We start from the raw sequence: 120036 nt of genomic DNA on the forward strand, positions 1-120036 counted from the left end.
CCACTGCACCAACTTATAACCAAATCTGAGGAGGGTGCGATGGGGAGGTTTCCTTGTCAGAAGTAATGCAGAATTAAAGTTTGGTTATACCAATGTCCGAATGTGCATGGTGGGGTGCACGTCCCGTAATTATTCCCAAGTCCAGTGAAGTTCAGTCTCTCCAAGTGAAGTCGCAAGATTTTCCGCAGAGCAGCCGGGTAACCTCGAGTGGTGAGGCGAGTCATCCACAAGCAGCTGGAACACGGCGTACTGCACTTCCCGATGAGAACTGTCGTTTGCGGCGGCGGCCGGGTTTATATAAGGCTTGCTAGTTAATGGAGCCGTCGGCTGGGGTCGCTGTTTTCCAGGGAAAACTAATCGCAATGTTTCCTGGCATAGCCAATTGCTGTGTGCTGACAAACGCGCGCGCGCGAAGGCGGCCAGCGATGGTAGCCGCGAGCCGCCCGGAAAAGTGCCGCCAGCGATGTATTTCTCGGCCACGTAAGGGAGCGTGCGTGTGAAAACGGCCAGCGATGGAAGCAGCGGGCCGCCCGGAGTAGTGCGGCCAGCGATGTATTTGGCGGCCGCGTACTGGAGCGCGTTGTTCGGTGTTTGTTGGAAGTGGTGTATACCACACGGATGTAAAGCTAGCCTACCTATTAAGATGTCAGTCCATCCATTTATAGGCACACAAAGTTCACGGAAGAATGTTGTGTCTTGGCTGGTTGGTTGGTTGATTCGAGGTAGGGGACCAAACAACAATGCCATCGGCCACATCGGATTAGGGGACGATGGGGAAGTCGGTCATGCCCTTTCAAAGAAACAATTCTGGCATTTCTCTGAAGTGATTTAGAGAAATCGCGGAAAATCTAAATCATGATGGCCTGCCGCGGGTTTGGATCCTCGACCTACCGACCGCGAGTCCAGTGTACTAACCACTGCGCCACATCACTTGGTATGCTGTCTCTTATTTATCGAGAAAGCAAAAGACCGAACTTCTGCTGCAGTTTGTCTCTCTGTAGAAACCTTTGTACTAGTCCCTAGTTTTCTCAATGCATTCACTTCGTAAGACGTATGTGAGAGGTTGTAATATGTTTTCCCTCAATACCTAGAACAAACGGTATAGAGCTCACCTCCAAACTCACCCTGTCGTCACAGGCTTAACCACCACATTCTCACGAATCTTCCAGTCTTCGATATATACTAGGTCTACAACTCTGCTTCAACCGTTTTTTCTCGAAGTTCGGGGCTTTATTGTGAAAAACTTGCAAATAAATTATGATTCATAGTATTGCCCATCGCCGGCCACTACATTCTCCCATCTTTCGGATAGCATACGAATCCCGTGGCGGAAGAACTGGGCTTCGTTTTTGGGGAACCATGAATCGATTCAATTTTGCGCTTGTTCATATGATCGGAAGTGCTGGTCAGCCAGACTCTATGCCACTGATCGAAAAAGGTGGTAGTCGGAGAGAGCAACGTATGGAGAATACGGGGGGAGGGATAGGACTTCTCATTTCAACGTTTCCATGTATATTTTGACGGGTTTTGCGACATGGGGTCGAGCACTGACCTGCTGCAAAATTACCTTTACGTGACTGTCGCTGTATTGCGGCCGTTTGTGTTTCAGTGCTGAGCTCGAATGCATCAATTGCTTCTGATAATGATGTCCTGTGACTGTCTTCGTCTGTTTCAGTAGCTACGGAAACGTTCTGTCTTCCACCGCCATGCCGGTCTTCGACATCACAATCACCGTTCTTAAGGCACTGAAATCATTCTCTGCACGTTCTTCCACGAATAGTTCCCTCGCGATTGGTCTTACCCAGCATTTTAAGAGCCACAGCCGCAGATTTCTTCATGTTAAAGCAGAAAATTAAAGCTTACAGTAAATGGCGAGAAATGGGTACGTAAGTTGACGTACTTAATCGAGAATAACCTTATGATGCAGTCACAAATCTACTAATATTTTTATGGCATTATGTTTACAGATGCCTAAGCTTATTGTATACACCTATGACCAACCTCCTGAACCCACTTGCCGCTACTGCCGTCTATTGCAAAACGGCGGTAGCAAAGTTGTAGACCTAATAGCATTTCAGTCCATCTGATTTCGATGAGTGAGATATGTTCCCCCCCCCCCCCCCCCCCAAATCAAGTTACAGACCTCCGCTAATTCTCTCGAAATCTCATCACGTTCCGACAGCACTGTTCCTTTAGGCAGAAGGATAACAGGTAGAGACTGTCACAACGAGAAAAACAGCACACTATCGTGTAGGAGGAAATTCATAACCATGCAGAGAACACATGGACTGCACATAGAAATTCAGAAGCATAACATCTACAATTTATCGATATCCGATGAATGACAATAAATATCCCTCCTGTACTATGCCCAATCTGCTTTATCGTATTCCTATGATTACCATGATAGAAATACTACAATGCAATCCTGTCCGAGTCTTCATTGACATCACAGTGTCTTTCTTGTCTTTCTCCTCGTCATTTTTGTAACACACAACTGAATAAAACTAGGAACCACAAAAACTTTGCTAACGTCACCTGGTTGGTAACTCAATAAGAGATTCACTGTGTCTCTCTCTTCCAATATATCGGAAAACAAATACCGTCTGCATGTTTGTGTGTACCATATGTGGGATCCCATTAAGTATACGTCTATTGGTCCACTGGAGCAGGCGACCAGTGATCAAAGTCACTTCCACGGACCTGTCAAAAGTTTTGTTGTGTGTACTGGAGGAAGGCCATATTCACTATCAAAGGTAGAAAATCATGTGACCAGAGTACTGGCTTTTCTGATTTATAGTGTTACACTATATGGTAGAAATCCTGTCCGCGATTTGGAATCACAACTCTCATTCACAGCTTCTCTCACTCAACCACCCACTTGCTTGGATCCTATGGAGATGTCTTTAAATGATCACAGCCACTGATAAATCATATTTATGGCACTCTCATACCTCAAAACGAGTCAACTTTCTCGAATCTGCTAAGGGCTCCATACAGTGAAACACCAGCATGGTTTTTAGACAGTCTCTCTGCATCTCGTAACTGTTGCTTGGTCTCTGCCCCACACTCCCTGCAGCTTTGTCTACATGATCGTTCCAATTTAAGTCAGAACTGAGCAAAAGTCGAAGAGTGCTATGACCACCATGTTCTGCATCCCATGCAGAAACAGTGTGAGATGATTTAATGCGACAGGACCATTTTTTGGAGCACTCAGTGGAAATGGGAACATGCTGTCATAACTCCTCCATCCATGTACAATGTGTAATGCTTGCACCAATCGAATCTTGCTCCTGCAACATGAGGTAGTAGCAAAGACGGCATCAGCAGTCACAGTGGTGTTTCTTATCTGGAAAATCAGGAAGACTCCACATCAAATGGGAACTGGAAGAAGAATTAATATTTTGCTACTACGTTGCGGTGCTACTACATTGGAGTTCAAAACCATTGCTGTGCTAAAACATTAGGGTGCTACTACAGTTTGAAGGAGTTCTGTGTCTCTCAGGAATCATTCATGTCTGTCACCCAAACTACCCTCCTCATTTTGTACTATCCAACAGAGAAAAATTGCGAACTGTAAGAATTTTGCTAACTTCACTCAGTAGAGAACTCAATAATATAATGCCACATATCTCTCTTCCAATATATAGAAATAAATACTGTCTACATGCTGACATCAAGCATTTGTTTCTGTCCTATTAAAGATGCAGGTATTTCTCCGCTGGTACTGGTGGTCAGTGATCAAAGTCGCTTGCACAGACCAGTTTAAAGTTTCGTCACCTGTACTGTAGTAGAACCATATCCCACGGACTATCAATCACAAGAGAGGGCCCCTGAGTTGTTCTTTCACAAGCAGTATGATGCGTTGTTTTCTCCAGTAACATATCCAAGCAGTGTATGACTGCAACTTTGTACACCACCATACATTTAATTTTTTCACCACGACTTCGAGGTGTGTATCAGGTGCTAAAACTACATTAACACGTTGCAATCCAATGGCTCTCACAGAAAGCTGTACATCTCATGATATAAACTATGCTGCTCCACAACATGCATCATGATTGAAATGAAAGACAGGATTGGTGTTTCCTTTTGTCACAAAATGTGGAAGTCATCATGACATGTGGAAACTGGAAGAGTTTGTGTTATTGTGGAGCATTTCCAAACAGCTGTCCAAAGGTGATAACCTCAACATTTAATATCGTCTTCCACAGTGACAGGGGAGCAGATGTGTCAGAGTTCCATTTCGATTGATTCCTTATATTGTAGACATGTATCAATGTTCCAGTGTTGGCCAACCCCAGAAGGTGTTGCTCCCACCAAGGCTCTCTCCAGCTCAAACAAGTGGTCTCAGTCAATTATTATGTCTTAATTAACAGTGTACCAGTCGATGTATGATGGGAAAGTGTGGTGTCACCGCCAGACACCACACTTGCTAGGTGGTAGCCTTTAAATCGGCCGCGGTCCGTTAGTATACGTCGGACCCGCGTGTCGCCACTATCAGTGATTGCAGACCGAGCGCCGCCACACGACAGGTCTAGAGAGACTTCCTAGCACTCGCCCCAGTGGTACAACCGACTTTGCTAGCGATGGTTCACTGACAAATTACGCTCTCATTTGCCGAGACGATAGTTAGCATAGCCTTCAGATACGTCCTTTGCTACGACCTAGCAAGGCGCCATTGCCAGTTACTATTGAGATTATGAATAATGTACCATCAAGAGCGATGTTCACCATTTATGGATTAAAGTTAAGTATTCCAGCAGCAACGTACGTTTTTTGCTAAAGTCTAATTTCCTTGTCCTGTTCCAGACCTCACGCCAGCCTGCGTGAGCTAAAACGCGTGCCTTTCGGCTTCCTCTAGTAGTACCAGGTTGGCTCTCTTGCCAACCCACAACATTTATAGTCAGTCATTGGGTATTGATGAATTGTAGGTGTTATGCTTCAGAATTTCTTTGTGCAGTTCATGTGTACTGCGCATGATTATGAATTTCCTCCTGCATGATAATGTGCTCTCTACCTGCAAACCTTCGCATACATCTAGCGAAGTGACTGCCATGAAAAATTAGGGACTAATACGAAGGTTTCTACAGACAGACAAACAGCAGCAGAAATTCTGTCCTTTGCTTTCTCGATAAATAAGAGACATCTTACCAAGTGAGGGCTCGGGAGGATGACGCTTGAAACCTGCATCCGGCCATCGTGATTTAGGTTTTCCGTGATTTCCCTAAATCGCTTCAGGCAAATGCCACGGTGGTATCTTTGAAAGGGCATGTTTCAATCTGATGGTTACAGGTGATGTCTACTTGTTACTATGGCCAGCACATTCTCCTCTGGATCTTTCATTGAGTGAAAACACCTAATTATGGCTGGCTGAGAGACTGTCATGTCCCAAGTCATGTGGTACCACGACTGATAAATCCTGGCCTAGAACTCAGACAGCACAGTATGACGACGCAACTTTAACTGTCATCCAAGTTCAGTTCGACTCGCACCCCTGCGGAGCAAGAGTTGTTGTTGCTGCCAGAGGTGGTAGCTCTGTATAGACCCTCGAAGCACATACACTGTGGGTTGTGTATTCTTCCCACTGCACTCTATACACAGTAAGGTTTTATTTTCATTTGCTATCCTTCTGATGTTACAATTTTAATGAACAGCAGTGTTTGTTGACCTCAGTAGTGTAATTTAAACTACTATTGTTGTCACTGTCGCTGTTGTCTCTCCATTCTGAAAACAGGTTTCATGAATTCCCCACACTAGCCTGTCCTGTGCAAACCTCTTCTTCCCTGTATAACTACTGCAACCTACATTTAGCATGCTTACTGCTTTCATTCTTACGTCTCCTAGTACAATTTTTACTTTCCCCAATGTCCTGCCAACATAAAGACACACACAAACATACAAATCCACCCACCCACCCACACCCACCCTCCCACCCACCCACCCACCCACCCACCCACCCACCCACACACACACACACGCACACACACACACACACACACACACACACACACACACGAACACACATGCTTCATTACCAAACTGACTGTTACTTGAAGCTTGAGGATGTGTCCTATGAACAACTCCCTTCGTCTAGTCAAGTAATGTCATAAATATCTTTTTTGGATTTCCTATTCAGTACCATCTCCGTACCTTCTTCGATATACACTCCTGGAAATTGAAATAAGAACACCGTGAATTCATTGTCCGAGGAAGGGGAAACTTTATTGACACATTCCTGGGGTCAGATACATCATATGATCACACTGACAGAACCACAGGCACATAGACACAGGCAACAGAGCATGCACAATGTCTGCACTAGTACAGTGTATATCCACCTTTCGCAGCAATGCAGGCTGCTATTCTCCCATGGAGACGATCGTAGAGATGCTGGATGTAGTCCTGTGGAACGGCTTGCCATGCCATTTCCACCTGGACCAGCGTTCGTGCTGGACGTGCAGACCGCGTGAGACGACGCTTCATCCAGTCCCAAACATGCTCAATGGGGGACAGATCCGGAGATCTTGCTGGCCAGGGTAGTTGACTTACACCTTCTAGAGCACGTTGGGTGGCACGGGATACATGCGGACGTGCATTGTCCTGTTGGAACAGCAAGTTCCCTTGTCGGTCTAGGAATGGTAGAACGATGGGTTGGTTTGGATGTACCGTGCACTATTCAGTGTCCCCTCGACGATCACCAGTGGTGTACGGCCAGTGTAGGAGATCGCTCCCCACACCATGATGTCGGGTGTTGGCCCTGTGTGCCTCGGTCGTATGCAGTCCTGATTGTGGCGCTCACCTGCACGGCGCCAAACACGCCTACGACCATAATTGGCACCAAGGCAGAAGCGACTCTCATCGCTGAAGACGACACGTCTCCATTCGTCCCTCCATTCACGCCTGTCGCGACACCACTGGAGGCGGGCTGCACGATGTTGGGGCGTGAGCGGAAGACGGCCCAGCTTCATGGAGACGGTTGCGAATGGTCCTCGCCGATACCCCAGGAGCAACAGTGTCCCTAATTTGCTGGGAAGTGGCGGTGCGGTCCCCTACGGCACTGCGTAGGATCCTACGGTCTTGGCGTGCATCCGTGCGTCGCTGCGGTCCGGTCCCAGGTCGACGGGCACGTGCACCTTCTGCCGATCACTGGCGACAACATCGATGTACTGTGGAGACCTCACGCCCCACGTGTTGAGTAATTCGGCGGTACGTCCACCCGGCCTCCCGCATGCCCACTATACGCACTCGCTCAAAGTCCGTCAACTGCACATACGGTTCACGTCCACGCTGTCGCGGCATGCTACCAGTGTTAAAGACTGCGATGGAGCTCCGTATGCCACGGCAAACTGGCTGACACTGACGGCGGCGGTGCACAAATGCTGCGCAGCTAGCGCCATTCGACGGCCAACACCGCGGTTCCTGGTGTGTCCGCTGTGCCGTGCGTGTGATCATTGCTTGTACAGCCCTCTCGCAGTGTCCGGAACAAGTATGGTGGGTCTGACACACCGATGTCAATGTGTTCTTTTTTCCATTTCCAGGAGTGTATATAAATGACCTTGTGGATAACATCGGAAGTTCACTGAGGCTTTTTGCGGAGCTTGTACAGCCCTCTCGCAGTGTCCGGAGCAAGTATGGTGGGTCTGACACACCGGTGTCAATGTGTTCTTTTTTCCATTTCCAGGAGTGTATCTATCTAATCTTCAACATTCATCCATACCACCACATTTGTATTCTTTTCTTGTCTCAACTGCTTATCTTCCAAGTTTCATTTACTTACATTATTCGTCCAGCATCGCCCACTTTATCTCGCTATATTAGATTATCCTTGTTTTCCTTTTCTTTATATTCCTCTTATAGCCTCTTTTGAAGACACTATGCATTCCGTTCAACGTCTAGTGGCTAGCGTTGCTGCCTCTGGATCACGGGGTCCCAGGTTCGATTCGCGGCCGGGTTGGGGATTTTCTCTGCCCGGGGGCTGGGTGTTCGTGTTGGCCTCATCATGTCATCATCATAATCATCGTACGTGATAGGGGCTTGATTGGATTGAGTCAAAATTGGACTGTGTAAAAATTGGGACTTCGTACGGGCGCTGATGACGGCGCAGTTGAGCACCCCACAAACCAAAACATCATTCTGTTCAACTGCTCTTCAGAGTAATTTGCGTCTCTCACGGTATTGAAATGTAACAGACAGATCTCAAAGTTTTTATTTCAATTTCTTGAACTATAATTCCGCTCCCAAATTTCTCCTTGGTTTCATTTACTGCTTGCTCAGATTGAATAACATGGAGGATGTGCTACAACAGTATCTCATTCACTTCTCAACCACTGCTTACTTTACATGTCCTTCGACTATTGTAACTGCTGTCTGGTTTCTGTACAAGTTTTAGATAAGTTTTCACTCCCTGTATTGTAGCCCTGCTACCTTCATAATTCCAAAATGTGTAATATTGCCTTCAAGTGCATTTCCCTTTGTATAGCCCTTCTATACCTTTCTTCCACCATTCCCTGCTTAACTTCACTTTTGTTTCAGCTCTTGATGTTCATACCTGCTTCTCTTTTATCGAAACATCTCTTTAATTTTGCTATATCTTTCCCCTAGTCTTACACACTTCTACAGTCTTACATTTTCTGTTAACCTAATTTTTTATACGTCTGTATTCCCTTTTCCCCGATTCGTTGACGTATTTGCAGATGACCTCGCAGCCTTGATTCGTAACATGACAATAGCCCAGAAACAGACGGAACTCTTGACAAAAGACCGCAGGGAATGAGAAAATGTAGTTACACAGTTTGATTCTAAATGAGGGAATATGTTAGCTGAAAAAACACGAAAAATTGACATGAAAACCAAATATCAAGCAAATCCGATAACGAAAACGTCCAATTATCTACGTGAAATAATTTCGGAAAATGTTATATGAAAGAAAGCACATGAGAACAGAAGAAAAAAAGGAACAACATAATGTATCGTGCAGAATATCCGTAACAAGAATTACATCTAGAAGTATGTAAAACTGAACATTACAATTTCTTCATGAAAACAGAGTAGTTCTGAACTTCGAAAATATTGACATGAAAGCAAATACCACATACATTAAAAATCAGATAGAAAAATTATAACAAACATCCTGGGACTGAAACGAACAGGGGACAAGTTCACGTTAAGAAATGAAGAAGAGATCAAACGGTACAGAAACATCACAGTGGTATCAGAAAACGCAGATTAAAATTCTACGGTTACTTCAAGGGATGAAACCAGATTTACTAAGAACACAAATCTTTGAATTTTAGGAAAATGGGGATGAAGCAAAAATAGAGGAAGTGGAATGGTAAAAGACGCCCCTCACGGATTGGGGCTGTTTGCAAAGGAGTACGAGCAGCGGTCTATGAATGTGGAACATGTGGTCAGGATGTCGACAGTCCTTTCAGTCGTTATTTCCAGGAGTTGAATCCTGACCGAACTGCCTCTTCTTTTTTCATGCAGCTCGTCATTTGGTTCCGCGAGGCTGAGCAGACCCGTTCTAGATCTCCTCAACTCAGAAAAAATCTATGGGTAACGAACACGGGTCCTTCCGTAGTGAAGGCCACGACGCTAACCTTTCAGTTTTAGACGTGGCCAAAAGATAGATTGTTGGGAAAGCAAAAATTATCCAAAACTGGCAGGGATCACATGAGTAGACACCCGCAACAGGGAAATTTTAAGCTAAAATACAATTATGGCAAGTTAATCATGAGGAAAAATCAGAGGAGACTGGAGGGTTTTGGTCTCAAACGAGAAGACGGGTTCATATAAAAACTGGAAGGGGAAGGACAACCAACGTTGTACTTTCAGCTGTCCTAGTTGGGCAATTCCGTAAAAGAAGCAAAAAATCTGCAAAGTAGAATTCGCAGGAGGGGTTTCAGAAACTTCTGCAGCTGAAACGAAGACACGACAGGGAAAGTGACTCTGTCCGTCAGTCTCATTTGCGGTCTTGAGAAGTGTTACAAGGATATCGATGATAAGACTGTCTGATGACACTGATAATCTCTTAATGCAGCCACGTTGACTGCTATTTGTCGGCGATGAAGTCTGAAATTTGCACGCCAGTGCTGCAGCTGGTCGTCCGCTGATTGGAGACAGATGGCATTTTCAGTTGTAAAATTGCCGTTGACGTGTACGGCGTGAAACGTCTGAAAGCTAACACAAGCAAGAATCTTCAGAAGGATCCAGGGCGGGGAATGTTTTCGTGGCATTCCCCGGGGTGATCTCGTCATTCTGGAAGGGACAGTGGACCGACATAAGAAGCAGATCCGCCGAATCTACTGCTATCAGACATAGGCTTTATCAAAATGAGGAAGAAATTTCTGGGGATGGATCCGGCGAAAACAGGAAAGAAGCGTTTTCTACGTGTGTAAAGTAATATGCTGAAAATTAAGGGGACTATTAACAAATGAGGTGGAAACAAATATGAGGAAAACAGAACAAGGGACAAGATGATAGTGCAAGTGTTGAGATACCAGGGGATAATTTCCATTTTAGTACAGGGAACGGCAAAGCGTAACTTTCCCTACATTTCGACGGTTATTAGCAGTCGCAAATTGAATCTACGGCACACAGATATTGATATGATTAGATGAAATCTCATATAGGACAATTACTGTTTCTCATTATGCATATGCGATTGTTAATCTGAACCACTTAAACCCGAACTCAATTCCCATAACGGCGTTGTGTTACTATCTTTTCCCACTAAATTGTTGAATTAATATTCTACCTCCTAGCGCACTTACACTTCTTATTCCCGTCGACATTTATCTGACTTGAGATATTGACTAGTATCCAATACATCTTTCTTCCACTCGAAGTTCTGCTTACACCCCCTTGCGATAGATGTACTCGCTCATTCTCCCACCCTCGACTCCCGAATTCGCAACTGACTTGGAAAACGCATGCGCATTCGTATCGACAAACTCGCACTGTCAATACGAAAATGCTCACGACGTCTAATAAAGAACTTACCCTCCAGCAGATATAGTACGCTTACAAGAGGTCGAAAATTGTAAGGCTGGACTGGAAGCGGAGTGCACAGGGTTTTCCCCTTATCTCGACCACCACAAATAGCTTTTCGTCTACTTGTAGAATAAAAAAATGTGTCAAGCAAATGCTTTTAAGTTCCCATGGGGCCATTAACCTGCATGACTGTTTTTCCTGCAACTTTACTCGTTACGGAAATGTTAACAACAGTATGTCTTTTCTAAATAGCACCCTTATATTTTGTATTCCGCAATCCTCTTGCTCCCATTAATAGCTGTTAAAAGAAAGGACATAACACAAAATTGACTTGACTCTCCTGCATAAGGACACATTACGGATAGACGACGTACGTAAATCGTTTTTTTTTAAATAAACGGTCAAATGCTTTGTGAAATGATTTGTCTTAAAGTAAGAAACAAAATAGGTTAGAGAAACAATTAACGCGCCTCTGAATGCTGCTCGAAATGACGTACAGCAAATGATGCGTCTAAAATGTTTCTCTGAACTATTGTAGCATATTTCTTACTTTTAGACAAGTCGTTTCACAAATTATTTGACAATTTTTCCTATTTTTTTTATTTTCAAGTTTTGTTCAGAAATAGCGAAAGATAGTATATAAAATATCCATCGGTATTCCATTATTATTAAGAGTATATAAATCGAGTGAAAGATAAAGAGCTTTAATTTACGCTGGAATTTGAATACTTAATACTCTTTCAACATGAAAGAAAAAATTTCACATTTTCTACGCCAGTGTAAGATTTTACGCCTAAAATAACTTACCATTGAAGAGATGAACTTTTGAAAACTTGATTTACATAGCAGTAGTTGTTCGTGAAATATTTAAATTTTTCCTCAAATCAGTGCTTGAGTTCTTGTTAATTACCCTAATTACCTTCAAGTAATCAAGCCTCCACCCCCTGTTTTTTCAAAGCTAGTTCTCACACTATCAATTTGATACTCCCAAGTTGTCCATTTACTCCGTCTTCATTTGGCTACGAAAATTAAGGACAAAACTCCATTGAGTAACTTGCAGGGAGTGTTGTTTTTCGCTCTGTGCAAACTATTTGGCAGACAAGGAAAATGCACAGTCGTCAGTCAACAGCCTTCAGTTGAGGGTTTGTGTGAGTACAATGTACACCAACGAAGAGATGGTACAGATGCTACTCATACGTGGAGGATGTAAGTACTACAGTACTGTTCTGCATGCACCCCGTTGTAAATAGGAAGAAATTATTGCAGTTACTGTGCTGCAAAGTTACATTCCCCGTGGACGAGTAACATTTTACCTTCTCTTAATTGGTGTACACTTTGCTGGCACAAAGCTTCAACTCAAGGCTGTTGACTGAATGACCAGTGTACATTTCGATTGTTTCCATTTGTTTACTGTTAGCTCCGGAACGCGGACGAGTTATGTTGTCCCAAGTATCTGCGCTGTGTACTGTTACAGGAGAGCAAAGTCAGTTTTGAGTTACATTTTTATTACGTGAATAGTACAGTGCGATACGTTTTTGATAGCGTCTTGAGGACAGTAAGTGGATTACGGAATAAAAAATATAGGAGGCTATTTAAAAAGACGTTTTGGTGCTCCTATCCGCATAACGAACAAAGTTATAAGAAGGGCAGTCATGTTCGTTAATGTTCTCCTGGTAGCTACACAATACTTGCTTTATACTTTTTTTTATTTTGCTTCTAGATAAGAAGTTATTTTCGGTGGTTAAGATAATGGGATACCCTGTCTGTATACAGGGTTGTTCATAAGTACCAGGCGGTTATAATTAAACTGCAGCTACTCGCGGAGGTTCCAATGTGGGCGGTAATTTTCATACGACAATGAACATCTGTGGAACGAATTTACAATGGAAAAAAATAGTTGGAATTTTGGCCACCAGATGCAAATCTGGTGCTATGAACGCAAGAAAGACGTGTAGAAACGTTTCCGAATGTCATGGACTAGGACCGGGACGTGGGCAGAAACTGTCATGCAAGTGAGAATGGAATAATTTTGACTTTATTACTAACCGCCGCTTACACAATTTATTAAATGTGAGCACCGGAGACGCCGACGAGAAGCTGCAACCGTAAAACGACGTGATGAACAACTGTTCGCGGCAGGTAGAGTGGAATCTGAGCAGGTGCTTAGGGCGGGCGCTGTCGTAGCAGCATAAAGGACTTCAGCGATCCAGCGAATTGCGCGCACGTGCTCTTCTGACCGTGTTGATGTTCATTCTGTCATGGAATAGGGCTCTCAGACATGTGAGTGGCTTGAAGACTCCTTAAGTAATAGAACCCAGTACATTGTCCTAGACGGCCACTGTTCATCTGAGACAAGGGTATCGTCAGGAGTGCCCCAGGGAAGTGTGATAAGACTGTTGTCGTACTCCATATACATAAATGATCTGGCGGACAATGAGGCAGCAATCTGAGGTTGTTTACTGATGATGTTGTGGTGTACGGGAAGGTGCCGATGTTGACAGACTGTAGGAGGGTAAAAGATGACTTAGACAAAATTTCTAGTTGATGTGATGAATCAGAGCTACCTATAAATGTAGAAAAATGTAAGGTAATTCAAGTGAGTGGGAGGAACAAACCCGTAACGTTCGAACACAGCATTGGTTGTGTACCGCTTGACACAGTCACGTCGTTTAAATACACTACTGGCCATTAAAATTGCTACACCAAGAATAAATGCAGATGATAAACGGGTATTCATTGGACAAATATATTATACTAGAACTGACACGTGATTACAATTTCACACAATTTGGGTACATAGATCCTGAGGAATCAGTACTCAGAACAAAAGCCTCTGGCCGTAATAACGGCCTTGATACGCCTGGGCATTGAGTCAAACAGAGCTTGGATGGCGTGTACAGGTACAGCTGCCCATGCAGCTTCAACACGATACCACAGTTCATCAAGAGTAGTGACTCGCATATAGTGACGAGCCAGTTGCTCGGCCACCATTGACGAAACGTTTTCAATTGGTGAGAGATCTGGAGAATGTGCTGGCCAGGGCAGCAGTCGAACATTTTCTGCATCCAGAAAGGCCCGCACAGGACCTTGAACATGCGGTCGTGCATTGTCCTGCTGAAATGTAGGGTTTCGCAGGGATCGAATGAAGGGTAGAGCCACGGGTCGTAACACATCTGAAATGTAACGTCCGTCCACTGTTCAAAGCGCCATCAATGTGAACAAGAGGTGACCGAGACGTGTAACCAATGGCACGCCATACCATCAACGCCGGGTGATACGCCAGTATAGCGATGACGAATACACGCTTCCAATGTGTGTTCACCGCGATGTCGCCAAACACGGATGCGACCATCATGATGCTATAAACAGAATCTGGATTCATCTGAAAAAAATGACATTGTCATTCGTGCACCCAGGTTCGTCGATGAGTAAACCATCGCAGGCGCTCCTGTCTGTGATGCAGCGTGAAGGGTAACCGCAGCCATGTTCTCCGAGCTGATAGTCCATGCTGCTGTAAACGTCGTCGAACTGTTCGTGCAGATGGTTGCTGTCTTGCAAACGTCCCCATCTGTTGACTCAGGGATCGAGACGTGGCTGCACGATCCGTTACAGCCACGCGGATAAGATGCCTGTCATCTCGACTACTAGTGATACGAGGCCGTTGGGATCCAGCACGGGGTTCCGTATTACCCTCCTAAGCCCACCGATTCCATATTCTGCTAACAGTCATTGGATCTCGACCAACGTGAGCAGCAATGTCGCGATACGATAATCCGCAACCGCGATAGGCTACAATCCGACCTTTATCAAAGTCGGAAACGTGATGGTACGTATTTCTCCTCCTTACACGAGGCATCACAACAACGTGTCACCCGGCAACGCCGGTCAACTGCTGTTTGTGTATGAGAAATCGGTTGGAAACTTTTCTCATGTCAGCACGTTGTAGGTGTCGCCACCGGCGCCAACCTTGTGTGAATGCTCTTAAAAGCTAATCATTTGGATATCACAGCATCTTCTTCCTGTCGGTTAAATTTCGCGTCTGTAGCACATCATCTTCGTGGTGTAGCAATTTTGATGGCCAGTAGTGTATACAGACGTACCGTTGCAAAGCGATATGAACTGGAAGGAGCATGTGTGAATTGTGGTAGGGAAAGCGAAAGGTCGACTTCGGTTTATTGGGAGAATTTTGGGAAAGTGTGATTCATCTGCAAAAGAAGATCGCATATAGGACGCTAGTGTGACCTTTTCTTAACTACTGCTTGGGATCCACATCGAGTTGAATTAAAGGAAGACATCGAAGCAATTCAGAGGCAAGCTACTAGATTTGTTGCCGGTAGGCTCGAGCAACACGCAAGTATGGCGGAAGTGCTTTGGGAGCTCGAACGGAAATCCCTGGAGAGAAGGCGGATGTTCTTTCCGAGGAACGCTATTCAGAAAATTTGAAGAACCGGCATTTGAAGGTGACTGCAGAACGATCCTACTGTCGCCAATATACGTTTCGCGTAAGGGCCACGAACCTGGGGTACGAGGAATTAGGGCTCACGAAGGTATATAGACTGCCATTTTTCCCTCGCTCTGTTTGCGAGTGGAAAGGAAATGACTAGCAGTGGTACGGGGTAACTTCCACCATGCAGAGTATGGTGGCTTGGAGAATATGTTTCGAGATGTAGATATAGATAGGCTGTGTCCATATTGAGCAACTACAGGGTGGTCCTAAACTGAATATCAAAAATGCATAGGCAAATCGCCCAGAAGTTCACGTAAGACCTCCTGTAGGAAGATGTAAGTGTGGCCAGTTAAACGACTAGGTAGAATGTACGGTCCTACTAAGTTATTGTGCACAGTGCCTGCCCAAACATTAACGGAAATCAATTCTTGGTAGGCATGTGCTATGTTGACTTGTGGGTTACCATGAGCCCACAGCTGTTCAACATATCCGACCGCGTATGAGGTAGCCTCATCAGCAAATAAGACATCTGCAAGGAGGGTTTCATTGCCTACCGTCTGCTGTGCGTACCAACGAGCAAAGTTGAAAAAAAATGGTTCAAATGGCTCTGAGCACTATGGGACTCAACATCTTAGGTCATAAGTCCCCTAGAACTTAGAACTACTTAAACCTAACTAACCTAAGGACATCACACACACCCATGCCCGAGGCAGGATTCGAACCTGCGACCGTAGCAGTCCCGCGATTCCGGACTGCAGCGCCAGAACCGCTAGACCACCGCGGCCGGCAGCAAAGTTGAGACACGGAAGACAATAGTCAGTGGTCGTTGCCTGAACTCTCTGTAAACAGTACTGTTGCATTCCGTCTTCATAGGAAGTCCTCAAAACACTTTGATGCCTCACACCCAACGCACGTCCTACAGCTTTCGAGCTTGTCGAAGGATTATCTTCTACAGTGTTTAGTGTTCCTTCTTCCACTGCAGGAGTTCTATCTTCCAATAGCAGCTCCACTCCTGGAAGCATAAAACGTTCCTCTCGCTCGTAACACCCAATGAAGACCTGGAATGTTCGGCGATCCGGCTGATTCCTATCCGGGAATCGCTCCCTGTACATCCTTTGAACAGCTGATCTATTTCCTTCTGCAGCCCCAAACATGAAATGCATGACGGCCAGCTCCGGATTGGTGCAACGATGAATGCTGCTCGAGATCCGTGCGGGAAAAGATGAACCCAGCTGGCGAAGCACTTTGATACGATGCAGTCATCTCCGGTCTCTACCTGCTCAAGGCGGCATTACATTCCTATGCGACATCTACTTATTTCGGTTCACTCTACCTGTCGTTACAGTTCGTCAAAAAAAGTTTTGCATCACCTCAGCTCCGACAGTTCCGGAACCTGTACAGAAAACTGGAATAGAGGTCAACATATACATCCGCCCGCTTTATTGCTCATGAAAACCACACATTGCAAATTGTACCACCATACAGCGAGATCTTGGTGGTGGTCCAGATTGCTGTACACACGGGTGCCTCTAATACCCAGTAGCACATCCTCTTGTACTGATGCATGCCTGTATTCGTCGTGGCATTCTATCCACAAGTTCATCAAGTCACTGTTGGTCCAGATTGTCCCACTCCTCAACGGCGATTCGGCGTAGATTCGTCAGAGTGGTTGGTGACTCACGTCGTCCATAAACAGCCCTTTTCCCAGACATGTTCGACAGGGTTTATGACTGGAGAACATAGTGGTCACTCTAGTCGAGCGATGTCGTTACCTTGAAGGAAGTCATTCACAATCTGTGCACGATTGGGGCGCGAACTGTCGTCCATAAAGACGAATGCCTCGCCGATATGCTACCGATATTGTTGCAGTATCGGCCGGAGACGCTACGGCGCCTTCCATGACCACCAGCGGCGTACGTCGGCCCCACATATTGCCACCCCAAAACAGCAGGGAAACTCCATGTACATCTACATCTACATCTACATCTACATGGATACTCAGCAAATGACATTTAAGTGCCTGGAAGAGGGTTCATCGAACCACCTTCACAATCCTCTATTATTCCCATCTCGTATAGCGCGTGGAAAGAATGAACACCTGTATCTTTCCGTACGAGCTCTGATATCCCTGATTTTATCGTGGTGATCGTTCCTCCCTATGTAGGTCGGTGTCCACAAAATATTTTGCATTCGGAGGAGAAAATTGGTGATTGGAATCTCGTGAGAAGATTCAATCGCAACGAAAAACGCTTCTCTTGATGAATTCCAGCCCAAATCCTATATCATTTCTGTGACACTCTCTCCCATATTTTGCGGTAATACAAAACGTGCTGTCTTTCGTTGAACTTTTTCGAAGTACTCCGTCAGTCCTATCTGGTAAGCATCCCACACCGCGCACCAGTATTCTAAAAGAGGACGGACAAGCGTAGTGTAGGCAGTTTCCTTAGTAGGTCTGTTACATTTTCTAAGTGTCCTGCCAATAAAACGCAGTCTTTGGTTAGCCTTCCCCACAACATTTTCTATGTGTTCCTTTCAATTTAAGTTGTTCGTAATTGTAATACCTCGGCATTTAGTTGAATTTACGGCTTTTAGATTAGACTGATTTATCGTGTAACCGAAGTTTAACGAATTCCTTTCAGCACTCATGTGGATGACCTCACACTTGTCGTTATTTAGGGTCAACTGCCACTTTTCTCACCATTCAGATATTTTTTCTAAATCGTTTTGCTGTTTGTTTTGATCTTCTGATGACTTTATTAGTCGATAAACGACAGCGTAATCTGCAAACAACCGAAGACGGCAGCTCAGATTGTCTCCCAAATCGTTTATATAGATAAGGAACAGCAAAGGGCCTATAACACTACCTTGGGGGGACGCCTGAAACCACTTCTGTTTTACTCGATGACTTTCCGTCAATTACTACGAACTGTGAGCTCTCTCACAGGAAATCGCAAATCCAGTCACATAACTGAGACGATATTCCATAAGCACGCAATTTCTCTACGAGCCGCTTGTGTGGTACAGTGTCAAAAGCCTTCCGGATATGCGGGAATACGGAATCGATCTGAAATCCCTTGTCAATAGCACTTAGCACTTCATGTGAATAAAGAACTAGTTGTGTTTCACAGGAACGATGTTTTCTAAACCCATGTTGACTGTGTGTCAATGGACAGTTTTCTTCGAGGTAATTCATGATGCTTGAACACAATATATGTTCCAAAATCCTGCTGCATATCGCCGTTAACGATATGGGCCTGTAATTTAGTGGATTACTCTTACTACCTTTCCTGTGCAACTTCCCAGTCTTTGGGTACGGATCTTTCGTCGAGTGAACGGCTGTATATGTTGTTAAATATGGAGCTAATGCATCGGCATACTCCGAGAGGAACCTAATTGGTATAGAGTCTGGTCCAGAAGACTTGCTTTTATTAAGTGATTTGAGTTGCTTCACAACTCCGAGAATGTTTACTTCCACGTTACTCATGTTGGCAGCTGTTATTGATTCGAATTCTGGAGTATTTACTTCGTCTTCTTTTGTGAAGACATTTCCGAAGGCTGTGTTTAGTAACTCTGCTTTGACAGCACTGTCTTCGATAGTATCTCCATTGTTATCGCACAGAGAAGGCATTGATTGTTTCTTGCCGCTAACATACTTCACATACGACCAGAATCTATTTGAATTTTCTGCCAGGTTTCGAGACAAAGTTTCGTTGTGGAAACTGTTATAGGCGTCTCGCCATTGAACTCCACGGTAAATTTCGAGGTTCTGTAAATGATCGCCAATCTTTGGTATTTTGCGTCTGTTTAAATTTGGCATGTTTGTTTCTTTGTTTCTGCAACAGTGTTCTAACCCGTTTTGGTTACCAGGGAGGATCAGGTCTACCTAGCTGCACTCGCTGTACAGTGCGTCTAAGGCGTTCAGCTTGACCGGGTTGCCTCCAAAGACGTCTCCGAAGATTGTCTGGTTGAAGGCATATGCGACTCTCATCGGTGAAGAGAACGTGATGCCAATGCTGAGCGGTCCATTCGACATGTTATTGGGCTGTTCTGTACCGCGGTGCATGGTGTCGTGGTTGCAAAGATGGACCTCGCCATGGACGTCAGGAGTGATGCGTATTGCGCACAGTCTGAGTCATAACACGACGTCCTGTGGCTGCACAAAAAGCGTTATTCAACATGTTGGCGTTGCTGTCAGGGTTCCTTCGAACTATAATCCGTAGGTAGCGGTCATGCACTGCAGTAGTAGTATTTGCGCGACCTGAGCGAGGCATGTCATCGACAGTTCCTGTCTCTCTGTCTCTCCTCCACGTCCGAACAACATCGCTTTGCTTCACTACGAGACGCCTGGACACTTCCCTTGTTGAGAGCCTTTCCTTGTACAAAGTAACAATGCGGACGCGGTATTGACCGCCTAGGCATTGCTGAACTACAGTCAACACGAGCCGTGTACCCTTCCTGGTGGAACGACTGCGACTGATCTGTTCTCTGACACCCTCCCTGTAATAGGCGCTGGTCATGCACGGTTGTTTACATCTTTTGGGCGGGTTTAGTGACGTCTCTGAACAGTCGAAGGGAGTGTGTCTGTGATACTACTGCTGTGTGCAGTCTGTGGCTGGTTGGGCTCATTGTTGCAATATTCGCTTATGTAGTGTTGGGCAGTTGGATGTGAACAAAAGTGGTTCAAATGGCTCTGAGGACTATGGGACTTAACTTCTAAGGTCATCAGTCCCGTAGAACGTAGAAATACTGAAACCTAACTAACCTAAGGACATCACACACATCCATGCCCGAGGCAGGATTCGAACCTGCGACCGTAGGGGTTACACGGTGCCAGGCTGTAGCGCCTAGAATAGGGTGACCAAATTATTTTTGGTGAAAACCGGGACACATTCACCCGGGTGCCAATGGACACCTCATTTCACATGTACCCAGGTTTCTTAATTTTAAATATTAATGTTTTGTTGATACATTTTGTTAACCCGAATATTATAACTAATAAGAGGATACAGAATATTGATATAATCTAGATTATCTGTGTACTTAATGACATTTAATAAACGTATACAGTAATAAAGAAATGTATTACGATTTTACAAAATTTTACAGCCATTCAACTTTTAATCAATTAATATTAACATTACTGAGCACTTGTAGATGGAATTGACTATCCTTGGAGAAAAGGGTATTTTTCACTGTCTCCAGCCTTCTTGATCATGTCTTTGATCTTTGAGACACAGTGATAAAACTCGGCACAATCCATTTTGTAGTTGTACAGGATCTGCAAGATTGCTTCAAGAGAGTCCACCTCCATTCTGTTTCTTTCATCAGTCCACAGGATATTCATGAACGAAAATATTCTTTCCACATTGGCATTATGGGTTGGGATTGCAAGTAAATACCTTGCAATTATTACCAATTCAGAGTAATGCTGAAGACAGTCACAGCTTTTAAAAAAACTCACCAACTTCTCATGACATTCCAGTGGTTTTTTTTTTCTTCATTCCACTTGTGAAGACTTTCTTCAACAAAATTTGTCAGTAACTTTCCCATTTTGGCACTCTCTTCAGTAACATCCAATCAAACACCGGCGATGAGGGTAAATATGAGGCGCTCCTCTTGCTGAGATATTCTACACAAGTGTCATAAGACTTGTTAACTTCTTCTCTAAAACTCCCTTCCGCTGCTTCTGATACTTCCGCTCTTTTAAGGACAGATTTAACATTAAAAGAAATGAACTGCTGTTCTCTCCTCTTAGTAACAGTTTGCAGAGTATTTTTCAATACATCATTTACCTCTATTACACTTTTTGTGCTTCCCTCAATTTCCTTTATCCCATGCTGCAAAGTGCTAAGCTGACTGTGAATGAACCATACGTAGGCTTCACTTAAAGGGTTACTGAAAAACTGAACCAATATTTTGGGGGCTTTGTCTTCATTTAGGAAAAAATCTTTTAACGGTTCAAACAGGGGCTTACTCTTTCAACTGCTGGAAACAGTGATAACCAGAGAGTTTTCGAGTGACACATTACATTCATATATCCAGTTCACACATAATCACAGAACTCCTTAAGCCTCTCTGTTCTAACAGTATATACGTAAAAGTGTGAGTATACCTTCATGACGATAGTTTCAACATCACAGCTTAAACTGTAAGCAGACGTCTGCACGCTATTGTGTAAAATATGTGCAGGGCACCCTATGCCTTCAATGTTTTAATGCAATGTTGCCTTTAATTTGGTAAATACGTTGCATTTGCCTTGTCTTTTTAAACCACCAAAGTTTGTGTTGGTGTTGTCTCCACAAAATGCCATGCATTTATTTTTCTCAAGATCAATCATTTCGATAGCATTCATACAAAATCTTGAAATTTCGTCAGATGTTTCATTAGGTAGGGAACTCACCTTCAAAAGTTTGGCCTGAATTCCCTGATTAATATCGAAAACCTGAACAACAAACGGAAATATTTTAGTGGCCTTATGATTGCTGGCATCAGTGGGTATCCCGTAGAAAAAAGACTTTTTGATGTATTCATGGCTTTCCTTTACACTCTGGTGTGCAATAACTCCTTTCACTAAGGCTGACACTTTAGTTCTTGCTGAACTAAACTTTTTTGCAATGGGAGAATCATCAAACATAATGCTGTTAAGCTTATTAGTACAATCACTAGATCTATAAGTTTGGTGATGTTTTACCGTGTGGTAGGCTAGTGTAAGCTCGGCTGCTCGAACTTTCGTCTCTTCACTTGACTGATGATTCACAAAATAATTTTGTAGAGTTTTACTGCTGTTCGGTGCACTGTATCTGTTAATGTGTTTCTTTGACCTGATGTGATCAACCATGTCGGAACGTCCACCATGACTTATACTAATAAAACAGTTACATACGGAACGCTCTGCTTCGTAATCAAAACGACCTTTCTTAATGAAATTCCATTCCTTGGAATAACAGTCACTGAACTTGCAGGCACGTTTCGGCATTGCGTTTCACAGTACTGCAACAATAATACCAATAATATGAGAAAAAGATATTGCAGTTTGTCTGACAAAACATCAACTACTACACCGTTCTGACAATGTGTGTGTGAGTAAGTGGCGCGACAATCGGACGGTTTCATAGCTCTGTTACAATAATACAACTTACTACTTGTTGGCCAAAGTACCGCTCAAAGTAAATTATTGCCTGAGTGTAGCAATACTGATACTGTGATTACTAGTATGGCACAGTGGAGGTTTTAGACAAATAAGCCAAAATATATTAATTTCTTGTGTTTTGTTTCCTTTAATATAGCGAAATCCCAAAAATTTGAGAAAGTTTCACGAAATGTATTTAAAGACTGAATGCCGGGACTTTTGAGCGTCCCGAAACAAATTTTCGGGACACCGGAACACAGGGATGAAAACCGGGACGTTTGGTCACCCTAGCCTAGAACCGCTCGGCCACCCCGGCCGGCGGATGTGAAAAGCACGTAGCGTTGGACAGTTGGAGGTGACCAGTCAGCAGTGGTGGATATGGGGAGCGAGATGTCAAAGTTTTGAGAGGTTACTATGAGCTGACGATCTGGACGTTTGTCCGTCAGAAAAAAGAAATTTGTTTAGTTGGAGGTCACAAAATTATATACATATTATGACTTTTGAACGCTATAAAGGTAAATGCATTGTTTGTTCTCTATCAAAATCTTTGAATTGCTAACTATGCTTATCAGTAGTTAGTGCCTTCAGTAGTTCGAAACTTTTATTTAGCTGGCAGTAGTGGCGCTGTCTGTATTGCATTAGTTCGAGTCACGAAGATTCTTGTGAGGTAAGTAATTCATGGAAGGTATACGTTATTATTAGTCAGGTTAGTCAGGGCCATTCTTTTGTATTGATTATTGAAAGTGAGATTGCGTTACGCTATAATACTGTGCGTCAGTTTAGTAATGATCAGAATAGGTAAAGAGAAAACTGTCTGAGCACGTTGAGTTTTGCTCACAAGGGAACCTCCCCATCGCACCCCCCTCAGATTTAGTTACAAGCTGGCACAGTGGATAGGCCTTGAAAACTGAACACAGATCACTCGAGAAAACGGGAAGAAGTTGTGTGGAGCTATGAAAAAAATAAGCAAAGTGTACAAACTGAGTAGTCCACGCGCAAGATATGTAACCTAAGGGAGAATGGGAGCTAGGAGCGCCGTGGTCCCGTGGGTAGCGTGAGCAGCTGCGGAGCGAGAGGTCCTTCGTTCAAGTCTTCCTTCGAGTGAAGAGTTTAATTTTTTATTTTTAGACAATTATTATCTGTCCGTCCGTCCGTCCGATGCGAGATAACTGCGCCGTAGTATCGGGCAAGGTAGAAGAATCTTTTTACCCATTCGGCAAGTGTACAAGTTAGGTGGGTCGACAACATATTCCTGTCATGTGACGCACATGCCGTCACCAGTGTCGTATAGAATATATCAGATGTGTTTTCCTGTGGAGGAATCGGTTGACCTATTACCTTGCGATCAAATGTTTTCGGTTCCCATTGGAGAGGCACGTCCTTTCGTCTACTAATCGCACGGTTTTGCGGTGCGGTCGCAAAACACAGACACTAAACTTATTACAGTGAACAGAGACGTCAATGAACAAACGGACAGATCATAACTTTGCGAAAATAAAGAAAGTAAACTTTTCACTCGAGGGAAGACTTGAACCAAGGACCTCTCTTGCGCAGCTGCTCACGCTAACCACTCGACCACGGCGCTCCTGAGCTCACACTATCCCTGATGTTACCTATCTTGCGCATGGACTACGCAGTTTGTATATTTTGGTTATTTTTTTCATAGTTCCACACAACATCTTCCTGTTTTCTAGATTGATCTGTGTTCAGTTTTTCAAGGCCTATCCACTGTGCCAACTTATAACTAAATCTGAGGGGGGTGCGATGGGGAGGTTCCCTTGTCAGCTTTTTGAAAATCAAATAACGTAAGAGTTTTTCCAGCACTGTCATTATTTACACACAAGTTTCACGATATCTTCAGGAGCTCTGGGAACAGGGGTGATGAAAAACATTTTTTGATGTGTGTACAGTTAAAAACTTGGAGAGATATTCTGCCCTTCGACCTGTCTCTAGTTTCTGTTATTTTCGGGCATTCGTTTTGTGAAATCCTGAAAAAGTCTGTGGAATACATACGTGAGGTGTGGAGACAGCTCTGAGATGAAGTTTTCGGTACAGGAGAGCAAATCGTGTTCGCACCAAACCAGTCGGAAAGACTGAAGACGGAGAGGAGGGAAAAAATAATCGATCGAAACGATGTCCTAGCGCCCGCTTCCCTCCACAACGACGACAATACCTCCGCTGTTGTGTGTGTGCGCGCGTCCGCGCGTGCTTTGTAGGACATCTGAGGTCCGTCCTCTGGCGACCTTGATAGTGCTTCAGCGCGTGTGTTGTAAACCGTACCACAATCGGATGCTTGGCCTCAAATCGAATTAAAACGTATTGAGAGCGTCGTGGTGGCGTCGTAATGCGTTTAGGGGGTCGGCCGGGCTCGGTGATGAGCGTCCGGTGGCGGTTCGCGTGATGTGCTGTCGCAGCGGCGTGTCGGCCGCGCCGAGGGAAGCCCGAAGCCGGCGGCGGCGCGCGGCTATAAAGGCGGCGAGCGGCGGCCCAGGCGCCCAGGTGCGAAGCGGCTGCGGTCGACTTTGCTCGCTGCCTGCTGCCCGCTAGCTTCTGCCTGCTGTCTCTGCCACTCCCAGACTCTGCTCACACACTCACCCCAAGCAGCAACACATCGCCGACTCGCCACCATGGTGAACACCACTGACTTCTACCCGGTGCCAGCCGCCATGGCCTACGAGAGGTAAAGACGCAACTTTATAAATCACACTGCTGCTTATGACCGTCTGCTTCGTCCCACACTACCCCTACATGGAGTCCCTGCCAATCACACTGATGTGCCTGGCAGAGTGTTCATAGAATCACCTTCTAACAATACCACCACTTGCAAAGTAGGTTAGAAATCAGATTAGTAATAAAGAAACTCCCTAGCAGATTAAAACTGTGTGCCCTACCGAGAGGAAGACTAAACTGTAGTTCCTTCTCTAGATTGTCGCACGGATGGTAGATATCGAAATAGACGACAGAGGGATAGACAAACAATTAAAATCGCTCAAAAGAGGAAAGGCCGCTGGATCTGATGGGATACCAGTTCGATTTTACACAGAGTACGCGAAGAAACTTGCCCTTCTTCCTGCAGCGGTGTACCGTAGGTCTCTAGAAGAGCGTAGCGTTCCAAAGGATTGGAAAACGGCACATGTCATCCCCGTTTTCAAGAAGGGACGTCGAACAGATGTGAGGAATTATAGACCTATATCTCTAACGTCGATCAGTTGTAGAATTTTGGAACACGTATTATGTTCGAGTATAATGACTTTTCTGGAGACCAGAAATCTACTCTGCAGGAATCAGCACGGGTTTCGAAAAAGACGGTCGTGTGAAACCCAGCTCGCGCTATTCGTCCACGAGACTCAGAGGGCCACAGACACGGGTTCACAGGTAGATGCCGTGTTCCTTGACTTCCGCAAGGCTTTCTATACAGTTCCCCACAGTCGTTTAATGAACAAAGTAAGAGCATATGGACTATCAGACCAATTGTCTGATTGCATTGAAGAGTTCCTAGATAACAGAACGCAGAATGTCATTCTCAATGGAGAGAAGTCTTCCGACGTAAGAGTGATTTCAGGTGTGCCGCAGCGGAGTGTCGTAGGACCGTTGCTATTCACAATGTATATAAATGACCTTGTGGATAACATCGGAAGCTCACTGAGGCTTTTTGCGGATGATGCTGTAGTATATCGAGAGGTTGTAACAATGGGAAATTATACTGAAATGCAGGAGGATCTGCAATGTATTGACGCATGGTGCAGGGAATGGCAATTGAATCTCAATGCAGACAAGTGTAATGTGCTGCGAATACATAGAAAGAAAGATCCTTTATGATTTAGCTACAATATAGCAGGTCTGCAAATGGAAGCATTTAATTCCATAAATTATCTGGGAGTACGCATTAGGAGTGATTTAAAATGCAATGATCATGTAAAGTTGATCGTTGGTAAAGCAGATGCCAGACTGAGATTCATTGGAAGAATCCTAAGGAAATGCAATCCGAAAACAAAGGAAGTAGGTTACAGTACGCTTGTTCGCCCACTGCTTGAATACTGCTCAGCAGTGTGGGATTCGTACCAGATAGGGTTGATAGAAGAGATAGAGAAGATCCAACGGAGAGCAGCGCGCTTCGTTACAGGATCATTTAGTAATCGGGAAAGCGTTACGGAGATGATAGATAAACTGCAGTGGAAGACTCTGCAGGAGAGACGCTCAGTAGCTCGGTACGGGCTTTTGTTGAAGTTTCTAGAACATACATTCACCGAAGAGTCAAGCAGTATATTGCTCCCTCCTACGTATATCTCGCGAAGAGACCATGATGATAAAATCAGAGAGATTAGAGCCCACACAGAGGCATACCGACAATCCTTCTTTCCACGAACAATACGAGACTGGAATAGAAGGGAGAACCGATAGAGGTACTCGAGGTACCCTCCGCCACACACCGTCAGGTGGCTTGCGGAGTATGGATGTAGATGTAGAACTTCGGGACCTTTGCCTTTCGCGAGCAAGTGCTCTACCATCTGAGCTACCGAAGCACGACTCACGGCCGGTCCTCACAGCTTTACTTCCGCCAGTGTCTCGTCTCCTACCTTCCAAACTTTACAGAAGCTCTCCTGCGAACCTTGCACAACTAGCACTTCTGAAAGAAAGGATACTGCGGAGACATGGCTTAGCCACAGCTTGGCGGGTGTCTTCATATCAGCGCATACTCCGCTGCAGAGTGATAATCTCATTCTGGCACATTCAAACTCGATTGCTCATTTTTGCCACTCAGTCACTTCCCTACATTTAGCCATTTTTACGTAAAATGTCCGCTTGAAACACAAATGTCTTATTGATCGCTACTCACGTATGCTCAAGTACAGGCAGTGCACGGGTGATTGAGCACGTGACTCTAGGTCGTTACAGCGGTGTCACCTCTTAAAAGTGAGTTAATGGCTGTGTTCAGAGTATGTGCTGGTGCTTGCGATATACGGTCACTGCCCTCAATCAAGTTACAATTAGTATCATCGCTTTGTATTTGGCGTCAAGGATCATAATCTTGTGCAGTTTGGCGACGAACTGGCAGTAGAGCCCAGTGATTCGTCTTTTACACCGAAACAAAAAATAACATGAAAATATTTTTTTTTAAAAAAATGCTGCATACACTGCTGTAAATGCTGTAAATAATATATGTATACAGTGATCGATAGACAGTTCACCCAATTGTGAAACAACCATCAAAGGGTAAAGATGTTGAGGCACATAGCAACAGTACCTGCTGTAATACAGTTTAATTATTAGTGCTGCTGGTGATGATTAATAGTCTAACAATACCACCACTTGCAAAGTAGATTAGAAATCACTTGCAAAGTAGATTAGAAATCAGCAGCGTATTTTCGCTTTATCGGGCAAGAACAAAGTAATTGACTGTGGACGGTATTGTGAGAACGGAAATAATGAACTCACTGTAAAAAAGTCATTAATTTTGGCACGTATCTTGAATGGATTCCCACGTAGATTTCGTCGAAGTCGTTATGGCTCATCTTGTTGATTCTAGGGTGGTTCCACTTTGACTGCTGGAAGGTCCAGATCTGTGTTTTAGCAATATTTGAAGTCCTAACAAATGCGTTTTTCAGGAAAATCTTAATGATCAAACAATCCCAGATCAGAACAATGGTATGGTAGAAATAATTTTTGACTTGATGTTCACGATCCACATTTTTATTAAACTTCTTGTAAATTCACATATACTTCTTCTTAATTGTCACACCATCAAGAAAACAGTTTTGTATCAATCTTCATATACTTGATTTCCAGTTTAACCAAACGCAAGACTTGACTGTTATTTTACAAAGCGGAATAACAACTTAACTTCTGCAAAGTGAAACAAAGACTGCTCTATGCGCATTCGTGCCAAAACGGTTACAAGTAAGTCAAAGATTATGACAGTCTCACAGAAATGAATACACAGAAGAACCATATCACTGTAGTATATCGATACATCGGAGTATGTCTGTTACTTCGCAGAAAAGTAGTACGACATTACTGGTATCGAGAACTGGTGTTGGAGTGCCGTAATGGTCACGTAAATAAAGAAACATTGCAACCTTCACAATGATTCTCTGTTATTCCACTCTCGGACAGCGCGCTGAAAAAGCGAACGCCTATATCTTTCCGTACGAGCTATGATTTCCCTTATTGTATTATGATGCCCGCTTCTCCCTATGTAGGTTGCCGTCAACAAAATATTTTCGCATTTTCGTGAGAAGATCCCGCTGCAACGAGAAACGCCTTTGTTTTAATGTTGTTCACCCCAAATTCTGTATCATGTCCGTGACCCTCTCTCCCCTATTTCCCGATAATACATAAAGTGCTGCCCTTCTTTGAACTTTCTCGATGTGCTCCGTTAATCCTATCTGGTAAGGATAGCACCCCACGCAGCAGCACTCCGAACGAGGACGGACGAGCGTAGTGCAGGCAGTCTCTTTAGGAGAGCTGTTTCATCTTCTGAGAGTTCTGCCAATAAGACGCAGTCTTTGGTCTGCCTTCCCCACAACATTAGCTACGCATTTTTTCCAATTTCAGTTGTTCGCAATTGTAATTCCTAGGTATTCAGTTGAATTAATAGCCTTCAGATTTGATTGACTTATCGTGTAACCGAAGTTTAACGGATTCCTTCCAGCACTTATGTGAATGACCTCACAGTTTTCATTATTTGGGGTCGATTGTCAATTTCCGCAAGACGCAGGTATCTTTTCTAAATCGTTTTACAATTTGTTTTGATCTTCTGATGACGTTAGTAGACGATAAACAGCAGTATCATCTGCAAATAACCTAAGAGGGTTGTTCAGATTGGCTCCTAAATCAAATAGATGAGGAACAGCAAATGAAATGAAATGATCGTATGGCATTGTTGGCCGGGAGGCCCCCATTCGGGGGAGTTCGGCCGCCGTATAGCAAGTCCTCATTAGTTGACTTGCGAGTCAATGATGATGAAAGACACACAACACCTAGTCCCCTGCTGGGAATCGAACCAGGGTCGCCTGCGCCAGAGGCGATAATGCTACCGGTTACGCTACTGAGGCGGACATAAGGAACAGCAAAAGGCATATAACACTACCTTTGGGAACGCCAGAAATCACTTCTGTTATACTAGGTGACTTTCCGTCAGTTACTACGAACTGTGACCTCTCTGACAGGATATCACGAATCCAGTCACATAACAGAGATAATATTTCATAACCATGCAATTTTATTACAAGCCACGGTGTGAAAAGCTTTCTGGAAATCTAGAAATACGGAATCAGTATGAAACCCCTTGTCGATAGTACTCAACACTGCGTGTGAATGAAGAGTTAGTTGTGTTTCACAAGAATGACGTGTACTAAATCGGTGTTGAGTGTGTGTCAAGAAACCGTTCTCTTCGAGGTAATTTATGACAATGAAAATACTGTCGAAGTAGGCTGTACTGTTTTGTTATGTATGCGATTGGCCAGCTTCAACTCTGGGCCATTTTCAAGCACGTATCTTAAACATGAGAATGACACAGAGTTGAAACTGGCCGATCGCAAAGTACACCCTCTTGGACAATGTTTCCATTCTTTAAACCAAGTTAGTATGTCCGTCAGTGATGATCAGTAATTATCTAAGATTATTTATGGATCTTTCAACATCCATTGCATTCGATATTGCCAGGTGCCTTAAAAGCGTTGGGCGATCATATTGGTTTACTGGATTGTGTAATCCAGCCAGGTTTGACCTTTCTATCTCCGTCATATTAGGCCCAATTAGGTTTAGTACGTAACAGCGTGTAATTGGTATGTATGTTGTTGTAGATTAACCTGAAGATGCCATTCATTAGCGCGAAACAGATTGTACCTTAATCTCACCATAAATTACGACTAGCAGCTACAAGTGAACTCTACAATTTTTTGGAAGTTTTCATCACAAAAATTTGAAAAGATCGTTTAGTTATACTGCAATTAAGCCATTGTAGTGTTTTTGTCTACGTAGATTGTATTTGAATGTTCGGTTACGTCGACAGGCGCGCTTTACGTAGCCGCTTATTTGGATCATGCTGAAGATCTTGTCGCTCAGACAATCAATCTTCTTCGCTTAAAATGATTGTGCCGGTACTGCACTACAGCTTACATAAATAAAAGAGTTTTTGATAAAAGGGGCCCTAATATTGCACCTTCCCCAGATTTGGTCCCGCCACCCCTCCTCCCAGGAATTTTCGGTTTCCACATTTGGTAACAAATATTTAATGCGCATTCCTGCATGATCTCAGTCGATTATATTGTTGAGAGAATCTATTGTGTGCAGGACGTGTATCTTCAAAGTAGAGGGAATTGAATTTTTTTTGCTGGGGTGTTAGTGTAGCAGTCAAATTAACGGCCTGCAGTTTCTAGTGGGAGCTCTGATTTGTGTTCAACTATTGGGCTGCATTTCAGTAATATAGTTTCTATGTTATATAGTTCATATCTATAATCGCTATAGTCAAGGATTTAGTCTATGCTGCTGTAGCGGCCATTACAATAAATCTGGGGATGGTCGTAATTTCGTCCCCTGTGCAGTTTCTACACTCCTGGAAATTGAAATAAGAACACCGTGAATTCATTGTCCCAGGAAGGGGAAACTTTATTGACACATTCCTGGGGTCAGATACATCACATGATCACACTGACAGAACCACAGGCACATAGACACAGGCAACAGAGCATGCACAATGTCGGCACTAGTACAGTGTATATCCACCTTTCGCAGCAATGCAGGCTGCTATTCTCCCATGGAGACGATCGTAGAGATGCTGGATGTAGTCCTGTGGAACGGCTTGCCATGCCATTTCCACCTGGCGCCTCAGTTGGACCAGCGTTCGTGCTGGACGTGCAGACCGCGTGAGACGACGCTTCATCCAGTCCCAAACATGCTCAATGGGGGACAGATCCGGAGATCTTGCTGGCCAGGGTAGTTGACTTACACCTTCTAGAGCACGTTGGGTGGCACGGGATACATGCGGACGTGCATTGTCCTGTTGAAACAGCAAGTTCCCTTGCCGGTCTAGGAATGGTAGAACGATGGTTTCGATGACGGTTTGGATGTACCGTGCACTATTCAGTGTCCCCTCGACGATCACCAGTGGTGTACGGCCAGTGTAGGAGATCGCTCCCCACACCATGATGCCGGGTGTTGGCCCTGTGTGCCTCGGTCGTATGCAGTCCTGATTGTGGCGCTCACCTGCACGGCGCCAAACACGCATACGACCATCATTGGCACCAAGGCAGAAGCGACTCTCATCGCTGAAGACGACACGTCTCCATTCGTCCCTCCGTTCACGCCTGTCGCGACACCACTGGAGGCGGGCTGCACGATGTTGGGGCGTGAGCGGAAGACGGCCTAACGGTGTGCGGGACCGTAGCCCAGCTTCATGGAGACGGTTGCGAATGGTCCTCACCGATACCCCAGGAGCAACAGTGTCCCTAATTTGCTGGGAAGTGGCGGTGCGGTCCCCTACGGCACTGCGTAGGATCCTACGGTCTTGGCGTGCATCCGTGCGTCGCTACGATCCGGTCCCAGGTCGACGGGCACGTGCACCTTCCGCCGACCACTGGCGACAACATCGATGTACTGTGGAGACGTCACGCCCCACGTGTTGAGCAATTCGGCGGTACGTCCACCCGGCCTCCCGCATGCCCACTATACGCCCTCGCTCAAAGTCCGTCAACTGCACATACGGTTCACGTCCACGCTGTCGCGGCATGCTACCAGTGTTAAAGACTGCGATGGAGCTCCGTATGCCACGGCAAACTGGCTGACACTGACGGCGGCGGTGCACAAATGCTGCGCAGCTAGCGCCATTCGACGGCCAACACCGCGGTTCCTGGTGTGTCCGCTGTGCCGTGCGTGTGATCATTGCTTGTACAGCCCTCTCGCAGTATCCGGAGCAAGTATGGTGGGTCTGACACACCGGTGTCAATGTGTTCTTCTTTCCATTTCCAGGAGTGTATTTTGGTCACGGGGACGAAATTTGGAAGTGCCATTAAAACTGATTTTATTTGCTGTTTGTAAAGACTGCTTTGCTTTTTTCACACGGGGAAACAAAAGCGGGGAGGAATAGATTCGTTGCACGACATCCTTGGTTTGTTTTTTCAATTGAATAAACTTTACCAGCAGCCGTACACTTCACGATATTTTATTTTATTTCGAAAGCAATCAGTTTTGGCAATTCATTTTGCCATCTTCAGGCCCCATACCCGATTCATACGAAAGCGTGACAGCAACTGAGCCCACCTCACATTTTCGTGTGAATCATCTGCACAACGATTGGGATTCACGATATCCAGTTTTATGGCGCTATGCGATAAGCTAGTTGGGGCCTGAAGATGGCAAAATGAATTGCCCGAAACTGATTGCTTTCGAAATAAAATAAAATATCGTAAAGTGTTCGGCTGTTGGTAAAGTTTATTGAATTGAAAAGTACGTACCAACCGATGTCCACCGGCCATAATGGGCCAACAGAGATTGCTTGTATTGTTGTCACGAATCATGCTTTTCATCTACACAGACACACAAATTCGTAACTGACGCATCCTTAGACGGCTGAAAAATAACTTGAAATTTTCTCATTTATGGCCTTTCAAGTGATTTATAATAGCGAAAGTGTGTGGCTATGTTACAATGCAAAAATACCTTCAGTTACTTGTACTATTGAGAATTTTTGTGGTTTACAAAATTACGAACTTTTGTATTTTTTGTTTTTGGAGTGTTAATGTTTGTGTCAAATACCGGCTTTAGTAAGTTATAACAATGTAAGTGTAACTTGCCAGCTAGAAGAAAAGGTCCTCTAATAATAGTATATCGTAAAACTACTACCTGTTGAGATGTACGTCAATCTGTTCTCTCATTCCCATGTGTATGTTACATAGAAGTAGACACAAGAGGCAGCGCTGCATATCCTCTAGCCCTTCGTCGCAGTGAATCACGCAATCTCTCAAATACAGCTGGCTCCATTCGGGTTGCGTCGCATACATTGGTCACGCGCTCCTGTAACGTCTGCAGATTGTTGCCGGGTGCCTAATGTCAGAAATCCAACGATTCGTTTCCGCTGGACTGGGAGCGCATGCTGCTAATCGTCCCCGACAAATAAATCGCTCGCAGAACGTTGCGGTGAGATAGGGTGCGTGGAAAAGTGGCTGGTGCTGCGTCGCACATAAACTACAGTCGTTGCCTTCCTGCAAGGGTTACGTTCTTCAAAAGCGCTGGTAATCCATACCGCAGAAATCGGTCATATGCTGCACCTGTTAAACTATTTGTTGAAGGGTATGACCCTGTGAATCTGTTAAGAATATAGACTGATACCGAAGCAATTCTGATGCTTGTCCTCTGTTACTGCTCGAGGATTTGCGTCTGCTCACACGTGCGTAGTGTGGTAATTCACTATGCAATCTCTTGTGAATCTTGCCTCATCCGTAAACACTACACGTTACTCTCCGCAAGTAAAATGGCCCATACCTCAACAGGTATTGGTTTCCGGACATATAACTACGGCAACTTTTACTCTGGTTTTGGTCAGTACTACCCCTGTACGAATATTTTTAAGCACGTTGTACACTCTTGTACAAATGATTCAGTGCAACTACACTACTGGCTATTAAAATTGCCACACCAAGAAGAAATGCAGATGATAAACGGGTATTCATTGGACAAATATATTATACTAGAACTGACATGTGATTACATTTTCACGCAATTTGGGTGCATAGATCCTGAGAAATCAGTACCCAGAACAACCACCTTTGGCCGTAATAACGGGCTCGATACGCCTGGGCATTGAGTCAAACAGAGCTTGGATGGCGTGTACAGGTACAGCTGCCCATGCAGCTTCAACACGATACCACAGTTCATCAAGAGTAGTGACTGGCGTATTGCGACGAGCCAGTTGCTCGGCCACCATTGACCAGGCGTTTCCAGTTGGTGAGAGATCTGGAGAATGTGCTGGCCAGGGCAGCAGTCGAACAGTTTCTGTATCCAGAAAGACCCGTACAGGACCTGCAATATGCGGTCGTGCATTATCCTGCAGGGATCGAATGAAGGGTAGAGCAACGGGTTGTAACACATCTGAAATGTAACGTCCACTGTTCAAAAGTGCCGTCAATGCGAACAAGAGGTGACCGAGACGTGTAACCAATGGCACCCCATACCATCACGCCGGGTGATACGCCAGTATGGCGATGACGAATACACGCTTCCAATGTGCGTTCACCGCGATGTCGCCAAATACTGATGCGACCATCGTGATGCTGTAAACAGAACCTGGATTCATCCGAAAAAATGACGTTTTTCCATTCGTGTACCCAGGTTCGTCGTTGAGTACACCATCGCAGGCGCTCCTGTCTGTGATGCAGCGTCAAGGGTAAGCGAAGCCATGGTCTCCGAGCTGATAGTCCATGCTGCTGTAAACGTCGTCGAACTGTTCGTGCAGATGGTTGTTGTCTTGCAAAGTCCCCATCTGTTGACTCAGGGATCGAGACGTGGCTGCACGATCCGTTACTTCCATGCGAATAAGATGCCTGTCATCTCGACTGCTAGTGATACGAGGCCGTTGGTATCCAGCACGGCGATCCGTATTACCCTCCTGAACCCCCGATTCCATATTCTGCGAACAGTCATTGAGTCTCGACCAACGCGAGCAGAAATGTCGTGACACGACAAACCGCAATCGTGATAAGCTACAATCCGACCTTTATCAAAGTCGGAAACGTGATGGTACGCGTTTCTCCTCCTTACACGAGGCATCAAAACAACGTTTCACCAGGCAACGCCGGTCAACTGCTGTTTGTGTATGAGAAATCGGTTGGAAACTTTCCTCATGTCAGCATATTGTAGATGGCGCCGCCGGTGCCAAACTTCTGTGAATGCTCTGAAAAGCTAATCATTTGCATATCACAGCATTTTCTTCCTGTCGGTTAAATTTCGCGTCTGTAGCTCGTCATCTTCGTGGTGTAGCAATTTTAATGGCCAGTAGTGTACTACTAACAGTACTGCCATCGCTACATCCCAGTGACGCAATCACCATAACTCCCACAGATTTAATGGATTTGACTCTTTGCAGTGATACCTTTATATAAGGGAGTTCGATTCTTTAAAGAACCGGCCTTTGCTTGGTGCTGATTTTCCTCTAAAATTTAATGCGGGAAAGTACATACGAAAAAGCGAATACAGGTGATTTCACAAAGCGTCTAAATGTGAGTGTATGGTATGGATAATGTTAGACACATTAATGTTTGTTATGTGTGTAGGGTACCAAACTTCATAGATTAATAAACTTTTTGTGATTTTGTTACTGAAAGCAGACAGTATGATGACAGATCATCAACGTTATAATTTGGCTTTACAGCAGTGTATGTTTATATTAACCACTTCAGCAGGAGCGAGACACCAAAAAGTGCACAACAAAAGTCCAGATTCGTCCTCTCAACCTGACTGAAGAACTACAGATATCTGAAGACCACAGATTTATTCTGAAATAAGCCGTGGCAATAGATAATAAACTTCTTTAAGTTTTCAATTTATTTATTTACTTGTATCTTATTTTGCAAATTCCTTATGCTATCGTAGAAGCAAGACCTTTTTAATATTCTGGCAGCATCCTTTCTTGCCTTACGTATCTTCCACTTATTTTCTCATTCTCATTAAATATCTATCTCTTCCCCTGATGTCCTAATTTCGCTTACAGTCCAGTAATGCAGAATACACCACGGCACACAAAATCTCATCTATATGCTCTCTGCTCTTCTAGTTGGCTGTTCCCCAATGATCACAATCAGGACCAATGCCGACATTGTCAATTCTTCTCAGGATTTGTGCGCCGCTCTCCGTGCGATCTTCCCATTACATCTCATAATCACACCACACAGATACAGTAGCTAAGGTAAATAGTCACTGATATGACAGAATGTGTAAATACCGCCACGGCCTAGAATATGAATTTATTGAACGCTGTTTTCCGAAATTCGTTCACCAGGGAAGACGAATGGAATATTCCAGAATTTGAAACACGAACAGCTGCTAGCATGAGTTTCTTAGAAGTAGATACCTTAGGGGTTGCGAAGCAACTCAAATCGCTTGATACGGGCAAGTCTTCAGGTCCAGATTGTATACTGATTAGGTTCCTTTCAGATTAGCTGATACAATAGCTCCCTACTTAGCAATCATATACAACCGCTCGCTCACCGATAGATCTGTACCTGCAGATTGGGAAATTGCGCAGGTCGCACCAGTGTTTAAGAAGGGTAGTAGGAGTAATCCATCGAGCTACAGACCTATATCATTGACGTCGGTTTGCAGTAGGGTTCTGGAGCATATACTGTATTAAAACATTATGAACCACCTCGAAGGGAACGATCTATTGATACGTAATCAGCATGGTTTCAGAAAACATCGTTCTTGTGCAACGCACGAAGTAATGGCCGCTATCGACAGGGGATCTCAAGTTGATTCCGTGTTTCTAGATTTCCGGAAAGCTTTTGACACCGTTCCTCACAGGCGACTTCTAATCAAGCTGCGGGCCTATGGGGTATCGTCTCAGTTGTGCTACTGGATTCGTGATTTCCTGTCAGGAAGGTCGCAGTTAGTAGTAATAGACGGCAAATCATCGAGTAAAACTGAAGTGATATCAGGTGTTTCCCAGGGAAGCGTCCTGGGACCTCTGCTGTTCCTGATCTATATAAATGACCTGGGTGACAATCTGAGCAGTTCTCTTAGGTTGTTCGCAGATGATACTGTAATTTACCGTCTAGTAAGGTCATCCGAAGACCATTATCAGCTGCAAAGCGATTTAGAAAAGATTGCTGTATGGTGTGGCAGGTGGCAGTTGACGCTAAATAACGAAAAGTGTGAGGTGATCCACGTGAGTTCCAAAAGAAATCCGTTGGAATTCGATTACTCGATAAATAGTACAATTCTCAAGGCTGTCAATTCAGTTAGGTACCTGGGTGTTAAAATTACGAACAACTTCAGTTGGAAAGACCACATAGATAATATTGTGGGGAAGGCGAGCCAAAGGTTGCGTTTCATTGGCAGGACACTTAGAAGATGCAACAAGTCCACTAAAGAGACAGCTTACACTACACTCGTTCGTCCTCTGTTAGAACATTGCTGCGCGGTGTGGGATCCTTACCAGGTGGGATTGACGAAGGACATCGAAAGGGTGCAAAAAAGGGCAGCTCGTTTTGTATTATAACGTAATAGGGGAGAGAGTGTGGCAGATATGATACGCGAGTTGGGATGGAAGTCATTAAAGCAAAGACCTTTTTCGTCGCGGTGAGATCTATTTACGAAATTTCAGAATGCGAAAATATTTTGTTGAGCCCAACCTACATAGGTAGGAATGATCATCAAAATAAAATAAGAGAAATCCGAACAGTAAGGTTTAGGTGTTCGTTTTTCCCGCGCGCTGTTCGGGAGTGGAATGGTAGAGAGATACTATGATTGTGGTTCGATGAACCCTCTGCCAAGCACTTAAATGTGAACTTCAGAGTAATCATGTAGATGTAGATGTAGACTAGTCTATTGATGGGTTTGTAATACCTACACCTGGAATCCCTTGTATCCCATATTTTTAGTCTTATTGTAGAGATGTTTAAACTGTACTGCTTCATCAGTGGGAAATCTTTCACTGTACAGCGATTTTAATATAATTATAGTCAGACAGTGAACAAAGCATTCGCCCCTTTTCACTGTACTTTAAGTGTATTATCTGCAGTATTTTTAAGTTAAATAAATGAAATGGTATTTTTGCTAGCTATGTGAGGTTTCACTCGCTATGACGGCATATGATTGTGGCATGAACAGTCACCGCTAGGTAAGACCTCACTTCTTATATTCCATATCTTCAAATAAAGAGATTATAGTTTTTTTTAAACGTAGTATTAGTTTACTGATGTACATATACTTACACCTTATAAGAGGGATAGTTCATTACACAGGGTGTTACAAAAAGGTACGGCAAAACTTTCAGGAAACGTTCCTCACACACAAATAATGGACAGATGTTATGTGGATATGTGTCCGGAAACGCTTAATTTCCATGTTAGAGCTCATTTTAGTTTCGTCAGTATGTACTGTACTTCCTCGATTCACCACCAGTTGGCCCAATTGAAGGAAGGTAATGTTGACTTCGGTGCTTGTGTAGACATGCGACTCATTGCTCTACAGTACTAGCATCAAGCACATCAGTACGTAGCATCAACAGGTTAGTGTTCATCACGAACGTGGTTTTGCAGTCAGTGCAACGCTTACAGATGCGTAGTTGGCAGATGCCCATTTGATGTATGGATTAGACGGGGCAATAGCCGTGGCGCTGCACGTTTGTATCGAGACAGATTTCCAGAACGAAGGTGTCCCGACAGGAAGACGTTCGAAGCAATTGATCGGCCTCTTAGAGAGCACGGAACATTCCAGCCCATGACTCGCGACTGGGGAAGACCTAGAACGACGAGAACACCTGCAATGGACGAGGCAATTCTTCGTGCAGTTGACGATAACCCTAATGTCAGCGTCAGAGAAGTTGCTGCTGTACAAGGTAACGTTGACCACGTCACTGTATGGAGAGTGCTACGGGAGAACCAGTTGTTTCCGTACCATGTACAGCGTGTGCAGGCACTATCAGCAGCTGATTGGCTTCCACGGATACACTTCTGCGAATGGTTCATCCAACAATGTGTCAATCCTCATTTCAGTGCAAATTTTTCTCTTTACGGATGAGGCTTCATTCCGACGTGATCAAATTGTAAATTTTCACAATCAACATGTGTGGGCTGACGAGAATCCGCACGCAATTGTGTAATCACGTCATCAACACAGATTTTCTGTGAACTTTTGGGCAGGCATTGTTGGTGATGTCTTGATTGGGCCCGGAGCACGTTATCATGATTTCATACGGGATACTCTACCTGTGCTGCTAGAACATGTGCTTTTACAAGTACGACACAACATGTGGTTCATCCACGATGGAGCTCCTGCACATTTCAGTCAAAGTGTTCGTACGCCTCTCAACAACAGATTCGGTGACCGATGGATTGGTAGAGGCGGACCAATTCCATGGCCTCCACACTCTCCTGACCTCAATCCTCTTGACTTTCATTTATGGGGGCATTTGAAAGCTCTTGTCTACGCAACACCGGTACCAAATGTGTAGACTCTTCGTGCTCGTATTGTGGACGGCTGTGATACAATACGCCATTCTCCAGGGCTGTATCAGCGCATCAGGGATTCCACGCGACGAAGGGTCGATGCATGTATCCTCGCTAACGAGGGACATTTTGAACATTTCCTGTAACAAAGTGTTTGAAGTCACGCTGGTACGCTCTGTTGCTGTATGTTTCCATTCCATGATTAATGTGATTTGAAGAGAAGTAATAAAATGAGCTCTAACATGGAAATTAAGCGTTTCCGGACACATGTCCACATAACATATTTTCTTTCTTTGTGTGTGAGGAATGTTTCCTGAAAGTTTGGCCGTACCTTTTTGTAACACTCTGTAGTTTATTTGCAATGGCAGTTTCCCTTACGTAAGCATCTTAATTTGAGGACGAGTGTTTGTTTACGTGCACACGTGCCTGCTTCTCACTTTAAGAACTGGGGTTTCGGCCGTACTTGCGCGAATCCCCATATGAGTCGCTGGACAGAAAGAAAGCTTTAAAAATAATTCCCCGCCGTTAAGAGGATTGTATGCAGCGCGCGGCGCGCTGCGGCACACTTGTGAAGTTTCGCTTCGGCAGCCGCGGCGTTTGTGTGTGTGTTGCAGCAGCGTGGGCCTGCCGCTGCTGGGATGGAACGTGCCGACGGAACACCTCGACCTGGTCCACCCGCACTGGAGGAGTTTCCAGGTGCCCAACAAGTACTGGCACTTCGGACTAGCCTTCGTCTACTTCATGCTCATCTGCATGTCCTCCTTGGGCAACGGCATCGTCCTGTGGATATACGCCACGTCAGTAACCTACTTACTACACGTTTCTCCACATGCACTTATTTATTTATTTATTTGTAGCGCACGATAAGATAAACTGCACAAGACCCTTTAGTTTAGTATTAAGGGGACTGGTTCGAGAACACAAGGGGAAATCACGAAAAACTTGTAAGTTTTCTGAACAGTGTAGCTCAAGGAATACGAGTTGTAAGCCCATTTAATGGTATCCATCTTTTAACAAATCTTTTGGGTACACTTTTTTCTGAACTGTATTTTGTGTTGCAAATGAAATCAAACATGTTAATTATTTATGTACAGCACAGGTACACATACCTCGAAATAAAAAGAAAGTAGAAGTTTGATTTTTGTTTTGCAAATTCTGTACACTATTGTGTTTAAAGTAGACTTTGAGAAAGGCTTTGCTGTCATAAATTATGGCTCAAAGAAAATTTAATAATGATCATCAAAAATTTCAGTAATTATAGTTTTTCTTAAAAAAAACTTTAATTTTCAAACTGAAGTCATAAGAATAGTCTACTCTCTAGTTAAGTATACCTAGAGCCAGTATACAGAATCTCAGCCTTCTATCTTTAATAGTTTTTAACCAATGCGTGCCAGGATATAAAAACGTGAACTTCTGGTTAAAAAAATAAACTCCAAAAAATGTTTGAATGGTGTTCTTTCTCCTACAGCAATTTACAACCTCCTACAACTACACAAAAATTTTAGGATTCTCGGAGTCAAAGAACAAATATTCGGCCTATAAAGGATTGCAGCACACGCAAAGATAAAATGCATAAAAGATATTAGTTTAGTATTAAGTATTTATTAGTAAGTGGGAATTTGAGGAGATGGGACCTGGATAAACTGAAAGAACCAGAGGTTGTAGAGATCTTCAGGGAGAGCATTAGGGAACGATTGACACGAATGGGGGAAAGAAATACAGTAGAAGGAGAATGGGTAGCTTGAGAGATGACATAGTGAAGGTAACAGAGGATCAAATAGGTAAAAACAAGGGCTAATAGAAATCCTTGGGTAACAGAAGAGACATTGAATTTAATTGATGAAAAGAGAAAATATAAAAATGCAGTAAATGAAGCAGGCAAAAAGGAATACAAACGTCTCAAAAATGAGATCGACAGGAAGTGCAAAATGGGTAAGCAGGGATGGCTAGAGGACAAATGTAAGGATGTAGAGGTGCATATCACTAGGGGTAAGATAGATACTGCCTACAGGAAAATTGAAGAGACTTTTGGAGAAAAGAGAACCACTTGCATGAATATCAAGAGCTGAGATGGAAACCCAGTTCTAAGCAAAGAAGGGAAAGCAGGACGGTGGAAGAAGTATTAGAGGTTCTATACAAGGGTGATGTTCTTGAGGACAATATTATGGAAATGGAAGAGGAGGTGGATGAAGATGAAATGGGAGATATGATACTGCGTGAAGAACTTTTGAATACATTACGGGAGAGGCAGTGATCAATGTCTTACAAATATTTACTATTAAAAACAGTCTTGATCACGATTTATTTGTCAAGGTGACCGGTTTCGACCGCTACTGTGGTCATCTTCAGACCATTGATTAGGAACCTCTTTCTGTTGGAGAATCAATACTAAGTAGTGCACCTTGATAAATAAATCGTGATCAAGACTGTTTTTAATAGTAAACAACTGCGTGAAGAGTTTGACAGAGCATTGAAAGACCTAAGTCGAAACAAGGCCCCGGGAGTAGACAACATTCCATTAGAATTACTGACAGCCTAGAAAGAGCCAGGACTAACAAAACTCTACCATCTGGTGAGCAAGATGTTTCTGGCGTTTGTAGAGTTAAAGCTTTAGGCAATGTTGACTGGAATACTCTCGTTCAAATTATGAAGGTGGCAGGGGTAAAATGCAGGGAGCGAAAGGCTATCTACAATTTGTACAGAAACCAGTTGGCAGTTATGAGAGTCGAGGGACATGAATGAGAAGCAGTGGTTGGGAAGGGAGTGAGACAGGGTTGCAGCCTATCCCCGATGTTATTCAATCTGTATATTGAGCAAGCAGTAAAGGAAACAAAAGAAAAATCCATGGAGAAAAATAAAAACTTTTTCGCCGATGACATTGTAATTCTGTCAGAGGCAGCAAACGACCTGAAAGAGCAGCTGAACGGAATGGACAGTGTCTTGAAAGGAGGATGTAAGATGAACATCAACAAAAGCAAAACGCGGATAATGGACTGTAGTCGAATTAAATCGGGTGATGTCGAGGGTATTAGATTAGGAAATGAGACGCTTAAAGTAGTAAATGAGTTTTGTTATTTGGGGAGCAAAATAACTGATGATGGTCGAAGTAGAGAGGATATAAAATGTAGACTGGCAATGACAAGGAAAGCGTTTCTGAAGAAGAGAAATTTGTTAACATCGAGTATAGATTTAAGTGTCAGGAAGTCGTTTCTGAAAGTATTTGTATGGAGTGTAGCCATGTATGGAAGTGAAACATGGACGATAAATAGTGTGAACAAGAAGAGAATAGAAGCTTTCGAAATGTGGTGCTACAGAAGAATGCTCAAGATTAGATGGATAGATCACATAACTAATGAGGAGGTATTGAACAGAATTGGAGAGAAGAGAAATTTGTGGCGCAACTTGACTAGAAGAAGGGATCGGTTGGTAGGGCATATTCTGAGGCATCAAGGGATCACCAGTTTAGTATTGAAGGGCAACGTGGAGGGTAAAAATCGTAGAGGGAGACCAAGAGACGAATACACTAAGCAGATTCAGAAGGATGTAGGTTGCAGTAGGTACTGGGAGATGAAGAAGCTTGCACAGGATAGAGTAGCATGGTGAGCTATATCTCCTAATCTTCAGCTTATGAATGTATAAGCCAAATATATTTTACAAGTGAATAATGGCGCAGTCTTCTATACGATATGGACAAACTCGTGAATGTGATGTACAGGTTGGAAAAAGGAGGGGAGGAAGAGGCAGTCTATAGAATGTGTGTGTGGAACAGTTATAACAAGATTATTTTCTAATGATGATAGAAATAATAACTGGCTGCTGCTACTTTAGTAATGGAGGGTAAAGGAAATATGTTTGGTCGCTAAGGACCAGGTGTAAAGGTGGAATCTTTCGTATTTCAGTCTTCAACTCTTTCTGTGCTCAGTCAGTCTAGTAGTTATAGCCCTACTTGATTGACCTAAATATAATTTGCCACACAGATTGCAAGAAATCCTGTAAATTACACTCTGTTCCAAAGGTGGTATCTAGTCTTTGGTGTTGAACAGAAAGTGGGCAACAGTATTCCTAATGTAAAAATGTTGAGCATATTTCCTGGATTTTAGATCCCATGTAAGAACCTGTGAAGTCCTGCCTGTGGCAAACTAATTGAGCATGAAACGACTTGGAGAAAGATTCGACCTTTGCTGAATATGCTCTGAATGGATGTTATATTTCGGACTGATCATCACATTCACCAGTTTGTCCATATGACATAGTAGGCTGTGCCATTGCTCACTTGCACAACATATATGGCTTACGGATTCATACAGTTTTAATATTGGAGTATACTGTGTAACGTTCCGTTAGAAAAACTATAAATGACTGTACTGATAAACTTCTTACGTTATTTGATTTTCAAACAGCTGAGCAAAACTGAACGTACTCAGGCATTTCTTTCTTACTTATTCCGATCATCACTAAACGGACACACAATTTTTTTTTCTTAGCGCAACGCAATCTGACTTTCAATAATCCCTACAAAAGAATGGCCCTGGCTAACAATAACCTATACCTCCCATGAATCACTTAACCTCACAAAAATCTTCGTTCCTCGAACTACTGCAATACAGCAAGCGCCAATACTGCCAGATAAATGAAAGATTCTAACTACTGAAGGCACTAACTGCTGATAGGCATATTTAGAAAATGAAAGATTTTGATAGAGAACAAACAATGTATTTACCTTAATAGTGTTCAAAAGTCTTAATATGTATATATCAGTTCATGACATCCAGTCTTACAAATTTACTGTCTCTGACGGACACACGTCCAGATCGTCTGCTCTCAAAACTCTGCCATCTCTCTCCCCACATCCACCACTGCTGGCGGCTCACCTCCAACGGCGCAACACTACGCGCTGTTCACATCTAACTGCCCAACACTACAATACCGAATATTCCGACAATGAGTCCAACCAACCACAGACTGCACACAGCGCGGTCAGTGATTTTCATACAGAGCGCTGCGTGGAGTTACCAACATAAAAACCTAAACAGCCTATTTACAACTGTAGTATAAGATTTATTTGTTTAGAATCGCTTTGGATACAACATTTTGCTTGTGTTTTGTGCCGATATTGTCATAAAATGTCAGATATCTTTGTATAACAATCTATGCACAGCCATGAAGTCCCGTTGAACTCGTATGAACTATCTGTTTAGTATTAAGTTATCTGACTACGACCAAAGAGGCCGAAAATCGGTTAATGACAAACTATTGAATAAATATTATTATGGAACGTTAATATTGCGTATTCAAGTTTTTAATATGACTGTGTTCCTCCAAGAACCGAGGGAATATTCCATGACGGATTGTGTAGGTTGGGTGATGTTGCAGGGAGAGGGGAGGGTAGGAGGCGGGCGACAGTATGTAGTGGTTCGAGGATAACCTAACACGGCCGGCCGGAGTGGACGAGCGGTTCTAGGCGCTACAGACTGGAACCGCGCGACCGCTACGATCACAGGTTCGAATCCTGCCTCGGGCACGGATGTGTGTGATGCACATAGGTTAGTTAGGTTTAAGTAGTTCTAAGTTCTAGGGGACTGATGACCTCAGAAGTTTAGTCCCATAGTGCTCAGAGCCATAACCTAGCACAATCTAGCGATCGGAAACCCTACATAGCCTCCCGTTATGGCCAGACATCAGACATAAAAATTTCTTCCGCCGCCAGCGTTCGAACCCCCACTGTAGAACGTCGCACACCTTGTAAAGAGCCAGCAGAAAGTACAGGTAATGTTACTGAGTAGAGTGTTGCGCCGCCCACAGGACCAAGTCGATCCGCACACCGTCCAACATGTTCATCGTTAACCTGGCGCTGTTCGACGTGCTGATGCTGCTCGAGATGCCGATGTTGGTGGTCAACTCGTTGTTCTACCAGCGACCCGTCGGCTGGGAGTTGGGCTGCGACATTTACGCCGCACTCGGCTCCGTCGCAGGCATGGGCTCCGCCATCAATAACGCCGCCATCGCCTTCGACCGGTACAGGTAGGTCAGCTGGTGCTCATTCTCTCTACCTGTTGCTCTGCGCTGCCTGCGAGCGAATCAAGCGGTGAGGCCAGCTTACGCACCACCGCATTGACAATTGCACTCTAGAGTCTTTCCGAAGTAGAGGCATCAGACAGAAGCAGATGGAGGGGGAGAAGCACCTGGACTGGATGAAGTGAGCGTGGAGATGGCGAGAGCAGCTGACATTTTTGGAGTGCAGTGGCTCTGTCGGGTCACGGTATAGAAACACGGAGGCCACCTGAAGTCTGGCAAAAGGGTATCATAGAGCTAATTTTTAAGGAGGGCTGCGGGAAACATGAACATCAACAAAAACAAAACGAGGATAATGGAATGTAGTCGAATTAAGTCGGGTGATGCTGAGGGAATTAGATTAGGAAATGAGACACTTAAAGTAGTAAAGGAGTTTTGCTATTTGGGGAGCAAAATAACTGATGATGGTCGAAGTAGAGAGGATATAAAATGTAGACTGGCAATGGCAAGGAAAGCGTTTCTGAAGAAGAGAACTTTATTAACATCGAGTGTAGATTTAAGTGTCAGGAAGTCGTTTCTGAAAGTATTTGTATGGAGTGTAGCCATGTATGGAAGTGAAACATGGGCGATAAATAGTTTGGACAAGAAGAGAATAGAAGCTTTCGAAATGTGGTGCTACAGAAGAATGCTGAAGATTAGATGGGTAGATCACATAACTAATGAGGAGGTATTGAATAGAATCGGGAAGAAGAGGAGTTTGTGGCACAACTTGACAAGAAGAAGGGACCGGTTGGTAGGACATGTTCTGAGGCATCAAGGGATCACAAATTTAGCATTGGAGGGCAGCGTGGACGGTAAAAATCGTAGAGGGAGACCAAGAGATGAATACACTAAGCAGATTCAGAAGGATGTAGGTTGCAGTAAGTACTGGGAGATGAAGAAGCTTGCACAGGATAGAGTAGCATGGAGAGCTGCATCAAACCAGTCTCAGGACTGAAGACAACAACAACAACAACAACAACAACAACAACAACAACAACAACGCGGGAAACAGTGCCAAAATTATAGGGAAAGAGAGCACCGATGATAGCTGGAGGAGGATTGAAAGAGGGACAAGGTCAGTTTAGACGAGAAAGGTCCACAGTGAGTCTAACTTTCATGGTAAAGCAGTTCGAAGAGAGATGCTTTGAATTCGTAAGGATTTAGTAATGGTGCTCCTAGAAGGCGTGTGGTAGTGTGGAACGAAGGGAGATCTGGGAAACTCTTCTGGAAAGGGCAACTGGAAGGCTGACTAGCACAACGGAAACGTATCAAGGAACTGTGACTTGTGTAACAGCGGGAGGGGAGAAGACAGGCTAGTTTGAACAGATAAATGGGCTGAAGCAAGGGAACGTACTATCACTTTAATTTATCATCGCCATTATGGATGATATAATGACAGGAGTGGTGCAGCAAATATGAAATGAAAATACAGAAACAGTGATGTTTGCACATTACTTAATTGTCTAGGGAAATAGGGAAGGAGAAGTACAAAAAAGACTAAATGTTGGGATTAAGAGACCGGACAATATCGACTGAAATTTGGGCAAAGAAGTGTGAAATGATGCTGCCAACGAGGAATAAGAGGAGAGTAGCGACGGATATAAGTGTTAGTGGGCAAGTTCTAAAGAAAGTGGGAAGTTTCAAATACCTAGGGACCGTAATAGAAGACAGCGGGAGGAAGATTAGTGAAAGGGGACCGCAAGGCCACGGAGAGTGAAAAAAGCTTGGTATGGAGCAAGAACGTAACACTCTAGAGCAAGCACTTGTTATGCTGAGTATATTATGCTCCAGTATTCGCGTATGCATGGGAAATGTGTGTAAGGAAGAGAAGGCAGGTGAGGAGTATATCAGCTTACAAAATGCAATTTCAAAGAAGCGTAAAAGGATATGGATACAGAAGGGTATGAGACAGTGAGAGAAATAGTGAAAGAGAAGCTCTTGCAGGAGACCATAGAAAAAACAAGATTAAGAAGGTACGGGCAAACTAAAAGAATGGGAATTGGCAGGATACCGAGACCGGCCCATAAAATGACAGTAGGAGGCAAGATACCTAGAAGAAGACTGAGAGATGCATCGTGGAAGTGAAGAAATTTGCCATGAAGAGAGGAAAAGACTGGGATGGAGTGTAGGGAGAAACGTGGTATGAGGTCAGGGAAAGATTGGGAGGCTTATGTTCTCAACAGACTCATCCATGGGATGGAACCTGTAGATGAAGATGCTGCTGCTACTGATGATGATGATGATGATGACGATGGTGAGAATCACGATCCTCTTTGAAATACTCCATGCTTGTAATACATACAATTCTTTCTGCTTCGCATACCGCACGTATTAATGCTAAAGCCACCCTGACACGGAACGTGTTTCATAGCGTTAAGAACGACGAACGTGCCTTCCATCGTGGCTGGTTCACCATTAGAAACGAGCTGGTGCATCACAGGGAACATAACGTGTTCCTCACCGTTATTTGCGACCGCAGCGCTGATCCACCGGCAGTTTTAGGCTGCATCTGAGTCGCAAATCATACGGTTCGCTTACGAAAACGGACACGCATGAAATTGCTACACCAACTGTATTAAAAATTCCATTTTCTACTTTCTCGATATGCCAACCATGTTCTTCTATCTGTAGTACACACAAATAAAAGATCCATAAATATGATACGCGACAAAAAGAAAAGTTTTGTTGAAATAGACCGAAGTTGCAGATGGAACGGTCACAAGCTTTCATGATTACTAGTGCTGGATTACATCACAGTAGTGGACATAAACTTTTAAAACTTTCATTACAAATAGAGCGTTAAAAATGTGCAAAAGTCTTCTACATGAGATAGAAATTATATCATAATTCTTAATTTTTTTGTTAATTCCTAAATTGATTACTATTAAAACACTACTTCTATTTAGTAACTGAATTTTTAGGACTTACGAAATACGAGATCTAAAACAAGAAAGTGGGAAATCTTATACAGCAAGAAGTGCAAGCTGTCTTGCATATAAATGCAAAAGGTAATATCTGTACTGCAACACTGATACTAAATTTTCTGTACTTTCATGTGTGTCTGTGTGTGTGTGTGTGTGTGTGTGTGTGTGTGTGTATGTATGCACACATAAATTTGTATACATGTGTGTTTGTACACACAATTATACACAATAGTTACAAGGGACTTATATTTCATCCAGTGTGGAAAGTTATTTGGATAAATAAAAGAACAAATGCTAAACTGCAATTGAATCAGGTAGAAACTTAGATTTGCAATTCATTGGTCCACGTTTCATGGCATGTTGACAAAACCGAACGAGCACACTTCCGAAGTAGTGCACACTTACATATATGTAAGACCGAGTATTATTGTACATACCTCTATGAAAGTAGTAAGGAAGTCCAAGAATTTTTAGAGAAAGCACTGACGAACAAAAATAATCACAGATAGCAGATGTGAACCACCAAATTCGTATTTATAACAAAGCTTGTGTCCACTACACTACAGATTATTTTGCTAAAATCTGAAACGCCTCGAACTTTTTAACGGCCAATATCTCATAAAAACCAAACTCCACCCGAAAAAGCCATGATGGCCCAACGGTACCGACAGACCGCTGTGTAGTTCTCAGCCCACAGGCGTCACTGGAAGCGGATATGGAGGGGCATGTAGTCAGCACATCGCTCTCCCGGCCGTATGCAGGTTTACGAGACCGGAGCCGCTACTTCTCAGTCAAGCAGCTCCTCAGTTTGCCTCACAAGGGCTGAGTGCACCCCGCTTGCCAACAGCGCTCGGCAGACCGGATGGTCACCCATCCAAGTGCTAGACCAGCCCAACAGCGCTTAACTTTGGTGCTCAGATGGGAACCGGCGTTACCACTGCGGCAAGGCCGTTGGCCAATAACTCATTAATTGACATTTAATTACGAAAAATCATACGAAGAACGACTCGTTTTTGAAAAACCTTCAGTGAGGCGTTGACTTGAAAGGGCATACGTTCATAACACGCAAGTTGCAATACAAGAACACCAGATACAAAAGTTCTTTAGTCACAAATATGATGTTTCCCGTGATTTTATTTCAACAAATTGCACACAAAAAATGACGAGTTTTAGAGAAATCCGGACTGTGGTGGTGCTTCGGAACAGCATGTAGTCCTAGTACGTAATTATACTACTGGCCATTAAAATTGCTACACCAAGAAGAAATGCATATGATAAACGGGTATTCACTGGACAAATATATTCTGTATCCAGAAAAGCCCGTACAGGACCTGCAACATGCGGTCGTGAAATATGCTGCTGAAAAGTAGGGTTTCGCAGGGATTGAATGAAGGGTAGAGCCACGGGTCGTAACACATCTGAAACGTAACGTCCAATGTTCAAAGTGCCGTTTTGCCGTTTTGCTATACGTGCATCCAGGTTCGTCGTTGAGTACACCATCTCAGGCGCTCCTGTCTGTGATGCGGCTTCAAGGGTAACCGCAGCCATGGTCTCCGAGGTGATAGTCCATGCTGCTGCAAACGTCGTCGAGCTGTTCGTGCAGATGGTTGTTGTCTTGCAAACGTCCCCATCTGTTGACTCAGGGATGGAGACGTGGCTGAACGATCCGTTCCAGCCATGCGGATAAGATGCCTGTCATCTCGACTACTAGTGATACGAGGCCGTTGGGATCCAGCACGGTGTTCCGTATTACCCTCCTGAACCCACCGATTCCATATTCTGGTAACAGTCATTGGATCTCGAGCAACGCGAGCAGCAATGTCGCGATACGATAAACCGCAATCGCGATAGGCTACAATCCGACCTTAATCAAAGTCGGAAACGTGATGGTACGCATTACTCCTCCTTACACGAGGCATCACAACAACGTTTCACCAGGTAACGCCTGTCAACTGCTGTTTGTGTATGAGAAATCGGTTGGAAACTTTCCTCATGTCAGCACGTTGTAGATGTCGCCACCGGCGCCAACCTTGTGTGAATGCTCTAAAAAGAAATCATTTGCATATCCCAGGATCTTGTTCCTGTCGGTTAAATTTCGCTTCTGTAGCACGTCATCTTCGTGGTGCAGCAGTTTTAATGGCCAGTAGTGTTCTAACGTGAAACGCATCAAATACGTGCTTCAGCTGCAAACTACGTAATTCAATATGATGTCTCCTAAGTTCTGTTCGTGACGTAGAAACCAATTTTGCATCTGATTGGCCACGTTTCTCTTCGCGAAGCAAAAACTCTCCTGGCCATAGTTCTCCACGCTTCGGAATGCTCTGGAACGGGAAATTCCACATGGTGATCTCACAAAACTCGTTCGACTCCACGTCCAGGAACGCTTTCACGTCTCGTGTGAGGATAGGTACTGCAAAGTTTTCGATACCGCTGGAGCTGTACCTGCTGCTGTGCGTTTTGCTGTGGTACACGGTGTGTGTGTGTGTATGTGTGTCTGCCCTCAGGACCATCTCGTGCCCGATCGACGGCCGACTGACGCAGGGCCAGGTGCTGGCGCTGATCGCCGGCACGTGGGTCTGGACGCTGCCCTTCACGCTGATGCCGCTACTCCGCATCTGGAGCAGGTTCACCGCAGGTAACGGCATCCCTCCTGCCTAACGGGCAGCTCCGGCCAGTGTTCACGTCGCGGACTGCAGAAGATACGAGGGCTGTTCGGAAAGTAAGGTCCCATGGATAGCGAAATGAGAACCACAGTGAAAGTCAAAACATTTTTATTCGAAACAATCAGCCACACGTTTCACCTACCTCTCTAAATAGTCGCAGCTCCGACTTAGACATTTGTCGTGGCGTTGTACAAACTTTCCAGCACCCTCATCACAGAAAGCAGCCACCCGTGCTTTCTGCCAATTCTGTACGCTGGTCTACTTCTCATTGTTTGTGCCAAAATGTCTTCGTAGCCAGTGGTTCATGTGAGCAGAGATGAATAACGGAGGGAGACAGTTAAGGGCTGTATATGCGGGTGATCCCATCAGAAACGCTGCAGGAGCGTCTTCATTGCCCCTGCATAATATGGGTGAGAAAGAAGAAAGTTGAGAAGAAAGAAACGCATGACATTTACATTATGTGGGCTGCATAGCTTCAGGCGAAATCTCTTACATACTGGGTGATCAAAAAGTCAATCTACATTTGAAAACTGAATAAATGACGGAATAATGTAGATAGAGAGGTACAAATTGACACACATGCTTGGAATGACATGGGGTTTTATTCGAACAAAAAAAAAAAAATACAAAAGTTCAAAAAATGTCCGACTGATGGCGCTTCATGTGATCAGAATAGCAATAATTAGCATAACAAAGTAAGACAAAGCAAAGATGATGTTCTTTACAGGAAATGCTCAATATGTCCACCGTCATTCCTCAACAATAGCTGTAGTCGAGGAATAATGTTGTGAACAGCACGGTAAAGCATGTCCGGAGTTATGGTGAGGCATTAGCGTCGCATATTGTCTTTCAGCATCCCTGGAGATGTCGGTCGATCACGATACACTTGCGACTTAAGGTAACCCCAAAGTCAATAATCGCGCGGACTGAGGTCTGGGGACCTGGGAGGCCAAGCATGACGAAAGTGGCGGCTGAGCACACGATCATCACCAAACGACGCGCGCAAGAGATCTTTCACGCGTCTAGCAATATGGGGTCCTGCATAAACGTTGTACGTTCCAGCAGGTGTTTATCAGCCAGGCTGGGGATGATGCGATTCTGTAACATATCGGCGTACCTCTCACCTGTCACGGTAGCAGTTTTGCTGTCCAGCGCCATCTGTCGGACATTTGTGAACTTTGTTTTTTTTGTTCTAATAAAACTCCATGTCATTCCAAGCATCCAGAATGAGATTTTCACTCTGCAGCGGAGTGTGCGCTGATATGAAACTTCCTGGCAGATTAAAACTGTGTGCCCGACCGAGACTCGAACTCGGGACCTTTGCCTTTCGCGGGCAAGTGCTCTACCATCTGAGCTACCGAAGCACGACTCACGCCCGGTACTCACAGCTTTACTTCTGCCAGTATCTCGTCTCCTACCTTCCAAACTTTACAGAAGTTCTCCTGCGAAAGGCAAAGGTCCCGAGTTCGAGTCTCGGTCGGGCACACAGTTTTAATCTGCCAGGAAGTTTCATTCCAAGCATGTCTGTCAATTTTTACCTCTCTATCTACGTTATTCCGTGGTTTATTAAGTTTTGAAATTTATACTGACTTTTTGATCACCAGGTACTTGGCGGGAGACACTGTTGTTTTAGGCATTTCTACGTGATCGCTTTGCACTATGAACTGAAAAGAGCGACGTAAAGCGTTCGACAGGCGCACTAAAGACACTGCCCAACACATGAGTGCAAAGATCCATCGGATTTTTACAGTGGTTTCCACTTTGCACCTAATCGGAGCCTACTTTCCGAACACGCCTCGTATCTCCCCCTAGCACTGATGCTGTATGCTCTTGCTTCAGTGACCGCTGCCTTACACTTTCCTGTCCTGATCGTGGCCGAGACATCAACTTCCTCTCACTTATCTCTGTGAATGTGATCAAGCTACTAACAGAAACCAAGGGCAGGTGGGTAAATAAAAAACCTGAATAAATGAGAAAGCATCTGAATCGGCAGACTGAACAGACTAAATCGATAGATATTTTGGTGTTAAAGTAAAATTCAAACGTAATTCGTGAGACTATCAAGTACGATATCTAAAGTTAAATTTATGTGAGAAGTATTACAGCCATTTAAAATAATAACAGGTGTTAGACAAGGGGAAGGATAATGACCTGTACTGCGTTTCAGAAAAAATTGTAAGTATCTGGAATTTGGAGCTAAAAAATCACAAAATTGAACCAATAATTCTGGAAAGGGAGACAAATGAAAGTAAGGTAAAATACCTGTCTTTTGCAGGAGATTTCGCAATGCCTTCAGAAAATCTGACAGAAGCAGTTACTCAAATAAGTTTTCTGGAAAAAATTACGAGTAGAACCTATACCAAAGAAATGCACAAAAGTATATGGAAACACAAGTAGGCAAAATAGAACGAGTTAGTAAATTTAAATATCGTGGGCGAAATTATACAGCAGAATGGACTAGAAAAAGAGTTAATGAAATTGAAACAGCATGTGGTTCGCCAAAAAATATATCTACAACAAGAAAAGCAAGCCTAGGAAAACTAAATTAAAACACTGTAGCACAGTGGTAAGACCAGAAGTTTGTGACTACGTGAATGCTTAACGGTGAACTCTAAGCTGGACAGAACAGAGGTACTTGAAAGACGGATTATTAGAAAAAGATGGGTGTAACACAAACTACAGATAGTTGGAAAATGAGAAGTAACGAGGGAATCTATGAAAATATTGCGACAGTATCAGAAGTAACAACACTGTGAAGATGAATCTTCTTTGGACACATCTACTATATGAATGCGAATAGGCTAATGAAACAAATGTTTCTCTGGAAAAATAAATCGACACAGGCATATATTACAGAAATAAGAACATAACTAGAAAGAAAGAGTATGAAAGAATAGTAAATAACAGAAACAAAGGTGATTCATGCAATGGTTTAGAAATGACGTACTTGCAACAATTGATTGCAGATGTAGACCGGTTGCACGTGTAACGCTTGTTGCAAGAGATGGCATTAATTTAAACAGCTTGTAGCTGGTTTGCGGCTGACAAAAGAAAAAAAGAAAGAGGTAAGAAAAATGAGGCGCAGATAAAGGAAACTCGTGTTTTGGATAGTGGCTTAGCCAAGGGCGACAGCGGTCTGCTTTTAAACGCGACCGCTTGCGGTACAAACTGTAGCTTAAACGCCTCGCTAATGGCGCCTTACTCTCCGTAATTACCTAATGTTATCAGGTAGTGGAAGGTTGCAACTGGAGGTAATGCTGCCTGTCAACGAAACAATGTCGCGTGTGATTTTCAGACTGTGCCCGAACTTTATCGGCAAAATTTCGAAGACTGTTCAGCGATATTTTCTGAGTATTTTAATAATAAGGGACCTGTGACCTCCGGTAGCTCGTGATAGAGTAAATTTAATTTGATTTGTTACCCTGACTTACCTTCGTATCTTTACTGGAGTGAAAAATATTTCACAACAGTGCAAATGTCGTGGGTGTGCCATGGGTGTGTTGTTTGGAAACAAACTTGTTCCTTTCATTCACTACAAAGTGTGGACAGTCTAACTTGGCAGTCAGCCGCGATTGTAAACAAACGAGAACTTAGACCGCCTGAGGGGATAGGAGTGGTGCGAGGTAAACAAACAGGGAGTACTTTTGTACTTCTGCGTCTCCACATAGGCGCCTTCGAAGAACTAGGTCCTTCTATGTTAGAGCGAGATATTGCAGGCCCCTTCGCAGATACGAAGATAATTCGGTTGACAAACGCACCACGGTTCCCTTATAGCAAAATACTCGGGAAATATCCCTGAACAACCACCAAAATTTTATCAGAGGCGTTCTCTGAGATGAAGAGGGGAGCACAGGAGAAGGAGTTGTGGCGGGCCGCGTCGAACCTGCCAGAAGACTGATGTCAAAAAAAGTTCTGAGAGTATGAGCGAACTTTTATTGTAACGAGTAGGTTAGCGTAGGTTTCCAAGCTTTCTAGATGGATCAGTGCATGGCACTCGCGTCTGCCGCCCTATAACTTGTTATAGCTTGCAGCAGTAAGCCTCAGCCACTACTTGAAGCTGTCGAGCGTTTATCTCGTGGAAATAGGGAAGGATGAACAAAACGTGATGTGCCGGCAGATTCGCGAGCCCAATACTGAAGCAGATCAATGACTGTGAAGTAAGACCCTCGACAACAACTTCCGCCTGTCGCAACTTGCAGACCGCGGGAGAAGGACGAAACAAAAGAAATTTTCCCTTTCTCTTAGTATTTAGAATTATTACAAACAAATCAGTTATCGAGTACGACTTACTCTGCATCTACATCTACACCCCGAAAGCCATCCTGCAGTGTATGGCGAAGGGCACTTTGTGTACCAGTATTACTTCCCTCTCTTGGTGTTCCAGTCGTTTATGGTTCACGGGAAGAACGACTGCCGGTAACCCTTCGTGTGGGCTCGAAGCTCTTTAATTTTATCTTCATTGTCTTTACGCTAGATATACGTAAGGTGAAGCAATGTACTTGTTGACTCTTCTGGAAATGTAGGCTCTCGGAACCAAGAGCAGTCTATAACGGGATGCAGAACGCCTCACTTGCAGTGTCTGCCAATGGAGTTGGCTGAGCATTCCTATAACGATTTCGCGCTTGCTAAATGAACCTGTAACGGAACGTGCTGCTCTTCTTTGTACCTTCTCCGTTTCGTCTATGAGTCTTACCTGGTACGGATCCCATGCTGACGAGAGGTAGCTACTGGTCGAGAGAGGTTTTTGTAAGCTACTTCCCTTGTTGATGGACTACATTCCCTGAGGTTTCTTCCAACGAATCTTCTAATGAATCGCCTTACTAGCGATTAATTTTACGTGGTCTCTCCACTCCAAAGAGCTCCGTACGCATTTTCCCAGGTATTTTATGGAAGAAACTGCTTCCAGTGATTGGTCTGCAATTTTGTAATCATACAGTAAAAAGTCTTTAAATGTATTCGCAATTGCGAATAAGGACAACCAGCAGTAGAATGAAATGGTGACAATGAAACTTTGTGGCGGGCTGGGACACGATCCGGATTTCTTCTCACAAGCAGTCGCTTTACCATTAGGCTACCCGAGCACGACTCACGGCCACAGCCAAATTTCCATATGTCGACTCACATATCTATTATGTACACTCCTGGAAATGGAAAAAAGAACACATTGACACCGGTGTGTCAGACCCACCATACTTGCTCCGGACACTGCGAGAGGGCTGTACAAGCAATGATCACACGCACGGCACAGCGGACACACCAGGAACCGCGGTGTTGGCCGTCGAATGGCGCTAGCTGCGCAGCATTTGCGCACCGCCGCCGTCAGTGTCAGCCAGTTTGCCGTGGCATACGGAGCTCCATCGCAGTCTTTAACACTGGTAGCATGCCGCGACAGTGTGGACGTGAACCGTATGTGCAGTTGACGGACTTTGAGCGAGGGCGTATAGTGGGCATGCGGGAGGCCGGGTGGACGTACCGCCGAATTGCTCAACACGTGGGGCGTGAGGTCTCCACAGTACATCGATGTTGTCGCCAGTGGTCGGCGGAAGGTGCACGTGCCCGTCGACCTGGGACCGGACCGCAGCGACGCACGGATGCACGCCAAGACCGTAGGATCCTACGCAGTGCCGTAGGGGACCGCACCGCCACTTCCCAGCAAATTAGGGACACTGTTGCTCCTGGGGTATCGGCGAGGACCACTCGCAACCGTCTCCATGAAGCTGGGCTACGGTCCCGCACACCGTTAGGCCGTCTTCCGCTCACGCCCCAACATCGTGCAGCCCACCTCCAGTGGTGTCGCGACAGGCGTGAATGGAGGGACGAATGGAGACGTGTCGTCTTCAGCGATGAGAGTCGCTTCTGCCTTGGTGCCAATGACGGTCGTATGCGTGTTTGGAGCCGTGCAGGTGAGCGCCACAATCAGGACTGCATACGACCGAAGCACACAGGGCCAACACCCGGCATCATGGTGTGGGGAGCGATCTCCTACACTGGCCGTACACCACTGGTGATCGTCGAGGGGGCACTGAATAGTGCACGGTACATCCAAACCGTCATCGAACCCATCGTTCTACCATTCCTAGACCGGCAAGGGAACTTGCTGTTCCAACAGGACAATGCACGTCCGCATGTATCCCGTGCCACCCAACGTGCTCTAGAAGGTGTACGTCAACTACCCTGGCCAGCAAGATCTCCGGATCTGTCCCCCATTGAGCATGTTTGGGACTGGATGAAGCGTCGTCTCACGCGGTCTGCACGTCCAGCACGAACGCTGGTCCAACTGAGGCGCCAGGTGGAAATGGCATGGCAAGCCGTTCCACAGGACTACATCCAGCATCTCTACGATCGTCTCCATGGGAGAATAGCAGCCTGCATTGCTGCGAAAGGTGGATATACACTGTACTAGTGCCGACATTGTGCATGCTCTGTTGCCTGTGTCTATGTGCCTGTGGTTCTGTCAGTGTGATCATGTGATGTATCTGACCCCAGGAATGTGTCAATAAAGTTTCCCCTTCCTGGGACAATGAATTCACGGTGTTCTTATTTCAATTTCCAGGAGTGTATATTCCCGTACAGGTCGTCACGGGGTCCCAGGTTCGATTCCCGGCCGGGTTGGCGATTTTCTCCGCCCGGGGACTGGGTGTTTGTGTTGGCCCCATCATTTCATCATCACTCATGAAAGTGGCGAGAGTGGACTGAATAATGACCAGGAATGTGTAGTTTGAGTCCGGCCGTGAGTCGTGCACGGATAGCCAGATGCTAAGGCGACCGCTCCTAATAACAGCCGGCATGGTAGCTCAGCTTGTTCGGTCAGAGGGCTAGTTGCCCTCTGTAATTAAAAAGCTGAGGGGACGGGTCAACGATGAACTTAAACAGGTGTCACGGGACGTCCGCCCCGAACAAATGCAACCAACAATAGCGAACAAAATGGGTTCAGCAAAATAAATAAATGGTAAGGCGACCGCTCGCGATAAGCGAGAAATCCGGGTTCGACTCCCGCTCTGGCACAAATTTTTACTGTCGTTATTCCATTATAAAACTGATGGTTGTCCGTATTCGCAATTGCGAATTCATTTAATGCATTTCACAGAGGCTGCAGTCGCCACAACTTTGCAGCGTAATCAGAATAACACTGCAATATACTAAAGGGTCTTTCTGTCTACGTATTCGCAATGCGTTACATTTGTTTATTTTGAGGCTCGATTGCCACGTCTTGCGCCAAGCGTCGATCCTGTGCAGGTCTTCCTTCATTTCGCTGGAAACTCTGATGTTTCATTCGAATTTGTGTGGAAAGTGTTAAGGTAAACGGTGTGTGAGAGATGCTGTGGGTTCTTTCAGAGGGCTTCCTGACGACGTGTTCGTTCGACTACCTGACCGACGACGAGGACACCAAGGTGTTCGTGGGCTGCATCTTCGCGTGGTCCTACGCATTCCCACTGTTCCTCATCTGCTGTTTCTACTACCGCCTCATCGGAGCCGTCCGGGAGCACGAGAAGATGTTGCGTGACCAGGTGAGTCGCCGCTGTGTGTCCACTGTAGCGGAAGTTCTCACAGGCAACTACGTCATCTTCAGACAATAAGCACTCCGTCCAAAAACATGCGCCATGCACTTATCACGCTAGTACCGTTAGCACCGCCTCTACTCTTGACATAGAATAGTGCAGTGTCTGCATTTGACACTGTATATTTTACGTTCCGCTGGGACCACAACATAGTATACACCAGTGTAAGACACAGTGAAAATGAATGCTTAAGAACTAGCCGCAACAAGTCAATATTTTTTTAAAAATATCTTGCACGACAGGCCTCTTTCGGCTTATCGTAATTGTTGAGTGACTCTAGTTAGATATTTGTAAACATCGTAGTAAAGAACTGTCAAAACTGAACTATCGAAATACCCGACAAAAATGTATTTTTACCTTCCGTAACTACAAAATGTAACATATTTACCAAGATATAACAAGAAGAATTACTACGTATGCAATATGGTCCTCACTTTCAACTAGACGTCACTTGAAAATGACAATAAACCAAAACAGGCGTGTCGTGTAAAATATTTTTAAAAAAATATTGCCTTATTGCAGCTAGCTTTGGAGCATTTATTTTCATTATGTACTGTCTTTTAAATGCAGAGGACAGAGTGGATAGGTGGAAAGAGTACAACGAAGCCTCTATGAGGGGGGAAGATTTATCTGATGTGATGAAAGAAACAGGAGTCGATTTAGAAGAGACAGAGCATCCAGTAATAGAATTTAAGAGAGCTTTGGAGGACTTAAGATTAATTGAGGCAGAACGGATAGATAACATTCCATCAGAATTTCTAAAACCGTTGGAGGAAGTTGCAATAAAAGGGCTGTTCACGTTGGTGTGTGGAATGTATGAGTCTCGCGACATACCATCTGACTTTCGGAAAAATAACATCCACACAATCCCGCAGACTACAAGAGCTGACAAGTGCGAGAATTACCTCACATTCAGCTTAATAGCTCATGCATCCGAGTTGCCGACAAGAATAATATAGAGAAGAATGGAAAAGAAAATTGAGGACGTGTTAGATGACGATCAGTTTGGCTTTAGGAAAGGTAAAAGCACTGGAGAGGCTATTCTGACGTTGCAGTCGATAATGGAAGCAAGAGTAAAGGAAAATCAAGACACGTTCATAGGATTTCTTGACCTGGAAAAAGCATTCTACAATGTAAAATGGTGCAAGATGTTCGAAATTCTGAGAAAAACAGAGGTAAGCTATAGGGAGAGAGGGTAATGTACAATGTGTACAAGAGCCAAGGGGAAATAATAAGAGTGGACGACCAAGAACGAAGTGCTCGGATTAAAAAGGGTGTAAGACAGGGATGTAGTCTTTCGCCCCTACTGTTCAATCTGTACATCGAAGTTGCAATGATGGAAATAAAAGAAAGGTTCAGGAGTGGGATTAAAATTCAAGATGAAAGGATATCAATCATAAGATTCGTTGATGACATTGCTATCCTGAGTGAAAGTGAAAGTGAAGAAGGATTACATGATCCGCTGAATGGAATGAACAGTCTAATGAGTATAGAATAAGGATTGAGAGTAAATCGACGAAAGACAAAAGTAATGAAAAGTAGCGGAAATGAGAACAGCGAGAAGCTTAACTTTACAATTGATGGTCACGAATAAACGAAGTTAAGGAATTTTGCTACCTAGGCAGCAAAATAACCAATGACAGTAGACATCAAATGCAGACTAGTACTGACAAAATGGGTGTTCCTGGCCAAGACAAGTCCACTAGTATCTAACATAGGCTATAATTTGAGGAAGAAACATCTGAGAATGTACGTTTGGAGCACAGCATTGTATGGTAGTGAAACATGGACTGTGGGGAAAAGGCAACAGAAGAGAACCGAAGCATTAGAGATGTGGTGCTACAAACGAGTGATGAAAATTAGATGGACTGATAAGGTAAGGGATGAGGAGGTTCTGCGCAGAATCGGAGAAATATGTGGAGAACACTGACAAGGAGAAGGGGAAGGATGATAGGACATCTGTTAAGACATGAGGGAATGACTTCCATGACACTAGAGGGATCTGTGGAGGGCAAAAACTGCAGAGGAAGGCAGAGACTGGAATACATCCAGCAAATAATTGACAATTGAGGACGCAGGTTGTAAGTGCCAAGAGATTGGCACAGGAGAGGAATTCGTGGCGTGTTGCATCAAATTAGTCAGAAGACTGATGGAAAAAAAAGAAGAAAATGACCATCCTGTCTAGTGTTCAGGATGCTAAGGAGTTCTGGTATTGCGTTCCATTCCTCCACCAGCGCCGCTGACTGACAACTGCTGGATGGTCATTGGTGGATGTGGACGTGTTCCAGTAAGTCACCTCGACGCGTACCACACATTGTCGATGGGATTTAAGTCGGGTGAATGGTCAAACCAGCTCATCCGCCTAATATTCTCTCGTTCGAAGAGCTCCTCCACTTGCGATGTTGGATGCGGTCGCGCATTACCATCCATAAAAATGACGTCACGGTCGGAAGCACCCGCGAAAAGACGGACATGGGATAGGAGTACTTTGTCAGATTAACACTGATCAGTGGGTGTACTGTTTTCAAAGATTTGTCATCGCGTCAAGACCGTGGCGACTGAACTAACGATGACAGCAGATTCCGCCTGAGTAGTGATTCTTGACGTGCTCTCATATGGTGAGAGGAGACAACACGTAATGGACACAGATATCTTGTCGAACATGACTGTTCTGGTGGTCCAGGTGTGACGGTGTTGGGAGGCATAATGTTGCGTGGATGCACTGACCACCAAATCTTTGAACGCAGTTCATTCACTGCTCAACATTGTTGTCACACTGTACTCCTTTCCCATGAGGGTCTTTTCGAGGGTGCATTCGGCCCTGACTTCCTTTTTGTGGATGACAACATACGATCGCACTGAAGAGCGCAGGTCGAGGAGCTCTTGGAACGAGAGGATATTCGGCGAATGGGCAGAACTGCGAAGTCCCCCGACCTAAATCCCACCTAGCACATGTGGGTAGACGTACTGCAGCCCATACAGAAGCACCAACGACCATCCAACAGTTCTCAGACTCGTTGGTGGAGGATTGTAACTACCTACCACAAGAACTCTTTAGCAATCTAGTGACCAGCATGAAAGATCGATGTAGTCGCTGCTGTCCATGGTGATCACATAGCCTATTTTAAGAACCATGTCCCGCCGGCTGTAATGTCCGGGGGATCATCACGAATAGCGGTGACTTCAGTATACTTGTTGTCATTGAATAAAAGACAGTTTTCATCTGTACTACACTGTAGCAGGTGTTTCTACGTACGGTCCAAGGTTTCATCGGTCTGTGTTACTGGGCAGTCACACGCCATGCAAAAGTTACGTTCGACATTGAATTTTTTGCAAGAGTGTACATTAATAAACGGCTGAAACTGTCACACAGCCCCAGTTCCCAGTTGTAGTTCAACATTTACATCACTATTCTGCAATTGACACTAAAGTGCTTGCAGGAGGGTTCTTCGAACCACCTTCGCACTGTTTGTCTACTGTTTCGCCCCCTAACAGCGCGTGGGACAAATTAACACTTAAATCTTTCTGTACGAGCTCTGATTTCCTGTGTTCTATTACGGCGATAGTTTCTCCTCATGTGTGCTGTTAACAGTGGAATACGAGGGCTATTCGGAAAGTGAGGAACGATCGGTCGCGAAATGGAAACCACTGTGAAAATCCGACGAGGTGCCTAGGACAACAATGTCTCCGTCCAAGTAGGAGGGCCCACTGAGAGGCTTCGCCTTAATGAATGCAGCCCACTTAACACAACTGCCACGCACTTCCTTCTTTATGGCAATTCTCAGCCACACTCTGTAGGGGCAGTGAAGACGCTCCTGCAGCCTTTTCGATGGGAAGTGTTCGATCACCCACTACACAGCCATAATTGGCTCGTCCTAAGTATCATCACATGAAACGCTGGATACGAAGACAACACTTGGGCGCAGGATATGTGCTATAGACCAGTGTAGAGAATTATTGGAAAGCACAGGTGGCTGCCCTCTATGACGATGGTGTTCGAAATCTGGTATAACGCTCCGACAAATATCTAAGTCGGAGCGGCGACTGTGTAGAGAAGTACCTGGAAGGCGTAGCTAAATGTGCAAAGAAAACCGTTTTGATTTTCACTGTGGTTTCCATTTCGGGACCGGTCGTTCCTTACTTTCCGAACAACCCTCGTATTTTCACATTGATAGCAGAAAATTGGTGACTGAAACTTCGTGAAAAGATCTCGCCAACACCTTTTTTTTAATTACTGCCACCCCAAGTCGCTTATCATATCCGTGACAATTTCTCCAATATCTAAAGGCTTACGGGGGTAACAAAAATTTAATTTCATATATTTATTGACCGATTTTAAACTTCTAAAATGCTATCATAATCTACTCATTAAGAGGTATAAACTTACATTATAGTTTTAGCACAATAAAACAACTATTTAAGTCAGAAACTGTGCGTAAGTCTTAACTAACAGCGAGAAAACTACCCAAACCGTACTCGTCCACGGTTTGATTATGAGAGCAGGTAACATCTTTTAACAAACTTTAAACTAATTTCAAACCTTTTCTTAACTTTTCCTCTCTTGCAACCCCACAAACAGCACTTTTGATTTTCACTTTTTAATAAGTGTGTGATCCGAACCAATAAAACTACTATGATTAGGGTTTTGCGTCTTCAACTCTTAAGGTTTTACACGCTTATCGCCGCATATTTAACACATTAACTCAGTTGTAACCAGACGTATGAAGCTGTTTTATACATAGCAGTTCGGGGGGATCGATTGTTAAAGATTTGTGGGGTGAGAGGGTGTTACTGGTACATATTGAATCTGCTTGCAATTTCTCAATGCGTTTCAGTGTTACGTTTTACATGTCACCGCTTCCCGACGCCTGACCCACTCGCATCGCTCAAATGTCATCAGTAGAGGTCTGCACGTATAAAAGAAACGAGACCTGTACCCATATCGCATCTACATATGCCTTTTCCGATTCCGCAACTCTTTTTTATCCAGTTGTGCCCCGCATGCGCGGATATTAAACTACTGTACGCCATTGTAACCCGTCCGATAGACTGGCGCTCTGACGGGAATATTGGCTCTGCTATGAATTTTCGTCTGTTGGAGTCGGACCTCATACTTTACACTTCACTTAGTAAGAACTTGGAGGTCGATAATGGCCACAGTTTAATTCAACATGTCCCGTTTTATACTTCCATGAGTTAGAACTTCCGTTGTATTTAATGAAACGGATTTTGTGAAAATTTTCCGTGGAAAATTTCCGCATCACTGGGAAGTTAAATGAACTCGTGTGACAAAACACAAGGGGAAGTGCCGAAAAAGTCCTGCTTCGTAAAGTGGACAATTTTCCCAATGTCTGCGACGTGTTGAAGTAAACGTGAAGCAACTGAATATTGCTCTGGAGGCGATACAAACCAAAACCACGGCGACTGGGACAGTGAAAGTCGTTTGAGAGCGCTGCAAAGTGGATTAGCGTGCAATACGGTTTCTTTCTGCTAAGCCTGAGGAAACCTGTAGCGAGGCGGACTGCTTCTTTCACTCCGCTGTCACTTTCAACAGCCTTACTAAGAGCGAGACACAGATGTCAATTTTCGTCGCACCAGATTCTCTCACCTAAAATCACCGTCACTGATCAAACTGCTGAAGAGGCGCTCAGCAGAAGACCCGGAATGAGAACGCACCATCACGGAGAATCCCATGTTCGTTCACCAATCTCCTCTCTTGTGTCAAGTCCTCAGAGAAGCAATTGTACCCAACATCGTGTTTTCTCATTTTTTTACCATATGATCCTTTCTTTGCCTATTCTACGGGCACCTCATAATTGCTTATCTTATCAGTCCACAAACTTTCATCGTCATTCTACAGCACCACATATTAAGCACTTTGATTTTCTTCTTTTTCGTTTTCCCGATAGTCCATGATTCACTTCAGTAAATGCTAAGCACCATACGTAAATTCTCAGAAATTTCTTCCTAAAATTAAGAACGATTTTGATAACAGTAGCCTTCTTTTGACCAGAAATGCTGTCCTGTTGCTGTATGTTTTCTGCAATCCTTGCTTCGCCCCTCAATATACGTTTCCAAGTTAATAGCACTCCTTCACTCCATCTACTTCGTGGACCCCAGTTTTGATGGTAAGTTTTTCACAAATTTTGTTTTTGCTACGCCTCATTGCTTTCATCTTTCTTCGGGTTACTCTCGATCCATGATATTTACTCTGTATAATGTTCATTCTATTCAGTAAATTCACTAATTCTTCGTCACTTTCACTGAGGGTAGCAATTTCATCAGCCAACGTTAATATTCATATCCTTTCACCTCGAATTATGTCCACACTCTGGAACTTCTGTTTTATTTCCGTCTTGCTTCTTCGATGTGTAGATTGAACAGCAGGGATATAAAACTGTCTTACACCATTTCTAATCCGAGGACTTCATTCTTGGTCTTCCATTCTTATTTCGTCCTCTTGGCTCCTGCACACATTTTATGTTATCCGTCTTTGCCTATCGTTTACGCCATTTTTCTGGTATTTTCGAACATGTTGCACCATTTTACGTCGTCTAACGTTTTCTCCAGATCAACAAATTCTACGATGTCTTGATTTCTCTTAAGTGTTGCTTCCATTATTTAGTGCAACGTGGTAACTGTATCTCCGTTGTCTTTACCTTTCCGAAAGCCAAACTGATCGCCACATAAGAGATCCTCATTTCCTTTTCAGTTCTTCTGTGTATTATCCTTGGATGCATGTGGCTGCTTGTGCGGTAATTCTCGTACTTATCTGCCAATGGTTTCTCCATAATTGTGTGGATAATATTTTTCTGAAAGTCTGATGCCTCTAGTCTTATACATTCTACACACCAACTTGAACAGGCGTTTTATTACCATTTCCCCTAATGATGTCAGTAATTCTGGAGGAATATGGTCTCTGTCAAACACAAACTTTAATACTGGATCGCTTTGTCTTGCAAATCGATTTCCATTTATTCTTCCATTTCGCCTACAGACAGTTTCACCCCTCGTTGCAGCCTTTTTTAGTTTTGTGGTGTGTTGTTTTGACTTTTCTATTGCTGAATCAGTCCTTCATACAACCTTTTTTTTCGAATTCTTCGCATTTTGCCTGCAGCCATTTGCCTCAGCTTCCCTGCACTTCATTTTATTTCATTCATGAATGAATTACATTGTGCTGTTCCTGGTTTTTCCTGAACAGTTTCGTACTTCCTTCTTTCATCGATCGGTTGTAGTATTTCTTCTGTTACTCCAGGTTTGTTCGGAGTTACGTTTCTCGTAGCCATGTTTGTCTGTGCAACGTCTGTATTTTCCCTTTTTAGGGATGTTCTTTCCTCTTCTTCTTAGCTGGCTGCTGTTGTATACATTATCGCAGTATCTACAGCCTGAAAGAATTTCGAAAGCACATCGTCACATCTCAGTACTTCCTATCACACTTAATTCCACATTGATTCTTCCTGACGATTCTCTTAACCTCCAAACTACTCTTCATCATTAGTAGATTATGATTTGAGTCTATATCTGCTTCTGGGAATACATTACAATCCAGTAACTGATTTAGGATCTCTGTGTGATCATAATGTAATCCAAAAGGTATTTCCCGTGTCTCCAGACCTTATAAATGTACATGGTTGCTTTGTGTTTGCATGCTGATATCACCGAGAATGGATAAAATGTTTCAGAATTATATAAATTTCAGTTTTTATTATTTAGTTAATAAACTCCCTGGCGATAAATAGAGAAAATTAATTTCTATTAAACATTCTGATTAAAAACAATATTTTACCACACGGAATCAATGCAGTACAGGATTAACGTAATAATACCACGCTGCCGAAACGCGTCGTGCCAACTAGTTTTGTGAAACAAATACAAATAAATAGAGTGAATTATGAAAACAAGTACGTATTTCAAGTCTTCTGCAATTGATGTCTTTAAACCTGTGTTTATCAATCCAAAATGACCTTTCTGTGATAATGTGTTTCCTGACAAAAAAGTAAAAATGGTGCCCTAATGTCTGATACACAAGTTACGACCTTCCTCGGCGACGTAAATGAATGTGATCGCGTGGGCGTAATCGAACCAGAAAATTAAGACAATCGTATTCGAAATAATAAGTGATTATCAGGGAAAGTGTACAAGAAGTTACTTCTACAACTAACGTACTCCACTTTCTTCTTTACGTAAATTTTGAATGATCGTTATAAAGTAGTGCAAATCATACACTGTTTATCCGTCTGTTGGGTATCAAAACAATAATTATTACGTAACTTATACTAAGGAAACGTTTGCTGACGAAATAGTTCGCACGCATAACCAACATAAGCACTTTAGGAAATAACAAGGAGAGATATCGTTTTTAACTTACTTAAGAAAATCAGATGTAATAATTTGGGGAAAAATGAAATAATCGTTATAGAAATAGTTAAATGGTGAGCTCTATTACAATCAAAACTGAGTTGCCTCTCACTGACTTTTACCTGGACAGGCAAAACCGATCATCTTCAACGAAAGATATTATAGAATTCATTGTTCTGAATAATCTGGAACTCTTTGCATGAAATACTAATAATCAAAATTCAACGCTGATGCAACGCCACAATGGGAAACATCAATCGAACAATAAAAACACTTCTGTAAAATCAATCGCCAAATGAAAGATTTAAAGCAACATAGTTTTTCTTAGCCAGTATTATTGCATTTAAATTACATTACTAAGAATTTTGAAACACATTTCTGTCTTTAATTGACAAATTAGATTTTCGTCAAAGACACTCGATTCTATTACAGTAGGATATTTGCAGAATCCTAGGTTAGGTAACAAAGAAGTTACTTTCAAGATCTAAAAATTACAGCTTGTCGTGAGGTTTTTATTATTCAGTTCTCAGTGAAATTCACTGGATATACATTACAATAGTGCCAAGATAACTAGATGTGAACAGTCTCACAAGTTATCGATCCTGTTGACAAGACTGTGTCGGCATCAGTGACAACTGTCTATTCATTCCGGTGCTTATCAGTAATAGCAGACGATTTCGGAGCAGGCTGTTGATGTTATTTAGAGCTTAATTCGACTGGCGACGTCGCTTCTCTTGTGTCTCGACAGGTAGAGATTGGGGCAACAGTGCCCAGCGCACTGACATACGGATGCACCACCCAGAGGCGCTGCTGCCATTGCAGTCTACTCTCTGACACACGTATAGAAGCCATTCCCATACTGCATGACCCACTGTAATATCAATTTACGTAGTATTACGAAAGTTGTTAAAGACTGTTCTAGGAAATACATATCATTTCTAAAAACATTTTGTCCTAGTCACAGGTGAAATTTGCCGCGCGGGGTAGCCACGCCTTCTAGGGCTCCTTGTCACGGCTCGCGCAGCTCTCCCCGTCGGAAGTTCGAATCCTTCCCTGGGCTTGGGTGTGTGTGTTGTCCTTAGCGTAAGTTAGTTTAAGTTAGATTAAGTAGTGTGTTAACTTAGGAACCGATGACCTCAGCAGTTTGGCCCAATATAACTTACCACATATTTCCAAATTTTTACCGGTGAAACTTCAAAGTTACAGAATAAATAAATATTTTTCCTCGTACAAAATGAGAAGTAGTTTGGGAAGTTTGTGGTAAGAACTCTGGGACCAAACTGCTGAGATCATCGGTCCCTATGCTTACGCACTACTTAATCTAAAACTAACTTACACTAAGGACAACACACACACCCATGCCGAAGGAGGACTCGAACCTCCGACGGGAGGAGCAGACAAAATGAGTTGACACTTAAGAAGATAGTTTAAGAAAATATAAGACGTTTCACAGTGTCTATCACACGCTTTCAGGGATTATAGGAGGGACTTAGCAGGTAAGTTCTGATAGGAACTTCATGTCCAGAAATAAGTTTGAAGATCGCATTATTTTCAAATCCCCCGCTTCACGGTACGCCCACCAGCTGAGAAGAGGCCGCCGTCGCCAGTACTTTGTTGTAGTTATGACGTCACACACCATTTTTTTTCCGACAGCAACACCGGCTGCGAGAAACTGGTACGTTCGCGACTTGTGGTGCTTCACGGACGCGCCCGCACGTTCTCAACTTTGAAGAGGACGTCCTCCGTTGCGGAAAGGAGAATCCATCGTCGATTTCTCGAAACATTGTCTGTGCCGTACGCTTCTGTACAGCACGCAGGTCAGAGCTCATTCTCTCTGCGCTGCACGTACCGCGAAGCGGGAGATTTGAAAGTGATCCGATCTTCATACTTATTTTACAGTAAAGCGGTGCATTTTCGGACATAGGTTTCTCATTAAAACTTTAGCTACAAAGTCTACTCTACAATCCCTAATAGCACGTAATAGGAATTGTGAAGTATCCAGTAAGTCCCATCTGTTTTATACTCGTAGCATTATAACCTCCTAGTTCATTTCAGAAAAATTCAAGTTCCAGTTTAGTTTCAACCAGCACCCCTCTCCCTACCCTATCGCTCACACCACTTTTTTTTTTTGACCATACACGGTTCATGTGAATCTGAAAACTGGTGAAGCAATCGAAAAAAGAAAAGGGCGTGGCATTTGTTATTGACCTACAGCAAAGTATACAAACATAATATGTTCTTACTGATTTCTACCTTACAGAAAGAGCAGCTTAGTTTTCGTATATTGTTTCTGACCCAATGGTTAAATTCTCTGGAGTAAAAAAAAAAAGAGATATAATAAAGGTTTTTAGTGAGGCACCCGGTGAGATTCCAGGCTTCATTGTGTTCGTGTGTGTGCGTGCGTGTTTGAGCGTGTGTTTAGAGTTTACGGGCGCTCAACGCCGAGGTTATCAGCGCATTTACACATATTAAAAAAACGAATGTGGATAAAATGTGGAATATTGTTGCCAGATAGTAAGAAGGAAACCTATAAAACGACACTCATTCACTCGCTCCCAAGCCACTCGCGTTGACTCAGAGAATTACTCTGTTTCGCAGGCCTTAATACGAGGCCTATTCAGAAAGTAAGGTCAGATTGGTCGCAAAATGAAAACCCCTGTGAAAATAAAAAATGTTTTATTTGTAACAATTAGCTACACCTTCCATCTACTCCCCTAAATAGTCGTCTTTCAGATTTAGACATTTGTCGTAACGTTGTACCCTCGTCATAGAAGCAAGCAGCCTGTGGTTCCTGCCAGTTCTCTACGCTGGTCTACAGCTCGTTGTCTGTGCCAGAACGTTGTCTTCTTAGTTAGCGGTTCATGTGAGCAGAGATGAAACTCAGGGAGAGTCAATTAAGGGCTCTATTGTGGATGATCAAACACTTCCCACCGAAAACGCTGCAGGAGCATCTTCTTTGCCCCTTCAGGTGCGGCCGAGAACTTCTTGCAGAAGGAAACGCATGACAGTAATGTTATGTGGGCTGCATGGCATCAGGCGAAATCTCACACCACGCCCTCATACTTGGCTAGGGACACTATCGCTCTAAGCATCTTTACAGGCTTACTGTGCGCTCAGAACTGAAAAAAGCTACGTGACGCGATCGATGGGTATACTACAGACACTGCACAGCACATCTGTGCAAAGCTTCATCGGAGTTTCACTCTGGTTTCAATGTCGCACCCTATTGGACCTTACTTTCGTGTAATGGTGAAGGATGCAAAGTACCATTCCGGAGTTTAAAAGATAAGTAAAACCACAGAAGAGCTTAAATGTGACTGGTTGACCATGTACAAAAAACATGGGCGAGCCAGTCACTCCTTTAGCACATTAACAACATCATCCTGAAATTTCTGGAAATAGCTGGACTCATCACAATATCTTAAAATGCTAACCAAATTCATTTCAGTATCATTTAACACACAGGACAGACCTCCTGGCAAATCCGCCACTGCCCTCTGGTCCAAAAATAAAACACAGTCTAGTAGCATGTGGCGCACTGCCCACCCGGCTAGCCCAGTGGTCTGACGCACTGCTTCCCGAGCGGGAAGGCATGCAGGTCCACAGCACGAATCCACCTGGTGGATTAGTGTCGAGCTCCAGTGTGCCGGCCAGCCTGTGGATGGTTTTTAAGGCTTTCTATCTGCCTCAGCGAATGTGGGCTGGTTCCCCTTATTCCGCCTCCCTTTGAAAGGGCACGGCCGATTTCCTTCCCCATCCTTCCCTCACCCGAGCTTGAGCTCCGTCTCTAATGACCTCGTTGTCGACGGGACGTTAAACACTAATCTCCTCCTCCTCCTATTCCGCCTCAGTCACACTATGTCGGTGATTGCTGCGCAAACACTGTCTCCACGTATGGGTCAACCATAGTTACTCTACCACTCAAACATTTGGGGCTACACTCATCTGGTATGAGACGTTGACGGGGTGGGGGAGGGGGAGGGGTGGTCCGCTGGGCACCGAACTGCACAGTAACGCTGGGTTCGGTGCTGGGCGTCGGTGGGGTGGGTGGACTGCTATGGCCTGTTGTAGGGTTGTGTGCCACTGGGGGCTACAGCAGGACGAAGCCTCTCTGTCGTTTCTAGATCCCTGGTTCAATAGACAATACACACACACAAGATGTGGCGAACACTTATCTGTACAGTACAAAGCACCACACGCTGGAGGATCGTCTCGCTGGAGCCAGAAGCCATGCGTCAGAAGCCCATCTTTGTGGCCCACAGGAGGTGCGCCACGGCCGCGAAGTGGGCTTCACTAAACGCAGCAAGTTATCACACTTCTAGCCACTCGTCTTACTATCGATGCACGATAGTGAGGTGATATCATGGAGGGAGTTACCACATTGAAATAATCGAGGATTGCGACACGCCTCCTTCTTTGCCACATACGCTCTTTCGTTCCCTGCAATACCCATGTGTCCTCGTACCCAGCAGAAAGACACATGCTTCTCCAAACCTCATTACCCTGGCTGCAGACGCAGAGCCACTGGCGTATTCCCCCCAAACTGACTCGCCCTTTCTGAAAGCGCCTTCAACTTCTGTGTTTCAGGCCAAGAAGATGAACGTCAAGTCGCTGCAGAGCAACGCTGACACGGAAGCCCAGTCTGCCGAGATCAGGATCGCCAAGGTGGCGCTCACTATCTTCTTCCTCTTCCTCTGCTCCTGGACACCGTACGCCGTCGTGGCCATGATCGGCGCCTTCGGCAACAGGTGCGTCACATCTGGCGTCCGAGCCAGCGTCGTGCTTGGGAGATGTCGTTTATTAGTTTATGTGAGCCACGATAGAGTACAGAAACGTGAAGTGTACCACATGACGCTCTAGCCCAAGGATGTACAACCCGTGGCCCTCGGGCCTCATGTGGCCCACAAAGTGAGCATCTATCAGACGATTGCTAAAATTTCGTTAATGGAAGTTATGGCAATGAAATTTCCGCCATATGGTAAAGATGTCATTCTCTCATTGGTCCATACCAGTTTTCTCCTCAGTGATTATTGTTGGCATTAAGTATAGGGGAGAGGCAAAACAATTTGAACACCTGTACTTCTTGGATATGGTTTATTAATGAGGGGATGGATCCCCATTTGCCCGAAATACGGCTGCGATTCTTCTTGGAATACTGGCATATAATGATTGTATAGTCTCTAGTGGAATGTTATGTCACTCTTCGATCAGAACTTCTAACTCCTGTAATCACGAGGGAGGCGCAAATCTGCTCTGGAGTCTGGCCTCCAATACCACCCACAAGGGTTCTATAATCTTCAAGTCCGGGGACTGTGCTGGCCAGGGAAGACGCCGCAGTTCAGTTGCATGCTCCTCATTCCACGATTGTACTATTCTGGCTGTGCGAATGGGTGCATTATCGTCCTGAAATACGGCATGAATGTTGGGGAGCAACATTTGAATCACCGTGTGCACCCGATCACGAAAATGTTCACATAATCGTTGGCTGTAGCAGGTCCTTTGAGAGTAATGATGGTACCAGCAGAATACCAGGATATGGATGCCCACACTATCACACTTCCACCTCCATGCTTAAGCGTTGGAATCAAGCAATCAGGATTGTAGGCTTCTTTTGGCGTTCTCCAGACATAAACCCGGCCCGATATTGGGAATAACGAAAACGTTGACTCGTCAGACCATATGACGTGTTTCCACTGATCAGCCGTCCAGGATTTATGCTCCTGATACCATGTTTTACGCTTCTTTGCGTTGGTTGTCGTCATTAATGGTTTCGGTGTAGCAGCTCCTCCATGAATATTCGCTTTATGGAGTTCTCAGCCGACAGAATCGATAGATACGGGGCTTCGAAGATGGATACTGAGCTCTGCTGTCACTTTAGTTTTGTGTTATTTTGACACACTTTCTGTTAGCGTACGTCGATCTCTGTCGTTTAGTTTTGATTTGCACCTACTGTTACATTTACAAGATGATATCTTTTCATGTTTTGTGTGGGCTGTTATGACAGTTGAAACAGTTGGTCTTCAAACATTCAATAAGTTGGCTGTCTTGGTTTCTGATGCTCCAGCTAAGACCCCCAAAATCGCCCCCTTGGGAACTCTGTTAGGTCTTTCATTACACGTCGACCTCGGCCTCTGAATGCAACTACGAAGTGTGCACTACTCGTAAGCAACCTGCACTGATGCCTGGTCTGTACTGAACACGCACAATCCATCGCAACACGTGCATTGCCTGCGTTGTTGGCCGTCAAACACAACCATCCCATTACTACCACTGTTCACATTATTTTGCCTATCCCCTGTATAGCATTATCGGCTCAAAAATACGCGTCTTCTTCCAATGTGGCACAGATAAGCTAAAAGGTTGGACACACCTGCTCTAGCCAAACGCTTAATCCCACAATTTCGAGTTATCATTAGTTCTACAACAACATCTACATTCACACTCCACAAATCATTGGGCGATGAGTTACACTACATTCCATTCGCATACACGGTGCTGTAAGGATGAGTGCTGAAATCCTTCTGAGTGTGCTGTAATCTTCCTATAGGAGCAATACTTAGGACAACTGTATAGTGATAGATTCTTCACATAACACTGGTACTTTAATCTTTATATGAAAGTGTGTTGTCTGTTCTTTCAGACATGTCGGCGGGAATGTGGATCGGTTGGGTAGGCGTGCCAAGATTGCTCGCGCACTTGGGCTAATGCTGTGTCCCGGATGGCCCAGTGATTAACGCACCTGCCTAATAAGCAGGAGATCCCGGCTTCGAATGCCGGTCCGGTACACATTATCAGCCGTCACCGCTGATTCCGCGTAATGTCCCACTGCAGCTGACAACATTTTCGTGACTCTGATTCAAGAAAACCTGTGACTATTCCTGCTCTGTTCCTGTCTATACCTTTATTTTCCCCTGTTAGTAACATCTGGTATGGGTTCCACACACTGGAGAAATGTTTCAAGATATTTCGCACAATTGTATTGTACGCGGTCTTCTTTGAAGACTAACTGCATTTCGCAGTAACCAACCAATGATCAGACCCAAAATCTACCTTCTGCCTATTTGCGATCCAGCATATGTGATCAGTCCGTTTCACATCGCCACAAACTGTTGCACCCACATATACACTATGTGATCAAAAGTATCCGGATACCCCCCCCCCCCCTCCAAAAAAAAAACGTTTTTCACATTAGGTGCATTGTGCTGCCACCTACTGCCAGGTACATCATATCAACGACCTCAGTAGTCATTAGACATCGTGAGAGAGCAGAATGGGGCGCTCCACGAAACTCACGGGCTTCGAACGTGGTCAGGTGATTGGGTGTCACTTGTGTCATATGTCTGTATGCCAGATTTCCACACTCCTAAAAATCCCTAGGTCCACTGTTTCCGACGTGATAAGTGGAAACGTGAAGGGACACTACAGCACAAAAGTGTACAGACCGACCTCGTCTGTTGACTGACAGAGACTACCGATTGTTGAAGAGGGTCGTAATGTGTAATAGGCAGACATCTATCCATACCATCACTCAGGAATTCCAAACTGCATCAGGATACACTGCAAGTACGATGGCAGTAAGGCGGGAGTGAGAAAAGTTGGATTTCATGGTCGAGCGGCTGCTCATAAGCCACACTTCACGCTGGTAAATGCCAAACGACTCTTCGCTTGGTGTAAGGATCATAAACATTGGACGATTGAAAAGTGGAAAGACGTTGTGTGGAGTGAAGAATCACGGTACACAGTGTGGCGATCCCATGGCAGGGTGCGGTTATGGCAAATGCCCGGTGAACGTCATCTGCCAGCGTGTGTAGTGCAACAGTAAAATTCGGAGGCGGTGGTGTTATGGTGTGGTCGTGTTTTTCATGGAGGGATCTTGCACCCCTTGTTGTTTTGCGTGGCACTATCACAGCACAGACGTACATTGATGTTTTAAGCAATTGATGTTTTAAGCACCTTCTTGCTTCCCGCTGTTGAAGAGCAATTCGGGGATGGCGATTGCATCTTTCAACACGATCGAGCACCTGTTCATAATGCACGGCCTGTGGTGGAGTGGTTCCACGACAATAACATCCCTGTAAAGGACTGGCCTGCACAGAGATCTGACCTGAATCCTATAGAACACCTTTTGGATGTTTTGGAACACCGACTTCTTGCCAGACCTCACCGACCGACATCGATACCTCTTCTCAGTGCAGCACTCCGTGAAGAATGGGCTGCCATACCCCAAGAAACCTTCCAGCACCTGATTGAACGTATGCCTGCGAGAGCGGAAGTTGTCATTCAGGCTAAGGGTGGGCCAACACCACAATGAATTCCAGCGTTACCGATGTACAGCGCCACGAACTTGTAAGTCATTTGCAGCCAGGTGTCCGGATGCTTTTGATCTCATAGTGAATGTATGACTTGATTCTAGTTGTGACTCTGTGGCATTGTAGTCATAGTACGTTTTTGCTTTTTGTGAAGACACAATTTTACATTCCTGAATGTTTGAAACAAGCTACCAATATCCGCATCATTTCGAAATGTTATCGAGGTCTGACTAGATAAATGTGCAGTTTGTTTCCAGACGCAACTCCACACGAGGTGTGTTTTTTAATAAAAATAAGACATGTAGACTTTTCTTAGAAATTTTATTTTCACGTGAAAATCTGTAGTTTAATCTACTTTACCACACAATTACCACCAAATCTAAGGTAATTTTCGTATCATACAAGCAGCTTTTGAAGACCATCCTCGTAGAAATCTGCTGTCCGATTAGGCGGCAACTGCATAAAGCACTCTTCTTGTTACTTGAGGAAACTCAACACATGACGTCAAAATCGTAAAGCGCCTGTTTTCTCTTAATTTTTCATTAACGTTCTGCACCAGTTCGTCAGTAATTACTGAAGATTGTCCAGTTTGTTCCTCGTCGTGAACATTCGTACGGCCATTTTCAAATTTATCGCCCATTTCCATACCATCCCATCGCTCGTAATGGTTTCTCCATACACATAGTTGATGTGATAATGAATTTCAGCCGCTTTCATATCTTTGCCACTAAGAAAACGAATCACAGTGCGTACTTCACGTCAGCGTGGTTCTCAGTCGGAGGAAGCATTTCAGATACAAACAAACGTAAATACGCCGAGTATTAGAGGGAATTATGTAGAAAAGTAGATTAAAGTACAGGCTCTCATGTAAAAATAAAATTGTTGTTCTTCCCATTTTAACTTTAAAACGGCATTTACGTAAATAACACACCTCTTGATGGTTAACAGTATCATTGAAAGAAATACAAGATTACTTTTAATGTTCTCTGATTGGTCGTTAATATGTTGTCTTTGAGAATACGCTGTATTGCGGTCACTGCTCTGTGTAGACCGGCCGGGTTTAAACTTTATTGCACTGCACCCTCTTGTAGCATTTGTGCCTCCAAATTGACGGAGTGTTCACCTGTAGAAATATCGGCGGTTGTCGAAGATGTCCCCAGCTGCATTCCCGTTAGTTGTTTGAACATTTTTTACGCCGGGAGATAAGTTGATGGGGACACATACCATGACGGGCGCGTGATACTTTTTGAGATGAGAGAGAGTATACGTTGCGGCATCACCAGTGCTCTCTCTCTCTCTCTCTCTCTTTCTCCATCTCTGTTCGTCGCCAGACACAGCAGCTGTTCTTTACACTGTCAGATGGCAATGTGTCTGAGACTGTACTCGAAAAGCATAGTTATATGCTACACATTGCTTGTTAACTCAGTGTTTGTGTTTGCTTTTTTTTCATCATGAAAACAGAAACAGCTGTCATGCGAAACCCAAGTCGAGGTTTTCTCATATGACTTCACGGAACCTGTAGATCATGGCAGTCACGTGGACGTAGTACTTCTTGGTTTTCGAAAAGCTGACTATTGATAGTACGATCATATGACTTGTGACTAGACTATTTCATAGAGGGGAGGACGCAGCATGTTATCTTGTATGGAAAGTTATTAACGTTGAAGCATCTTCAGGTGTGTCCTAAGAAAGAAATCATAATTTGCTTTCTTTCATCTATTACTTCGATGACCTGGTGGAGGATACTGAAATCAAGCTTAGATTTTTTGGAATACGAGGTGCATTCAAGTTCTAAGGCCTCCGATTCTTTTTCTCCGGACTGGAAAGAGATAGAAACATGCGCATTGTTTTAAAATGAGGCCGCGTTCATTGTCAATACGTCCCAGAGATGGCAGCACCATATGGCAGATGGAATTTTACCGCCAGCGGCGAGAATGAGAACTGTTTTAAATACTTAAAATGGCGACGTTTTCCTTACTTGAACAGCGTGCAATCATTCGTTTTCTGAATTTGCGTGGTGTGAAACCAATTGAAATTCACCGACAGTTGAAGGAGACATGTGGTGATGGAGTTATGGATGTGTCGAAAGTGCGTTCGTGGGTGCGACAGTTTTAATGAACGCAGAACATCGTGTGACAACAAACCGAAACAACCTCAGGCTCGCATGAGCCGGTCTGATGACACGATCGAGAAAGTGGAGAGAATTGTTTTGGGGGATCGCCGAATGACTGTTGAACAGATCGCCTCCAGAGTTGGCATTTCTGTGGGTTCTGTGCACACAATCCTGCAGGACGACCTGAAAATGCGAAAAGTGTCATCCAGGTGGGTGCCACGAATGCTGACGGACGACCACACGGCTGCCCCTGTGGCACGTTGCCGAGCAATGTTGACGCGCAACGACAGCACGAATGGGACTTTCTTTTCATCGGTTGTGACAATGGATGAGACGTGGATGCCACTTTTCAATCCAGAAACAAAGCGCCAGTCAGCTCAATGGAAGCACACAGATTCACCGCCACCAAAAAAATTTCGGGTAACTGCCAGTGCTGAAAAAATGATGGTGTCCATGTTCTGGGACAGCGAGGGCGTAATCCTTACCCATTGCGTTCCAAAGGGCACTGCAGTAACAGGTGCATCCTACGAAAATGTTTTGAAGAACAAATTCCTTTCTGCACTGCAACAAAAACGTCCGGGAAGGGCTGCGCGTATGCTGTTTGACCGAGACAACGCACCCGCACATCGAGCTAATGTTACGCAACAGTTTCTTCGTGATAACAACTTTGAAGTGATTCCTCATGCTCCCTACTCACCTGACCTGGCTCCTAGTGACTTTTGGCTTTTTCCAACAATGAAAGACACTCTCCGTGGCCGCACAGTCACCAGCCGTGCTGCTATTGCCTCAGCGATTTTCCAGTGGTCAAAACAGACTCCTAAAGAAGCCTTCGCCGCTGCCATGGAATCATGGCGTCAGCGTTGTGAAAAATGTGTACGTCTGCAGGGCGATTACGTCGAGAAGTAACGCCAGTTTCATCGATTTCGGGTGAGTAGTTAATTAGAAAAAAAATCGGAGGCCTTAGAACTTGAATGCACCTCGTAATACATTTAGCTATTATGCACATTCATCACTCAGAATTGGTATGCATATGAATGATTAATAGAAGTGCCTGCAAGCAAGCCCACTAACCTATGGCGAGATTATGACATGGCTTGTAAAATTTACTGATATTATGACAGTTAAGTGAGAATCTGCTCGGATAGTCGTGTGTGTGTTAGAGCACCACTTTTGGGACGACGAGGTGCACCTGCCCAGATCGAATCTGCCTGGCTGAATAAACGACGAGGGTCGGTGCACCGCTTAGACTAGATATGGTTTTTAGGCGGATTTCCTCAGTTCAGTAGGTGAATACCGGACTGATTCCTAAATTTCGTCTTAGTTACACGATTTGCAAACATTTAGAAAACTTTCGCTGACTTTCACACGCAGACAGTTGGGGTACACATCTTCCGTTCTGGGGGTTAACAGGGCGCCAACAGGAAGAGCAACCAGCCACCCCTTAAACTATGCCACATCCGTTCATAATCGTGTGGGCCCTATGCCAAAGTGGGACAAAGGCTGAAGCAAAAGAAGATGATGATAGTTAAACGAGAATTTTAAATAATTCCATTCATTAAATAATTTTGCTGCTGTTATAAGTCATATTTTACTGGTGATGTCTAAGTCCTCAGTAACAATCACATTAGAATAGAGAATACAGTTTCAAAATATTGTCATGAGAGAAAGGTGAGTTCTGGATAATTACTTATCTGCTTTGGGAGATAAATGTGGTCACATCAACTTGACTCTGCGAGATCGTCAATTAAATCCTTATTCTCTTCTGTCGACAGTGGAAACAGTGCATCATTTAGTTTAACTGGTAAGTCATTATGGAATTTCTTAACCGGGTTTTACAATTCCATTTGAGCCATTTGCCGAAAGAATGCTTTCACTTCAGCTATATGTTTTTGTTTGACCATAACAAGCAGTATGTTTCCATTATCAACTTTGATTGAAAAGGATTCACGGTTTCATAAATACTCTTCACCAACTACATCTCATCTTTGTTCTTGCTGGGTTGCACTGGCTTTTTCAATAGCGATAGCCCTTCTTGTTCCTACTGCTGAAGACATCTCTTGATGGTCAGCCATTTTTAATTCGGACGTGTGAAATTTATATCAGAAATAATCTCTTCGTAGTCAGAATTGAGTGATGAAAGTGTACCGGTCCGTTTTTTAACAACTGCTCCTGGCCACTGGAGAATTGATATCTAGTCGGTTTCAGTATTCTAGCCTTTACAGTGTTGCGTGTTGGCCTTTTACCCTTAAATACTTGTCGCATAATGGTGAAACTGGAGGAAGGGTCTTCAGCATCCCTTCTCAAAGACTGCATAACAACTGTGGCTAAAAAACACTGACTTAAAACCAGGTCTAAAATACTCGTACGATCCCGATTCCTCACGGAAAATGTGACTGAATATTCCAATGCAGATTGTCATCCTACGTGTCTAGCTATTTCTTCCATAGTCGTTCCCAATCTCCAGGGTGTACTAATCTTTCCCGGTCCACAACTTTCTCCATTCTAGGCACACGAAATAGCTCGGACGATTTCTATGTATCCAGTAGACATGTTTCATTTACATCCCTAGTATGTCTTAAGCTACGTTGTGCAAGACGCGACAGTTGGCTGCGACTACGACGCTGCCCCCTCCTATTTTCCCACCCTGGCAGACGGCGACACGGCCGCAACACGACAGGAGTCGTCGCTGTTTCCCAAGCTCTCGTCGGCGGCGGCGGATTCAAATACATAAGAAAAATAAGAATTCCGATTTTCTTGCTGTAAAAAATACTGTATGTTAATGGAACAAAGTTACATCGGCTCCCAGACTTAGTTTTTCGATACAGATTCTCCTTTTACTTCAAAAAATTGAAAAGTGTCTCTTCCGGTTTTGCGTGTTGTTTTCGCTGTATATTACTTCTCTTTCGATTGTGAGGAAAGTAAAATGCACAAAAAATTGATCTTTGCGTATCTTACAGTTTTACATCACAGCTTAATAATGAGGTGTATATTTTTCCGATATTCGTCGCAGTTATTTCGATACTTAACTTACAAGTAACCTACTGCATAAAATTTGAATTGTGTACAGTGAAAAATGTGGTCGCTGGCTACTTTGCGTATGGTTCACGTTAGGTCGTACATCGTTGTGATGAAAAGAAGCTAACATATCGAAGTTATTTTTAAAGTTGAGATCAGAATGATATCGATCTCCGTTTCCGAGATTTGGGCTCATATATCTCCGGGAGCGTCGCGCCTTCCTCAAAAACGAACACCTATTGATTACAGAAAGCTGTTCAACAATCTGGTGGTGGTTTTTCACAACTGGAAGGTATCATCAAGACACCAATCTACCGTTTACTTTCAAAGTGAAGGTATTGTAAAATGTAACTTCCTCGTTGTACTTTAGATTGTTCATTTTATAATGTATTCATTTTATAATGTACTTGCCGTTTTCAATTTTTATCGTCACAAAAAAGAGTAATGCGAAAATTGACCTGCAAGTTCATTTTCATCATTCTAATTCTACATCTGCATGGATTATACTGATTTTCATAACAGGACTGAAAAATTTGCATTAATGGGAAAATAATATATATTTCACTCACCTGGCAGTTTCAACTGTGCACGAATTTCTTCCCAAATTCTGTCTCTGAACAAAGTGTCCCTATATTTAGGGTTCTTCAAATCGTAAAGGCAAGGATGTTGCGATACCAGCTCACAGAGCATCACATCCTGTGAGTGGATCATTTCAGTTTTCCTTGACTGGCTCGACATCTTTCTGGCAGCCGTACGTCATTGTGTCGTCTAGACAACGCCACATGACCATACTGCCGAGCTGACTATGTTCTATATGAAGAATGTAGTTTGTACGTCATTTTGATATACCCTGGCAGACCTGATAACATCGTTGTTTGGTGACAACAATAATGCACTTTTTGGCTGTTCTGTCACAAATCATTACAGTTCTAATCATTTAGACACTCACAAATGGTCGGTACATGTACGACGTTGCGGTCACATTGTTGTGTTTCTTTAAACTGGACGTCTCTGACCAGAAGAGGTTTTTCAACGAATAGAAGGACATTTTAGTCTCTCCATACAAATTTTTCTATTTTGTAAAAAGCTTGATCATGATTTTCTGTCTTCCATTGGCTGTTGATAAATAACATCACGTTTTTACACTATTTATGAAGAGAATAAGATGTCGATACTTCGTCGCGCAGAGTGAGTATCAAAACCAACGAGCCATGCTAATTTGAGGTGCAAATGATTCAGTGATGAGGTCTGTAAAAAAAAAAATCTCGCAAAATTTGTTTGCGAGGATAGAATAAACTCCTAAAAATAGCACATCTACACCTGTCACAAACCCGTGTTCACTGCTGAATATTGTATGGTATGGATTAACGAATTATTGTTTGCAGGGCTGCCCTAACGCCTCTGTCGACAATGATCCCAGCAGTGACAGCTAAGATCGTGTCGTGCATCGACCCATGGGTGTACGCCATCAACCACCCTAGGTTCAGGTAAGTCCACGACCTCAGGTTTTGATACTGATCATAGTTGTGTGACTGGAAAAATGTCATGCAGTAAGTATAAAAATATATTTAAACACTGACACGTCACCGAAAATTCAGAGTACTATCCATAGCTGAGCTAGTAACATGCCTTAAAGCTAGATGGGGAGTTAGGGTTCGACCTAGGGACTTTTATTTGTTAGATGGAGTGGATCAGATGCTGGGTGCAAGGTCCGCTCATTAATTTTGTCACTGCCATACAGAGATTTATGTCATCTCGCTGTAGATCCATACAGAACACAGGCACACCGCGACGGATATAGACATCTAAGTGGTCGCAGATTGTCATACGTAAATAAGTGAATAGCACCACAGCAAAACAGAAATTATGTCCACGAAGTAAGCATACAACATGTGTAGAGATGCCCACAGTCAGCCAGTTATCAGTTATCATGAGCGAGAATCCTTGGTTTGAAAGACAATCTAACATTTTGAAGCGAGATGTAGCCTTTCTGGGAAGATGTATGGACGACCTAGAGGGCGTGTTGAAAGAAATGGACAGTATATTTACCGGAGAAGAGAGCTGACCTCCAACGTGTACATGATGTAGTTATTTCAGTCGAAGAACATGAAAAGGAAGAAGCAGCTGAGCAGTGCGTGAGACTATTTTATAACCTGTTCAATCTGTTCACAGAACAAACAAGGAAACCAATGATAAATTTTTAAATGAAAATAAAATTAAAAAATGCAAAAAGAACTTTGCGGTTTTTCAGTAACAGAGTGTTATAACAGGGGTGGCAAAGAACTTGGAGGATCGATGAAACTGAAAAGGCACAGTTGGGACATGGTACATTCTCTCCATCCTTATGAAATGAAAAGTTATTATCATTTGAAAATGCACCTACAAAGATGTATAACCGGTTGTATTGTGTAATAAAGGAATTTGTATACAACTAACGCGGCCTTGAAGAATTTTCATTCATTAAAAAAAATTTAAAGGGTTTTTATGATTTTTTTTTCGAAAATTTCTGGAAATTTCTTTAGAGTGACAATATATAATCTAAAGTATGGCTGTCCTTATTACAAAATGGTCTTCAAAAGAAGATATAAGACGAACTTCAACAAAAATAAAATAAGGGCAGTGGAGTGTGATCGAATTAGATCAAGGCTGAATGAATAAGATTCGTAAATGAGACGCTGAAAGTAAGATATGAGTTTTGCTGCTGAGGCAGAAAACATACTAACGATGTCAAAAGGAAAGAGGACACAAAGTTCAGACTGGCAGGTTTCTTGAAAAAAAGAGAAATTTTGTTAACATCCAATGTAAATTTGAGTGGCAGAAAGTGAAATTAGATCACTTTGACCCTTGCAATAGACTGGTGACCTCGATACCTGGGTAAACTGTACAATTTGCAGTGAACGGCCTGTTCGTTCTTACAACTGGACGCCACTTCACAGACCTCCGCGCCTTTAACCTACCCCAGTAATGCTACTGGGAAGAGTCGACCTACATTTTAGCATTGAATCCGAACCAAGTGCAGTGGGGCAACGTGTCAAATACTTTCCGGAAATCTAGGAACATGGAATCTACCTGTTGCCTTTCATCCATAGTTCGCAGTATATGACGTGAGAAAAGGGCAAGCTGAGTTTGGCACGAGCGATGGTTTCTAAAACCATGCTGATTCGTAAGTACAAACAACAGTAACAACAATAGCAGTATCAAAGTTGAGAACAAGGCAGTAGTGGAAGAGTTGAAAAAATTATCCTATATTGGAAGCAAGACTACACAGAGTAGCTGATGCAAGGAATATACTTTAGACACAGTCACAGAATATCCTTACATCTGTTTCGCCGATACACTCGTATCTTCAGAATCTACCATTGGATAAGAAGACAACCCATGTAAGAATCTTAAAAACTATGCATGTTTTATATTTGTAAACGATTTAAGTAAAAAATCAAAATATATGCGGATAGTTGCAGTCTACAGAATACCATGTCAATGTTGGAAAACTTACAATCATCACATCACTCACGGAAATTATGAAGGGTGCATCAAACATGGTTGCAACACTCTCCATCCACAGCACAGTAAGTCAGTCATAGCTGAGAAAGTATTTATGCATGACATACAATGGATTATTCTGCCACAAAAATATTGGCTACAACAAGATATTTCTGGGATTCAGTTACTAAGAAGTCTATAGAAATATGAGTATATTTGGAAGAGGATATCGTTAGTCTTGTTGGTGCTTCAACTAGCTAAGTCTTGGAATCTGACGATCTCTTTAATTCCTTCAGAAAGTAAATTTTTACATTTTGTGCCACATCTAGGGACAGTTAATTTTTATCATTTTGACTACTACATTTTAACCTGGGAGCCTACAGTTTAACACTACTACACCTGTGCCTACACAGAGCAGCTAGCCATATGCCAGTACAGAAATTTTTGGTGTAAGCTTAGTGATGTGCTTCATCAGTCTCTAGTGTAAACCTCACTTAAGAATGGCGGCATAGTTTTCAACTAGAATAACGGGTCAAAATATTGATGTCATGGAACAAAAGAATAGTGGTTGATATCTGGCTCATTGCTGGTATTTGGTGAATAAAGTGTTCATGACATGCATTGTCATCTGAAAAATAAAACCAGGGAAATATATAGGTATAACTAAGTGGTGCTTCGACTTCCTTACTACTAACACACACACAAACACACACATAGATACACACACAAACAGTATGTGGATGTGGATATGTGTGTGTGTGTGTGTGTGTGTGTGTGTGTGTGTGTGTGTGTGTGTGTGTGTGTGTGTGGACAGAGGCTACAGTTTGACCTATTACGTGTCCCTTTTCTTATTTTGTGTAACTGGTAACTTCAAACAGTTAGTCATTTAGTACATGTCAATGTAGTGTGCAAATCAAAAAGCTCTCAAACATGTTTAAAACTAGAGTAAAAGCTGTGTTTGTAATGAAAAGAATGAAGAAATGGCCCATTTAGTGATGATATTGCCAAGGACTGATGAGCCTTCACTTCCAGTTGGAAGGTATTCACATATCTAGGCCTATGCTTAGAAGTGATGGTACTTAACAGATGGCATAGAGCATTATTCTACCATCCTCCTCCATCTATGAGGCACCTTAAGTAATTGACCAATGATGGGAATGAAAGAAATTTGGAGCTACTAGCCTGTTGCAAGTCTATTTGACGCCAGTTTGGCAGTGTTCATGTATATTTTCCAGCTTATTTTATCAAGTGGCCTCTCATTTGGCCACCTGAGAAAAATCTGATTTGGTCACTTGAAATCAAATGAGGGCCTCTGTGTTATTACCCACAGATGCTAACTGCTGGACTACTGAGGCAGCATATGCTCAGAAGTAATAACACATTTGTTTCTAAAATTAAAAATGTGTATGAAAGGTCAATGACTCCTCCATACACACAATGTAATTTTTTTCCTATATGCAGGGTGACAATTATTTAACCATATGAAATAAAATCACCATAACTTCTAAACAGTTTGCATTAGGCTGTTCAAAGTGGACAGATGGCCATGGGGCATGATGGGAAGTAGTATGTGCATCTATCATTTGGTTTAGCAACGAAGCCAAGTTTCATTCAGATGGGTTCGTCAATAAGCAAAATTGGCGCGTTTGGGGGACTGAGAATACGCATTTTGTGATCGAGAAGTCTCTTCACCCTCAATGAGTGACTGTGTGGTGTGCAGTGTCCAGTCACGGAATAATCAGTGCAATATTCCTTGACGGATTTCAGTCGCATTACCCATAGTGACCCTGATTTCCACCCCATCGAAGTAGGAGAGTGTTTGATGTCCTGGAGGGGCACTTTGGAAAGCGTCACTGGGGTACTCAGAGAAAACTTGCATGTGCCTCGATTTAGCGCCATATTCTCTGGATCTGAACATATGCGATTCCTTTTTGTGTATTGCAATAACTGCAAAACCATTGCCAAGCTGAAAACAGACATTCAGGAGGTCATCGACGGCATCGATGTTCCGACACTTCAGCGGGTCGTGCAGCATTCTGATATTCGATGCACCACATTGTCGCCAATGATGGCAGGCATAAAGAACATGTCATAACCAAAATTCGAATATCTGTTGTGACATTTGCATGTTGGATAAAGTTGTGCACACTGTAGTTTTTAATTAATTAACGTTTTTTTCGTATAGTTCAATAATTGTCACCATGCCTGAAGAGCAGTTTGGCACAAGGTAGAGACGGTGTCAGCTGACGGTGGCCTGTTGTCGCAGGGCGGAGGTGCAGAAGCGGATGAAGTGGCTCCACCTTGGCGAAGATACGCGCAGCGGCAAGTCTGACACCTCGAGCACGGCCACAGACCGCACCGTGGGCAACGTGTCCGCCTCGGCCTGAGCCCGCAGCCACCAGACAGTCTAGAAGGCCCTGTGGGCTGCAGCAGCGGCTGTGGCGGCGGCGGCCGCGCGCCCTGAGCCAGAACACCGCTCACCTCTCTACTCGGGACGCGTGGCACCGGCCCGCCCTGCCATTACTGCTGCGACACAGGAGACCCGGCTGACGGACATGGACTTCGCGCCTCTCCCATACACACACACTTCCTTTTTTCTTGTACAGTGCCATTTTCTTTCTAGAATAAACTCTTTCCTTTCATACCGCAACTGCTAGTCTACTGTCTTTATTTCTCGTTTTTCTATTCCTGTGTCCCTCACTCGAACATACTGGGTGATCAAAAGTCAGTGTAAATTTAAATAAATCACGGAATAATGTAGATAGAGAGGTACAAATTGACACACATGTTTGGAATGACATCGGGTTTTATTAGAACCAAACAAATACGTAAGTTCAAACAATGTCCGACAGATGGCGCTTCATCTGATCAGAATAGCAATAATTAGCATAACAAAGTAAGACAAAGTAAAGATGATGTTCTTACAGGAAATGCTCAATATGTCCACCATCATTCCTCAACAATAGCTGTAGTCGAGGAATAATGTTGTGAACAGCACTGTAAAGCATGTCCGGAGTTATGGTGAGGCATTGGCGTCGGATGTTGTCTTTCAGCATCCCTAGAGATGTCGGTGGATCACGATACACTTGCGACTTCAGGTAACCCCAAAGCCAATAATCGCATGGACTGAGGTCCAGGGTCCTGGGAGGCCAAGCATGACGAAAGTGGCCGCTGAGCACCCGATCATCACCAAACGACGCGAACAAGAGATCTTTTACGCGTCTAGCAATATGGTGTCATTCCAAGCATCTGTGTCAACTTTTACCTCTCTATCTACATTATTCCGTGGTTTATTAAGTTTTCAAATTTATACTGACTTTTTGGTCACCCGGAACCTGAACATTTCCTGCTTGGTAGCGTTACTAAGCACTATTCGACTATCAAGTTCAACACTTTGTATGTTGTTGACACCATCACCTATAATTCAATCAAAACCTCAATAATATCAGCAACAAAAGTGTTGATACCGACAGTACTGCAAAGAAAACTGTACCCAGCTTCTGAGGTAGTGGAGAGGAGCAATTCATGTTAGTTCCACGGAAGGAAACTGTGTGTCACCCTCCCATTCCCATTAAATACTACTGTTCGTATAACAATGATGAACACACTTTATGCCTTTCAGTTTACCTCCAGACGATGAATATCGCCCAATGGTAACGCCGTCTATCCTTCTCACTAATGACATGAGATGGCAAGCTCACGTAAAGCGCAACATAATGTGGGAAACTTACCGGATAGCAACACAATTTAATACTGAACACGTACAGGAAAGTGCTAACGCCATACTGCACTGACGGGAAAAATTGCAACACCAAAAAATAATTAATGTACAGTAGTGAAATTTCTGGAATACGCTTGTCTAGGTAACATACACTACTGGCCATTAAAGTTGCTACACCAAGAAGAAATGCAGATGACAGGCAGGTATTAATTGGACAAATACATTATACTAGAACTGACATGTGATTACATTTTCACGCGATTGAGGTGCATACATCCTGAGAAATCAGTACCCAGAACAACCACCTCTGGCCGTAATAACGGCCTTGATACGCCTGGGCATCGAGTCAAACAGAGCTTGGATGGCGTGTACAGGTACAGCTGCCCATGCAGCTTCAACACTATATCACAGTTCAGCAACAGTAGTGACTGGCGTATTGTGACGAGCCAGTTGCTCGGCCACTGTTGGACAGACGTTTTCAGTTCGTGAGAGATCTGGAGAAAGTGCTGGCCAGGGTAGCAATCGAACATTTTCTGTATCCAGAAAGGCCCGTACAGGACCTGCAATGGTCGTGCATTATCCTGCTGAAATGTAGGATTTCGCAGGGATCGAATGAAGGGTAGAGCCACGGGTCGTAACACATCTGAAATGTAACGTCCACTGTTGAAAGTGCCGTCAATGCGAACAAGAGGTGACCGAGACTTGTAACCAATGGCATCCCTTACCATCACGCCGGGTGATACGCCAGTATGGCGATGACGAATACACGCTTCCAATGTGCGTTCACCGTGATGTCGCCAAACACGGATGCGACCATCATGATGCTGTGAACAGAACCTGGATTCATATGAAAAATGACATTTTGCCATTCGTGCACCCAGGTTCGTCGTTGAATATAGCATCGCAGGTGCTCCTGTCTGTGATGCAGTGTCAAGGGTAACTGCAGCCATGGTCTCCGAGCTGATGGTCCATGCTGCTGAAAACGTCGTCGAACTGTTGGTGCAGACGGTTGTCGTCTTGCAAACGTCCCCATCTGTTGACTCAGGGATCCAGACGTGGCTTCACGATCCGTTATAGCCATGCGGATAAGATGCCTGTCATCTCGACTGCTAGTGATACGAGGCCATTGGGATCCAGCACGGCATTCCGTATTACCCTCCTGAACCCACCGATTCCATATTCTGCTAACAGTCATTGGATCTCGATATAGGCTACAATCCGACCTTTATCAAAGTCGGAAACGTGATGGTATGCATTACTCCTCCTTACACGAGGCATCACAACAACGTTTCACCAGCAACGCCTGTCAACTGCTGTTTGTGTATGAGAAATCGGTTGGAAACTTTCTTCGTTTCAGCACGTTGTAGGTGTCCCCACCAGCGCCAACCTTGTGTGAATGCTCTGAAAAGCTAATCATTTGCATGTCACAGCAGCTTCTTCTTGTCGGTTATATTTCGCGTCTGTAGCACTTCATCTTCGTGGTGTAGCAATTTTAATGTGCGGTAGTGTATTTAAGTGAGTAGTGTTGTAAGATGACAGGTCAATGCAAGTGCGAGATAAGCCACCGCAAATGTAAAATGGTGGTACATTAATAACGTCCACAGTGTTGAATGCAAGCGTGCAACCGTACGAGGAGTGTGTTGTACTGGAGCTGGATATCAGTTTGTGGGTTAGAGCTCAACGGCTATTGCTCTTGATTGCTCACTACAGGGACGATTAAATGCCGGTTGTGGATGATGCTGGAGTTATCGTCTGATGCTGTCCCATACGTGCTCGATTGGAAAATGTTCAAATGTGTGTGAAATCTTATGGGACTTAACTGATAAGGTCATCAGTCCCTAAGCTTACACACTCCTTAACCTTAATTATCGTAAGGACAAACACACACACCTTTGCCCGAGGGAGGACTCGAAACTCCGCCGGGACCAGCTGCACCGTCAATGACTGCTGCGCCTGAGACCGCACGGCTAATCCCGCGCTGCTCGACTGGAGACAGATCTGGTGACCGAGCAGGCCGAGGCAACAAGTCGGCACTCTGTAGAGTATGTTGGGTTACAACTGCGTTATGTGGGCGAGCGTTATCCTGTTGGAAATCACCTCCTGGAATTTTGTTCATGAATGGCGTTACAACATGTCGAATCACTAGAATGACGAACAAATTTGCATGGGATAAGCACGAGAGTGCTCTTGATGTCACACAAAATAGTACCCCAGACCATAATTTCAGGTGTAGCTCCAGTGTGTCTGGCACGTAGACAGCTTGGCCCTCAGGTGGCCTCCTTCTAACCAACACATGGACATCACTGGCACGAAGCCAGAAGCAGCCAGAAACAACAGAAATATACAAATGGAAGGGGGATCACTGCTGTCAGCTGCAGAGGGACGTCAAGCGGAATCAGTGACGTAGGTCGCTGGCAGCGAGGCAGGACCAGCTTTCATCAGAAAACACAACAGACCTCCACCCTGCCCTCCAATATGCTCTCGCTTGACACGACTGAAGTCGCAAATGGGATAAGTGGAACGCACGCTACAGGGCATCTGGCTCGGTGTTGTCCTTGGGGTAATCGATTTGTAACTGTTAGTTGTGTCACTGCTGCGCCAATTGCTGCTCGAATTGCTGCTGCAGATGCAGTATGAAGCGTCAGAGCCATACGCCGAACACGATGGTCTTACCTATCAGTAGTGCCACATTGCTGTCCGCATCCCGCTCTGCCTCTGAGCGCTATGGGACTTAACATCTGAGGTCATCACTCCTCTAGACTTAGAACTACTTAAAGTTAACTAACCTAAGGATATCACACACATCCATTCCTGAGGCAGGATTCGAACCTGCGACCGTAGCAGTCGCGCGGTTCCAGACTGAACCTCTCGGATCCCAGTCTTCTTGAGACTGTACGTTCCCGTGACCACCGCTTCCAACGATCGTACAGTGGCTACATTCCTGCCAAGTCTTTCAGCAGTATCGCAAAATAAACATCCATGTACATCTACATCCACGTGATTACTCTGCTAGTCATAATAAAGTGCCTGGCAGAGGGTCCAACGAACCACCTTCAAGCTGTCTCTTTACCGTTTCACTCTCGAACGGCACGCGGGAAAAACGAGCACTTAAATTTTTCTGTGCGAGCCCTGATTTCTCTTATTTTATCCTGATGATCATTTCTCCCTGTGTAGGTGGGTACCAAAAGAATGTTTTCGCAACCGGAGGAGAAAACTGGTGGTTGAAATATCATGAGAAGAACCCGTCGCAACGAAAAATGCCTCTGTTTTAATGATTGCCACTCCAATTCACGTATAATGTCTGTGACACTATCTCTCCTATTTCGCGATAATACAATGCGACCTGCCCTTCTTTGTACTTTTTCGATGCCATCCGTCACTCCCAGCTGATGCGGATCCCACACCGCACAGCAGTACTCCAGAATAGGGCGGACAAGCGTGGTGTAAGCAGTCTCTTTAGTAGACCTGTTGCACCTTCTAAGTGTTCTGCCAATGAATCGCAGTCTTTGGTTTGCTCTCCTCACAAAATTATCTATGTGATCGTTCCAATTTAGGTTTTTGTAATTGTAAAGTATTGAGCTGAATTTACAGCTTTCAGATTTGTTCGACTTATCGCGTAATCGAAATTTAGCCGATTTCTTTTAGTACTCATGTGAATAACTTCACACTTTTCTTTATTCTGCGTCAATTGCCACTTTTCACACCCTACAGATATCATATCTAAATCATTTTGCAAGTCGTTTTGATCATCAGATGACTTTACAAGACGGTAAATGACAGCATCATCTGCAAACAATCTAAGACGGCTACTCAGATTGTCTCGTATGTCGTTAATATAGATCAGGAACAATAGAGGGCCTGTAACACTTCCTTGGGGAAAGCCGGATATTACCTCTATTTTACTCGATTACTTTCCGTCTATAACTACGAACTGTGACATTTCTGACAGGAAATCACGAATCCAGTCGCACAACTGAGGCGATACTCCGTAGGCACGCAGTTTGCTAAGAAGACGATTGTGAGGAACGGTGTCGAAAGCGTTCTGGAAATCTAAAAAATATGGAATCAATTTGACATCCCCTGTCGATAGCACTTATTACTTCATGAGTTTTAGTCTGTGTTTCACAAGAACGATATTTTCTGAATCCGTGCTGTGTCAATAAATCGTTTTCTTCGAGGTACATAATGATCGAATACGGTATATGTTCCAAAACCCTACTGCAAATCGCTGTTAGTGATATAGGCCTCTCATTCAGCGGATTACTCCTACTTCCGTTTTTGGGTATTGGTGTGACTTGAGCAATTTTCCAGTCTTTAGGTACGCATCTTTCTGTGAGCGAGTGTCTGTATATAATTGCTAAATATGGAGCTATTTTATCAGCATACTCTGAGAGGAACCTGACCGGTATACAATCTGGACCGGAGGCCTTGCCTTTATTAAATGATTTAAGCTGCTTTGTTACACCGAGGATACTTCTTCTTCTCATAGCCGTATCACACGACGTCGTTCAAAGTCAGTGAGCTGCTGATTACAGGGTCTTGGTCGCCTTAAATGCATTCTGGACCAACATCAACTCACCACGTCCAGTCTCACAGGTAACAAACGCTCACGACTGTTACAGCATGTATGTAAAACAAATCTGATCTGCATCCTCACTGTGAAGCTACTGGCGCCACTCTTATGCTACTAGTGCGAAATTTCTAATAGACGACTGTCTCAGATGTAGGAACACGCCTACTAACTTCCGTTTACGTCGTACTACACCTTTCTTATGATGCGATTTTTTTTCCGGCAGTGTCTTAAAGCCGCAAGTTTAATAAATCACACCTTACAGGCCAGATTTGTGCAAGGACAAAGTCTTCGTCACCTATTAGCTACTTTACCTAATAACCCGTGAACATTTAGGCCGTGTGATGAAAGCATTGATTCGCAATTACAGTGTCTCAGCAGCAGGAAATTTTGTAGCAATTACGCCATCATTAGTTTACCTGGTTTGGTGAAAATCTTTTACAAAACAAGAAATTCTGGCAGCAAACACATGTGCAATGCAGCTATGAATCAAGTGCAATATAAATGCAAGAAGGACACCACCAAACGAATGTACATGAGATTACTAACAATGAGGCAAACACGTATGCTGAAAATTGATAATTCCAGAAAAAGGTCTGAATGATTTTCGTGAAGCCGAAATGCAGTGGTTAAGCAGTATAATTTACCAGTTGGTTATTTGTATAATTTTGACGTTGTGGTGCTGAATAAATGTCCAGTTGGAGGCTCTCACATTCATTCTGGGCAGAATTTCACAATCACAAAAGAAACAATATCGCAAATCCACTGGAAACTTGGTCCTGAGTGAAAATAGTTGCTCGTATGTCACTGATGCCTAGCCCAGACACGAATTCAGATCACCACGTGTTCTCAGTCAATTGAAAATGTGAACAAAAACCCGAAACAATGCATGTGAAATCTGCACGAAAATGATATGCCTAACCTGACTGCTATCATGATAAGTTTGCTGTTCGAACCAGTTAGTGTTCATTGTATCCTCTGTGGCCCTTCTTTCAGTACTCTTCAACATCTTCTGTAGCTCCTCTTCTAATTCCGTCAGCAGTGTCTGATCATCCACGTATTTTATAGTCTTTATCCTTTCCCCTCCAATTACAGTGCCTCCCGCGTCCTCTGCGGCCTTGCCTGTCAGTTTCTCTCCATATATAATGAAAAGCTTTGGTGACATTAAGTAAACTTGCTTTACACTCCTTCAAATGCTCATCTCTTCCATCTCGTCATGCCTTGCTATAACCAGCACTTTTGGCTTTATATACATCTCCTTTATTAACCTTCTATCTTTCCAGTCTATCTTTTAAACTTCTTAGCAGTATACTTCAGTTGACTCTGTCGAAAGTCTTCTGCCAGTCGATAAAAGAAATATACACATATCTCCACCGCTCTTTCTCCAGTCATCCTCAACTCTTTCTCAATCCGAATTGGACTTCGTCAGTAATTTTCCTCGATTTTCTATTCAGTTCTCCCTAGGATGACTTTCGTTGAAACCTTTTTAACATAACTAATGCTGCCACTGTGTATAGGTAATTACTACTTACAAAGTACCAAACTGAGACAAATACTCTACATTAAGCTTGTATATATTGTACTGATGTGGGCAGGCAAAATTCGCTTACAATACTTTCACAATTGGCAGTTCAATTTTCACTATAACTGGCAATTTTGAGTGAAAACATCATGAACTAAAGGTACAAAGCCACTAGAAGATTGTAGAACCCAGAGGTATCTGTCATTTTCAGAAAAAAACATTTCAGATTTCATGAAAAATGGCTCTGGTATGATACGCCTGCTACTAGTCAGTGTCCATATGTTCTGGCTACCTTCAAATAGGCACTGGTTTCTACCCGCATTTTCTTCATTATTTAGTCTGTCAGTCAACTTCATCTTAAGCATTCTTCTCCACAACTATACTTCAAATCTTCCTAAATATCTTCTTCTTCTTTTAAACTGTCCGTGATTCACAGCTGTGTAACACTACACTGGGGGCCTAAACATTTAGCAGATCTTTTCCTCAGCTCCACTGGAATCCTTCTCGATGTTAAAAACTGCTTTACATTTTCAAATTCTCCCTTTTCCCGTAGATATTCTCATCCTGATTTCTTCTGTACAGGTACCATTCCATGTCATTAAACTTCACAGGCCTATGTGATGGGGCAGGAAGCATGATCGATTTGAACATATAACTTTTTTCCTGGGGTCGGTGAAGGGAAGGGGAATGGGGAGGGGGGGGGGGGGGCGTGTTGTAGGTTTCCTGCCCCATTTCTGATTACGTCCTTATAGCAAACTATTGATTTCCTTACGTATCTTTAAGATTTTCTTGAACACTGAAGGCGTTATCTGGAATACTAAGCGAAATATGGCAGTTATACCATACCTTCACGAACCAAATTGAATATAAAATCCAATACCAAAATAACAAGTAAGGAAAATGGCAAATATCCAACTACGAACGAAATACAGGCCTCGTCTTAGGTTTCATACTACCCACATATTCAGTTGTTACTGTACATCATTACAAGCGTCTCTTTGCGACAAAAGCATTCATAAACAGAACCCTTTTTTTTCCTAAAGAGCATGAAACTGGAACGCCAACAACTTTTCAAAGACAGTGGGTACATAGATAACATTATTGGTATATGTTCCTGAAATATATTTGTTGTAGACTGCATATTCTATGAAATTTTTATTACATTGCTTTTCTTTCCTGTGCACTACATGCAGACACGCATACATTTTAATCCTCATTAAAATACTAGTGAAAAGTTTTTGTCCTCAGCTGCACCATTCGATATTTCGGTACGGATAATCTGACAGTTCTTACGAAACTTAGAAATGACCGAGTATTTGGTATCTGTGAATGAATATCGAGTGAGTTTGATGACTGGCAGAATGCTTACCCCTGTCCCTTGGAGCACCTTCATTTCAGACACATCACGATGTGTTATTGGTATGCGACGTAATCCACCGCATGGACAGGCCGGCGAGCCGATCTTGATCGTGTACAGCATATCCGAGATCGATTGGAGAGACGGTCTACCTTTATCATCCTTCGGAAGGGAGTCTTTCAGACATCCGTGCAGTTATTTCTCAGAAGTGGAACTGACTGTCGCTGGAGCTCTTGGTCCGCTCTTTACATGGTGCGGTACTCTGCTGACAATCGTATGCAACAGGAGCAACTACAGTCTCTGTCAAACCAGCTGTGATAGAATTTTTCCAGTTTTGTTAAATTTTCATCTTCACTTACAGAACTTTTCTAACTAGTTTCAGTATATCCATTGTGGATGACGAACTGCGACTGTGGTTTAAATTGGCTTTTATCTGGTAATAAATACGCTATCAGTCGCTTTTTTACGATTTATTCAGCCATGAACATGTTTTCGAGTCACTGCAGGCTCATCTTCAGATGGAGGTGTTACAGAAACATAATTTTGTGGACCAAGTGTAGTTAGATGCAGTGCTGGCGAGTGCACTGCTCTGTGGTATTTACATTGAGCCGTAGTAAAAATTGCTGTTTTGAAAAGCGCGCCGTAGCGCGTAGTGTGAAGCAGTCGCACTCCGTTTCTGGCAGTGGCGCCTCTGTGGCAATCGCAGCTTTGGTGTCTCCCTCTGGTGTGAAAGGGGAAAGGTTGCCTGTTCACGTGCGCTATCAGCTCGTCAGTTACTTAGTCGGTAAGTCAGTCAGTCTGAGTCGGTCACTCGAAGTGAGTCTGGGGGAGGTCTGTCAGTCTCGGCGAGTCGTTCAGTTGGTCAGCCGGGTCAGTGTGGGGCAGTCTGTGTCGGTCTGTCGTCCGGAGTGCTAGTATGTGTTAGGGCGCCAGTCTGCAGGCAATGGACATTGGCGGTTGGATCGATCGGTAGGTCTGTTTCTTGCCGGGGCAGGGATGTCGGGTAGCCAGACGGCATGTTTCCTCTGCAGGGGTGGGTCAGACCGAGTGATGTCAACGTCTGGAGTGCCATCACGTCTGTCGTTCGGATCGAACTTTAACGCCGGTTGGATCGATCGGTTGGTCGGTCGCGCACTGGGACCTAAGATGACTTGTCCGCCTTGAGCGTCGGCGCATGTGAGGTCGCCACGTGAGTCCAGTGGGCCTCGGCGTATAGCGAGGGGTAGTGGCTTCGCGGTCGACACGAGAGCAACAGGAGCCAACCCACGACACCGGTCTGGCCGGCGCGAGCTGCGACGCCATGAGACGGGAGATCGGCGCGCCTTCTTGCGTCCGTTGAAGCGGCTGGCAGCAGACGGTTCGGGAGAGAGTTTTGGGTGTCCTGCGCCAGGTCTTCGCCAGACATCACATTTTTAGAAGTTGAGTGATTTGTAATATGTTGTTTCATTTACTTGTGAAATTCCACTTGTTTTCTTGGTCAGTCTCTGTCCCCAGCTTGCTCGTCTGTCTCTCGTCTGCATTTGTTAGGTAATTAGTGTCTGTCTGTCTGTCGGTCTGCCGTACGTTAATAGCTGCTTCTGTCATGGTTGTCGGATTCGGTGTTGACGAATTTATTGCTTAAAGGACGAATTCTTGAAATATGTTTCTATCTTGCTTATCATCTTGCGAGGTGGTATATGTGTAATGTAGAAAATGTTGTACATTTTGTGTAAGTCTGCATTTTATGGGTTTTATTAAATAGTTATTTTAGGTTATAAGCTCGCCAACCTTCCACCGTATGAGTCCTTGAAAAAAAAAAATCATATTGCACTTTTACTGGCAAATAAATTGAGGGTTGTACCATTTACATTCCTCTTACGGGGTGCATAGTTTACATGTTTGTGTGAGTTGTTAAAAATTTTTTGTTTAAAGTAATCTGGTGTGTTGCAGATTTGCACCAGTGTACTCTTTCAGAGGTTGTTGTGAGCGGTCATCACTACGGCTGTGTTGAAAGGGAGCGGCAAGGTTCTCAGCCCGAAGGCTCCTACTGTTAATATTGTCTTTGCCTCTAAATAAAACTGTAACTTGATATTTCGAGGGTGATTTTCTGCTTATAATTTTAAATCTGTTTTGAAAAGCTTTTAGGAATAAATTCACATTTGTTAAAAGTAATTTTCTATCAGTTACTTCCTGGCAACTACTTCCACGCTCACCTAGTGTGATTAAATGTGTCAATGTTCTTGATGAATCGCCAGTAAATAAAATAAATTCTTTAAGAAAAGGTTTTGAAAGTAAATTCACGGTTCACAGATCAGATTGCTTCTTATAACGTGCATTATTAAGCTATGTACACAAATAAACACAATATGTAGCTACACTTGGTCTCACTTCGTGTAAAACCAAGTGTAGCTACATACTAGGTCGGTGCACCTGTGGCGTTGGAATCTTCAGGGTTTGTAAGAGCCACCTCTCCCTTCAGGGATGAACAGAGACCGTTAGCTGGCACACCGCGAGGTTTTCGGCATTCGGTTTCCAGGTGGCTTAGAGGATGGACGTGCGGCGCGGCGGATCGGTCTCTCCCTATCCTTTAAACAATCTTTCCTCCTACCTGGATAGGCTTCAGATTGTCTGCCCTATCACTCTGCAATGGTAGATACTGGTTTAGCCGACAAAAGCAACGTTGAAGAAAATTCGACTAAATACCCACGGCGCAAAGGCCACATAACTCCAGCCCATGGGTAGCAGCTGAAAGTTAATTAAACTATCAAGCGTTCGGGATTCTTGCATGAGTCGTTTGAAAAAATGTAAAAAAAAATCTTTTAGTCGGTTTATTGTCTTTAAAACACAGAAAATGGCTATCAAGTCCTTGTTTGACATCCCGAGATCAATAACGCAATGTTACTGACTGTCTCTAACAAGTTCACATTGAAAAGCAGCCAGAAGATATTTAATCCGAACTGATATTTTAAACGTCCTAAACAGTCACTGACCCACGACACTCGCGCGTTAACGCATGCAGTAAGCTTCTTGTAAAGAAATGTTCCTATGTCTCGCGATCTGCTCGAAACACGTCACGCGGAGTTTATGTACGACCTGAAAGGTTCACACGCGAATATCTCATAAAATAAACCACTCACAACGCTCAAACATTCACAAAATACTTAATATTGTAGTCGCTTTTCGTCAACGACACGAGAACGGATCAAACGCACGAATTTCTCCAGTTTGATACAAATTTTATCAGCGCGTTTTATCACAGGTGTTTACCAGAAGTAGTTCCCGACCGACTATCTCGACTCCTAGATTTGAGGCACAAAACCATAGTCCAATGCGCGGTGAAATGCTGAATTCCTGTTGGCTCTTACGTTAAGCAGTTAATTGGATTATCTCGAACACTTCTTTACTCGCGGTATTTCTTATGTCAGCCAATCACACTACCAGCAGCAATTTAGACTAAATTTCGTAATTCCGAAAAAAATTTAATTTTAAGAAAACAAAATACGATTCCCCTTTTCACAAATTAATACTCGACACCCCTTCTGGTTGCCTTTTACAAAATCAAGCTCTCTCGGACATGCTGTATGTCACAAACTCCCCTATTGCACAACAACTTTCTCACGCAGAGATTTACATAGTTTTAATACAATATCACATTCTCACTTTATGTATGTCCTCCGTTGACTCTCTGTCTCTCCAAAACACTCACAGCCGGCCGCGGTGGCCGTGCGGTTCTAGGCGCTGCAGTCCGGAACCGCGGGACTGCTACGGTCGCAGGTTCGAATCCTGCCTCGGGCATGGATGTGTGTGTTGTCCTTAGGTTAGTTAGGTTTAAGTAGTTCTAAGTTCTAGGGGACCGATGACCTAAGATGTTAAGTCCCATAGTGCTCAGAGCCATTTGAACCATTTGAACCATTTGAACCAAAACACTCACACAACCAAAACACAATGAAACAATAATTTTCCGAAGTATTGTTAATTACGTCAGTATTCTGTAGTATTGAGACTAAAGAAAATTACAGAAACTTAGATTATGTGAACCTATGCTCTTGGTCGTAGTTTCAATTGATACTATAAATGAACACATTACAGTCCCTAACTCAAGTTTCACGATGCCAGCGTCAGCTGTGTGAGCGTGAGAACCAAAATCTCCTCTCCTCTCGGCTCCACGGCAAGCTAAGATTCCAACGCAAGATGACAATTAGTAATAATTTGCTACGTCACAGCCTCTGTGCAGATCCCCGTGAAGCTGTGTGGTTACTTAGGTATATTGCAACTAAAAATCCGTTTTTTTCAGAACCTTCTTAATCATGATTATTTTGCGACCAGCCTGTGTAATTGTTTTCCAAGTACATTCAGTGGTCAGGGCTTAGTTTTCTAAAAAGCACAAGGAGCTCATTTCAAATGTAGCAGTACGAAACCTTCAGCACATTTAATGTTTTTTGAATTAATTTTTCCCTCCAACTGTGTCTATTTCTTTCCGTTAACTCTTTTCCAGAATATTTATCGTTTTTCCTTTGCCATATGGGCCTAACACGCTATGTATCCGTCAGCCATACGGTCGAAACCGTTGTAACAAACAGTGGTCATTTTTACTAATTGTTTACAAATTAGGATCGTAATGGAGTGAACAATTTCAAATCCTTCAATTTGATTGTATTTACTTTTCTCTGTTTCCAATTGTCTCCATGCTCCCACATGAGCATAACTGCATGGAGAAAGGAGCATTGCTTAGAATGTCAGTAAGGATGGGATTTGCATGTGTGAACATTTGCTATTAATCGAAAAACAATCCGATATGGCTAGTACAGAGCTGTGCCACTGATTTCCGATCAGCCACATGGCGTTGGCTGCATAGTCAATGAGCAACGGACGTTCTTGTGGAATTCCATGGTAGGTTCTGCGCGTGTGATGTGTGAAATTTTGCCATCGACTTCCAGTCTCCCACGTAATGTTGGCTGCAGGGTCATTACAGATTGCAATCAATCTAGCAAAATTTCGTGGTAAGCTAAACTCGTGATCTTGCGAAGGATTTAGTAGGATGTGTTGTTGATTCATACGTACACTGACGGTAAAAATTGCTACACCAAGAAGCAGTTGTGAGACATGAACGAAAGTTGGTAGGCGTGTTTCTACATCCGAAAGAGGATGTCTGTTCGGATTTCGCGTCAGTTGCATAAGAGTGGCGCCAGTAGCGCCACTATGAAGATGCAAGTCGGATTTTCTTTTAATACACTGAACCATGGCACTGCTCAGTTCTTTAGAAAATCAAAAAATTACAATCTCACCACAGTTACTCAAAGGAAATAGGAACCCAAAGTTAAACAGCAATACCACAACTTCATTAAAAAACAAAGTTCTTTGAGCTTAATAAAACTGAACTGCCCACATAAACGTCCGCAGTGAACCATGCTTATACTGAAAATGCAAGGTGGGCCAACCAAGGTCGTAAAACTGGCACACAGGAAAAATAACAAGTTGCACATTCATTAAAGATACACAAATGATTAACGTAAGAATGGCTAGTAATTACTCAACCAGTAAAATGACTTACAGAAACGCTAATATTAACAAAGCGGCCTCACTTAACTAACGGACATAATGACTCAGAATGATTCCCAAATTGCACTTAACTTTAGAGAACAGCGTTAAGGCCCACAGGAGTATTTGGAAGCAATAACGCTACGGCCGGCAGGCAGTACGAGCGTTCACTCCCGACGGCCTGTGCACAGGCTCACTAGCAGTTGGTATATGTTTATATATAGTCCGACCGGCCTCACAATGAGCGGTCCTGACAAGAATCCATAGCCGCACAGACGCCAGGAAACGAGCAGACTTAAATGGCCCGCAGCACAAGTAGATCGCAATGAAAACAAGGTCAAGTCACAGCCACACTGGAATATATAATAAGCATGCCCCTAAATTATTATGTAGCTATACTCTAACATTACCTGTCTCTCAGTAAATTTTGCAGGAATCTTAGATGCCATTTCCAGTTGCCTTAAGGCACTTTCAACATTAAATAAACGTACCAAATCCTGCCGTGACAAATGATTAAACCATTAACTCTACGGCTGCCGGGCACGTACACAACTGCAACCAGTTCAAAGCGGTCAATATACCTAAAACAAGTTAAAATTTGTATGAAAACCACTTAAAACACACACACACACTACAGATGATGAGAAACGAAATGAGGAACATCAGCCTCCTTAAAATAGCCACTGTGGAACCAAGTTCAGAACCATCTCCGGCAGCTACCCAAGCCACAATGTTTCAACCATCTTCTTAGCTAACCACAGAATAAAGGTCATACGTAACTCGGAACCTGCAAACTACGAGCTGGGAAGCTGTTCAGCGTGAGACGACGAACCCACCACAATTTGGCACGACAAGGCTCCCAATGATCGGCACCGTACATCCGGCGCGACAAAAGACAAGGGCGGCGAGCATGGCGAGACCCATGCACTACAGTTATGGACGCAGGCTCGTTTCCAACACAAGTTGGCCCGTTACAGTCGTTAATATAAACGGCCCTGACCAGAAAGAAGTGGGAAGCGTAATGTATAGTGGTGTCATCATGCCTGCGCACAGTGCATATTCGCAGCCCATGTGCAAGCGAGTACAAGCGCGTGGCATCCGCGTGGTGGCCGCGTGGCTGTCAACAATCGCTCATGCGGCTGCAGTATCAGGCAGGGTAGCATCGGCCACCTTCGGCAACTTCCGCCAAAGTTTGGGAAGGGCATTCGTCCTCTCTCTCTCGCACATCACAGCCGCATGCGGTCGACGCGGTCAGGCCACTAAGGGTGGGGGACCAGATCTCTATCCACAGACCCATTCCAACCTTATATTGATATCTAGTACCCTTTATGACATATTAGTACTGCATACATCATGTGGATGCTTCGAGAATGAATATTCACTTCGCAGCGTAGTCTGGGCTAATATGAAACTTCCTGACAAGTCAACACTGTGAGCCGAACTGGAACCTTTGCCTTCTACCAACCACTTGCACGCCAAAGGCAAACGTATCTAGTTCGAATGCCGTTTCAGCAAACGGTTTTCATCTGCCAGGAAGTTAGCGTTCACTCCACTGCAGAGTGAAAATTCATTGTACAAACAATCAAATGTTCAAATGTATGTGAATTCTTAAGGAACCAAACTACTGAGGTCATCGGTCCCTAGATTTACACACTAGTTAAACTAACTTATACTAACAAGGGAACCTCCCCATCGCACCCCCCTCAGATTTAGTTATAAGTTGACATAGTGGATAGGCCTTGAAAAACTGAACACACATCAATCGAGAAAACAGGAAGAAGTTGTGTGGAACTATGAAAAAAAATAAACGAAATATACAAACTGAATAGTCCATGTGCAAGGTAGGTAACATCAAGGCTAACGTAAGGTCGGGAGCGCCGTGGTCCCGTGGTTAGCGTGAGCAGCTGCGGAACGAGAGGTCCTTGGTTCAAACCTACTTTCGGGCGATAAGTTTTAACTTTTTATTTTCAGTTTATGTAACAAACGCTTATATTTTCATCAATTTTTTGGGAGTGATTATCACATCCACAAGAAAACCTAAATCGGGCAAGGTAGAAGACTCTTTTTACCCATTCACCAAGTGTACAAGTTAGGTGGGTCGACAACATATTCCTGTCATGTGACGCACATGCCGTCACTAGTGTCATATAGAATATATCAGACGTGTTTTCCTGTGGAGGAATCGGTTGACCGATGACCTTGCGATCAAACGTTTTCGGTTCGCATTGGAGAGACACGTCCTTTCGTCTACTAATCGCACGGTTTTGCGGTACGGTCGCAAAACACAGACACTAAACTTATTAGAGTGAACAGGGACGTCAATGAACGGACAGATCATAACTTTGCGAAAATAAAGAAAGTAAACTTTTCACCCGAGGGAAGACTTGAACCAAGGACCTCTCATTCTGCAGCTGCTCACGCTAACCACGAGACCACGCCGCTGCTGAGCTCACACTCTCCTTTATGTTGCATATCTTGAAGATGGACTACTCAGTTTGTATATTTTGCTTATTTTTTCATAGTTCCACACAAATTCTTCCTGTTTTCTCGATTGATCTGTGTTCAGTTTTTCAAGGCCTAATCACTGTGCCAACTTATAACTAAATCTGAGGGGGGTGCGATGGGGAGGTTCCCTTGTAAGAACAGCACACACACCCATGCCCGAGGGAGGACTCGAACCTCCGGCGGGAGGGGTCGCTCAGTCCGTGATACAAACAGTCCCTCAGGCAGGAGCTAAGCTATATCTCCGCAATATCCTTCCTTCCAGGAGTGCTAGTACTGCAAGTTTCACAGAAGAACTTCTGTGAATGTCGGAAGGTAGGAGGTAAGGTACTGGTAGAAGTAATACTGCGAGGACGTGTAGTGATCCGTGCTTGAGCAGCGCAACTGATAGAGCTCTTGCCTGCGAAAGGGAACGGCCCCAGGTTCCAATTCTGGATTAGCACACAGTTTTGAGCTTCCGGGAAGTTCCGTATCATCGCACTCTCCACTGCAGAGTGAAAATTCGTTGTGCAAACAGTCCCTCGGGCTGTGGCTTAGCTATGTCCCCACAATATCGTTACTTCAAGGAGTACTAGTTCCGCAAGTACCAAGTAGACATCCTGTGAAGTTTTTCAGGTAGGAAATGAGACACAGGCAGAAGTAAAGTGATCATGTGAAGATCAATGAAACAATTTAAAATCAGAGCTGGTAAAATAGTCTATATTAATCTGAGCCTGCTATTGCTAATTATTGGGTTTTCACTGTATGACGACCCGTTTCATACCGTGGAGGTATCTCCTCAGCTCACATAAAACTAATACTTCATGCGCCACGAATTTGAAGGCGCAAGTGTGCACAAAAACATGTCAGTCCTCGGTAAAACCTTGGATGAAACGGCAGGTGGGTACCCGATACGAACCATGCATGATCAGTAATACATCTGCAAAACACTGTAAAAAGACAGTGCTTTGGAGATGCATTGCTAACGATGCATGACAGTGTACCTCTCGGGTATGAAACCGGTCGTCATACAGTGAAAACACAAACAGCTATTGCGGATTTGGACTTTTACTCAGTTTTATATATACAATTTTGCCATCTACGATTTTAAATTGTTTGATTGTCCATCATAGTATGTACAAGTTTTTAGCCATCGTTGTCCGACCTATAACATTATTTGTAGAAGTAAAGCTGTTAGGACGCGTCATAAGTTGTACTGGGTAGCTCAGATCGTAGAGCACTTTGCACGTGAAAGGGAAAGGTCGCAGGTTCGAGTCGCGGACCAGTACACAGTTTCGATCTGCCAGGAAGTTTCATGTGGATCAATAGCGTTGGTGAGAGAATATAACTGTGAGGAACTCCGACGTTACGTTATGCCATTCAGATTACAGATCCATGACGCCTGTTATAGATGTTTCCTTACCCTTTGATGTAACCAACAGTCTTAATCTCAATGGTGCCCGCTTGTTGTGTTATGGTCTGGTTGTGTATATCCATTAAAGCAGTAGCTAAAATAAACTACCCAATCTCAGCCGGCACGTCTGTGAACTGTAGCGAAAGCATGTTTCACAACAACGAAATTATCTCGCCAGCCCAACACGAGCGGTGGATGAAGGGGGGAAAAAGGACGACAGAGCACCTCTATCGGTAGCCACGCTGAGCGGTGAGCGGTATCTGACACGAAACGGAGCGCCCGTGAATAGCAGCAGCTGGTGGCTAATTGGCTCTCGGCAGGGCGGAAGGTGCAACGCGGAAAAGGACTATAAATTGCAGCGGCCATCTCGGCCGGCGAACAAAGGCTCGGCAATAGCGGAGCTATCGCACACGCGCGCGCCGCACGTCTTATAAAGGGCTCTCTAGCACGTCATTTATATTTTAAACAAACGGTACGAAGTGGCGCCAGGGGGTGAGGGTGGGTGGCGGAGTGGTAATGAGCCACAGGGCTGGTATCTCGACCACGCTGGAGCACGGCATTCTCCAAGGGGGGGGGGGGGGGGCGGCTGTAATCCGCGCACTGCGGCCCACGTACCTCCCCCCACCCCTCGGCATTGTCCGCGGGCGCGGCCGAAGACACAGCGTAAAAATGAAGAGTAGGCCGCGACCTCATAAATTGCCCGCCGGAATATTAGGCGCGTAATTAATTGCTCTGAGGACAATGGGAGCGCGCCGTTTAATCTCTGCTGGCCTGTTAATGAGGGAAAAAATCGTAAAATGTGGCAGTATGCGGCAGAGATTAAAAAAGAAAAAAAGCTGGAGGGCGAGGAACAGGAGCGATTCGTTACATTGCATATTATACGGGGCATGTTGGTGAAGCCGTGTCCATAAGCGGAAGGAAATTAGTATTGGTAGACCGGGGACAAATGTGGCGATGGAAGACTACCGGATAAATTCACAGACACAGCATGTAGGTAGGCGTGATGTTATTGCTCAGTTGTTCATATAACTCACGGGTTTGCTGTCGGTTGACATCGTGGACCACAGCCGATATTTCGACAGGAGCACACCCTGCCATTCTCAAGGCACAACTGCAAGGAGGAAGCAATGTGCAAGGGAATTTAATACCTCGGTTCACAGAGGAGAAACAAGGAAGATACCACACACAGAACAAGTAAACGCAGGGTCAAATCCATCCGAATATTCAGTTCACTATGGAGGTGGAAAAGAATGGATGTCTTCCCTTCCTTGACGTGTTGGTCAGAAGGAAGACTGATGGTACGTTGGGACATTCTGTTTATAGGAAGCCTACTCACAGTGACTTGTATCTGCGAGCTGATAGTGGTTGTGGTGTCACCGCCAGACACCACACTTGCTAGGTGGTAGCCTTTAAATCGGCCGGGGTCCGTTAGTATACGTCGGACCTGCGTGTCGCCACTATCAGTGATTGCAGACCGAGCGCCGCCACACGGCAGGTCTAGTCTAGAGAGACTCCCTAGCACTCGCCCCAGTTGTACAGCCGACTTTGCTAGCGATGGTTCGCTGTCTACATACGCTCTCATTTGCAGAGACGACAGTTTAGCATAGCCTTCAGCTACGTCATTTGCTACGACCTAGCAAGGCCCCATATTCAGTTTCTATAATTACTTCAAGAATGTATTCTGAACAGATGATGTTGTGAATCATGTACCGTCAAGAGCGACGTTCATCATTAATGGATTAAAGTTAAGTATGAAACTAATTACGTCCGCTTTCTGAATTTTCATTCCTTGTCATGTTCCAGACCTCACGTCAGTATACTTCCCTCACGCTAGCCTGCTTGAGCTAAAACGCGTGCATTTCGGCCTCCACGGTGTTGGCTCTTCTGCTAACACAAAAATTGTCACCATCCAGCTCAGCGTGAAGGAGTACCTCGTACCTTGGTTCACAGGGCCCACATTGTCTCAGACCTTGAAAGTTTGGCAGCTGAGCTAGCACATCTCGAAGTCAACTTTCGTCAGAATGGTTATAGTGAGAGGCAGATCAAACGTGCGTTGCGCTGTCAGCCTTCTGTGCAACGGGTGAGTGACGATAGCAACGAAGTGGCACCTAAGTCTACGGCCTTTTTGCCTTACGCAGGAAGCATTTCCAACAGGATTGGCCGTATTTTGCGGAAATATGATATGAAATGTGTTTTTCGACCACCTTCTAAGATTAAGGCCCTGTTGGCGTCCGTAAAAAATGATCTTGGTTTGCGTAAGGTTGGTGTCTATTGTATTCCTTGCAGTTGTGGCATGTCATATATTGGTCAGACAGTCACGACTGTGGAAGACCGGTGTATTGAACATAAGCGTCACACACGCTTACAACAGCGGAGCAAATCCGCTATTGCAGAACATTGCCTTGACACTGGTCGTCCTATGGAATACAACAACACGGAGATTGTCGCTTGCACGTCCAGCTATTGGGATTGTCATTAAGGAAGCTGTTGAAATCAGACTATCAAGCAACCTTATAAACAGAGATGGTGGATTTTGTTTAAATGCTGCTTGGAATCCGGCTCTGTCTCTCGTAAAAAAACAGAGGGACAGAATTAGTGCTACCTCACCTGTGTCGGCGGGTGTGGCCGAGCGGTTCTAGGCGCTTCAGTCTAGAACCGCGCGACCGCTACGATCGCAGGTTCGAATCCTGTCTCGGGCATGGATGTGTGTGATGTCCTTAGGTTAGTTAGGTTTAAGTAGTTCTAAGGTCTAGGGGACTGATGACCTCAGCAATTAAGTCCCATAGTGCTCTGAGCCATTTGAACCTCACCTGTTGATTAATAGTCACTATCGATATTTCTGATGTTTGGTTGTGTGTTGACTCTGCCATTACTTGTTCTGTGTGTGGTTTCTTCCTTGTTTTTCCTCTGTGAACCGAGGTATTAAATTCCCTTGCACATTGCTTCCTCCTTGCAGTTGTGCCTTGAGAATGGCAGGGTGTGCTCCTGTGGAAATATCGGCGGTGGTCGACGACGTCACCCGGCAGCGAAAAAAATGGCTCTGAGCACTATGGGACTTAACTGCTGTGGTCATCAGTCCCCTAGAACTTAGAACTACTTAAACCTAGCTAACCTAAGGACATAACACACGTCCATGCCCGAGGCAGGATTCGAACCTGCGACCGGAGCGGTCACGCGGTTCCAGACTGAAGCGCCCAGACCGCACGGCCACACCCGGCCGGCACCCGGCAGTAAACCCGTAAGTTATTTGAACATTCAATTCGCCGGGACAAGTTAAGGTCTCATATTGCTCAGTTGTTTGGTGGAATACACGCCACCGTCACGTCTTGAGAGGGTCATCAGCTCCCGTATTTTTTCATACACGTGGAAGGAGGTCGGGTAGTATAGAACAGCGCCTTGCGTCGGACAAGAGCTGTTTCTAAACTCTGGCGCTAGTGGTAGCAACGGAAGTGCCAGCTCTAATACACTGAAGCGCCAAAGCAACTGGTATAGGCATGCTTATCCAAATACAGAGATATGGAAACAGTAGTCGGCAGCGCCTACATAAGACAACAAGTTTCTGGCGCAGTTGTTAGATCGGTTGCTGCTGCTACAATGGCAGGTTATCAACATTTTATTCAATGACATATATTTTGAACAGACTGACGGAGTGGCTATGGGGAGCCCATTGTCCCCAATAGTCGCCAATCTTTTTATGGAGGATTTTGAGGACATGGCACTGAAGTCGGCATCTTTAAAACCGACCTGTTTCTGGAAGTACGTCGACGATACGTTTATGGTGTGGCCTCATTGGAGAGAAGCTCTTGACCGCCTCCTAGATCATTTTAATTCCCTGCATCCTAGCATCAAGTTCACCATGGAGGTGGAAAGTGATGGGAAGCTTCCGTTTCTGGATGTTCTGGTGTACAGAAAGGATGATGGGACACTGGGACACAGTGTTTATCGAAAGCCTACGCACACGGACCGTTACCTGCATGCTTCGAGCCGTCATCGATCGTTCCAGCGTACGGGGGTCCTGCGGACGTTGGCGAGAAGAGCTTATGCCATTTCAGATGGAGAAAGCTTGACACAAGAATTGGACCATCTTAAGGTTATGTTCAAGCAGAATGGCTATACAGAAAAACAGATCCGTCGTGCTTTTCAGTTTGGACCTTCGCCTGAACCACCAGAAGATACCTGCAAATCGTTGGCTTTTCTATCTTTTGCTGGGAGTATTTCCTCGAAGATAGGAAGTATTCTAAGAATATATCATATCAAAAGTATTTTTCGTCCCCCAGCCACGATTAGAGCGCTTCTTGGCTCTGTTAAGGATGACTTGGGTTACAGGAAGCCCGGTGTGTACAAGATCCCTTGCCACTGTGGGAAGGCTTATATTGGTCAGACAATCCGGACCATTCAGGACCGATGTGTTGAGCACCAGCGGCACACATGGTTGCTTCAACCGGTGAAAGCTGCAGTGGCGGAGCACTGTCTCTCCGAGGGACATAGAATGCCGTATGACGAGACACAAATGGTTGCCCCTGCATCTCGCTATTGGGACTGTGTTTCAAAAGAATCCATAGAGATTCGTTTATCTCATAATCTTATTAATAGAGACAAGGGTTATCTTATAACTAAGACTTGGAACTCTTCTTCCTGTCGGTTAAATTTCACATCTGTATCACGTCATCTGCGTGGTGTAGCAATTTTAATGTCCAGTAGTGTATTAAACCTTAAATCGAGAAATGGTTTGCATGATAGAGCAATGACAATCGGACTTCGCTAAAATAAAATTATATTGCACTTTCAGCTTGTGAAAGACGAAAAGATCGCCTATATTCGGTAACATGCTGACAGCGCGTGATTATCACGTCACCAGACCGTCAACATCCAGCAGCTTAATTAGCTGTAACATATAAACACAAACTTCAAATAATATTAGTAGAACGAATGGACAACTTTGTGAATAAATCAAGCGTTAATGTTAATTTAGGTTTATTATTGAAATCAAATTTTTTGATGCAACCCTACACGAATTCCTCTCCTGTGCCAACCTCTTCATATTAGAGAAGCTCTTGCAACCTACGTCACCAATTGTATTTTGGATGTATTCCAATCTCTGTCTTCCTTCACAGTTCTTGTCCTCTACAGCTCCCTCTAGTACTATTTAAGTTATTCCCCGATATCCTAACAGATGTTTTATCATGCTGTCCCTTCTTCTTGTCTGTGCTTTCCACACATTGCTTTTCTCTTCGATTCTGCGTAGAACCTCCTCATTCCTTACCTTATCAGTCCACCTAATTTTCAACACTCGTCTGTGGTACCACATCTCAAATGCTTCAACCCACTTCTGTTCCGGTTTTCCCACAGTCCACGTTTCACTACCGTACAATGCTGTGCCCCAACCGTACATTCTCAGAAATTTCTTCCTCAAATTAAGGCCGGTATTTGATAGTAGACTTCTCTTGGCCAGAAATGCTTTTTTTGCCATAGCGAGTCTGCTTTTGATGTCCTCCTTGCTCCGTCCGTCATTGGTTATTTTACTGCCTAGGTAGCAGAATTCCTTAACTTCATTGACTTCGTGACCATGAATCCTGATTTTAAGTTTCTCGTTGTTCTCATTTATGCTACTTCTCATCTCCTTTGTATTTCTTCGATTTACTCTCAATCCATATTCTGTACTCATTAGACTGTTCATTCCAGTCAGCAGATCATGTAATTCTTCTTCACTTTCACTGAGATTAGCAGTGTCATCAGCAAGTCATATCATTGATATCTTTTCACCTTGAACTGTAATTCCATTCCTGAATCTTTCTTTTGTTTCCATTATTGATTGTTCAATGTACAAATTGAACAGTGGGGGCGAAAGATTACATCACACACCCTTTTTAATCGGAGCACTTCGTTCCTGCTCTTCCATTCTTCTATCTTGAGTCATGTACCTGTTGTATATTAACCGTCTCTCTCTATAGCTTACCCCTATTTTCCTTAGAATTTCGAACATCTTGCACCATTTTACATTGTCGAGCGCTTTTGTCCTATGAACGTGTCTTGATTTTTCTTTAGTCATGCTTCCATTATCGCCCGCAATGTCAGTATTGCCCCTATGGTGCATTTACCTCTTCTAACGCTTAACTGGCCGTGTTTCCGTGATGTTCTACAACGCCACCGATACGCGCAACGTAGCCCTGTTATGCGGGTTGTCGCTTCAGCTGCGCAGGCGCAGCGGCCCAAGTCACCCAAACGTCGCGTGGTCCGTGGGAAGCAACTAGTTCCGAGGGCGTGCAGAAGAGTAGAGCCGCCACATATGCGGACCTTTTTGGGCACCATTTTCCTCAGCCAGTACTAACCCAGATCGCTAGATCATCCGATACGTAGGTATAATGCCCTCGCCCGGCGAGCACAGTGGAGCTGTGCAGAGGTTTGCGAAGTTACAAACGTAACTTCTGTGCTCTGATAGCAGTACAAAACAAATAAGAAAAATCCTGTTTTGAATATAAAAGACTGTCTTCTTTGACAACTTAAACCTCTTGGAAAACACCATACACTACTGGCCATTAAAGTTGCTATTATACTAGAACTGACATGTGATTACATTTTCACGCAATTTGGGATCATAGATCCTGAGAAATCAGTACCCAGAACAACCACCTCCGGCGGTAATAACGGCATTGATACGCCTGGGCATTGAGTCAAACAGAGCTTGGATGGCGTGTACAGGTACAGCTTAACATGCACCTTCAACACGATACCACAGTTCATCAAGAGTAGTGACTGGCGTATTGTAAGGAGCCAGTTGCTCGGCCACCATTGACCAGACGTTTTCAGTTGGTGAGAGATCTGGAGAATGTGCTGGCCAGGGCAGCAGTCAAACATTTTCTGTATCCAGAAAGGCCCGTACAGGACCTGCAACATGCGGTCGTGCATTATCCTTATGAAATGTAGGGCTTCGCAGGGATCGAATGGAGGGTAGAGCCACGGGTCGTAACACATCTGAAATGTAACGTCCACTGTAAAGTGCTGTCAATGCGAACAAGAGGTGACCGATAAGTGTAACCAACGGCATCCCATACCATCATGCCGGGTGATACGCCAGTATGGCGATGACGAATACACGCTTCCAATGACCGTTCACCGCGATGTCGCCAAACACGGATACGACCATCAAGATGCTGAGAACAGAACCTGGATTCATCCGAAAAAATGACGTTTTGCCATTCGTGCACCCAGGTTCGTCGTTGAGTACACAATCGCAGGCTCTTCTGTCTGTGATGCTGCGTGAAGGGTAACCGCAGCCACGGTCTGCGAGCTGATAGTCCAGGCTGCTGTAAATGTCGTCGAACTGTTCGTGCAGATGGTTGTTGTCTTACAAACGTCCCCATCTGTTGACTCAGGGATCAAGACGTGGCTGCACGATCCGTTACAGCCATGCGGATAAGATGCTTGTCATCTCGACTGCTAGTGATACGAGGGCGTTGGGATCCAGCACGGTGTTCCGTATTACCCTCCTGAACCAACCGATTCCATATTCTGCTAACAGTCATTGGATCTCGACCAACGCGAGCAGCAATGTCGCGATACGATAAACCGCAACGCGATAGGCTACATTCCGACCTTTATCAAAGTCGGAAACGTGATGGTACGCATTACTCCTCCTTACACGAGGCATCACAACAACGTTTCAGCAGGCAACGCTGTGAAAAGCTAATCATTTGCATATCACAGCATCTTCTTCCTGTCGGTTAAATTTCGCGTCTGTAACACGTCATTTTCGTGATATAGCAATTTTAATGGCCAGTAGTGTAAATAAATCAGTTTACTGACACAGTCAGTTTCTTCTTCTGTCACCTCAGACAAATCTTTTCCCTCATACAGACCTTCAGTGTATTCTTTCCATCCATCCAGCTATGTATCTATCAATCTATCTATCTATCGGCTATCTCCTCTGCAGTTAAGGGGAGACGAAAGGAAAACGGACTCAAAAAGTCGATGTTTAGATTTTTACATATTTGAAATGGTAGCTATCTCCCGTGTAAAACAGGTTTTGTTTCATATAAACATGACCGTTTTTTTCGTTAGTTATGATATGTTTCCTGACGCTCTAAGCGATCTGGCATTTAAATGCCACGTCTTCTTTTTCATGCAGAGATAATGCACAGGTTTCTTTTATTGCACATTATCTCCTGCTTCTATTTCTAAATTCGAATGCATTGGGAACATCCAGAAGAGAATTGGGTCCAGCTTGAGAAGCTTGTTAAAAATAAAAAAATCGTATTGTAAAATGGCAAGAAGATAGATGATAAAGGTCGCCTGAAAAATGTTGAAATAGTGGTATGTTGCAATCAGATCCCAAGGCTGCGGGGAATGAAAGGACCAAGTCCATAGAGGATACCCAACAACAAACTGTATTTATCAGGCAACACTGGTAATAGCACAGAGACACAATGGTATTACAAAATACTATGTGCTCAAGTAACCCATAAAGTGAAAAATTCAGAACACTTTTACAAAGCACCAAGCGTAACTTTTAAGAATGTACATTTTAATTTAAGACAAATGGCACTGACTTTCTTAAAAAAAAAAAAAAAAATTTTTTTTACCTTGGAACTTATGCTTTCGTTTGTGCCAAAAATTAGATGCAAGATGTAGCTTTTTTTTAAAAAAAAAGTTTTAAGAAAATATTTTGCAGATATTCCACTTCTTCAGTGCGAATACTTTCGACAAAATTTCACTGAAGAGCCAAAGGAACTGGTACACCTGCCTAATATTGTGTAGGGCCCCCGTGAGCACGCAGAAGTGCTGCAACACGAGGTGGCAAGGACTCGAATAATGTGAAGTTGTGCTGGAGGCAACTGACACCATAAGTCCTGCAGGGCTCTCCATAAATCTGTGGGAGTATGAAGGGGTGGAGATTTCTTCTAAACAGCACGTTGCAAGGCATCCCAGATATGCTCAGTAATTTTCATGTCTGGGGAGTTTGGTTTGGCGCCCAGCGTAAGTGTTTAAACTCAGAAGAGCGTTCCTGGAGACAGGCTTCAACAATTTTGGACGTGAGGGGTGTAGCGTTGTCCTGCTGGAATTTCCCAAGTCCGTCGGAATGCACAATGGACATGAATGGATGCAGGTGATCAGACAGGATGCCTACGTACGTGTCACCTATCAAAGTCATATCTAGACGTATCAGGGATCCCGTATCAGTCCAACGGCACACGCCTCACACCATTGCAAAGCCTCTATCACCTTGAACAGTACCCTGCTGACATGCAGGTTCCGTGGTTTCATGAGGTTGTCTCCTTACCCATACACGTCCATCCGCTCAATACAATTATAAACGAAACTCGCCCGATCAGGTAACATGTTTCCAGTCATAAACAGTCCAATGTCGGTGTTGACGGGCCCGGGCAAGGGTACACGAGTGGGCCTTTGGCTTCGAAAGCCCATATCGATGATGTTTCGTTGAATGGCTGGCACAATGACATTTGCTGATGGCCCAGCATTGAAATCTGCAGCAGTCTGCGGAAGGGTTGCACTTTTGTCACGTTGGACGATTCTCTTCATTCGACGTTGGTCCCGTTCTTGCAGCCACAGCGGTGTCGCAGACTTGATGTTTTAACGGATTCCTGATCTTAACGGTACACTCGTGAAAAGATCGTACGGGAAAACCCCAATTCATCGCTACCTCGGAGATGCTGTATCCCATCGCTCGTGCACCAAGTATAACACCACGTTCAAACTCACTTAAATGTTGATAACCTGCCATTATAGCAGCAGTAACCGATCTAACAACTGCGCCAGACATTTGCTGTCTTATATAGGCGTTACCGACTGCAGCGCCGTATTCTGCCTGTTTAAATACACTCCTGGAAATTGAAATAAGAACACCGTGAATTCATTGTCCCAGGAAGGGGAAACTTTATTGACACATTCCTGGGGTCAGATACATCACATGATCACACTGACAGAACCACAGGCATATAGACACAGGCAACAGAGCATGCACAATGTCGGCACTAGTACAGTGTATATCCACCTTTCGCAGCAATGCAGGCTGCTATTCTCCCATGGCGACGATCGTAGAGATGCTGGATGTAGTCCTGTGGAACGGCTTGCCATGCCATTTCCACCTGGCGCCTCAGTTGGACCAGCGTTCGTGCTGGACGTGCAGACCGCGTGAGACGACGCTTCATCCAGTCCCAAACATGCTCAATGGGGGACAGATCCGGAGATCTTGCTGGCCAGGGTAGTTGACTTACACCTTCTAGAGCACGTTGGGTGGCACGGGATACATGCGGACGTGCATTGTCCTGTTGGAACAGCAAGTTCCCTTGCCGGTCTAGGAATGGTAGAACGATGGGTTCGATGACGGTTTGGATGTACCGTGCACTATTCAGTGTCCCCTCGACGATCACCAGTGGTGTACGGCCAGTGTAGGAGATCGCTCCCCACACCATGATGCCGGGTGTTGGCCCTGTGTGCCTCGGTCGTATGCAGTCCTGATTGTGGCGCTCACCTGCACGGCGCCAAACACGCATACGACCATCAATGGCACCAAGGCAGAAGCGACTCTCATCGCTGAAGACGACACGTCTCCATTCGTCCCTCCATTCACGCCTGTCGCGACACCACTGGAGGCGGGCTGCACGATGTTGGGGCGTGAGCGGAAGACGGCCTAACGTTGTGCGGGACCGTAGCCCAGCTTCATGGAGACGGTTGCGAATGGTCCTCGCCGATACCCCAGGAGCGACAGTGTCCCTAATTTGCTGGGAAGTGGCGGTGCGGTCCCCTACGGCACTGCGTAGGATCCTACGGTCTTGGAGTGCATCCGTGCGTCGCTGCGGTCCGGTCCCTGGTCGACGGGCACGTGCACCTTCCGCCGACCACTGGCGACAACATCGATGTACTGTGGAGACCTCACGCCCCATGTGTTGAGCAATTCGGCGGTACGTCCACCCGGCCTCCCGCATGCCTACTATACGCCCTCGCTCAAAGTCCGTCAACTGCACATACGGTTCACTTCCACGCTGTCGCGGCATGCTACCAGTGTTAAAGACTGCGATGGAGCTCCGTATGCCACGGCAAACTGGCTGACACTGACGGCGGCGGTGCACAAATGCTGCGCAGCTAGCGCCATTCGACGGCCAACACCGCGGTTCCTGGTGTGTCCGCTGTGCCGTGCGTGTGATCATTGCTTGTACAGCCCTCTCGCAGTGTCCGGAGCAAGTATGGTGGGTCTGGCACACCGGTGTCAATGTGTTCTTTTTTCCATTTCCAGGAGTGTATCTTTGTATTTGAATACGCATGCCTATACCAGTTTCTTTGGTGCTTCAGTGTATATGACAGAGGACAAACAAGCCTTGCGGATCCGAAATGGTTTCGAATATTATGACTAGTTTAAAACACCAAAAACATTATTAACAAGCTACAGTTTTAAATCAGATGAAATATTGTTTGACGTAGAATACATGCATCAATTGCAGCACTGCTCAAACTGAGTAGCCTCTAGCGGTCGTTGAGCCACTTAGTTGTTCTGGGCACTCGGCAGTGCGAGAGGTGGAGCCCAACCAGGTTAGAAAACAACAATTTCCTTCTATAACACACCAAACAAACTATTAGAACATGGCCAGTTTTACGTCAACTGTGAAGCTAGCCGAGCTTTTGCATGCAAGATGTCAAATCAGATATTAGCGTTCAGCCTTGCAAACAGCCAATAAGCCCTAAGTTCTTAAAGGAAATCGCAGAACCTTAAAACACGTAAGAAATGTCTTCATGGGAAAAGCAAAATTTAAATGAATGTGTGAATTTTGTCATTTGGAGCCGGTTACCGAAAACTGTACTTGTTCAGGTTACAACCATCAAATTTGGTGTTTATGGTGTTATTTTACGCTTCAATGGTGGTGTAACAAGAAAGCTGGATGTTTCGTGGCACCCTCCATCGGTAATGCTGGAATTCAATATGGTGTTAGCCCACCCTTAGCCTTGATGACAGCTTGCACTCTCGCAGGCATACATTCAGTCAGATGTTGGAAGGTTTCTTGGGGAATGGCAGCCCATTCTTCACGGAGTGCTGCACTGAGGAGAGGTGTCGATGTCGGCCAGTGAGGCCTGGCACGGTCGGCATTCCAAAACATTCAAAAGCTGTTCTACAGGATTCAGGTCAGGACTCTGCGCAGACCAGTCCATTACAGGGATGTTATTGTCCCGTACCCACTCCGAAACAGGCCGTACATTATGAACAGGTGCTCGATCGTGTTGAATGATGCAATCGCCATCCCCCAATTGCTGTTCAACAATGGGGAGAAAGAAGGTGCTTAAATATGCATGTAGACCTGTGCTGTGATAGTGCCCCGCAAACCAACAAAGGGTGCAAGCCCTCTCCATGAAAAACACGACCGCACCATAACACCACCGCCTCCGAATTTTACTGTCGGCACTACACACGCTGGCAGATGACGTTCGCCGGGCATTCGCCATACCCACACCATGCTATCGGATCACCGCATAGTGTGGCTTATGAGCAGCCGATCGACCATATAATCCATGTTTTCTTACCTCCCGCCTGTCATAGTACTTGCAGTGGATCCTGATGCAGTTTGGAATCCTTGTGTGATGATCGGGGTGGATGTTTGCCCATTACGCATTACGGCCCGCTTCAACTGTTGGCGGTCTCTGTTAGTGAACAGACGAGGTCGGCCTGCACGCTTTTGTGCTGTCACTTCACTCACATATGGGAAACAGTGGACGTAGGGATGTTTAGGAATGTGGAAATTTCACGTACAGACGTATGACCCAATCACCTGACCCCATTGTGCTCTCTCACGGTGTCTAATGACTACTGAGGTCGCTGATATGGAGTACCTGGCAGTAGGTGGCAGCACAATGCACCTAATATGAATAACGTATATTTTGGGGGTGTCCGGATACTTTTGATCACATAGTTTACGTACCTGGCTCGCTGGCGTTCAAGGGCTTTTCCGTGGTCATTTCCGTTGCGGTTCCCCTCTTGCCAGCTGCAACAGTCGTTCTCTGAGGGACTGAAATCCAGGATCCGATCTCCTTGAGGTTTTGTTCGTCTTTCTAATTTAAGTTATTGTTGCGTTTGTGTATTTCTATAGCTTTCCTGAACAAGCTCTTCCATGCAGCAAGAACTTCCGTCTCGGCGAATTTTAATATGTGGCCGGTCTCACACACTGGGTGCTCCGCCTCGGTGGATTTCTCCACCTGTCCCAGCCTGCAGAGCCGGTTATGTTTGGTGAGCCTGGTGTTGATTGGTCATCCAGTCATTTCAATACAGACTTTGTTCATCATACGTGGTATATTCCCGACATTTTCTCCTTTTGCCGATCTCAGACACTCTTTGATCTTCTTTTTCGGTTTATAAGCAGTCCTTACGTCGTGTATGCACAGTATACGGCCGATTCGGTCCTTTACTCTGGAGATGTATGGCACAAAGACTGACCACAGAAGCCTTTGAACACTGGCGCGCTAGGTACATAATAGTTTGCGGCCGCGAGGTCGACTCCAGTCCACCACCAGCAGTTGAGGGTGAAGCTTTGACAATTCCAGCCACTCGTCCTGGCGAAACGCTAGAAAAATCATGATACAAACATTGGCCGAAGAACCTTAGAGGTCAACAGGCATTTTGTCAGTATAAGCTTTTTTTCATTATTTTCAATAAAAACGTCTGGAGAAACAAACATTTTTTATTGACCTTTGACCTAGTACATGGTGTCGGAAGTTCCATGCGGCTTCTCGCAGGTGATGCCGTAATATACAGAGAAGTTGCAGCATTAGAAAATTGAAGCGAAATACAGGAAGATCTCCAGCGGATAGGCACTTGGTGCACAGAGTGGTAACTGACCCTTAACATAGACAAACGTAATGGCTCTGAGCACTATGGGACTTAACGTCTGAGGTCATCAGTCCCCTAGAACTTAGAACTACTTAAACCTAACTAACCTAAGGACATCACACACATCCATTCCCGAGGCAGGATTCGAACCTGCGACCGCATCGATCGCGCGGTTCCAGACTGAAGCGCCTAGAACCCCTCGGCCAGCACGGGCGGCACAAATGTAATGTATTGCGAATACATAGAAAGACGGATCCTTTATTGTATCATTATATAATAGCGGAACAAACACTGATGGCAGTTACTTCTGTAAAATATCTGGGAGTATGCGTACGGAACGATTTGAAGTGGAATGATCGTATAAAATTAATTGTTTGTAAGGCGGGTACCAGGTTGAGATTCATTGGCAGGGTCCTTAGAAAATGTAGTCCATCAACAAAGGAGGTGGCTTACAAAACACTCGTTCGACCTATACTTGAGTATTGCTCATCAGTGTGGAATCAGTGCCAGGTTCGGTTGACAGAGGAGATAGAGAAGATCCAAAGAAGAGCGGCGCGTTTCGTCACAGGGTTATTTGGTAAGCGTGATAGCGTTACGGAGATGTTTAGCAAACTCAAGTGGCACACTCTGCAAGAGAGGCGCTCTGCATGGTGGTGTAGCTTGGTGTCCAGGTTTCGAGAGGGTGCGTTTCTGGATGAGATATCGAATATATTGCTTCTCTCTACTCATACCTCCCGAGGAGGTCACGAATGTATAATTATAGAGATTCCAGCACGCACGGAGGCTTTCAGACAGTCGTTCTTCCCGCAAACCATACGTGACTGGAACAGGAAAGGGAGGTAATGACAGTGGCACGTAAAGTGCTCTCCACCACACACCGTTGCGTGGCTTGCGTAGTATAAATGTAGATGTAGATGTAGATTGCAATTAAAGAGAGGCCTAATATGAAGTTGATCGATTTGGTGATCCAGCGAAGAAGCTAGGTACTAAGTTGCTTTGATTTTCATAGAGCGACTGTGTGAGAGGCAAGGCGGGAGGCCTGCTGTGGTTCTTTACAGGGCTTCTTGCGCTGCGGGGGGGCATACCAGCCAAGCGGTTGAGAAGCCGCTGAAGAACACAAAGAGTGTTACAAAACTGCCAAATTGTATAAGGCCCCTAAAAACACGCTGACCGGTCTGCTGATTACTCAGCGACCGGCTCAGCCCCGACACGTTAGCCTGTGTGTGGGCGGATGGGCTCGCGCTGAGGTCCGTGGTCCAGGTGCGTCGGTCCCAGCGGCGACCCGCTGCCTGCTTACGCAGACCGCTACCTGTCAGCCCACACTCCGTCAGTATGGTGTCTGATTCTGTTAGGTTGCCTGGGTGCACGGCAGGTAAAGTAAACAAGTCAGGAGCTGAAATTTAAAATTTTTCCGG

General features: G+C 44.3%; 1 protein-coding gene and 1 pseudogene across 2 annotated transcripts; one reads left to right on the top strand and one right to left on the bottom strand.

Annotated features, from left to right (window-relative positions):
- Nucleotides 1–24988: 24988 nt before the first annotated feature.
- On the top strand, nt 24989–86861 carry LOC124607338 (opsin-2). 2 transcript variants are annotated; one of them, XM_047139642.1, is made up of 8 exons: nt 24989–25251; nt 40351–40530; nt 45536–45754; nt 51216–51346; nt 58710–58882; nt 71879–72039; nt 82114–82215; nt 86478–86861. In XM_047139642.1, exons 1-8 carry the CDS (start codon nt 25199–25201, stop codon nt 86596–86598), a joined length of 1140 nt encoding a protein of 379 aa, XP_046995598.1. In that variant the 5' UTR covers nt 24989–25198; the 3' UTR covers nt 86599–86861. The 2 variants fall into 2 exon arrangements, with proteins under 2 accessions (XP_046995598.1, XP_046995597.1); XM_047139641.1 differs by having other exon boundaries at nt 25056–25251; nt 40348–40530.
- On the bottom strand, nt 49550–49667 carry LOC124607956 (annotated as a pseudogene).
- Nucleotides 86862–120036: the final 33175 nt, after the last annotated feature.

Source organism: Schistocerca americana, chromosome 3 (assembly GCF_021461395.2).
Source record: "Schistocerca americana isolate TAMUIC-IGC-003095 chromosome 3, iqSchAmer2.1, whole genome shotgun sequence".
In the NCBI taxonomy this organism is placed as follows: Eukaryota; Metazoa; Arthropoda; class Insecta; order Orthoptera; family Acrididae; genus Schistocerca; species Schistocerca americana.

Excerpts from the sequence above, each read along its gene's own strand:
- LOC124607338 (XM_047139641.1), top strand. The coding sequence starts at position 25,199 with ATGGTGAACACCACTGACTTCTACCCGGTGCCAGCCGCCATGGCCTAC. Across the intron at positions 58,883-71,878 it reads AGAAGATGTTGCGTGACCAG|GCCAAGAAGATGAACGTCAA; the intron begins GTGAGTCGCCGC and ends TCTGTGTTTCAG. Across the intron at positions 82,216-86,477 it reads ATCAACCACCCTAGGTTCAG|GGCGGAGGTGCAGAAGCGGA; the intron begins GTAAGTCCACGA and ends CTGTTGTCGCAG.